Source organism: Semicossyphus pulcher, unplaced genomic scaffold, assembly GCF_022749685.1.
Source record: "Semicossyphus pulcher isolate SPU_LCO1_2020_fin unplaced genomic scaffold, fSemPul1.0.p SCAF_17, whole genome shotgun sequence".
Classification (NCBI taxonomy): Eukaryota; Metazoa; Chordata; class Actinopteri; order Labriformes; family Labridae; genus Semicossyphus; species Semicossyphus pulcher.
Window position 1 is genome coordinate 14,745,996 of NW_027211681.1, and position 141,225 is coordinate 14,887,220.

Genomic DNA, 141,225 nt, shown 5'->3' on the forward strand with positions numbered 1-141,225 from the left:
TGGTTTGGTTCAGCGATATCTTCTGCTGGTTTCAGATGATATCTTGCAAAAGTTAAACTAGCTTAAACACTTCTCAGTAAATAAGCTTTCAGTAAAAGTCCTAATTTTTAGGTAGCAAGGCCTGAAGTAACAAAGTTCTCCATATTGAAAATGTCTGCCGTCAGAGGGACTTTATATACTATTATATAATTGGATTCATAATTGAACCAGCATGGATTTTTAAATATACTAAGACCATGATTCAAAGCCCTTAGGCCCCGTGAAGCTAAGAAGAAAGTCATTAAAATGTAACTTATTTACATGTGTGATTATTGTGAGCTATTTGAGGAAATGTTAAACTTAACACAACCGACGGCACACTTACTAAAACAACTTTCTCAGCACTGTTCTATAGTTCCCATGTAACGAGGAACCGATCGCACGGACTCAAGTTCTTTCCAGGAAACCTTAAATTAAAATGCTCTTCATGCTACCAGGAATACATCTCTAATGGAGAAATAGTGCCTCCTAAAAATAATCAAATTCAAAAATACTCACAGTAGAATCAGCCTAAACCCTGTAATACAATCTTTTTTTTGAGATTTTCAAACCCCACATTTCCAAATAGGACACGACCTCGGCGTCCTCAGTGAAAGCTCCCGCCCCGCTGGGTCGTTTAATCCTGAACAAAGAGTCATGTCTTCTCTGCTCATCACATCCTTTGAATGTTAAATCAGGATACATAAAGTACTGTAGTTACTATAGCTGTAAACAAATTGATAGAACATACTTACAGTCTGTATTCATATTTAAACTATATTTCTTCCCCCCTCTCATTCTGGTGCTTTAATCTGAGCCTGTAGGCCTTTAATAGGGCGTGTAAGGTTGTGACCTCTCTGTTGCCAAATACTTATGTTTGCTCGTTCATGTATCTGTAATCTGTCGTTGATGTGTTGGTTTCTTCTGATTGTTGTGTAGACTGACTCTCTGTATTTACTAGTGTTGTGCTCACTGTTCTGTTAAACCTTATTAAAAAGAGTGATATGTTGTGTGCATTATTGTGACTGTTATGTCATTTAAAATTAGAATGTGTGACAATGATTAAAGATGGTCTGTTTCTACTTCCCTGCAGGAAAAACTTTTCTGAGAGCAGATGCCTGTTGAACGGTGATGGAGACAGTACTCAGTTCCTTCACTCGACTAACTGTACCAGTGCAACAAGAAATAAATACTTTATTACAAGTTAACTGTTGAATGCAGGACTTTTAGGTGTGTAACTAAGTTCATTTACACTGTGGCTTTTCTACTTTTGCTTTAGTAAAAGATCTGAATGCGTCTCCATCACTGTTTCCTTGTTTAGTCCAGTGGTTCCCAACCTCAGGTTCGGGTCCCTGCAAAGGGTCACTAGATAAATCTGACGTGTCATGAGATGATTTATGGGAGAGGAAAGAAGCAAAATCTGTTACACAAATGTATTTTATGACTCATGTTTAGGACTTTGGTCTATATTTTTTAGTTTATGTGGATTAATGGATTTTATTTTGGGCCTAACACATGAAACCATATAAGAAGTTTGGAGTAAGATTTCTCTTTGGTTAAACTGCTTATAAAGATAATTGTGGCGAGAATTGGTTTATAAAAAATGACGTTTCTTCATAATTATGCAATTATGAAAAATTAATCTGCAACACTCCACAACTTGAAGCAATACCATTATTTAGTAGTAGTACTAGCAACTAAAGCTCTTCAATACATGTAGTAGAGTTGTTTGTAGGCTACATCATGTCCTTCATTCTTAATTTCAAATTGATCATCTTATGTTACTCAGATTTTGAGATCCACTGGACTAAACTACCAAACAATGTTGGAAGGAGTATTCAGATCTTGTACATAAGCAAAAGTGACAGTACCATAATGCTCAAATACTCAAGAGCTGGATTCAAAATGTGAATTAAAGCTCCTGCGAGGAGTTTTTTACTGGTACTGAAAAAGACTGAAATGAATACTTATGCCTCTACATGACCTACAAAAGCAAACGAGACCATCAGAGACAAGATGGATTATTTCTATAAAGTCATTTTCAATGCCTGTGTCCATCAGTGGGTCGGTGTCAGACAAGGTGATTCACAGCACGCTGCTGAAAGAGACTTTGTTGCACAGCAAAGTTTCATAGTCAGTGATGTGTTTGACTGTTTAAAGAAGCAGGAAGAGATTGATTGTGAGATTGCACAGCTTACTTACTAGACAGGATCTGCAAAAAATAAGATGTACCGCTTTGTGCACAGGGGTCACCAAGATCGACATAGAATGAAAGTTTCACACGGAAAGTATTTACAGTATATTGTACCTTATGTGCCAATAGTATAAAATACTAATTATGCAAGATGACACACAGAATATTCTATGATATATCCATCCATTACCTATCGGCTGGAGCTGTTTCCCGCTATCATTGGGTGAGAGGTGGGGTACACCCTGGAGTGCTCACCAGTCATGCAGGCTATAACGTATCATTTGATCACTGTGTTTATCGCTTAAAAGTTGCAGCTGGTACAGGTTGAGCTCATTTTGCTCACTGTATTTACAGATAAAGCTTGTGAACTCACATGTAGCCTTTCAATTTACAACATAAATATTTGTTGATTACATTTTGTTTTAATTATCTGACTCTACATATTAAGTTTAAAAAAAAGAGTGCAATAATTGTCTTGTAGTAGGAGTACACATGAGCATAAAATTGACATATTCAAGTAAAGTACTGTCCACCACTGATAATATAAAGTAACTTTATCTTTGCTGCTGCACAACCTTAATTGACATCACTGATTAGCCAATTACAGCACGCCTTACAAACTTTGGGCTAAGCAACACGTGTGTCGGCCTCTGATTGGCTGAGAGCGGCAGCAGCTGAACAAAGCGTAGCCCGCCGCTGCTGCTGCTGCTGCTGCTTGTTCAAGAAGCAGGTTTGAGTCTCCGGATCTGCCGCTGCTCACAGGTTAGTGGAAACATGCCCACCTACTAGCTCAAGTATTCAAGCGTCAATTAGCGTCGAACATCTTCTACGTTGTTGATTTATTTAGAGGTTCGTTAAACGCGTGATGCATTAGCGAACCCTCAGAAAAAGGAGCTTTTCTCCCCTTATTGTTTCCTTTAAATAGAGCAGAGTCTAGCTGCGTTTTGTGCTTTTTCTCGACATCATCTTCATTTCCCTTTATCTCCTAATGTTCAAATCGACTGTGTGTCAAGTGTATATATATCAGAACATCGTGTTCATCTCTGGTATCCGTCTTTTTTGCGGGGAAATAAATGTGTGCGTGTATGAATATGATCCTCTCAGATAAAAGATATGGACACGTAGCAACAGGGCTGATTATACTTTGTTTTGAAACATTACGTCTTATTTAATCTCCGCCTCACCTACTTTCCCCGTGACTGTCTGCGCACATTGTTTGCAACTAAAATGAGATTATAACGAGTGGAAAAGAGGAACAATGCGACCATTATCAAGCGCATGTCGTGGCATCCGCGCCATATCAACTTGTTTCAGGATATGCGACTGACCTGCTAACCTCAAACTAGGAGGTTACCAGGAGACTATTCACGAGTTGTTTTTTCAGGATTCAGCCCCCTCCATTCCCAGACAGTTTCATTAATTTACATACAGTGTGATATTATTGTAGCAAACGCTTGACACTTGTTAGAGTTGTATATTACATCATAGTGAACATGAAGTTTGGATTCACTTCACTATGCAAGGTTACATTAACATAATAAGATATTGTAGTGTAGATTTTTCAAACTAATTTGTACTACAGCCTGACCAGAAATGTACATGTTTGGTTTCCAAACTACATTAACTCACATTTGTAGTTTTAAAAAATGGCAATCTGCTCATTTTTGTGGGGTTAGGTGCAAGACAAAATAAGATAAATTGTGGATTATGTATTTATTTTTCTCCTCAACTGTTCTCTGATATTTAATGAAGATCATGCTGAAATATAAAAGCCCTTCAAACACTTTAAGATCACGTTTCCTATCATATTATGCCCCTATTTAAAAATATGCTAAATTGCATTTGTTAACAAAGATATAAAGAACACTTGCATGTGCCTTTAAACCTCACTGCATGCTTTGGAGACAGACGTTATTCAGATCAGACGTTGGACTGTCTGTTATTTCCTGTCAAAACAGAAGCTAGCAGACTGAAAGTGACGGTCAGATTTGGTCAGTCATTGTTTTCTGTCTTGGAAAGACGTGTGGGAGCCTCAGTCTGATCTGAAAGAGAGCAGATCAGGACTGAACGCTTAAACTAGTTTGCACATGTGGGAGCAGTTTTGTTATTGTAGCCGACAACATGAATGAAAACTTGAGTGACAGAGGCGTGTGTGTGTTTTGTGCTGAATAACGATCTTTTACAGGAGGGCGTTTAAGTTCAGCGCCGTGCCTGGTAGTGGAGTCTGCGTCTTTAGGGTAAACCTTCCTCTGACAGGAATCTGTGGAATGCAGCCTGAGTGGGTGTTTGTCGTTTTCCTCCCTGTTACCCGGCGTTTCCAAAACACTAGGTAATGTGCCTTTAGGTCATGCAGTGCAGTCTCATGAGCAGTTACACTAAAGACAGGGGATGGTAGGGAAGTCACCGTGCAGACTCAACCATGCTTTTGTTTTGCTCTTGAGTACAGGAGAAGCTTTCATTATGGCGAACAGAAGGGACACTTTGTGGTGTTGTGATGCAGGAGTCGTCAATCTGCATTGGTCATTTGAGAATACCTCTATCATTCCATCTGCCTGTTTTGGGTTTGATAGCAAGCAAAGGATTGGGCTAGCTGATGTTTACCAAACAGTGAAGAGCGACCTTTAAAGGAGGAATTTCAGCACAGGGCAGGTTTTAGAAAAGTCCCACCAACTTTTCCTGATGTAACAGGCTGCATTGAATTAAACAGAAGCTTGTGAAAGAAGCAATTTTGATCAGCTAACTGAACAAACAAGCCTCCAAACTTGTCTTGTATATATTGGCGATGGAGTTGGGATCATATATATATATAGCTGTACTCTGCATTAGTAGAAAGTAAAGCACGTTTTTGTTAAAAGGATAATGAAGACATGCAGTAGTAAAAACAATAACCTTTTGGAGTTTGAGTCCTTTGCGGAGGCCATCTTGTGCTGGTGCTTTAAGAGGAAGTGCGCCCCAACTACAGCCCTTTTATGTGATGGGTGAGTAGGTTGGTTCTCTGATTTGATTGGACAAAGGTTGAGTGGTGATATTGACAGCCAATTAAGGTAAATACTGAATGGTCTTGAAATTATTTTCTTCCTTTGAATGTGTAATATGACTATATGGTGAAGAATGAAATGAGGCTTGTTGGTATGAAAAACAATGTTTATTTGTGCTTAACCATGTCAACTTGATTTTCTACAGTCCTGACCTGATAGGCCAGTTTGAACTGGCAAGGCGGGCTCACACGCTATATATGTGAGTGCAATGAGAGAGTGTGTTCTGGTTTAAGAAGAGCAGCACCAGAACTGTTTGAGCTATGTAATGAATGTAAAGTTTTTTTGGTTCATGTTTTTCTTTTCTTTTTGTAGAGACTGAAAGTAAAAGTCTGCTTAATTTTTCAAAGCATAACTCCCAGCTATAGTGATTTTTTTGTTTTGTCTTTCTGAAGTCTCCCTCTGCTTCCCTGCACCTCACTTTGTAACACGATTGCACGGTTGATCGATAAGTATTTTTTACACCAGGCCTGGGCCGCCCTTAAGTTGATTTTAACCAACTTACAATCAGAGTGGAGGAGCTGCAACCCACTGTGTGTTTCCTGGTAGAGCTGCTATATGTCCGCAATTATCAGCTCAAGTGAATTTTCAATCCTTCATTTCAAACCACACTTAGAGATAAGAGAGAGAGAGAGAGAGACAACTTTTATTATTACCCAAGTGGTGCCTTTAAGTTAAATAACCCCCAGATTAAACTGTCTGTGACTCTTGACACTAGTTTCAAAATGACAGTATGTTCGCTTTGACCTGCAGTGTAGAGGTTGTGCGTCCTGATGCTGTGTCAGTAGCTGTAGACGGGTGCATGACCTTTGTTCCACTTCACAAATCCCATCCTCCACCCTCCCTTCCTATGTGCATTTCTCCGCTGAGTGACCATGTGACTGGGAGTGTGCGGTTTCATCAAGGGGTCAGGACCTGCAGACTGGAGCGTGGTAGTCTTGTGCAAGGTCAGTCTTTGTGTCCTAAAACCCCGGGTGAGTGTGACCGGAGGAGGATGGGCAGAAGTCAGGCAGATGGTTGCAGCTCCATAAGATGTCACCAGAAGACACATGAGCTTTAACCGCAAGTTCAAGAGTCGTGACAAAACAGCCGTTACCATATATTTCATTGACTTGTTGCTGCATGTCATTTGACACATCGACACTGAGAGGGTTTCGGTTGTCTCTTCCTGTTCACGCCTTCCCTAAGAGCCCTCGGGTGTAACGCAACTGCCACACTAATCAAAAAGCATGGCCTATGAGTTGCTTCAGAGAATGCTGATGTTGTGTTCCTGTAAACATATTAGTGGTTTTACACATTAATATATTGACTTCTCCTTCTATTAAGTCTTGTTCCCTCAGGGCAGGCTGTGCTATTTGTAAAACTGTTGAATAATCAATTAGATATTGACGACTGTTCTGATGCAGCAACAAGTTTCAATAAGTCAATAAAATATGAATTTCAGATTCGACATTTTTAGAGCAGATCAGTGCTGAACCACTGTTTGTCTCTACATGACCTCATATCAGCAAGTTAAGCAATACTTTATACAGTTCTTTTTGAGCAACAATTCAAAGTTTAGACCACAGCGGCTCGTCATGTTGTAATGTGTCTGGGTTGGGTTTCATCAGACGTGTCTGAACACGACTGGTTTCTGATTGAAAAAATCTTTTATAGTGAATTATATTAAGCAGACAAAATGCTCAGTTTCACATTACAACAATATTTTTTATGTCATTATTACATTTCCTTATGTCTAAATGCCAAATGATTACATTTACAGAAATCTTGTTCAGAATCTCAAACATGATTATTATCATGTAGAATCGTGTTGTAACCAGAAACACTAAACCACAAACATGATAAGTTGCTATGTTGTGCAACATTAAACCTAAACTTAATCAAAGAAACTGTAGTCTATGAGTGCTACTTTTTAATATGATTTGATTCACTTTAATGCAACTTTTTATCACAAAATCCTAAGATGCTCTGTTAATTATACAAGACGTCAAAAGTAAAGTAAAGACAATAGATTGCTTGCTAAATCCGCCTCACGTTAGCTAACTTCCCAAACTAACTGGTCCCACGTTAGCTAGCTCTGCAAACTAACAGCTCCCATTTTAACTAACTCTGCAAACTAGTCTCAAGTTAGCTAACTCCATAACCTAACTGGTCCCATGTTAGCTAACTCCCCAAACTAACTGGTCCTGCATTAGCTAACTCTGCACACTAACTGGTCCCACGTTAGCTAGCTCTGCACATTAACTGGCCCTGCATTAGCTAACTCTGTACACTAACTGGTCCCACGTTAGCTAGCTCTGCAAACTAACAGCTCCCATGTTAATTAACTCTGCAAACTAGTCTCAAGTTAGCTAACTCCCCAAACTAACTGGTCCCACACTCGCTAACTCTACAACAAAAAACTAACTGGTTTGGATATTATTTCAGATAAAATGACAAATGTCTGGCAGATTTGACTAGCTAAGGCTAGCTTAGTCATCATACTCATGTTAGCTACGTGAGCTGGTTTCAAATAAGAATCTTGTTAGTTCTCCATAAATGCATCTGATGACTACATGCATGACGATCTATGCTAAAAGCCTTGTGGCAAAAGGTTAGCATCGCTCCAGTTTGATACTTGAAACAGCACTGTGTTTGTATTAATATACAGAGTTCTTAGTTCAATAGGAATAATAAGGTCTGTTGTTCTGAAAAAATGATGCACTCCTAAGCCATGAAAGTGAGGTAGCAGGACATGCTAACGATTGCTTCATACAGACACTGTACCACATTTCCATGGTTGTTTTCTTGGTTGAGGTGGTTGACAGAGGGCACCTCTGTGAAAACTATTTAAATGTCTCTCTTGCAACAGCCCCGAGTACTGACTTATCTAAGAAATAGTTTCAGCTGTGTATCACAACAAAATTAAGCAGATTGATGCCGAATCTTGGAGAAAGCTGCCTCTGAGATTTGAAGGGACTATCTTGTCAAAATGGGATTATGGCTGTTTGTTTAAAGTCTCTCTGTGTTAATCTACAAGTGATAAGGTGATAATGAGCTTAAATGATTTGACCTGAGGCTGAGAAGTAAAGCCAACTAGCTGCTGGCTGTTGCGATACTTTTGGTTTTCAAATGTCTGTCGTTTCTTCTTGCACCATCCCACAAAGAGGAAGTGTGACTGACCAGCCACGCGTTTTCTTTTTCTTTTTTTTACTTCCTGGTTGTGGTTTGGGGTGACTCTTTCACAACTACAGCTGCAGTCTGATCTCAAGCTTTAGGCTCTGTTATGTGTCAAACGAACCAGCTGACCTCCCTCCCCTCTCCCCCACTTTTTCCACTGTCTTGTGTGTGTGCCTGGGTGTGGGGTGTGTGTGGGGTGACTGGCGAGCTAGCTCTGCCATTGGCCTGTCATCCTCACAGGCCAAGTATGGAGAGTGGAGGTGGTGGTGGTGGAGGGTGGAGGCTGCTCATGGTGGGGGGTAGTTGGAGTACCTTTCGCCTTCAACAGCTCTCAGCCAAGCAGGGCACAAGTGACATTTGCCTGCTGTTGGCCATCTGACGTAAAGACGCACACTATTAAGACACACGCAGAGAGGAGAGCTGTGATGAAACCCTTTTTCCATTATCACTTTATCTTTTAGTTACTCATTTTTAGCTGCGATGATTAGCCAATTATTTAATCAATATAAAAATAATGGGATACTATTATTATAATTACGGTAAAAGGGCTATACATGCTCAAGTTCCAACCTTTTAAATGGGAGGTTTTGCTGCTTTTCTCGGTCTGAAAAACAGAATTTTTGGGGGACAAAATGAGACATTGAAGACATCACCTTGGTCTCTGCAAAACTATGATTTCACACCTTGTGTTATATTTAAAAGTGAAATCATTACTTTGATCAATAATGAAAACAATCTGTAGTTGCGTCTTGGAGGTTGGATTGATATCAAACCAAGAAACACAAGCAAATATGGATGATTCAAAAACTTCAGGGAAGTAATTTGCACTTTGATTATGAATGGAAAAAAACAAAATTGGTTATATTAATGTTGAATTCATTAGGGGCGAGCTTTATGATGATATAAATGATGCATTAAAAGCGTATTTCATTGATTTAACACCGACACCATCATCCATTTATTGTATCCAGAAAATCCAGATGATATGCAGAAAATTACATACAAGATGTCATGATATAAAATGACATATATACCATGAGTGGATGTAAACGACACCACTGTGTTCCAGCATTATAGAACACGTGTCTGTCACACTGCACAAAGATCAAGATCCATGTGTAATTTGCTGCAGTCACAGCTGATTACACTGAGTTTGCTCTCAGGCTCGCCGGCTTTAACTGTTGTAGGGTCAACCTCTGCAGGACAAACGTATACAAGTACAATATATGCAATGTATTTATGTTTATGATTTGGTATGTTTAGAGATGGGGGGGGGGAATAAACTAGCTGGAATGTGTACATACTGTACGTTCAGTTGTGTGTGTGACTACTTTCATCAGTTTGAACTCTTGGCAACACAATAGTTGCACACATTGTGTCCAGATAGCGATGATAAGATACTGGAATACACTTTACTTGAAAATGCTGTGATCTCTGGGTCAGTCTGATTGTATTTGTCTTGTTTGACACTAGTTGAACTTGCAGACATGAGTTTCATCAGTAGATTTGTTTGGAGAAGAAAAAAAAATTCTGTTTTAAATGAGCCTGCTTCTTGCACTGCGCCCGGCGAGTGGCTGGCTCTGCCTCACACGTCTGTGTTTCTGTTTGGAGGGGCGTGTTTCTGCTATTCATAGTGGTGAGAACCTCAGAGGTCTATTAGAGGTCAGTGTGAGTCCCTCTAATAGCAACTGCTGCAGCACAGGGCCTTCAGATAACCAGACCTCTCTGTCTCTGGACACAGTCGCTACCTTTCTTCATACACACACTGTGGGGCTGTGAGTATACAGATTTTATATGCGAATCAGTCAGTGCTGGAACATTGAGCCGCCTACTTGTCTTGAAGATGACTGAGAAGTGATTGTCTTGTCTTTCATAGTGGCTAACACCTGCAGGACTTAATTTTTTAGGTTTATTGAGGAGTTTTTGATTATTTTATATCTTTCAACGAGAACAAATTGAGCTTGAACCTTGAAAATGTTGTTTACATTTTTGAATATAATGATTCAGGAGAGTATCATTGATCTTTTTATCTCTAAGTACACCCAAGATTCTTTGAACGCAAGTCTGCATTTAGAGTCTGCGTATGATCGCGTAGATTGTCTGGCATCTACAATACTTTGTCACAGTTGGCACTGGTCCAAGGTGTCATGGGCTCTGCGTTAATAATAGAAGTAGGTGAGAAGTCAATTGTTACTTATGTGGTGGCTGGTCATTTGTTCATTTACCTACTGGGTTGTTAGGAATCTGAAGGTCAAATAAGATGAGTATGATTAACAGAAAGCTAATGGTTCTTACATATTAAGTGGAACTGCCATATAGGATGTCTGTTTCTTCATCATCCCGGCCAGAAAGGCTCACTTCCTCTCAGAAAGTGTGGAGTTCAGTGTGTGTGTGCGTGCGTGCGTGCTTGTGTCCTCATATCACCGTGGAGACTTGTGTTCTGAAAATGTGTGTGGAGTCATATTTCCTTCCTGTGTCTTTGTGTCCAAGTGCACAGCTGCTGGATAGGATAGCACATCTTCCTTTTGTACACAGCCTTTGTGGAAGCTGCGCAGAACAAACGCAAATATTCATCGTTTAGCAGCATTTAGGTTTGTCTTTAAAATCAGTCTGAATCTTTCAGTTTGATGGATTTTAAACATAAAGAGAGCTGAAAGAAATCCCAGTTTGTAAAACAGAGGACACAGTCCGCTCTTGTCTCAGTCAGATGTTATGTTCTGTCAAACAACACATTAACATCAGTGTATTAATTTGGGCTCTAAAGAAACTCTTCAGATGATCATATGTTTACAGCCTATATATCTCTTATATTAGAGTTTGTAGGCTTTAAAGGGCATAAAACAAGAACACCTCAATGTGGCATGTGAAGGTAAGATTGAATATTATTAAAGTACGACATAGTGGTAAGTCTTTATAAAAAGTTTTCTGCGGTAAAGGCCCAATGAAACTGTCAGGTTTGTGGTTATGTAAAAGGGTCTGAGTTTACAGTAACGCTGGAGTGGTGGATCATCACTGAATCACAAGGCTGTGATTCAGGGTGAATCTATCTTTGAAGCTTTATTTTGGTTTTATTCTGAACAGTTCTCATATTTTGCCAGAAATCTGAAGTGATGAATTATAAACATGTTCATACCTGTGCTGTATTATATTAGACTTTGCTTGTGACGGCATGTGGCCCTGGTTTAGGACATTTGCTTTACTCAGTGGGCCAAAGATTGATTATTTTTGCTACCTGGATGATAATGGTTTAGAAAAGACACGGTCTGACTAAACATTAACATCCCGTGACTGATTCCAGCCAGGGACCTTTGTTGAATGTGTGTGCTGCATCTAACTATTATATCTGTAGTGTCACGTTCAGATGAGTATTAACTTAATTAATTGATTAATAATTTCAACTAAAACTATTAAACTATCACAGAACTATGTAAAAGGCCCATTACAGGACATTAAATGTCTCGATCAGCTGTCCAAAGCATAAAAATGTTCAATTAACTATGACGTCAAGGACGAGGAGAAACTGTAAGAGTCTGAAACAAGAGAGCGATGTGTTTCTGTTCAACTTTAAATGACTCTGTTTATTGATTATCAGCAGAGATAATCCATTCTGCGTACTGCGTACATACTCTATTCTGCGTATTTACTAATTGATTAACCACAGCGTTACTTTATATCCTCCCACGTCTCGTCCTCTGTTTCCTGTCCCGTCCTTCAAGTTTAAACTTTACATTACAGACAAAACTAATCTTCAAAAAAGAAGTTTAATATAACTTAATGTTTAAAAAACAGACAATATTGTATGAGATGGAGTATGTTCAGTGTATTCATTTTGACATGCTCTGAATAGGACGTCTGTTCTATAGATTAATGGGAGCTCTCGTGTCCCGACAAACAAGAGGCCCATTGATAAAAAGATGAAATTACTACATCCTGCCGTATCACCACATCCTCAATGAGCTCAGTAGGAACAGCACTGCAGATCATTTATGAAGCATATCTCTCAGCTGAATGTGATCACATACATCTGCAGATTTAACACTGAGAGCTTCTGTCTTGTGTTTCCTTGCAGGGTCAGTGTATTACAGTCATGCAGACTCAGGAAGTCCTGAGACAGCTGCGGATTCCCGAGCTGGACGATCTTCGGCAGTATGTTCGCAGCTTGCCAACTAACGCGCTCATGGGAGTGGGTGCCTTCGCTGCCATCACCACGTACTGGTTTGCCACCCGGCCAAAGGCCCTCAAACCCCCCTGTGACCTCGAGCTGCAGTCAGTGGAAATGCCAGTAGGTGACTTTCTTTCCTTCTCTTAACATCAACCCTCCCAAATTCATGCAATGGGGATCACAGAACACAGAAAAAAAAAAGATGTGTTTCGGAGGAATAGCTGAAGCATGATTCAACTGCTGGAAAAATAAAGTGGGCAGCAGACCTCATTCAGCAGGAATGTAAACTGAATCCTCTACAGACTTTTTAATCCTCGCTGATGTTCTTAAAACTACTGTACAGGCTTCGAAATCCTCACTCTGTGTCACATTTAAAGTGCTAAAAAGTTAACCATAGTTTAGTTTAGCCGTCTGAGGGAAGTGATGAAGTGAGATATGTTTTGAATCCGCCTAGTACCACTTTCTACTACTGCCACTTTAAGGCAACTCTTACAAGGCTGTATCAGTTGACGTTGATGCTTTAGTCATGGTTAATATGTAAGTTTCTAAAGCTGAATCGATTCATTGATAAAGACAAAAAGTTGAGTTGCCAGGTTGTGAAAAACTTCTTCATTGTTTGGCCTCCTTTCTAGCTATAGTTCTTAAGTGCTGACATGATGGATGAAAAAACCCTTTTATTAACTATTACATCATATTAACTGCTCACTAAATTCACTAAATCTAATGGCAAAAAAACAAACTCCTGAGTATTTGTCGTAGTTATGGTTTATAAACATTTCTAAATGTATTGTCACCAAATAGAAAAGACAAAGATGAGGCCAAATGGATTCTTCTCAAACTGGCAACCCAATGTTCATTCTTGTAAAAGGCTTATAACTGATGTATGAAGCTTTAGGAAACAACCATTATCAAAACCATTATTTGCAACTGTCCATAAAGTGTTCCTGATCAGAAATTGTGACCTTGTTCCCGACACACACACACACATATATATATATATCTGTGTGAAAATTAAAAACCTCTTTTTTACTTCCTGCCGTTAGATTTTTGGTCCGTTTACAACAGAGCCAACTGAGTTTTAGAAATCTACATTAGAAATTCTGATCTTTATGTTTGCTGAGACTCTAACCATACAAGGCTTGGGCGTTTGTGCGGTCATAAATGGAATCACTGAGAAACACTTCGCTAGAATTCGTGTTATTAATGTTCTCAAAAGTTCAGTCAGTTCTTGTCGTGTTTTTCTTTCTCTAAAGGGAGGGGAACGTGCGAGGAGGTCGGTATTAAACGACAACAACGAGCAGATGACGCACTTTTACAATGATGCACGCACGATATACGAGGTGTTTCAGCGAGGGCTCAGAATATCAAGTGAGTGCATCTCTTCTATCAGTTGATTATAATGCCCCCTGAAGACTTAAGATTTCAAGTTTTCCATTGAATTTAAATAAAACTGAGCCGTATTTTCTTCACAGATGATGGACCATGTCTAGGATCGAGGAAACCAAACCAGCCGTACGAGTGGCAGTCGTATAGAGAGGTGAGACGAGAACCACTGACATCCTGCTTGTCAAAAATACAGAACTGATTGGCTCAGGATTCATCTAAAAACTTTGCTTGTTTTGCTCAGGTGGCAGACAGAGCGGAGCACATCGGTTCTGCTCTCCTCCACAGAGGACACTCGTACACAGGAGACAAGTACATCGGCATCTTTTCCCAGAACAGGCCAGAGGTAAAACAAATGTGTTCAATCTTTGGGCAAGTTTGTTAACATCGTTCACTGTTCTCTTTGTAGTCCAGTCTATATTGTGTTTAAAGTGAATGTACAGTATGTTTTATAGTGGAGTCAAATGACATAGTAGAGTCCACAGTGTAAAAATATGTGTGCAATCAGTTGTCAGTAACCAAAGCAAAGTACCGCAAGAATCAAAAAAACCTAACCTAACCGTAGTATGCAGGAAACATTGAGACCGTCACACTTTGGTTTAGGTTTTAACACTACTACTACTATACTTGGAATCACCAAGTCCACGTTTAAGTACGAGCCAATCACAGCAGAGGAGGGCAGGATAAAACCAGTACTCGCAGCCAAGTATCACATTGCATTGCTGAACAGACCCTCTCCTTCCACACTGAAACCGTCAAATATGCACTTCTGTTACAAAATGTAAACAAACCAAGTTAAAGATGAGTTCCTATGTTTTCATTTTTTAAACAGAAAATTCACATTTGGATTTTTCTTTGCAGCAAGTTGTAAGAAGGTTGTTTTTAGTTTCCTGACAGAAAACAAAGACAAATTCATTTTCTTACCTGCAAGTCTCCGAGGATCTTCCCCTGACCAGCTGCAGACTTTTTTAGGTATTTGTAGTTACAAGAGGAGGTATAATAGAAACAGCTTTCAGTGCAAGCAACATGAATATAGTTACAGACAAAAGTTCATACATAAGTTAATACATAAATGTAGATAACAAAGCAATTAAACTGATTTTTTTGCTGCACAAATAATCGCAATTTCATCGTTATCGCAATAAACACATCGCAAAAGTAAGAATTTATCGCAATTAAATCAAACATTATCCTATGGATACAAGCCATGCTGTCTCATTCAGCATGCAAACCTAGTGGATGGAGCCCTGGGTATAATAGTCATGTTTTCACACCATTTTAATAAGATCAGATGAAGAACAAGCTAGCTATCAGCTAACCTCAGAATAATTGGCATCAATTTAGTGGGAAAAAAATGCAGCTTTTGGGATTTATTTTGGATTCAGTAGGGACATGTTTCAGACACGAGTATTGTGTAAAACATGCAGAACAGCAGACAGACAGAAACTAAAGGGTGCTGGTTTAGCTCAGTGGGTAGACTAGGCGTCCCATAAACAGAGGCTACAGTCCTCGACGCACTGATTGCAGGCTCGTCTCGTGGTCTGACGATCACTTGCTGCGTGTCACCCCCCACTCTCTCCTCCCCACATTTCCTGTCTCTCTTCAGCTGTCCTATAAACAAAGGAAAAAGCCAAACTAAAAAGGGGGGAAAAAAACGAAGAGTTACAGATAATATGCAGTCTTTGTTAATTTATGGCACTTCACATCGTTATCCTAATACCAAACAGAGTTTTCTGATGTGGTGCAGGTCTAATGTCACTTTCAGTTAGGACACAGCATTAAACTGCAGCTGCCATGGAACTGTGCCAGTGGTGGTTGCTACTAACAACAGAGTGTTCCACTGAAACCAACTGCTGAAGGCAGGACATCAACAGGGGAAGGAGACAGGGATGGGATGGTAGTTGTGTGAGATAGAGATAGAAAATAAAGATATATATATATATAATATTTAATTTGTCTGCTACTATAGTTTTCACAAGCTGGACATTTTATTCCAGATCACAGGAAAAGAGTAGTTTAGATTTTTCTTATTTAAAGAATAATAATCTAAACTCCTCCTCCATTTACTCGCTTTTTCCTGAGTTTAATCACCCCCCGCACTATCGCCATTTTTTAGAAGTAAAATATCAACATGTCGATTTGTCCTGCACAACATCAGGAAGTTCACACTGTACCTGATCTGACACTGAGGATGTACTTTGGGAAAGAAATGTGTATGTTAACCCGTTGAATCATATGTTTTATGTGTTATACAGTCAATAATCATGGTATAAGTTAATTTAATGACACATGCATATGATCATTTCAGATATAGTGTTTGTTCCTCTTCAGGGTCTTGTGCATTATGTACTGTTGCTCCTCTTTCTAGGAGAGATATAGTGAGTGACCTTGTATGGGGCGAAGAGCTCCAAGGCAAGGGGTAAACTGTAGATAGTCGGGCGCCTCAGTGAAAGTAAAACAATAACACTTTATTGATCTCACCATCAGAAATCGCCACCACATTGTAGATGTTGATTAGGTTATTCATGATGATGATGACTACACTGACCTTGTTGATGTTGTTGATGATGCCCTGTGCGCTGCCTGTCAGCACCAGTGTCCAATCGCACTCGAAGCTGTTTGTTGGCACTTATTGAATTTGTTCCCTCCGGTCTTGATCGTTGCTTGTGTTGTATTAAATCTCAGATGTGCGTCGCTTTGGACAAAGGCGTCTGCTAAATGAAATTGTAACATTGTAAATATAAAGTGTAATTCAATATATTCACACGGCTGTTATTTTCTGCTTCCCAGGTAGTATTACTGTTAGCTAGGAAGTGTCTGAATGCCAACATTACCTTTGATAATGTTGTTTACCAAACTCTAAATATGAAGCTTTTGATTTGGTATGTGCTCAAATTATTTGTTTCTGTGTTTTTGTCTCAGTGGACCATATCAGAGCTGGCCTGTTACACATACTCCCTGGTGGCAGTTCCCTTGTACGACACACTCGGCACAGAGGCCATCGGCTACGTTATCGACAAAGGTACACAAGAGGGGGGGCACCTTCAAACACAAACCACACACCACCTGTGGTGCCATCACAGCGCTCCACATCCCGGACTCAGATACTGACACAAACTAAGTGCCTTATTCGGTGCTGTCTGTTTCTCAGCTGCCATCGAAACCGTGATCTGCGACATACCTGAAAAAGCTCGGATGATTCTGGACTGCGTCGACGGAAAAGGTCGAACGGTGAAGACGATCGTGCTCATAGAGGCGTTTGAAAGCAACCTGGTGACCCGGGGACAGGAGTGTGGCATCGAGATTCTGAGTTTGAAGGAGTTTGAGGTGAGCATCTTATATCCTAATCTGCTGTAGATGTTTTACAGGATTTCTCAAACCCACTACACTGTCAATCTTTTTTGTACAAAATGTGTAGACTGAGCAAAGCTGATGGAAATGAAAACAGGCAGTGCCTCCTGTGGTTGCTGTTTGAGTTGCACTGTTCATGTTCTAGTTAGAGCTAAATGGAAATTAGGCCCTGAGGGGCTGTTTGTTTAAAGCGTGATTATTATCAGCACTTCCTGCAGATGCACCATATCTGATTTATGTTTTGTATGTTTTGTTCCAGGCCTTAGGTGAAGCACACCACCAGAAACCAGTGGTGAGTAGGAACACTTCATTTGATTACATGAGGAAAAAAAACCCTAACTGAATTACTGCAAGTAGCATCATCTTTCGGCTGAAATGAAACACTAAAATAAAACATCTTGCACAATTGCCTTTTAGCCGTCACATGCGTAAATGTAGATCTGTGATCTGATTACAGCCTCCTAAACCAGAGGACCTCGCACTTGTCTGCTTTACATCTGGAACCACAGGTAATTATACAACCTGTTGCGACTCTGACCTTGTGCTAGTGTTTTAACCCTGTGTGTAATCATGACAATCATTTTCCTTTCAGGAAACCCAAAAGGTGCAATGCTTACTCATGGAAATGTAATCTCCAACACTGCCGCTTTCATTAAAATAACAGAGGTAAACAAACACTAGATATGTAACATGCAAATGTAAGAAATGAATCATAACTAATCATGTGTTTGATTCTCTTCCCCTTGATTCAAGGTGGATGCTTCTTTGTCTTTCTCACTTAAACCTTTCTTAACTTTGACTGCCCAGCTGCTAAAATCCATGAGAGAGATGCTAATGTGGAAACACTCTTCTGATTCACCTTTGCAATAAACTTCAAATATCTCCCCTGCTTTAATGGTATAGGTTGTACTCAGAGTTGAAATAGGGGCCTCCATCGCCTGTAATTTCCTTTTCCTTCTCGTTTAAAACCATTTAATCTTTGTTACTGCTCACAGCTTTTATTCTCCATAAAAGAAGTTAGATCTGTTTATCAAAGAAAGGGCAGTAAACAAGATTACTCTTTCTAATAAAGTAGCAAATGCAGTGTAATCTATCATTAAGTCCTGGTAGTGAAACCAAACTTTGTTTTACTAGCATTATTTTGGAAATTACAATAAAGACTCATTAACATTTGTTTTCAGACGAAAGTGCAGGAAATAGCCTCTTACACCTCTAACTGCTCGTCCCTGACACTCATGAGATTCAGGAGCTGTTAAAGGACCTTCTGTTAGATGGACCCTGTCTGACCTCCTTTATATTTTCCTGTCCTACTTGCCTCTGTTCCTCCTCCTGTATCTGTTCGTCCCTCCTCCTCCTCCTCCTCCCCTGTGTGTGCTGATGTCCAGGGCACACTGAAGCCCAGCGCTAAAGATGTGCTCATCTCCTACCTCCCTTTGGCCCACATGTTTGAAAGGGTGGTGGAGGTACAGTACGCCATGCGTGACCTGCAAACATGCATGTGTTTTGCTTTGTGTGTCCTCCGCAGGTACACTGCATGCTGGACCTCCATGACATTCATGTATCCTATCTCCCCCTAGCTCACATGTTTGAGAGGGTTGTGCAGGTATGTGGTGGACTTCAGATGCTTTTCATTAAGTGATTATCTGTGTATGTGATGAGCCATAGGAGTTATTGGGAATGATTAGAATAATAGATTTAAGTCTTTGGTCCTGTTTAAAGTTAATATTAGTGTGTAAAGTGTTTTCAGTGTTTTTCAAGCAACTTTATTGAAGTAAGTTTTTGGAAGTTAAAAGGAAATCATTGCATTTTGTCATTAACTTTTTTAGTGTGTTTAGTGCTGGGAATGGATAGCCAGATTCATTATGCTGTGTTCTTATATTGTTTCTTTTTTGCAGATAGTCCAAAAAAGTTACGATATGAATATTGAAATATGTTGTGTATTTTTAGACAAATTGTATACTGATGCTTAAGAGTTACATTTTTGTTCAATTTAGGTTCAAAACATGATTATTATTCTCAGAATAAGGCACTAAAACAGAACTTTTTAGGTGGTGTAAGGTGTTGTATCGGCCCCACAGTTGAATTAAATGATTCTAACCCTCTGCAGCTTTAAAAAAACAAAACATGAACGCTGTGTGTTATGAAGTGAAACCAAAAATGCCATGCATGTCTCGGTAAACTTCAAGTCCGTCTTAGTTGTTTTGATGAATTTTTGATTCCTAAATGGAGCCTTTAACGTTCAAGCTAACCTCTTAGCAGCACGATAATGGCTTCTGAATGTCTGGGTTTTATAACAAACATTGGTTATGTAGTGAAATGTTAATAAAACAAACACTGCCCCCTTGTGGAATAAAATTTGACTTACACAAGTTGGAGTAAGAGGCTCACTTTCCACTTCATCAGGGTGTCATCCTCATCCATGGGGCTCGAATCGGGTACTTCCAAGGAGACATTAGACTTCTGATGGATGATTTGAAAACGCTGCAGCCGACGGTCTTCCCTGTGGTCCCACGTCTCCTCAACCGCATGTTTGATAAGGTCAGACAAAGTTTTAGTAGGCTATCGACTGTTATTTGTGTTAATATCTAAAAATGTCATAGTTAATAGAGGAGCCTTCACTATCTAATTTACCAATTTCTCTTGCTTAAAGATAGATTTCTCTGCTCTGTTGGCTTGTTCATGGTTATGCATAAAATGAGCCGATTCTTCCTAGCGAGCTTGTGTCAAAATGCTCTTTTAAATAAACTTCACAGGTGTTCAGTCAAGCCAACACGCCGCTGAAGAAGTGGCTGCTCGATTTTGCCTTCAGGAGGAAGGAGGCAGACCTTAAAAGTGGTGTGGTCAGAAAAGACAGCATGTGGGACAAACTCATCTTCAAAAAAGTACAGGTAAACATGGCTGGCTCCTGAAAAGCATCCTGTGTTTTTGTTACATAACTCTACTTGAACTTTTCAACTGCTATTACTCGGATATAATTCATACTTGGCTAAAACATTTAATGCATTTTATGCTTTTAGATTCTATGTTTGTACTCGTTCTTTGATGTTATTAAAAGGAGTTCTTGTTTGTTGCACACTGTGCAGGCGAGTTTGGGCGGCCGTGTCAGACTCATGATCACAGGAGCAGCACCAGTTTCTCCAACCATCCTGACATTTCTTCGAGCTGCACTGGGCTGTCAGGTGAGCCACTCCCACATCTCGTTCATCAACAGTTGATTGTTTTGTTTTCATGAATGTTACTAAAAACATATCTTGCACTCAACAGTTTTATGAAGGCTACGGTCAGACTGAATGTACAGCTGGGTGCTCCATGTCGATGCCCGGTGACTGGACAGCAGGTAAAAACAATATACACTTAATTATGCTCTCGTCCTTGTCAGGCCGATGTGTAAAATCTACACAAGTACTTCTTTGGAGGAAAACAATGAAACTGATTATTTTGTGTCTGCAGGTCACGTCGGACCTCCTCTGCCCTGCAATGCAATTAAACTGGTGGATGTGGCAGAAATGAACTACCTGGCAGCCAACGGAGAGGGAGAGGTGAGGAGTGCTGCTTCAGTAACAAACTGAAACATACAGTGGAGGGGAAAACGTATGCATGTGCCTTATTGTAAACAGTATTTATGGAGAAATACTTAGAAGAAACGTAAGAATAATTCCAGTATTATTTTAACCACTTGTCATTGAAAGAGTACATTTCCTATTGTGAGTGAATAACAGTATAAAACCATGCTAGCAGCTGTACTTCACACAGCTCTGTTAAGCTAAGCAGAGCTAAATGCTAATGTCAGCATGCTAAACATATGACAATGCTAATATGCTGATATCCAGTGAATGTAAACCCTACACTATCTTAGTTTAGCATGTAAGCATGCTAACATTTGCTTATTATCACTCAACACAAAGTACAGTTAAGGCTGATGGGAATGACTTGCGTTTGCGGCTGTCTGATCATAAAACAAAGTGATTACAACTGATGCTATATCAAGTCGATGCCGAGTTATTTCTTAGTTATCAAGATCTAAGTGCTTAAGCCTTGCCACTAGCATGTTTAAATTAGATAAATTAAAAGGTGCCTGGAAATAAAAATGTGATTTTCCCATATGTTATCTTCTCTCCCTCTAGGTATGTGTCAAAGGACCAAATGTATTCATGGGATACCTGAAAGACCCTGAGAAAACAGCAGAGGCAATCGACCAGGACGGGTGGCTGCACACAGGAGACATCGGGAAATGGCTTCCTGTAAGCAGAACAGGCTGAAGGGCTCTATTGATCTCTGTTGTGGTCAGGTGTATTATTTCTATTTGAATCGCATCAGTTTTAAACGTAACTATAAGCTTTGTCTCTCTCTGGTTGGTTGCAGAACGGCACTCTGAAGATCACTGACAGAAAGAAGCACATTTTCAAGCTGGCACAAGGAGAATACATCGCCCCTGAGAAAATAGAAACGGTCTATAACCTCAGCGATCCAGTGGCTCAGATATTTGTTCACGGTGACAGCTTACAGGTTAGTCAATCATCTGCAACGTAGCATCATAGCAATAAAATACCAGATTTTCTTCTCGTTTTGTACAGTTTGTGTCGTACTGATCTTACTGTTATCCACGTTGTAATTTTCAGGCTTGCCTGGTGGGGGTAGTGGTACCTGATCCAGACTTTTTACCTCTATGGATTAAGAAAAAAGGGATTGAAGGATCTTACTCTGAACTGTGCCAAAACAAGGTGAGATTTATTGACATCAGCAGCACAAACACAGCAACAATTAGCATACATGCTAACGTTTTTCTGACTGTTCTTAGGAGGTGAAGAACGCTATTTTAGAGGACCTCCTGAGGCTGGGAAAAGAAGGAGGACTCAAATCTTTTGAGCAGGTGATTATTGACATGTTTGACTTTTTAAAATCAAAATACCTTTTTAGCACTTAATCTGGCTAGAAGGGAATTTCCCTAAAGTGCTACAAGTTAATTTCCTCTCGGGTCTGAAAAAATCGCCAACATCTTGGACAATTTTGTGCTTTTTATACTTGTTGGACACTTTGTAATGTAATAAGCATCAAGGAAAAATAGGAAGATTATTCACAGGAAAAAAGGGGGTTGTAGCCCTCCTTAAGATATTTCTTTTCACTCTTATTCGTCTGCCCTTTTCTCTCTCTGCAGGTGAGAGATATCGCATTACATCCCGAGTTGTTTTCCATCCAGAACGGCCTGCTGACACCCACCCTGAAGGCCAAGAGAGCTGAGCTTCGGAGCCGCTTCAGAGATCTCATTGATGAACTTTATTCGAAAATTAAGATGTAAACTGTGAGCAAGGAACACTGTAGAGAAAGAGACAATCATGTAGAGAGCACAGCCAGAACGGAGACGCAGGGGATTTCCCTCAACTATTCTGCCAGTGGAAATCCTTGCAGTTTTACGGGGATTGATTTCAAACAGGAAAAAGATAATGACCCACAGTTTGAACAATCTATTGACCCTGATTCATGTAGAAATTGTGCCACTAATTTTGTCCTGCTAGCACTGGCTCATTGGTTCAGAATATCGCAGATCATGCCATCTTTGTAACTGGTATAAATTATTCAAGGTAATGGTTAATAATCACAAGACTCATACCAGAACTGCCTTAACGCCCAGTATGACCCACTCCTCCACAGTCCAACATGTCTGCAAGTTTTTATTCTTGGACGCTGCAGAAAATAAATCCTATAAACCTGCTTTGACAACAGCTACAAATATTGAATATTTATATACCAGACTATTTAAAGCTTTGGCCATGTATTTAAGTTGATATTTAATGTAATCATTAACCTGTAAATAGTGTATCTGCTAAAGAGTCTATTTGTATGCAGAGTATCGTGCCCATTCCCATGTTTCTAAACGATGTAGGCTAAGGGACTGATAAACCTGTTTTGGTGCACATTTTAGGTGATAGCCTATTTGGGAATCTTGTTGCTTGACAGACAGTTTTGTGCCTTTTTTTTTGGTTGTGTCTGTTTTCTTTTAAAACTGCATGAAAGATTTTGAATGTTGTAAATGCAGTTCCAACATTTTAGAGTTTCCCATTTCAGTGCCACGGTTTGCAGGATGAAGCTGCACACTCTCATTTGTATAATGCACAACACGAGTATCCAGGGTAAATATTATTGGAACGGTGGTATCACAGTTCATGTAAAGTTTCTCAAATTTAATTCCATGTCCTCGTCGGCATTTCAACCGAACTTTTCACGGATGGTCTCGTGTGAAACGGAGCAGCATCTCAGCTGTTTGACAAAACGTTCTGTTGTGAATTTAGATGTTTAAACTGAATTATGATCATTAAACACGTGTAATCATGCCGAAGCCTCATTGACATTTCAAGCCATAGTTTATTTTTCAATGTTATAAGAAAAGGTGAAGGTGCAGTTACAAGTACAGTATCTTTATTTGTCAACTGTACCAAATAAATACTTTCTTCTAAAACTCTGAAACTTTGTTTTTGTCTTTTATGGTGAGGAAACGTGTTTCGAATGATTCCTTAAAGGCCATCCTTCACAATAAGCTTTTTTTGTGTCTAGAAACTTTACTTGTACTTTTCAATAAAGTGCATATATACATGTTTAGAAACACTAAGTTTGCTTACCACTACATTATAGTGCATATATAAACTATTTATTACATGTAGTACTGCTTATACATACTAAATAGGAGGACTTAAAGCATTGCCAGTATCTTTGCTAAACCTTACCCTCTACTGGGAATCAAAATCTTCCATACATTTGAGCAGAAGCTGATCAGAGATATCGTCATTGCTCTTCTCAAAGTCTTCCAGGCCCTCTAAATAGTCCTGGTCATCCTGGCTGTCTCCCCACACATCAGCAGAGTCCTCCTCTGAACGCACTGTGCTCTGTGGTCTCTGGTCTGGCGCCTGGCTGGGTTCAATGTTGCCAGAATCGTCCATCAGGTAAGCCTGGTCTTCCTCATCCTGTCGGTGAACAGAAGACATGATCGTACACTGCTGTGTGTTATGAAGAACACCATTTCTTTGAGCTTTAGGAGAAGACAGCACAGGATTTTCTGGCAAATTTAACTAAGTCGATCTAGATGTTGTTAAACTGAATCAAACAAACCAGAGTCAGGAGGTAGCGCACGCAGATTTCCTGTGGCAGTGGGAAACCTGTAACATAAGAAAAGTTTATTTCAGACACATCCTACCACCATTGTAAATTATATATATATATATATATATATATTATACTTTATATTATAAATGCAAAAACATAGTTGGGCTGCTCTTAGGGTGACAACATACTTGAGGACCTGAAGTTCTTGCATTCAGGGTCGTGACACTTCTGGTACCACACTTCCTCTTTAAGATCCACAACAATCCTGCAGAGACGGATGTAAAATCAAATCAGAGGAGTGGCGCACACTCACTCGCACTCTACAGGACACGAAACATACGTACATGATGTTGTTGCTTCTGTGAAACCTTTCCACATTTGCACACCAGCGGTATTTTGCGATGTCGTAGACGAGCAGTTGCTCGGCGGCAAAGTAGTTCCACCGTCTGATGCCTGTTAAAGTGAACATAACAGACAATACGTTAATAATGCAACTGATTATAAGTCAAAGCCATAGGTCCCAAACTAGAGATGCAAGTGTTTTAATATATCCTGTATGGTACCAAACACTTACTTCCATCTATGCAATCCTTTTTAACCACACTTAACACAAAGTTGTCCACTTCTTGATGAGGGGACGACAGGTAGCCAGAAAGTGAGTCTGCCACTGATAGTTTGGGAAAAGTTAAATCACTCCAGGTGTTTAAATTGAAATTTTACATAGTATACCATGTGCATATGCACAGTGTAAACAGAAGCGTATGTTGTCACTTCAGTGTTACCTGGATTTGGGGCCGATACCTGCTGGTTTTGAGGCCTCAAGGTTTTTGCTTCCTTTATTTCTGGGATGTCAGACGTAAGAACTCTCTGACCTGTGAAACTAATGATACACAGAAATAAGGTCTAATGCAGTGATACTTTCAGGAAACAGAAAACTGAGTCAAATGTGTTAAATGTACCTCACATTACAGACCAGAGAGGCCAAGAACACACTCTCCTCCACAGAAACTCCCTTCCCCGGTTTGTCAGTAAACTTGTTGTCGTCGGCCACTGTGAATGCTGCGTTCTTTCCCATTTTTGACGACTTGTAGAGGCGGAAATTTCTGTTCTTGGTGTAAACACCTGTTTTTGAAAACATAACCATAACTCAATATCCATCTGAACATGATGGCAAGGTTTACAGAAGAGTGCAAAGAATGTTTGAAGAAGAAAAAAGGACAAACAAAAGTTTCTCCTACCAAGATCCACAAAGAGGCCGTCTTGACCGTCCTTGTTTTTCACTTGAAGGAATCTGAGGTCCGTCTCTTCTTTCTTGCACTTCTTGGTCTGTGGACTCTCAGCCACCTCACCTGCCTTTGCTTGCTTTCCCTCAGATACATCAGGCACTCTGCTGTCGGTACATTAAGACAAATAAGAGTGATGAAAGAAGAAACATTAAATATTTATTTCAACAGGTGTGAAAAAACAAACAAACCATGTTTTGCTGTTTTCTGCTGAATTCATCCCAACATTCAGGAAACTGCTTTTAGAGGTGCTCAGGATTGGTTGGAGAATGGCATGGATAAACCTGCCTATAAAAAACAAACAGGACATATGAACTGAATGAACATTTGAGGCATTTATTTTTTATATTTCTTTCTTTTATCTATTTGTTTGTTTTATTTTTATGTTTATTTATATTTGCAGCTGTAGTCCTTCATACAACTGAAGTTGCAGACCCAAGTAACACGGAACATACCCACATGTATGTTGTCTTTGAAGGCTGCATTTTGGAGATTGAAGATGAGATGTCGGCTGAACTTCTCTTCTGTGCTGGAGTCCAGATTGAGGATATTTTTCATGGAGCATTCAATCCCATAAATTTCCATTAGCTCGTCACAAACATACTGTAAGACAAAAAAACAGACTACAAGTTTAGTTTAAGTTAAATTAAATCTTTGTCTAAAAGCACAGCACGGCAAAATGCAGAGATGAGTCACTGCTTCATTTAAACTCTGCAGGTTTGAGGTCAGCTTAGTGACACAATCAACATTATTTTCATAGTTTCCTGAAGCAAACCCTGAACTATCATCCTAGTCTGGTCTGCATCGACAGTGAACCTTAGTCCTTCAATCTTTCCTATTCCCTCTTTACAGTGAAAAGTTAGAATAGCTTCTCTCCCAAAAGATGATGATGATGGTGGTGGTCCTCCGTTAAGAGGACCAAGAACTTTTAGATTTTTAGCTGCAATGCAGAAGCAACAGGACGGCAGGCTGTCAACCTAAAATTGTCAGAATAACCTCGAACCACTAAACTAGCAAAGATAGAAATGGAGGCTGCATGGCGTTGGACACATTAAGGTACAGAAGAGGCACCAATCTGTCGGCAGCTCAGACAAATTCTGTTCCATGTTTGACTTTCAGTGACGTTGGCTAAACCACCAGAACCGGCAGGTGAGAGACTCACTGAATATGAGCGGTGTGTACACTTTTACTTTCTGGTGCTCTGTAGAAATGTGATGTTTCACCAAACATATGACGGAAATAGACATTGAAACATGAGTCTCCATTGAGATAAAACATGAGATAAAACATGCAAAAGCTGTGAATTGAACAGCCAAATCCTTTTCATCAGAGAAAATTCTGAGTTGGATACAGCCCTTAAAATGTACACAAAAAATGGTTTGAACAGATTGAAGATAATTTTTCACTGAAAATGCCAACCATACTCCACCTGGATGAGTGAAGACACCATAGCTTTCCCATCAGCTCCCGTGTTTGAGGGCTTGTGGAACTCCAGGTCAAAGTAAAGCTTACAAACAGCACCCTCTGGTATCACCTCATAACAGTGCATCAAGGACTCTGTGTAAGTCCTGGGGAAAAAATAAAGGGACAAATTACCATCAATGCACATTATTGCACTGTTTCTGAACATACAAAAGAAGAGCTATTTACCTGTAGTAATGCCAGAGCTCAGTATAACTGGTGACCAGGTAGATCCTTTGACCCTGGGGTGTATTTTCTTTTTCAAGTGCAAAAACATGCACAGCCTGAGGAATGCAAAGCACAAAGGTTAGCATTTTTTTCCTTCATGCACAGGGTTTAAAATCAAAGGTACAGACTGAGTTTTGTGTTACCTCTTTGCAGCTCTGAGCAAAGCTGATGGCCATACTTTGACGAGGAAAGAGCTTCCAGACAGAGGAGGGCTGGCACGGCCACAGCCGAGGTTTGTAGCGCGAGGCCAGAGGGTTCACCTGGAACGACTGAGCAAGCTGCTCAACCTTCTTGAGTCGGTCCCCCCACTTCCTCATCCTCAAGCCCTTATTAACCACTTATATGTGAATCTTGTGAATCTTTATTCCTATGACAATGTGTTTAACATTTCTCAAGGAGACTTGCAGAGTGAACCTCTCTGGTCCGCCTTTCAGTCTTCAAACTGAAAAAGAATTTGTTAAATTCAGTGAGATGTTTCTGTTATTAAGTCTACAATAACAGAAATAAATGGAGTAGAAAAAGTTATAGAAACATTTGTCAGAAAAATGCACCACAATTCAACAAGACAACACACAACATTTTTGAAATGTATGTTAATTTTCTAACAAAAAAGGGACAATGTGCATAAAATAACATGAGCACTGAGGTATATCAGGTAAATGTGCCATTTTAAACGTAACTTTCATCTGCAGTTACAAGTACTTCTGTACCTAAGTATAAATGTGAATGAAGGATCTCACACGTCGAAAAGTATATTTTTATTAGAAGTTTTGCTCTGTGCCAGACAAAGTATTCATACTCTTAAGTATGACTATCACAACATAAAAGTACTTGATTTTAAAGAAAACAATTACAATAGTATGAAAATTATGTGTTAGAATTAAAAGCAGACATCAGTATGGCCCCTGTAAGACTTATTGTTGTTTATTATTAAATTATTTCTGCTGTCATGATGCATTCACTTGTTACCAATTTTTCTGTGATAGTTTTGAGATCCTTTACCGAAGTCAAAGTAGACTAAAAATACTCCATTACAAGCATTTAGTAAAAGTATTTCAGTTTGATCAAGAACATTTACTTAGACTATGAAAAATGAAAAGCACTCAGTGCTGAAAAATAATAATATATTACATTATCAGATACTTATAATAATAGTATATCAATGCTGATGTAGTTGGAGCTTATTTTAAATAATTTATTACAGGACTGCAACTGCTTTCACTTACTTGAATTCGCCATTAATAAAAGATACTTTACTATATTTTTACGGCATTAAAGACTAACTTACGGAAGAATACCTGTATGAATAGAGCTGACACTCCAGTGTCAAAGTTAATTCAGGCAATAACAGTAACGTTGACTTGCTAGCGTAACTTTTACATCAGCTAACTTCAGTATCGTCAATATTAACTTCGCCATTACTCACCAGCATAGTTAGGCTCAAAAGTAAAACAGTCCAGCAGATTAAATTATCGTTGTGTTAAAGTTAATAGTTCCACTGTTACTTATCAGTGAGAAAACCAGTCGTAAGAGAAATATCACTGCGTCTTGTTTTCTTTTTTGGCGCGTCTGAAACCGGAAGTGGAACCTTTTCCAGTCACAAGACTTCCGACTACATTCGTAAGTATTCGTCGATAGATGGCAGCAGACAAAAACACACTGGCAATGGGTTAGGGTTAGTGAAGGGGACGCTCAAAGAACATACAGCGTAATATTACTGTTTCAATATGAACGATTTTTTAAAATAAAAGCCTTTGACTACAGTTGACGAGTTAAGGAAACAACAAGTAAATAATTCAATTTTACTACAGTTTTTAAGCCAACTGATACCCATAGGCTACTTGGTCAGAAATATCCACTTAAAATGTGAATATTTATTTTTGTCACCATTAACTGAATTTCTATGAAAGCCTCAACGTGCTTAAATCTAGAGAAGATGTGAAACTGAACACTGAAAAACATGCAGTTACCGTCAGTGCAAATCTGCAAATTTGAGCTCCAGTGGGCTTTTGTACCTGGAAGGAAGGAAGTGGGTGGAGGTCAAGAGGTGGAGCAAAACTTTGCAGAACAGGAAGAAGCTGTACATAAGCTCTGACCATCTCTGTGAACACTGAAGAAAACAACACTTCACAACAATAAAGTCATCAGGCAAGTATTTGTGCAGGAAGATGTTTGAGGTTCTGTAATACTTTGACATTTGGCAAGTATATGAGCAATCGTTTCATACTGAAAGCTTTACGTGACTGGTTTATTTATAGTTACAATCAGCAATGAAGTAAATACTTTATAAGAGCGTATTAACTTCTTTCCTACAATCGAAGCAACATTTTAATAGCTGACTTTATATGTCCCATAAAAGATTCTGCTATTTTTAAACCTTGTGTAACCGATTTTTTGTATTGTGTCTTGATATATCTTCAAAATGTAAATGAATCAATACTGACAACCCTTTATTAACATTTTAACTGCAGAGTTTAAAGCTGAACCACTTGAACTTAAGATACTAATGCTTGGGCCATTTATGTTTAGTTTGTCTGGTTTCTGAAGACATTTGCAACAAAGCAGCAAATGCTTTCCAGAATGACTCAGTAGCTCGGTAGCTGGTACAGAACAAACCAGTGCTCCCAACAACATGATTACTTCCTTCCCCAGGAAAGGCAAAGGAGTTGCTTGCCGAGATAAGTTTTTCCACTTCCCGTAGTGTTCAGCAGGGAAGGATCACACCCTGCAGCTTGATATATATCCTGAATCTTTAGAGTTACTCCCAGAGATTCATTTTCCTTGCTTAAGGTATGTGCCTTTCAGTGTTTTCACATTTGCTTTCAGTTAAGTGCTTCATCTTTTCTGGTTATCCAGCATGGGAGGGTGAGGTCCTGATTATCATAGTCAGGGGGCTTGTCTAAACAAAGTGTTTGAGCAACAAACCAGATCATCCCATTTCTGTAATGTTGCCTCATGGAATTTTTTATTCAAGTTTGATCCTGCATTGCTTCATTAAATATTTCTGTTCCAGCCGTTTGTGTGCAGACAGAAGAGAAGAAGAGTCTTAAGATGTGGGATACAAGAAAATTGCTTCTTGCTACAATCGTTTTCACGGTTCTCGACTACAAAGTAAGTTTTATTCTTCTTCCTAATCACCATTTAAGACTTGTTGTGATGTTATGTTAGAACAATAAACGTTTCATCTTAAATTTCTTTTTCTAGCACTTATCAAAGGTGACTGTAGAGAGCAAAAAGCTGGACATGGCCCCCGATGCTGTAGATGACCTGTACCATGAATGCCGTGAAAAGGCCAATGAGAAGTTTATCCAGTCAGGCCTGTTAAAAGAAGAGCTCAACCTCAATCAGGGATTCAAGAAAGCATGGAGTGATAATACCTGTGCAAAGCTGATCGCCGGAGGAATGAAAGAGCACACAACCGCACTTTCAACATACGCAAATGGGGAGGAAAATTTCATAAAGACCTTTGACAATGCCGTGAAGACAATGGGCGTAAATGTTAGCACCTATGAAAACTCCTTCCATTACAAGTCGCTTCACTTCCTGCTCATGGATTCCATTCGTCTTGCACAGAAGCAGAACACAGAGCAGTGCAGGACTGTGTATCTTCTTCGAGAGGGCAAACACACAGCTCAAGTCGGGGCAACAGTGAGATTTGGAGGCTTCACCAAAGTTTCTACAAGCTATAGTGAGATGAAGAACTTTAATGATTTTCACGAAATGGTCGTTTTTAATATCACCTCTTGCTTCTTGGTCAATCTGGGTGACAACATTTGCAATGGAGATACAGATACAGCACTCTTATCTCCAGCTGAAATGTTCACTGTGAGGAATGTAACTGAAATAGAAGACAGCATGAATGAATCTCAATACACTGCAATCGTTTTGGAGACACCAGTGTCGCGCAGTTTTCACAACTGTTACATTTTTTCACGGTAAGACTCAGAGTTTTTCATACTTTGACATTGACTGCATGCAAATGACCCCAAATTTTCCCTCATAGTTCCAAGCCTTCATGATAAAAGGTGTATTTTAAATCCCCTGAAAACCTGGTCTCAGATAATACGTATGGTTGGAGCTTAAATCTCATGAACTAAATAAGCAACAATAAACACAATGCAGAGTTGATATTGATAACATAGCTAATGTGAGCGAGCGTTGATGTCATTTTCAGAGGTGTAGGGCAGGCACAATGATGTTGTTTCAGGGAAAGCACAAACATACAAACAAAGAATTCATCTAGCAAAAAAGAAAGTATGATTAAATTGGTTATCTCTCTTTCTATAAAAATCATAATACACGAAAAAGCCATATTAAAAACTGTATCTTAAATCACAAACCATTCATTTGCATAATAAGCTGATAACATGCTCAGTGATCTTTTAATCTGTAAACAATGACAGCTAAATTATTATTTAAATCTTAAAGATATAACATAGAAGATTTCGTTCTCTTTGGCGTCACTAATGGCGATAAACGGTAATTGCGGGAGCACACGTCCTACATAAGAAGACGTCCACGGTCGGCTCCGGTTGTAACTCTTGATTTTCCTCGCTGACGGTCGCTTTCCTTTTTAGACTGTTTGCGTTCATCTGAGCGTCGAATTTGTTTCTTTTTCTTTGGATTTTCACTTATTTTTGAAGTTGTATCTGTAGTCATCGATCTTTTCTTTGTTTGTTCAGCCATTGTAGATTACTATTTACTCGCAACATTTGCAGAGACCGGGAAAGCAGCCGCTTAGCTCCGCCTACCCTCTCTGGCAGACCAACCACTGCTGGGTGATGGAAAACACGTCACTAACTGGGCGCCGCTTGTAATTTTTTCCGTGAATGTCGCCACAGACACCCAATCTGTAATACTGCAAATGCAAAGGCTTTCATCAGTGGGCCATAGTCTCAATCACTTTTGTGTTACCTCATTCAGCAATAGATAGTGACTTAACAGACATTTATTTGAATGAAAAAGATTATATCTTTAAAATGCAGCACGTTTGTGGGTGATTTTAGTAGGGGGTTAAATTATTCTTCATAAGCTGCAGACAGGACATGTGCAAGGATTTGAAGCTAATGTGACTTATAGTGGCCAAAATTCGTAATAACAACATCCGGGTCCATTGTGTCGCGCTAACTGGCCAAAATATATGTTTTGTTTAATTTTTTATTGAATAGATCAACATTTACATTCCTTAACATCCCAAAATATCCGTTTTGATTGCAGGTGTTTATATTGGTGACATCATCTTTTTACAGCTAAGCCCCGCACACTTAAAAAAAAAAAAAAGTGAAAAGAGCACAGAGAAAAACATAGAAACAGAGAAATCTCTTATGTAAAATAACCCAAATTGTCCTTGGTACTTCAGAAAAAATCGTCTTCATGAAGGCAAACTTTAGATTTAAGGTTTTAAAGACGCATTGATTTAACAACATCCAATATGACATTCATCTCTCTCTCTTTGTGTCCATCTTTACAGGTCCCCAGCTGGTGTTTCCACTCAGTGGCTTGTGTTGGTGCTTGTGGTTTCCCCTTTTTTAGCCTAAGACATGAGCATTGCCGGCTGCTCTGAGTGTTGATACAGCACAACACACTGCTTTTCTTGTGCTCTTAAACAATGAACACTGTAAATCAAGTTGCATGCTTTGGTAGCCGGCTGGACAAATATAGTCATTTCACTGTGTTTAAATGCTTCCACCATGTTTTTTTTTTTTTTAAATATAGACTGAAAGCTTATTTTCTTTATGCATAACAGCAAAATGTACACTTATATCAACTTTTATTTGATGCAGCAATTTTTATTCCACGTAATTTTGGAAGCATTTGATGCTCCAATCAGAGTTTACAGCAGAGAAATGACAATGAAGACATAAACTGCTTTTTAGTACATCATTAGACGGACATTACACTGAAACTGTACATGCAATTTGGTAAAAGATGTTTGTTCTTAGACTGTAGCAACATGGCAGATACTTTGGATGATGCATACAACCTGTAACGGACTCAGTTGAAGGTAACACAATGATTTTTTAATTTCAGGTTATTAAACACTAATGAAAACATACTTTTGATGTGGTCCATTTCTGATGAAAGATCCCCCCATCTTACACGTTTGAGTTGCATGAAGATAAAGCCATGATACTGAAGTCAACAACATTTTACCATTTAAGGAAGAATAAGTAGGAGCGTCCTGAATACGTATGGACACTCTAAATCTGTCTGTATCAGCAGGGACATTTCAGTCTGTCTGTACTTCCTGTTTGGCTGTGTTTGCTACGTTTCTGGGTGTTAACCTTTGAACAGAGTGTGTTAATCTCTAAGCAAGTAACAACACAAGTGGTGTGAGGATGGCACAGTATAAAAATGTTACCGTCAGCATGTGTAGAGGAAGCTACTTGTTTCACTGAGGGGTGGGGGTGTCAACTCTGGATTTAAAAACCGCTACTGACATCATCCTTCTCTTTCTGCCTTCAACTTAATGTCATAAAATAAGTTGTATTCATTTCAAATAAGCCCCGACCGTGCAAATCATGTCAGACAGACACACTTACTACACTGTTGTATTCATTTATGGATGGCTTGTCTGGTAACATATTTGAGCTTCTGGGAGAAGATGTAAATGTTTGTTGATGTCAGACTTGTCAGACTGTGTAAGTATGTGGCTATTTCCTCGAGACAGTACGTTCTAATGCAGATCAAATAAGTGTTGGGCAAGCTACTTGTAAAATTAATTGAGCTAAGCTATCAGATACTCGACATTAAATTAAGCTTCACTACACTAAAGCTACCCCCCAAGACAACTATAGCATGCTAAGCTAGCTTTAAAGCTAATTTCTTTCACAGTGAACCAATTTTGTTAGTTATTTTGGTGTGATTACAAAGATTCTAATAAAATTAGTAGCTATAGCTACCTAAATTTAAAGCACATAATTTTGCCCATTTTGCTGTGTGTTATGAAGAACACCATTTCTTTGAGCTTTAAGAGAAGACAGCACAGGATTTTCTGGCAAATTTAACTAAGTCGATCTAGATGTTGTTAAAGTGAAGCAGACAAACCAGAGTCAGGAGGTAGCGCACGCAGATCTCCTGTGGCAGTGGGAAACCTGTAACATCAGAAAAGTTTATTTCAGACACATCCAACCCCTATTGTAAATTATATATATATACATATATATATATATATATATATATATACAGTGTGTAAATGATATATATATATATTATACTGTATATTATAAATGCAAAAACATAGTTGGGCTGCTCTTAGGGTGACAACATACTTGAGGACCTGAAGTTCTTGCATTCAGGGTCGTGACACTTCTGGTACCACACTTCCTCTTGATGATCCACAACAATCCTGCAGAGACGGATGTAAAATCAAATCAGAGGAGTGGAGCACACTCACTCGCACTCTACAGGACACGAAACATACGTACATGATGTTGTTGCTTCTGTGAAACCTTTCCACATTTGCACACCAGCGGTATTTTGCGATGTCGTAGACGAGCAGTTGCTCGGCGGCAAAGTAGTTCCACCGTCTGATGCCTGTTAAAGTGAACATAACAGACAATACGTTAATAATGCAACTGATTATAAGTCAAAGCCATAGGTCCCAAACTAGAGATGCAAGTGTTTTAATATATCCTGTATGGTACCAAACACTTACTTCCATCTATGCCATCCTTTTTAACCACACTTAACACAAAGTTGTCCACTTCTTGATGAGGGGACGACAGGTAGCCAGAAAGTGAGTCTGCCACTGATAGTTTGGGAAAAGTTAAATCACTCCAGGTGTTTAAATTGAAATTTTACATAGTATACTATGTGTATATGCACAGTGTAAACAGAAGCGTATGTTGTCACTTCAGTGTTACCTGGATTTGGGGCCGATACCTGCTGGTTTTGAGGCCTCAAGGTTTTTGCTTCCTTTATTTCTGGGATGTCAGACGTAAGAACTCTCTGACCTGTGAAACTAATGATACACAGAAATAAGGTCTAATGCAGTGATACTTTCAGGAAACAGAAAACTGAGTCAAATGTGTTAAATGTACCTCACATTACAGACCAGAGAGGCCAAGAACACACTCTCCTCCACAGAAACTCCCTTCCCCGGTTTGTCAGTAAACTTGTTGTCGTGGGCCACTGTGAATGCTGCGTTCTTTCCCATTTTTGACGACTTGTAGAGGCGGAAAATTTCTGTTTTTGGTGTAAACACCTGTTTTTGAAAACATAACCATAACTCAATATCCATCTGAACATGATGGCAAGGTTTACAGAAGAGTGCAAAGAATGTTTGAAGAAGAAAGAAGGACAAACAAAAGTTTCTCCTACCAAGATCCACAAAGAGGCCGTCTTGACCGTCCTTGTTTTTCACTTGAAGGAATCTGAGGTCCGTCTCTTCTTTCTTGCGCCTCTTGGTCTGTGGACTCTCAGCCACCTCACCTGCCTTTGCTTGCTTTCCCTCAGATACATCAGGCGCTCTGCTGTGAGTACATCAAGATAAATAAGAGTGATGAAAGAAGAAACATTAAATATTTATTATTATTATTTATTAATATTTATTCCACAGGTGTGAAAAAACAAACAAACCATGTTTTGCTGTTTTCTGCTGAATTAGTCCCAACATTCAGGAAACTGCTTTTAGAGGTGCTCAGGATTGGTTGGAGAATGGCATGGATAAACCTGCCTATAAAAAACAAACAGGACATATGAACTGAATGAACATTTGAGGCATTTATTTTTTATATTTCTTTCTTTTATCTATTTGTTTGTTTTATTTTTATGTTTATTTATATATGCAGCTGTAGTCCTTCATACAACTGAAGTTGCACACCCAAGTAACACGGAACATACCCACATGTATGTTGTCTTTGAAGGCTGCATTTTGGAGATTGAAGATGAGATGTCGGCTGAACTTCTCTTCTGTGCTGGAGTCCAGATTGAGGATATTTTTCATGGAGCATTCAATCCCATAAATTTCCATTAGCTCGTCACAAACATACTGTAAGACAAAAAACAGACTACAAGTTTAGTTTAAGTTAAATTAAATCTTTGTCTAAAAGCACAGCACGGCAAAATGCAGAGATGAGTCACTGCTTCATTTAAACTCGGCAGGTTTGAGGTCAGCTTAGTGACACAATCAACATTATTTTCATAGTTTCCTGAAGCAAACCCTGAACTATCATCCTAGTCTGGTCTGCATCGACAGTGAACCTTAGTCCTTCAATCTTTCCTATTCCCTCTTTACAGTGAAAAGTTAGAATAGCTTCTCTCCCAAAAGATGATGATGATGGTGGTCCTCCGTTAAGAGGACCAAGAACTTTTAGATTTTTAGCTGCAATGCAGAAGCAACAGGACGGCAGGCTGTCAACCTAAAATTGTCAGAATGACCTCGAACCACAAAACTAGCAAAGATAGAAATGGAGGCTGCATGGCGTTGGACACATTAAGGTACAGAAGAGGCACCAATCTGTCGGCAGCTCAGACAAATTCTGTTCCATGTTTGACTTTCAGTGACGTTGGCTAAACCACCAGAACCTGCAGGTGAGAGACTCACTGAATATGAGCGGTGTGGAAACATTTACTTTCTGGTGCTCTGTAGAAATGTGATGTTTCACCAAACATATGACGGAAATAGACATTGAAACATGAGTCTCCATTGAGATAAAACATGAGATAAAACATGCAAAAGCTGTGAATTGAACAGCCAAATCCTTTTCATCAGAGAAAATTCTGAGTTGGATACAGCCCTTAAAATGTACACAAAAAATGGTTTGAACAGATTGAAGATAATTTTTCACTGAAAATGCCAACCATACTCCACCTGGATGAGTGAAGACACCATAGCTTTCCCATCAGCTCCCGTGTTTGAGGGCTTGTGGAACTCCAGGTCAAAGTAAAGCTTACAAACAGCACCCTCTGGTATCACCTCATAACAGTGCATCAAGGACTCTGTGTAAGTCCTGGGGAAAAAATAAAGGGACAAATTACCATCAATGCACATTATTGCACTGTTTCTGAACATACAAAAGAAGAGATATTTACCTGTAGTAATGCCAGAGCTCAGTATAACTGGTGACCAGGTAGATCCTTTGACCCTGGGGTGTATTTTCTTTTTCAAGTGCAAAAACATGCACAGCCTGGGGAATGCAAAGCACAAAGGTTAGCATTTTTTTCCTTCATGCACAGGGTTTAAAATCAAAGGTACAGACTGAGTTTTGTGTTACCTCTTTGCAGCTCTGAGCAAAGCTGATGGCCATACTTTGACGAGGAAAGAGCTTCCAGACAGAGGAGGGCTGGCACGGCCACAGCCGAGGTTTGTAGCGCGAGGCCAGAGGGTTCACCTGGAACGACTGAGCAAGCTGCTCAACCTTCTTGAGTCGGTCCCCCCACTTCCTCATCCTCAAGCCCTTATTAACCACTTATATGTGAATCTTGTGAATCTTTATTCCTATGACAATGTGTTTAACATTTCTCAAGGAGACTTGCAGAGTGAACCTCTCTGGTCCGCCTTTCAGTCTTCAAACTGAAAAAGAATTTGTTAAATTCAGTGAGATGTTTCTGTTATTAAGTCTACAATAACAGAAATAAATGGAGTAGAAAAAGTTATAGAAACATTTGTCAGAAAAAGGCACCACAATTCAACAAGACAACACACAACATTTTTGAAATGTATGTTAATTTTCTAACAAAAAAGGGACAATGTGCATAAAATAACATGAGCACTGAGGTATATCAGGTAAATGTGCCATTTTAAACGTAACTTTCATCTGCAGTTACAAGTACTTCTGTACCTAAGTATAAATGTGAATGAAGGATCTCACACGTCGAAAAGTATATTTTTATTAGAAGTTTTGCTCTGTGCCAGACAAAGTATTCATACTCTTAAGTATGACTATCACAACATAAAAGTACTTGATTTTAAAGAAAACAATTACAATAGTATGAAAATTATGTGTTAGAATTAAAAGCAGACATCAGTATGGCCCCTGTAAGACTTATTGTTGTTTATTATTAAATTATTTCTGCTGTCATGATGCATTCACTTGTTACCAATTTTTCTGTGATAGTTTTGAGATCCTTTACCGAAGTCAAAGTAGACTAAAAATACTCCATTACAAGCATTTAGTAAAAGTATTTCAGTTTGATCAAGAACATTTACTTAGACTATGAAAAATGAAAAGCACTCAGTGCTGAAAAATAATAATATATTACATTATCAGATACTTATAATAATAGTATATCAATGCTGATGTAGTTGGAGCTTATTTTAAATAATTTATTACAGGACTGCAACTGCTTTCACTTACTTGAATTCGCCATTAATAAAAGATACTTTACTATATTTTTACGGCATTAAAGACTAACTTACGGAAGAATACCTGTATGAATAGAGCTGACACTCCAGTGTCAAAGTTAATTCAGGCAATAACAGTAACGTTGACTTGCTAGCGTAACTTTTACATCAGCTAACTTCAGTATCGTCAATATTAACTTCGCCATTACTCACCAGCATAGTTAGGCTCAAAAGTAAAACAGTCCAGCAGATTAAATTATCGTTGTGTTAAAGTTAATAGTTCCACTGTTACTTATCAGTGAGAAAACCAGTCGTAAGAGAAATATCACTGCGTCTTGTTTTCTTTTTTGGCGCGTCTGAAACCGGAAGTGGAACCTTTTCCAGTCACAAGACTTCCGACTACATTCGTAAGTATTCGTCGATAGATGGCAGCAGACAAAAACACACTGGCAATGGGTTAGGGTTAGTGAAGGGGACGCTCAAAGAACATACAGCGTAATATTACTGTTTCAATATGAACGATTTTTTAAAATAAAAGCCTTTGACTACAGTTGACGAGTTAAGGAAACAATAAGTAAATAATTCAATTTTACTACAGTTTTTAAGCCAACTGATACCCATAGGCTACTTGGTCAGAAATATCCACTTAAAATGTGAATATTTATTTTTGTCACCATTAACTGAATTTCTATGAAAGCCTCAACGTGCTTAAATCTAGAGAAGATGTGAAACTGAACACTGAAAAACATGCAGTTACCGTCAGTGCAAATCTGCAAATTTGAGCTCCAGTGGGCTTTTGTACCTGGAAGGAAGGAAGTGGGTGGAGGTCAAGAGGTGGAGCAAAACTTTGCAGAACAGGAAGAAGCTGTACATAAGCTCTGACCATCTCTGTGAACACTGAAGGAAACAACACTTCACAACAATAAAGTCATCAGGCAAGTATTTGTGCAGGAAGATGTTTGAGGTTCTGTAATACTTTGACATTTGGCAAGTATATGAGCAATCGTTTCATACTGAAAGCTTTACGTGACTGGTTTATTTATAGTTACAATCAGCGATGAAGTAAATACTTTATAAGAGCGTATTAACTTCTTTCCTACAATCGAAGCAACATTTTAATAGCTGACTTTATATGTCCCATAAAAGATTCTGCTATTTTTAAACCTTGTGTAACCGATTTTTTGTATTGTGTCTTGATATATCTTCAAAATGTAAATGAATCAATATTGACAACCCTTTATTAACATTTTAACTGCAGAGTTTAAAGCTGAACCACTTGAACTTAAGATACTAATGCTTGGGCCATTTATGTTTAGTTTGTCTGGTTTCTGAAGACATTTGCAACAAAGCAGCAAATGCTTTCCAGAATGACTCAGTAGCTCGGTAGCTGGTACAGAACAAACCAGTGCTCCCAACAACATGATTACTTCCTTCCCCAGGAAAGGCAAAGGAGTTGCTTGCCGAGATAAGTTTTTCCACTTCCCGTAGTGTTCAGCAGGGAAGGATCACACCCTGCAGCTTGATATATATCCTGAATCTTTAGAGTTACTCCCAGAGATTCATTTTCCTTGCTTAAGGTATGTGCCTTTCAGTGTTTTCACATTTGCTTTCAGTTAAGTGCTTCATCTTTTCTGGTTATCCAGCATGGGAGGGTGAGGTCCTGATTATCATAGTCAGGGGGCTTGTCTAAACAAAGTGTTTGAGCAACAAACCAGATCATCCCATTTCTGTAATGTTGCCTCATGGAATTTTTTATTCAAGTTTGATCCTGCATTGTTTCATTAAATATTTCTGTTCCAGCCGTTTGTGTGCAGACAGAAGAGAAGAAGAGTCTTAAGATGTGGGATACAAGAAAATTGCTTCTTGCTACAATCGTTTTCACGGTTCTCGACTACAAAGTAAGTTTTATTCTTCTTCCTAATCACCATTTAAGACTTGTTGTGATGTTATGTTAGAACAATAAACGTTTCATCTTAAATTTCTTTTTCTAGCACTTATCAAAGGTGACTGTAGAGAGCAAAAAGCTGGACATGGCCCCCGATGCTGTAGATGACCTGTACCATGAATGCCGTGAAAAGGCCAATGAGAAGTTTATCCAGTCAGGCCTGTTAAAAGAAGAGCTCAACCTCGATCAGGGATTCAAGAAAGCATGGAGTGCTAATACCTGTGCAAAGCTGATCGCCGGAGGAATGAAAGAGCACGCAACCGCACTTTCAACATACGCAAATGGGGAGAAAAATTTCATAAAGACCTTTGACAATGCCGTGAAGACAATGGGCGTAAATGTTAGCACCTATGAAAACTCCTTCCATTACAAGTCGCTTCACTTCCTGCTCATGGATTCCATTCGTCTTGCACAGAAGCAGAACGCAGAGCAGTGCAGGACTGTGTATCTTCTTCGAGAGGGCAAATACACAGCTCAAGTCGGGGCAACAGTGAGATTTGGAGGCTTCACCAAAGTTTCTACAAGCTATAGTGAGATGAAGAACTTTCATGATTTTGACGAAACAGTCATTTTTAATATCACCTCTTGCTTCTTGGTCAATCTGGGTGACAACATTTGCAATGGAGATACAGATACAGCACTCTTATCTCCAGCTGAAATGTTCACTGTGAGGAATGTAACTGTAATAGAAGACAGCATGAATGAATCTCAATACACTGCAATCGTTTTGGAGACACCAGTGTCGCGCAGTTTTCACAACTGTTACATTTTTTCACGGTAAGACTCAGAGTTTTTCATACTTTGACATTGACTGCATGCAAATGACCCCAAATTTTCCCTCATAGTTCCAAGCCTTCATGATAAAAGGTGTATTTTAAATCCCCTGAAAACCTGGTCTCAGATAATACGTATGGTTGGAGCTTAAATCTCATGAACTAAATAAGCAACAATAAACACAATGCAGAGTTGATATTGATAACATAGCTAATGTGAGCGAGCGTTGATGTCATTTTCAGAGGTGTAGGGCAGGCACAATGATGTTGTTTCAGGGAAAGCACAAACATACAAACAAAGAATTCATCTAGCAAAAAAGAAAGTATGATTAAATTGGTTATCTCTCTTTCTATAAAAATCATAATACACGAAAAAGCCATATTAAAAACTGTATCTTAAATCACAAACCATTCATTTGCATAATAAGCTGATAACATGCTCAGTGATCTTTTAATCTGTAAACAATGACAGCTAAATTATTATTTAAATCTTAAAGATATAACATAGAAGATTTCGTTCTCTTTGGCGTCACTAATGGCGATAAACGGTAATTGCGGGAGCACACGTCCTACATAAGAAGACGTCCACGGTCGGCTCCGGTTGTAACTCTTGATTTTCCTCGCTGACGGTCGCTTTCCTTTTTAGACTGTTTGCCTTCATCTGAGCGTCGAATTTGTTTCTTTTTCTTTGGATTTTCACTTATTTTTGAAGTTGTATCTGTAGTCATCGATCTTTTCTTTGTTTGTTCAGCCATTGTAGATTACTATTTACTCGCAACATTTGCAGAGACCGGGAAAGCAGCCGCTTAGCTCCGCCTACCCTCTCTGGCAGACCAACCACTGCTGGGTGATGGAAAACACGTCACTAACTGGGCGCCGCTTGTAATTTTTTCCGTGAATGTCGCCACAGACACCCAATCTGTAATACTGCAAATGCAAAGGCTTTCATCAGTGGGCCATAGTCTCAATCACTTTTGTGTTACCTCATTCAGCAATAGATAGTGACTTAACAGACATTTATTTGAATGAAAAAGATTATATCTTTAAAATGCAGCACGTTTGTGGGTGATTTTAGTAGGGGGTTAAATTATTCTTCATAAGCTGCAGACAGGACATGTGCAAGGATTTGAAGCTAATATGACTTATAGTGGCCAAAATTCGTAATAACAACATCCGGGTCCATTGTGTCGCGCTAACTGGCCAAAATATATGTTTTGTTTAATTTTTTATTGAATAGATCAACATTTACATTCCTTAACATCCCAAAATATCCGTTTTGATTGCAGGTGTTTATATTGGTGACATCATCTTTTTACAGCTAAGCCCCTCACACTTAAAAAAAAAAAAAAGTGAAAAGAGCACAGAGAAAAACAGAGAAACAGAGAAATCTCTTATGTAAAATAACCCAAATTGTCCTTGGTACTTCAGAAAAAATCGTCTTCATGAAGGCAAACTTTAGATTTAAGGTCTTAAAGACGCATTGATTTAACAACATCCAATATGACATTCATCTCTCTCTCTTTGTGTCCATCTCTACAGGTCCCCAGCAGGTGTTTCCACTCAGTGGCTTGTGTTGGTGCTTGTGGTTTCCCCTTTTTTAGCCTAAGACACGAGCATTGCCGGCTGCTCTGAGTGTTGATACAGCACAACACACTGCTTTTCTTGTGCTCTTAAACAATGAACACTGTAAATCAAGTTGCATGCTTTGGTAGCCGGCTGCACAAATATAGTCATTTCACTGTGTTTAAATGCTTCTACCATGTTTTTTTTTTTTTTAAATATAGACTGAAAGCTTATTTTCTTTATGCATAACAGCAAAATGTACACTTATATCAACTTTTATTTGATGCAGCAATTTTTATTCCAGGTAATTTTGGAAGCATTTGATGCTCCAATCAGAGTTTACAGCAGAGAAATGACAATGAAGAAATAAACTGCTTGAACTGGGAATAATTGTAAATTGCATGCTTTTTAGTACATCATTAGACGGACATTACACTGAAACTGTACATGCAATTTGGTAAAAGATGTTTGTTCTTAGACTGTAGCAACATGGCAGATACTTTGGATGATGCATACAACCTGTAACGGACTCAGTTGAAGGTAACACAATGATTTTTTAATTTCAGGTTATTAAACACTAATGAAAACATACTTTTGATGTGGTCCATTTCTGATGAAAGATCCCCCCATCTTACACGTTTGAGTTGCATGAAGATAAAGCCATGATACTGAAGTCAACAACATTTTACCATTTAAGGAAGAATAAGTAGGAGCGTCCTGAATACGTATGGACACTCTAAATCTGTCTGTATCAGCAGGGACATTTCAGTCTGTCTGTACTTCCTGTTTGGCTGTGTTTGCTACGTTTCTGGGTGTTAACCTTTGAACAGAGTGTGTTAATCTCTAAGCAAGTAACAACACAAGTGGTGTGAGGATGTGTAGAGGAAGCTACTTGTTTCACTGAGGGGTGGGGGTGTCAACTCTGGATTTAAAAACCGCTACTGACATCATCCTTCTCTTTCTGCCTTCAACTTAATGTCATAAAATAATTGTATTCATTTCAAATAAGCCCCGACCGTGCAAATCATGTCAGACAGACACACTTACTACACTGTTGTATTCATTTATGGATGGCTTGTCTGGTAACATATTTGAGCTTCTGGGAGAAGATGTAAATGTTTGTTGATGTCAGACTTTGATGTGTAAGTATGTGGCTATTTCCTCGAGACAGTACGTTCTAATGCAGATCAAATAAGTGTTGGGCAAGCTACTTGTAAAATTAATTGAGCTAAGCTATCAGATACTCGACATTAAATTAAGCTTCACTACACTAAAGCTACCCCCCAAGACAACTATAGCATGCTAAGCTAGCTTTAAAGCTAATTTCTTTCACAGTGAACCAATTTTGTTAGTTATTTTGGTGTGATTACAAAGATTCTAATAAAATTAGTAGCTATAGCTACCTAAATTTAAAGCACATAATTTTGCCCATTTTGCTGTGTGTTATGAAGAACACCATTTCTTTGAGCTTTAAGAGAAGACAGCACAGGATTTTCTGGCAAATTTAACTAAGTCGATCTAGATGTTGTTAAAGTGAAGCAGACAAACCAGAGTCAGGAGGTAGCGCACGCAGACCTCCTGTGGCAGTGGGAAACCTGTAACATCAGAAAAGTTTATTTCAGACACATCCTACCACCATTGTAAATTATATATATATACATATATATATATATATATATACAGTGTGTAAATGATATATATATATATTATACTGTATATTATAAATGCAAAAACATAGTTGGGCTGCTCTTAGGGTGACAACATACTTGAGGACCTGAAGTTCTTGCATTCAGGGTCGTGACACTTCTGGTACCACACTTCCTCTTGATGATCCACAACAATCCTGCAGAGACGGATGTAAAATCAAATCAGAGGAGTGGAGCACACTCACTCGCACTCTACAGGACACGAAACATACGTACATGATGTTGTTGCTTCTGTGAAACCTTTCCACATTTGCACACCAGCGGTATTTTGCGATGTCGTAGACGAGCAGTTGCTCGGCGGCAAAGTAGTTCCACCGTCTGATGCCTGTTAAAGTGAACATAACAGACAATACGTTAATAATGCAACTGATTATAAGTCAAAGCCATAGGTCCCAAACTAGAGATGCAAGTGTTTTAATATATCCTGTATGGTACCAAACACTTACTTCCATCTATGCAATCCTTTTTAACCACACTTAACACAAAGTTGTCCACTTCTTGATGAGGGGACGACAGGTAGCCAGAAAGTGAGTCTGCCACTGATAGTTTGGGAAAAGTTAAATCACTCCAGCTGTTTAAATTGAAATTTTACAAACTATACTATGTGTATATGCACAGTGTAAACAGAAGCGTATGTTGTCACTTCAGTGTTACCTGGATTTGGGGCCGATACCTGCTGGTTTTGAGGCCTCAAGGTTTTTGCTTCCTTTATTTCTGGGATGTCAGACGTAAGAACTCTCTGACCTGTGAAACTAATGATACACAGAAATAAGGTCTAATGCAGTGATACTTTCAGGAAACAGAAAACTGAGTCAAATGTGTTAAATGTACCTCACATTACAGACCAGAGAGGCCAAGAACACACTCTCCTCCACAGAAACTCCCTTCCCCGGTTTGTCAGTAAACTTGTTGTCGTGGGCCACTGTGAATGCTGCGTTCTTTCCCATTTTTGACGACTTGTAGAGGCGGAAAATTTCTGTTTTTGGTGTAAACACCTGTTTTTGAAAACATAACCATAACTCAATATCCATCTGAACATGATGGCAAGGTTTACAGAAGAGTGCAAAGAATGTTTGAAGAAGAAAGAAGGACAAACAAAAGTTTCTCCTACCAAGATCCACAAAGAGGCCGTCTTGACCGTCCTTGTTTTTCACTTGAAGGAATCTGAGGTCCGTCTCTTCTTTCTTGCGCCTCTTGGTCTGTGGACTCTCAGCCACCTCACCTGCCTTTGCTTGCTTTCCCTCAGATACATCAGGCGCTCTGCTGTGAGTACATCAAGATAAATAAGAGTGATGAAAGAAGAAACATTAAATATTTATTATTATTATTTATTAATATTTATTCCACAGGTGTGAAAAAACAAACAAACCATGTTTTGCTGTTTTCTGCTGAATTAGTCCCAACATTCAGGAAACTGCTTTTAGGGGTGCTCAGGATTGGTTGGAGAATGGCATGGATAAACCTGCCTATAAAAAACAAACAGGACATATGAACTGAATGAACATTTGAGGCATTTATTTTTTATATTTCTTTCTTTTATCTATTTGTTTGTTTTATTTTTATGTTTATTTATATATGCAGCTGTAGTCCTTCATACAACTGAAGTTGCACACCCAAGTAACACGGAACATACCCACATGTATGTTGTCTTTGAAGGCTGCATTTTGGAGATTGAAGATGAGATGTCGGCTGAACTTCTCTTCTGTGCTGGAGTCCAGATTGAGGATATTTTTCATGGAGCATTCAATCCCATAAATTTCCATTAGCTCGTCACAAACATACTGTAAGACAAAAAAACAGACTACAAGTTTAGTTTAAGTTAAATTAAATCTTTGTCTAAAAGCACAGCACGGCAAAATGCAGAGATGAGTCACTGCTTCATTTAAACTCGGCAGGTTTGAGGTCAGCTTAGTGACACAATCAACATTATTTTCATAGTTTCCTGAAGCAAACCCTGAACTATCATCCTAGTCTGGTCTGCATCGACAGTGAACCTTAGTCCTTCAATCTTTCCTATTCCCTCTTTACAGTGAAAAGTTAGAATAGCTTCTCTCCCAAAAGATGATGATGATGATGGTGGTCCTCCGTTAAGAGGACCAAGAACTTTTAGATTTTTAGCTGCAATGCAGAAGCAACAGGACGGCAGGCTGTCAACCTAAAATTGTCAGAATAACCTCGAACCACTAAACTAGCAAAGATAGAAATGGAGGCTGCATGGCGTTGGACACATTAAGGTACAGAAGAGGCACCAATCTGTCGGCAGCTCAGACAAATTCTGTTCCATGTTTGACTTTCAGTGACGTTGGCTAAACCACCAGAACCTGCAGGTGAGAGACTCACTGAATATGAGCGGTGTGTACACTTTTACTTTCTGGTGCTCTGTAGAAATGTGATGTTTTCACCAAACATATGACGGAAATAGACATTGAAACATGAGTCTCCATTGAGATAAAACATGAGATAAAACATGCAAAAGCTGTGAATTGAACAGCCAAATCCTTTTCATCAGAGAAAATTCTGAGTTGGATACAGCCCTTAAAATGTACTCAAAAAATGGTTTGAACAGATTGAAGATAATTTTTCACTGAAAATGCCAACCATACTCCACCTGGATGAGTGAAGACACCATAGCTTTCCCATCAGCTCCCGTGTTTGAGGGCTTGTGGAACTCCAGGTCAAAGTAAAGCTTACAAACAGCACCCTCTGGTATCACCTCATAACAGTGCATCAAGGACTCTGTGTAAGTCCTGGGGAAAAAATAAAGGGACAAATTACCATCAATGCACATTATTGCACTGTTTCTGAACATACAAAAGAAGAGATATTTACCTGTAGTAACGCCAGAGCTCAGTGTAACTGGTGACCAAGTGCAAAAACATGCACAGCCTGGGGAATGCAAAGCACAAAGGTTAGCATTTTTTTTCCTCCATGCACAGGATTTAAAATCAAAGGTACAGACTGAGTTTTGTGTTACCTCTTTGCAGCTCTGAGCAAAGCTGATGGCCATACTTTGACGAGGAAAGAGCTTCCAGACAGAGGAGGGCTGGCACGGCCACAGCCGAGGTTTGTAGCGCGAGGCCAGAGGGTTCACCTGGAACGACTGAGCAAGCTGTTCAACCTTCTTGAGTCGGTCCCCCCACTTCCTCATCCTCAAGCCCTTATTAACCACTTATATGTGATTCTTGTGAATCTTTATTCCTATGGCAATGTGTTTAACATTTCTCAAGAAGACTTGCAGAGTGAACCTCTCTGGTCCGCCTTTCAGTCTTCAAACTGAAAAAGAATTTGTTAAATTCAGTGAGATGTTTCTGTTATTAAGTCTACAATAACAGAAATAAATGGAGTAGAAAAAGTTATAGAAACATTTGTCAGAAAAATGCACCACAATTCAACAAGACAACACACAACATTTTTGAAATGTATGTTAATTTTCTAACAAAAAAGGGACAATGTGCATAAAATAACATGAGCACTGAGGTATATCAGGTAAATGTGCCATTTTAAACGTAACTTTCATCTGCAGTTACAAGTACTTCTGTACCTAAGTATAAATTTGAATGAAGGATCTCACATGTCGAAAAGTATATTTTTATTAAAAATTTTGCTCTGTGCTGGACAAAGTATTCATACTCTTAAGTATGACTATCACAACATAAAAGTACTTGATTTTAAAGAAAACAATTACAATAGTATGAGAATTATGTGTTAGAATTAAAAGCAGACATCAGTATGGCCCCTGTAAGACTTATTGTTGTTTATTATTAAATTATTTCTGCTGTCATGATGCATTCACTTGTTACCAATTTTTCAGTAGTTTTGAGATCCTTTACCGAAGTCAAAGTACACTAAAAATACTCCATTACAAGCATTAAGTCAAAGTATTTCAGTTTGATCAAGAACATTTACTTAGACTATGAAAAATGAAAAGCACTCAGTGCTGAAAAATAATAATATATTATATCATCAGATACTTATAATAAAAGTATATCAATGCTGTTGTAGTTGTAGCTTATTTTAAATAATTAATTACAGGACTGTAACTGCTTTTACTTACTTAAATTCGCCATTAATAAAAGATACTATACTATACTATATTTTTACGGCATTAAAGTCTAACTTACGGAAGAATACCTGTATGAATAGAGCTGACACTCCAGTGTCAAAGTTAATTCAGGCAATAACGGTAACGTTGACTTGCTAGCGTAACTTTTACATCAGCTAACTTCAGTATCGTCAATATTAACTTCGCCATTACTCACCAGCATAGTTAGGCTCAAAAGTAAAACAGTCCAGCAGATTAAATTGTCGTTGTGTTAAAGTTAATAGTTCCACTGTTACTTATCAGTGAGAAAACCAGTCGTAAGAGAAATATCACTGCGTCTTGTTTTCTTTTTTGGCGCGTCTGAAACCGGAAGTGGAACCTTTTCCAGTCACAAGACTTCCGACTACAGTCGTAAGTATTCGTCGATAGATGGCAGCAGACAAAAACACACTGGCAATGGGTTAGGGTTAGTGAAGGGGACGCTCAAAGAACATACAGCGTAATATTACTGTTTCAATATGAACGATTTTTTAAAATAAAAGCCTTTGACTACAGTTGACGAGTTAAGGAAACAATAAGTAAATAATTCAATTTTACTACAGTTTTTAAGCCAACTGATACCCATAGGCTACTTGGTCAGAAATAACCACTTAAAATGTGAATATTTGTAGTGTGAAAGCTTTACGTGACTGGTTTATTTATAGTTACAATCAGCAATGAAGTAAATACTTTATAAGAGCGTATTAACTTCTTTCCTACGATCGAAGCAACATTTTAATAGCTGACTTTATATGTCCCATAAAAGATTCTGCTATTTTTAAACCTTGTGTAACTGATTTTTTGTATTGTGTCTTGATATATCTTCAAAATGTAAATGAATCAATACTGACAACCCTTTATAAACATTTTAACTGCAGAGTTTAAAGCTGAACCACTTGAACTTAAGATACTAATGCTTGGGCCATTTATGTTTAGTTTGTCTGGTTTCTAAAGACATTTGCAACAAAGCAGCATATGCTTTCCAGAATGACTCAGTAGCTCGGTAGCTGGTACAGAACAAACCAGTGCTCCCAACAACATGATTATCTCCTTCCCCAGGAAAGGCAAAGAGGATGCTTTCCGAGATAAGTTTTTCCATTTCCCGTAGTGTTCAGCAGGGAAGGATCACACCCTGCAGCTTGATATATATCTTGAATCTTTAGAGTTACTCCCAGAGATTCATTTTCCTTGCTTAAGGTATGTGCCTTTCAGTGTTTTCACATTTGCTTTCAGTTAAGTGCTTCATCTTTTCTGGTTATCCAGCATGGGAGGGTGAAGTCCTGATTATCATAGTTAGGGGGCTTGTCTAAACAAAGTGTTTGAGCAACAAACCAGATCATCCTATTTCTGTAATGTTGTCTCATGGAATTTTTTATTCAAGTTTGATCCTGCATTGCTTCATTAAATATTTCTGTTCCAGCCGTTTGTGTGCAGACAGAAGAGAAGAAGAGTCTTAAGATGTGGGATACAAGAAAATTGCTTCTTGTTACAATTGTTTTCACGGTTCTCGACTACAAAGTAAGTTTTATTCTTCTTCCTAATCACCATTTAAGACTTGTTGTGATGTTATGTTAGAACGATAAACGTTTCATCTTAAATTTCTTTTTCTAGCACTTATCAAAGGTGACTGCAGAGAGCACAAAGCTGGACATGGCCCCCGATGCTGTAGATGACCTGTACCATGAATGCCGTGAAAAGGCCAATGAGAAGTTTATCCAGTCAGGCCTGTTAACAGAAGAGCTCAACCTCGATCAGGGATTCAAGAAAGCATGGAGTGATAATACCTGTGCAAAGCTGATCGCCGGAGGAATGAAAGAGCACGCAACCGCACTTTCAACATACGCAAATGGGGAAAATTTCATAAAGACCTTTGACAATGCCGTGAAGACAATGGGCGTAAATGTTAGCACCTATGAAAACTCCTTCCATTACAAGTCGCTTCACTTCCTGCTCATGGATTCCATTCGTCTTGCACAGAAGCAGAACACAGAGCAGTGCAGGACTGTGTATCTTCTTCGAGAGGGCAAACACACAGCTCAAGTCGGGGCAACAGTGAGATTTGGAGGCTTCACCAAAGTTTCTACAAGCTATAGTGAGATGAAGAACTTTAATGATTTTCACGAAATGGTCGTTTTTAATATCACCTCTTGCTTCTTGGTCAATCTGGGTGACAACATTTGCAATGGAGATACAGATACAGCACTCTTATCTCCAGCTGAAATGTTCACTGTGAGGAATGTAACTGAAATAGAAGACAGCATGAATGAATCTAACTACACTGCAATCGTTTTGGAGACACCAGTGTCGCGCAGTTTTCACAACTGTTACATTTTTTCACGGTAAGACTCAGAGTTTTTCATAGTTTGACATTGACTGCATGCAAATGACCCCAAATTTTCCCTCATAGTTCTAAGCCTGCATGATATGTGTATTTATTTATTTATTTATAGGTGTATTTTAAATCCTCTGAAAACCTGGTCTCAGATAATACGTATGGTTGGAGCTTAAATCTCATGAACTAAATAAGCAACAATAAACACAATGCAGAGTTGATATTGATAACATAGCTAATGTGAGCGAGCGTTGATGTCATTTTCAGAGGTGTAGGGCAGGCACAATGATGTTGTTTCAGGGAAAGCACAAACATACAAACAAAGAATTCATCTAGCAAAAAAGAAAGTATGATTAAATTGGTTATCTCTCTTTCTATAAAAATCATAATACACGAAAAAGCCATATTAAAAACTGTATCTTAAATCACAAACCATTCATTTGCATAATAAGCTGATAACATGCTCAGTGATCTTTTAATCTGTAAACAATGACAGCTAAATTATTCTTTCAATCTTAAAGATATAACATAGAAGATTTCGTTGTCTTTGGCGTCACTAATGGCGATAAACGGTAATTGCGGGAGCACACGTCCTACATAAGAAGACGTCCACGGTCGGCTCCGGTTGTAACTCTTGATTTTCCTCGCTGACGGCCGCTTTCCTTTTTAGACTGTTTGCCTTCATCTGAGTGTCGAATTTGTTTCTTTTTCTTTGGATTTTCACTTATTTTTGAAGTCGTATCTGTAGTCATCGATCTTTTCTTTGTTTGTTCAGCCATAGTAGATTACTGTTTACTCGCAACACTTGCAGAGACCGGAAAAGCAGCCGCTTAGCTCCGCCTACCCTCTCTGGCAGACCAACCACTGCTGGGTGATGGAAAACACGTCACTAACTGGGCACTGCTTGTGATTTTTTCCGTGAATGTCGCCACAGACACCCAATCTGAAATACTGCAAATGCAAAGGCTTTCATCAGTGGGCCATAGTCTCAATCACTATTGTGTTACCTCATTCAGCAATAGATAGTGACTTAACAGACATTTATTTGAATGAAAAAGATTATATCTTTAAAATGCAGCACGTTTGTGGGTGATTTTAGTCGGGGGTTAAATTATTCTTCATAAGCTGCAGACAGGACATGTGCAAGGCTTTGAAGCTAATATGACTTATAGTGGCCAAAATTCGTAATAACAACATCCGGGTCCATTGTGTCGCGCTAACTGGCCAAAATATATGTTTTGTTTAATTTTTTATTGAATAGATCAACATTTACATTCCTCAACATCCAAAAATATCCATTTTGATTGCAGGTGTTTATATTGGTGACATCATCTTTTTACAGCTAAGCCCCGCACACTTAAAAAAAAAAAAAGTGAAAAGAGCACAGAGAAAAACAGAGAAACAGAGAAATCTCTTATGTAAAATAACCCAAATTGTCCTTGGTACTTCAGAAAAAATCGTCTTCATGAAGGCAAACTTTAGATTTAAGGTCTTAAAGACGCATTGATTTAACAACATCCAATATGACATTCATCTCTCTCTCTTTGTGTCCATCTTTACAGGTCCCCAGCTGGTGTTTCCACTCAGTGGCTTGTGTTGGTGCTTGTGGTTTCCCCTTTTTTAGCCTAAGACATGAGCATTGCCGGCTGCTCTGAGTGTTGATACAGCACAACACACTGCTTTTCTTGTGCTCTTAAACAATGAACACTGTAAATCAAGTTGCATGCTTTGGTAGCCGGCTGCACAAATATAGTCATTTCACCGTGTTTAAATGCTTCTACCATGTTTTTTTTTTTTTTAAATATAGACTGAAAGCTTATTTTCTTTATGCATAACAGCAAAATGTACACTTATATCAACTTTCATTTGATGCAGCAATTTTTATTCCAGGTAATTTTGGAAGCATTTGATGCTCCAATCAGAGTTTACAGCAGAGAAATGACAATGAAGAAATAAACTGCTTGAACTGGGAATAATTGTAAATTGCATGCTTTTTAGTACATCATTAGACGGACATTACACTGAAACTGTACATGCAATTTGGTAAAAGATGTTTGTTCTTAGACTGTAGCAACATTGCAGATACTTTGGATGATGCATACAACCTGTAACAGACTCAGTTGAAGGTAACACAATGATTTTTTAATTTCAGGTTATTAAACACTTATGAAAACATACTTGTGATGTGGTCCATTTCTGATGAAAGATCCCCCCATCTTACACGTTTGAGTTGCATGAAGATAAAGCCATGATACTGAAGTCAACAACATTTTACCATTTAAGGAAGAATAAGTAGGAGCGTCCTGAATACGTATGGACACTCTAAATCTGTCTGTATCAGCAGGGACATTTCAGTCTGTCTGTACTTCCTGTTTGGCTGTGTTTGCTACGTTTCTGGGTGTTAACCTTTGAACAGAGTGTGTTAATCTCTAAGCAAGTAACAACACAAGTGGTGTGAGGATGGCACAGTATAAAAATGTTACCGTCAGCATGTGTAGAGGAAGCTACTTGTTTCACTGAGGGGTGGGGGTGTCAACTCTGGATTTAAAAACCGCTACTGACATCATCCTTCTCTTTCTGCCTTCAACTTAATGTCATAAAATAAGTTGTATTCATTTCAAATAAGCCCCGACTGTGCAAATCATGTCAGACAGACACATTACTTACTACACTGTTGTATTCATTTATATGGATGGCTTGTCTGTTAACATATTTGAGCTTCTGGGAGAAGATGTGAATGTCTGTTGATGTCAGACTTTGATGTGTAAGTATGTGGCTATTTCCTCGAGACAGTACGTTCTAATGCAGATCAAATAAGTGTTGGGCAAGCTACTTGTAAAATTAATTGAGCTAAGCTATCAGATACTCGACATTAAATTAAGCTTCACTACACTAAAGCTACCCCCCAAGACAACTATAGCATGCTAAGCTAGCTTTAAAGCTAATTTCTTTCACAGTGAACCAATTTTGTTAGTTATTTTGGTGTGATTACAAAGACCATAATAAAATTAGTAGCTATAGCTACCTAAATTTAAAGCACATAATTTTGCCCATAGAAAGAGACCTCACTTTATTGCCTTAAGATAATGTAAGTTAAACAACTGGCTCAATTTACCCCACAGCATTCAGCTCACTTTGCCCCATAGCCACAAATGAGGTCAATCTTTAACTAAATTATTTACATGGTTTTAAACGTTTAAACGCAATTTTTTTCCACTGGGTAACTTTGCTTTAACATACAATTTATGTAACCAGTATGCTGAAGTATTTCTAGCGTAAATTATGCAAGGAACTTCTCCCATGTGTTTCTCTCCATCACAGTCAGATAGAAGCGATGGGTGCTTCATCAAAGTATGGTCACATGACAAAAAATATTTACAGCTGCTTAGAAACGGGAGGGAAGAGGTGCACAAAAAATGAGGGAACAGTAGTAAAGTTGAAGCCTAGATTAGGGGATAGTGGGGTAAGTTGACCCACTGGCTCAATCAGGAATCACCTGCATGTGTGTCTCTCAGTCAAATAAACTGAAGCTCATGTGTTTGATTGCCCTGCAGCAGAGTTGTTGCAGGCATCAGCTGAAGGAGTAGTCGGTGATGTAACCGTAATATTGAAGTACCACTATCTGATGCACATAATTGTCCGGGTATGTTGTGAAGTCATTTACTGATTTTTAGCTGTTTTATTTCAGAAGGAAAAAGTAGCTTATGTAGATGCTCCCGCACTATTTGATCAATAAATTGGTGAAGCTACAGTAAAGCTGCAGAGCAACACATACCACCACTATCATTACACATCACTCAAATAAAATGATTGATTCAACACAGCAACGTCGACTTTTATTGAATTTTACAATATAAAACAATTAAACACAAATTCACTTCAAAAGACATCTATAACTTGTGTCTGTGTGTGGACTCTGCACCAAATATTAGAACATTAGAACGCACGTTTGTACACTTTGTACAGGAGAATCAGCACACAGTAAACAGTCCCAAAACAGACAGTTTTTCATGGCACATGCTTTCTCTAACTAACAAATGACAGCAGCGAACACTCTGTCAGGTTCCTTTAATATCACAGTTTCTATGACAGATTAAAGAGCATTAACGCTGGTAAAGCAGCCTTTAGTCTGCAGTTCTTGTTGAGTAACGCTCTGATGGCATTAAGTATATGTCTGCTGTGAGCACAGTATTTCATCACATGTACGTACTCCCCTGTTACATAACAGAAAAAAGAGTTTAACATAAAACGCAATGATAAAAGCAGCTTAGGTATGTAGTTCATGATGCTCACAAAGTATCTGAATAATTACACGGACTAGAGACGTATGGCAGCTGTTTCACTATGAACTCATAAATAGGCAGTACAGAACGTTCTTACAGATGCAACACACCCTGAAGCTGTTTTATTGTAGCCTATTATGTGACAAATTCATTAAAGGCAAGTTGAGCACTATTGTGAAATTGAAATCCATCTAGTTCACAATACTTTAGGAGGATTTTGCAAAATTGAATAAGCCTGTATTTTGTCCATTTAAAGCTCCTTTGAAGAACTTTCAGTTTGTGTTGATTGTGGCGCCCCCTGTGGACAAAGCCGTACCTCTCACTTCTTTACTGATTTGGTCCTGTTAACGCTTAACAAACAAATCGTATCCTGCTTTCTTAAGCACTCATATGTATCACTTACTTTAAAGTTTTGCACTGGAAAATGTAAAGTGGCAGCGTGCAGTTGTTGTCTGACACCTACCACCAGCTGTTTCAGGCATTAAAAATAAGTATATAGAAATAATAAATCTTGTCACTGATGGTCTGGTTTGCTTTTGTAGGTCTCACAGAGTCATCATAATTAATTTCAGTCTGTTTCATAACCAGAGAAAAACTCGTCACAGGCGCTTCAAAGAAACAAGCCAACATCTGTTAGATTCATTTAAGGACACAAAGTCCCCGAAGAAGACGTGGCATTGCACATTAACAGCAGCATTTTTATGACTACAAGTAAACAAAGCTCGAAAATTAACTTTCTCAAATCAATGAGAGGCATAAAAAGATATTTTGTTAGATATAATAAAGCAGGACGATCCAGCAGTTTCCCTTTATTTATTAAATTAAGTCTGACTCTGTACAACTATGGCAGCTTGGATTAATAAGTGTCACTGTGGGCGACAACTTGAGCCTCATTCTTCAGCCTGTTTTTGTTCACATTGTGGCAAATTTCCACCAATTTTGTTTTTCAATGTGCCAATGAATGTACAAAAGTTAAAAACGTGATGATTCTTAGGCACGTTTTGATGTTAAAGTAGCATCTTTTTTTAGATGATTTTTAAGCTTTTTTTGTGTCAACAGTGTAGGTCACATTTAATCTGTCTGATTGGGTTAAAGCACCTTTTTCGCCTCCATGAGGAGAAGTTGGTTAACAGATCAAATCACCGGGCCAATCTAACACTGGTATGCGTTTCTCTCTTATCTTATGATTCTCCGTCTCCCTCTCACAGTCTGGAACTATGAAACCCACCACACCCATCAGAGGCAATTAATATTTTTCAGCTCACTAACTGTCTTTGCTATTGTGCTCACAGTTGAGTCTCGACCTGTTTCCACGGGAACATATGCTCTTGTCCTTGCTGAGGATGCTGGTGTCGACCCGCGAGAGGGTGCACATGCTGCTCTGGTTCCCCGGTCGAAGCCTTGTGTTTCGAAGCTCCAGCTCATCGTAACTCGACACCCGCACAAAGGGACACCAGCGGAAAACATGCTTGAAACCGGCCCGGAACCTGCACCCAAACCAAACACTGAACACTGATCGTGTACGTAACATAAGATACATGTGCGCTTTGGGGCTGTTTGGAAGGCTCGTACTCACCTGCTGTTGAGGCAGCAGTAGATGATGGGGTTGTACATGGTGGAGCTCATTGCCAGCCACAGCACTGACAGGTAAACCTGCTGGATGTACTTCCACCTGCTCAGACGCTTGTTGAGACCCGTCACGATGAAGTAGACGTGATAAGGCAGCCAGCAGAGGGCAAAGGTCACCACTACGATGATCATCATCTTCACCACCTGAATGAGTGGTGAAGCAGAGAAATACTAAAGTATTAAAATGTCTGACCTTGGATCTTTTTTTCCCGGGTAACTAACTAACTGACTCCATAGACAACTTTCCTCTGAGCTGGCCAGTTTTGCACAACAGCAAATGTCCTTTTATTGGCTGTTTTTGTTAAGTTAATGTTATATTTAAAAAGTAACAATTAAAGCTAAAAGTAGTCTAGGATTACATCCATCCATTATCTATACCGCTTATCCTGTTCTGAGACTCAGGGCTGGAGCCTATCCCAGCTGTCATTGGGCGAGAGGTGGGGTACACCCTTGACATGTCGCCAATCAGTCACAGGGCTGACACTTAGGCTACGTTCACACTGCAAGCCATAGCGCTCACGTCTGATTTATTGCTCAGATCTTTGGCTGTTATTACATTATTTTTAAAATGTGGCCAATTGTGGTCACGGTCCTGAACTGACCCGCATGCGCATAAGAACAATAACAAAGACTACACGCAACACAGTCATACGTAAACAAACGTGTGTCATGAAAGTCAGCGTTTACGGTTATATGTATATACTGATGAACCATGGAAGCCAGCAAATTCGACAGCAGATGATAACGTGGACAAGGATGAGGAGAAAGAGTACCTCCCCAAACACACTTATGAGGTCTAACACCTCACTATCCCTCCACAAACTAACTCCATTGCAGCCGTCTTCAGTGTTTATATATACAGTTTGACTCCCGCCAGCGCAGAATTGTGACAATAGTCGATCGAGAGTGAGTCAAAACATCAGACCTGTATCTGATTTAAAAATCTGATATGAAAAGATCAGATTCCATTTGATTTGTGCTGTAAATAGACCTGATTCGCATGTGAGCAAAAAAAATCGGGCCACATTTGCCTGCAATGTGAACGTAGCCATAGAGAAAGACAACCATTCACACTCACACTCACACCGCCGGGCATTTTTGGAGTCACCAGTTTGGGACTTGTGTGTAGCCGACATCTTTATATCTTTACATCTTTATCTTTTATTCTTCTCTACTTACATACTCTGGAGGCAATTTTTTAGAAGTTTTGGTGTTTGTGTGTGTGGTGTAAAAAACACCCCACAGGTAGAGACATAACCTTCTGTGATATCCATCATAAACTTGAAAATGTTCTCCCTGCACTGCGTCAGGCCTCCTCAGCTGGAGAAACGTCGAAATCAAGTGAGTAAAAGCATTCTTTGGTTGTTTGAAGTCATGGCAGCTCGTTATATCCACATAGTCTTGCAGTAGTGAGTATGTTGTCTGTCTATGTTGTCTGTTTCTTTCATTCTGATCACAATGGCGTTCCCATTAAACGGCTGCTGCGTAAAGAGATGAAAAGGTCAGTGATGACGTACCGGACGCAGCGGGTTCCAGGTGGAGCAGATGAGAGAGAAGCCATCAGCACAATGAGGAGCTGTGGGGGATTAAAACGAGCAGGCTGCTACTGAAGCATCAGCAGAAGCTCATCTGGAGGACGGAGATGAGCGCGACTTCCTCTTATCTTCGGCCCATATGGCATTTTGTCAGCGTGGGCCTTTGAACCGGGCCTGATATTGTCTTGTAGCTTTGTTTCCTGACATTTATAGAATCTCTTTTATCTCTCGCAGCTCAATTTTGCCAGCAATCTGAGCTTCTGAGGATTCTTTTCATTAAAGCCCTCCAAATGTAAATGGCAAAGCTGCACCTGTCACCTGAGCGTCCGTCTCTATTCCTGTGCACTGAACATCTTTGTGTGAATGTGTGTTGGTGGTACCAATATATATCAAACTTATGGGGGAAATCTATTTTCAAGTTACTGTTAAAGAGCAACTTGCAGGTTAAATTTTTTACTTTATTAATACTGTTCATTGAAAATGGCTGTGGAAAAGGTTATCCTTGATTTCTTATTATTTACAAGACATGTAAAAAGTGGCTGTTTTCAGTAGGTGTTAGTGAGTCTGAGCGGTCGTATCGTATTGAGTACATATTATTTCAGTAGTCAGGGTGCTTTCACACCTGAGCTGTTTGGTCGTTTGAACCGAACCCTGGTGCGTTTAGCCGGATAGTCCGGTCGGTATGGGGTGGTGTGAAAGCAGTCTCGAACTTTTGTGCGGACCAAACAAACGAACACTGGTGTGCCTGAAAACGGGGGTCTCGGTTCGCTTCCAAGTGGTCCAGAATTTGGTTCACTGTAGGTGAGAAAGCGATCCAAAACCAAATATAGGAAGTGAACCAAAAAGAGTATTCTGTCCAATAGTCGAGTGACTTTTTGGATGGCATGGCATTTGTTTACAGTGTTTGTCGGCTTCACGAAGTGCAATGTGAAAGATAACCGAACCAAAGGAATGTTGCAACCCTGAATCGCACCGAGTCTACCGAACTATAGGTATGGAAGGGACCTAACTTTGCATTTCACCAGTTCTTATGATGGTGAATTTTTGCGTTTGTGACGGTTGCACAAGTTCTAGCTTGAAGGGTCACTGAGCCCACTGTTCTCCTGACAGGAAGAGAAACGGAGCTAGCTTTCGCGCCTGGGTGCGTTTTGTGCAGGTGGAGAGACTTCAGGACGACAAGCACCTATCAAACAAAGTATCAGGAAACTGTCACCGCTCTCTCTCCCTCTCTGTCTCTCTCTCTCTTACACACACCGCTGTGGCACCGTTAAACAGATGTACCTTTATAGAAAGCAATACAAAATACAACTGAGCCTTTGGTTCGTGATAAACTTTACAATGTTGTGATGTAAGCACACAGTTAGATATCGTTAGCTAACGCCTCATCGCAACACCTGCCCCGTTCTCTATGGTTCTCATCGCACAACTCACTGACTCTCCTGTGGTTATTCCTCCTCATCCTGGCCTGTTCCTGGTCTCTTTGACGCCTGTGGTCCGTCCTATGCATATGAATGAACAATTTCTTCATCTTCAATGACAAGACTGCCATTTTGATCCATATTTATTATCTCTCTATAAGGGACTCCCTTAAGTTACGTCATATCCAGTGGTTTGTTTTGATGCGGAAATATTAAAAACACTACAAAAAAGAGATTACATTGTTCACACTCATTTTACAGCATAAATTAAAGTTAGATTCATGTGTGGGGTTTGTGCATTGAATCGCTGTTTGGGAAATTATTTGCAGTTTATGTAAATTTAATCCCAAATATCTTTTTATCACTGAATATTTATCCTAGCCCTTGCACTCTCTTTGAATAATCCGCCATGTTAACGTGTTTGTGATTTTTATCGATGAATTGTATTCTTTAGTTTTAATCCACAGCTGTCGTGATGCTCGTCGTGACAGCTGTGATGACCTTAATCCCAGTTTAACTGGACCCTCACACAGTAGCTGCTGTGAAACACACTGAGCAGTCCGGCTGATGACTCGGTGTAAGTGGAACAAGTCCCCTATGGACGCATTTTCTTTTCTTCGGCTTTACAGAGCGATGCTACGAGTTCGAAAATGCACATATTACTACAGCATAAAGTGAAGCTGCACTAACTGAGCCTCTTTTTGTCCTCCCCGAGTTTCAGATGGCGTTTGAAGTCCCTCTGAGTTAATGTGCTCTGCCGCTCTGCAGGACACCTTTAAGTGGTCCAAGCCGTAAAGGGTCCACAGTGATTTGTCGCACTGCAGACGTGATTGCCTTGTGTTTCACGTCCTCCCCAACCAGCAGGATCATGTGGATGGTTATTGCTACTGTGGACTGATGTGTTCCTGCTCCAAGGAGATGAACATGCGTTTATAAGAAAATATATTAAAGTTTCTCTTTGGTTTTTGTTATGGAAGATTAGAAGAAGATACAACACCAACACAGCTCCGGGTAGAACCTTTTTGGGTTTTTTAAGGTTAGAGGAGGATTTTGTTTATTTTCTGATCAACATTTTTATGTTACTGTAAACTGCAAACTAAATATGAGCGTCCTGGGCTCATTTTTCCTTGTAAGGCTTTGTGCTATTTTGGGAACTGAAGTCAGTCTTTTCCGGATAATTGTTTGTGTTCCTCTTCAAATGAAAGTTCTCAGTGTGCAGATGCTCTCCAAGCTGGAACCTCAATTCTCAAGTCTACATAAAAATAGTGACAATAAAACAATGGAAAATGTTCACATTTAAGGGTTAAATCGTATTTAAATACATACAAACCCTTCTTTAAAGCACTCCTGAATGTTTAACATATATATAGTTATATAAAGTTTTAGTGCATTAAATAAACGTGCTGTTTACCTTCCTTTTAGCCCTGAGCTGTCCGTGATAGTTATCAGATGAGTCTCCCGGGATCTCCCCTCCCCACAGAGTCACCCCCACGAAGGTGTAAGTGATGCCCATCACCACTAGGGGCAGCACGTACACCAAGACTGTCACTATGATGTGATACCTGCAAAGGCGGACAAACACATCACTGGACTGAGGCCATTTAACGTCAAGCAGTATGAAGAGAAGATGAACTATGACACATCTGGAGTTAATGAAACACTCTGATGATGCACAGGGAAATGTGCATACAAGAAAAAAAGGTTACAGCTTGACATGGATGAGAAAAGTGAAAGGTATGTTTCTGGATTGTTTCTCACATGAAGGAGTCGTCGGCCATGCGGGGCCAGGCCACGTAGCAGAGGGTCCTGCGGGGCAGAGTCCGGATGGTGGAGAAGTAGCAGAGAGGGAAGGCCAGAACCACGGCCAGACTCCAGATACACACGATGACTCCCGTGGTGGCCTTCGCTGACAGGCGAGGCTTCAGGGGGTGGATGATGGCCATGTACCTGCAGGTCAGAGGTCACAGCCTGAGCTATGAGTTTATGTCAGTGAATTTAAATCAGTTTCAGTTGGTTGGACTTAATTCAGTCCTGATATATTAAGGGTTTTAAAAGGCTTTTTAATGACCACAGCTGGATTTTGCAGAATAGGTCAGTGTGACTCACTCACTGTTGTTCAGATGATATCTGAGTAAAGTGAAAGTTGTTCAGTGAAATGAGTCAGGTGTTCAAGTAAATGTCACACCTCCTTTTGAATAGCACTGAATAGACCTTGCAATAACATTAGTCACTGTTGATTGGCCTTTAAGATGTGCATATATTTATTAGTAACAAGCATTTATTATATTATATTTTATTATATATTTATTAGTAACAAGCGTTTATTACTAAAGTGACACTAATCAGCGAGAGCATTGATTTAAAAGGACACATGCTTTGAGTTTATCATTTTTACAAATATCAGATGTATTGTAAAAAAAAAGAAAAAGAAAAAAGAAACACAAATAGATAAGAGATTTTCAATGAGGAATAATTGATATGGGGCATCACATGTGTGCAACTTATCATCAGTGTAAGTGGAGAGATCACAGATTATTTGATGTTAATGCAGAGCGATGCAGCAATTTAAAGACTGCTTACATTTAATGTAAATGTAAACTATTCAGATTTAATGTATCAAAGGCATATTGAAATGTAAATGTAGCAATTTCTCATGGTCTCAATAATTTTGGAGCAGAAAATGTAACACATGGATACAAAAAAAAGACAAACATTATTCATTTATTATCTTGTCGTAGCTATATAACACGTCCACATGATACTCTCTTCCACGCACCTGTCTATGGCTATGGCCGTCATGCAGTAGATGCTGGCGAACACCGCAGTGACGGGGAAGAAGTTGTGGAACCTGCAGTAGACTTCTCCAAAGTACCACTCTCCGTGCGCCGCGTAGATGAAGTTGATGAGCGTGTTGAACGCAGCCATGGACACATCGGAGACAGCCAAGTTGAGCAGGAAGTAGTTGGTGACGGTTCTCATCCGCTTGTGCGCCAGAATGATCCAAATCACGATCAAGTTTCCGAAAACTGCCACCGCGAGCACAGTGCTGTACAACACCGACCACAGCGCGATGCGCCACGCGGGCTGCACGAACTGGTTGGTCTGACTGCTGGTTGTGTTGGTTTCATCCCGATCAGAGGCCATTCCTCAAGTGTCCTCACGCCGAGCTGCTCGACACAAATCACTCTGGCACCTCTGATGCAGATCATACGCGCAAGAGTGTTAACATGTGACAAGTGAGGCAAAGAGAGAGAGAGAGAGAGTGGTCCTGATGCTGCGTAAATATCAGAAGGCTTTCTCTTTTTTTGGCACAATCCCTGAATCTGTTCTTCAGTAAAAGTATCAAACTGTAAAAAATATCGCAAAGATAATGTTACTTAAGAAAAATAGGAATGTAGTCACTAAGTATGAAAGGACAGAAAGATCCAATCTGATCAACAGGTGTGTATCGTGGTCAAGTCCAGCCCACGAAACATTCAGCAACTGTTGCTCTCGTAATCATGTCTTAAAAAATCTGGTAAATGTCAAAGCACTGTTAGTTCAGAGAGATGAAACGGTTACACTCTGCATTTAAGATGCCTAAAGCCTTGAGTTAATCCTTAAAGCTGTGCCATCAAAACAGTGCTCATGGACTAAGTGTTTGTCTTTATCATAGAAGCTCAGAACTGATCGAGTGTAAAGGCCAATGAGTCTTTGATATGACTCACTGAATGATGCTCAGAAACAATAAGGTCAACAACACTTCAAATTTAACTTCACGTTTCATCTCCAAAGTTGGCTACATGTTTCAGAATAAAGATATTAACGATGTGTTATTTTCTCCACATGTAACAATCCTACACCAAGGATACTCAAATGTAGAGGAAAAATCCAGAGCACAAAATCCAGTAGCAGGAAAACTTCTTTACTGAAAACGTTCTTTGGTCATACACAGAAAATCAGTCAGCGAGGGCAGAACAATCCAATACGGGCAATCCACAAAAAACAAAAAATCCAAACAGGGTTAAAAAACCGGGCAAGCAAACACAATGGTATCAAGGCTGGAAAACATGAACACACGAGGGTGACAGTGACAATCTGGCAGCGGGTGAGTGGAAACACAGGGGTATATATACAGACTGGACTAATTAACAATGGGATACAGGTGTAGAGAAAAACCCTTGGGGGGAAACTGAACAAAGGCAGGAAGTAATACTAGAAATTATACACAAGAACCAGGATCCAAATAAAACAGGAAGTGAACCCAGATCAAATTAAAACAAACACACAGGTTACACAGAACATTACACCACAGGCTTAACAAAGTCAGAACAGACTGTGTGTAAAAGTGATCCAAGACCTTTAAAAACACAGAATGCTGCAACCACTGATGAATGACACGTTTTACTAGACACTGCAATGCTAAAATGAATACAAATTAAATATCATGTAAGACTCAGCATTAGTAGCTTCTCAGTGTTAAAAGATCCAAAGCAAAGAGCTCTGTGAAAAGAAACTAATATCAGTCCCTGAGGGCCAGGTCCCTAATCAATGGCTGCAGTCCTTCATGATCCCATTGAGTATTGATTTACATTATGTTTGACTGCAAAAAACTAAAATAGAAACAGACCCCAATGAAGACAAAATATTACATCGTCAAAAACAATCAGTCTCACAATCATCGTTGCAAAATATAAAACACTCACTCAAACATCAAAAACAATATAATAAGTTAATATTATATAATAAATTCAATTTAAAAACAACACTTGTGACATTGAAGTTACGTTTGACTGTCTGAACACCTCACCCTCAACACCTCTTGAGGGCGTCTGCTACAATCACCTCCAATCAGTTATCATTAATATGAGCTTCATGTCAACTTTCAAGCTGAACATATGAGAAACTTTACTGAAGTAGGTGATGTATCAGACTTGGCACTGACAAATATAGAAGTGCCTGAAAACCACACAGATGTTCATGCCTCACATCATCCAAAAACTGAAAATCAAATAAAAAGGGCCCCGGTGCATGCAATGTTTTTCTTTCTTACAATATAAAACAGCATAAAAAGCTGTATGCTATGTGGCACTTTTTAAAAACACCCTCATGTGTGCTCTGCTCCGTGCTCAGCATCACTCGCTGCATACAGATGCCAGTGTTATAATCCAAACTGAGGTCAGTGAAGGCGTCTGCCTCACAGAGAACATGACTGCCAATTAGCTTGAAGTCTCCCTGCTGCGCTTGTTTTTAGGAGCTGCATTGTACAATGTGTTGTTTCCTGTCACTCATACTGTCAGGTCTGTCTTCCCTGACAACAAAACAACTTATTAGCACACTGAAGAGGACCAGTAGACTCCGAGTTAATGGCTCAGTCTCTCGTTAGGACACAAGAAGCGGGAGCAAAAGACCACCGGAAGGTCAAAAAGCCTGTTTCTTCTCAGCAAGACCTCATTACCCAGAGGCCACCTCTTTTGGGCCACTCCCTTCCTCAAATGTCACGGTTCAAACCTCCTCCTAACACACCCTGTCCCCCATACTAAAAAGGTCACACGCTATTAAGAAACAGCTCATAATATCATTAGCTGCTTCAAAAAATGAATAATTGAGGCATAATATAATCACAGGGGAGGCAGCAGCAGGGGGGGAGAAGTGTGTCTTGTTGTCTGGTGTCTGATAACAAGGAGTTTGACACAGTTCAGTCAATACAGGCCTGTGGAGCAAGTCAACTTGTAAAGATGTTTTACATCATTTTATGCCCTTTAATAAATCAATATGCTTGTATTAATGTGGATTATATTCAGTCTGTCGAGACCTCTACAGCAGCCTGTTTGGCCACATTCACCTCCACCAACACAAGACAGCTGTGAGGTCTGCTGATTACACGGCAGACTGTTTAGGTCTGTTCCTAAACCGACACAGTAGATGTGATTGATTACATTCTGTCCTTTTAAAGTCAAGCGGAAAGACATTTCGAGAGGGTCTAGCTTCCGTTTCGTGACGTATATCCGAGTGAAACAGGAGGGAGATATCATTGGAGGGATTTGATTTGATCGTTGAGAAGTGGGCGTAGACAGACGTCAATAGCGCAGTAGCTAGCTAACTGACCGAACGTTCTTGGTGCTATTTTCTTTTACAGGAAGAAAAAATTATCGGATTTTGATGTAAGAATACGAAGAAATTGATTTTCTGTATTTTTTTGGCCTATATTGTCAAATAGATGCACAATATTACCGGGGATGTGATCTAAAAGGATTAAAATGACATTTTTCATTTCACCTCGACTTTAAGTCATGAGAACGGCCTGCACTGGAGTTATTCAGTGGAAATTAACTCGAAAGATGAAAGCACTCCCTTGAGATGTCGTACAAAAATGCAGCCACTGATGGCCGGCTGGTATGTTTGGTTTCTGACTTTTCCAGAGCTCATAAAAAGAGAGAAGCTTGAAGATCCTTCACTTCAGTAAAAGTACCAGCACACCAGCTTTCTTAGAGCGACCGTGAGGACCTTTCATTTTGTATCGATTGTGGCGCCCCCTGTTGACAAAGAGGTACATCTTATCGCTTTGTCCTGTCCTGTACATGCATGTGTTGTATTCTCAAATGCAAGACTCTCATCCTGCTTCCTTATAACAGTCAAATCTATCACTCACTGTGTACGGAAAATTTGTTGTGGAAAATGTGAACTAAGTCTCCTTCGCCTGATTATATTGTCTCGCTGTTCACCGACCCGTCTGATGAGGGGACAAGCATTAAAGATATAGAAATAACTCACTGATAGTCTTGATTGCTTTAGAGGCATCAGTGTTATTTCAGTCACTTTCATAATCAGTTAAAAACTCCTCACAGTATCTTTAAAGTTACTTAATGTGTTATCACAAATGAAGCTTGCATTAGTTCATGCAGGACACAGAGGTCATCTGACATAGTGAATCATTGTTTCTAATCGGTGACAAACCAATCACAGCCCATTCTCACAACAAGGCAGTCCATTTAAACACAACTTCCTTCTGACTTATCCCTGCTTTACCAACGCTGCACACAACACTGCTGGCAAAGCTTTGCCTCCACCTCTCCAGTCTGAAGTCGTGGGCCCACTCTTGCATACCCTGTAAAGCCACAGCTTGCTGCTCGGCCCTCCCAGGGAGCAACTTTAGAGCAGAGCCATCAGCGCCAAGTATAAGTGCATTTCCACTTTGCAGTACGAGAGTGTTCCTGACTGAAAGGTAAGTAAATGTACTTGTTCTACAGTAAAATGTGACTAATAATATGAGGCCTTGACTGCAGCTCAGAAACATCTGAATCATGACAAGGGGCCTCAGCTACACACTGAGTGTTAACCTCTTTAAACACACAAGAATTTTTTGGGATCAGGAGCATACATTGTTTTTGTACATTGTATGTGCGTATGCGAGTAGTATTGATCACATTTAAGTGGGTTTTGGCAAAAGAGTTGGAACACATCAGGTGCAATGCAATCTTAAACATAAGTAATGTCTGTAAACAGATATCTGCATGTACAGGTAACAGTGCAGCCATAGATGCTGTCTCTTAAGTCATACTCCATTCTGGCGTCGTGGTGCTGTATTGCAGATTTCAATGAAGACCATAAACGTATCAGGAGAATGTTAACCAAGATAATTTATCGCCTGACAGGGTCATTTTCTCTCAGACCTCCATACTATCAGACATCCGTTCAGTCGCCTCCTGCTGTTCATTAGAAAGAATGCAAGATTAAGTAGAGTGAACATCAAACAGTAAGTTATACATTGAAATGGTAGAAGTAGTGATGCGTTCAGTAACAAAAATCCCCCCCTGTCGCCCCCCACAGCGTCAAAGGACACGAATGCAATCTGAGAAACACTGAACCGACTTTCACCTGTTGTGTCTTATTTTTAGACAAATATAAACCGATGTTGTTTGTACACAAAGTAGCTTTAAATTCTTACATTTATTATTGGTGTGATCTGTGTGTGCTCCGCTCTATCAACCTGACCCTGGAGGTTAATGTTGCTTCCATTTTTAAGTATCTGAGCTGTATTTGAATCCATCAGATTAATTGATTTTCAGGATACAGTTTCTAGTTTACAGTCAAACAGTTCAACAGGAACTCAGCTCAAATATCAGAACACGTCATAGTGCACTAAACTGGTTAACCGTTCTGTTTCATCCCTTATATTATAATGGCACAGTGATACGAAAAGAATGCGTTGCGTTATAAATAAACTGGTGAGCCCTCATTTCCTCCTCTGTCAGAACTGTAATCCATCCTCTGGGGAAATCTGCACACGTCTTGTTGGGTTTGAGAGGTTTTTTTGCCACCTTCTGGCAGCAAACATGAACAACGTGTGTAAGCATGCTTGTGTCTATAACCTTTAAACAAGCAGCTCAAATGGGAACTGCTTAATGCCCCTTCAAATTAAAGTATGATCTTGTTACTTAAATATACCTTCTGATATAAGGGTTAAAAGGTTAAAGGTCAAAAGAGAAGACAGACATCTCCTCTGGCAGCAGGAACAGTTACAGCTGATTTATTTATTTATTTAAGACATGAGGTGAAATCCACTGGATTTAATTGAACCAGCAGAGAGAATGAAAGGGTGAGAGACGGAGTGAACAAGCGAAAGGAAGCAGCTTATAATCAAGAGACTGATCCGACAGGATTACATGTCTAAAAAGAGATTAGGCTTCCCTACAGAGAGAGAGAGAGGTGGACAGGAGCGGAGGGGTCACACGGAGGGAAAAGATATAAAAGATGTGAGGTAATCAACATTTTGATGTTTACTAGATTAGTGGTTCCCAACCTGAGGTTCGGTAGCTTTCCAACGGTTCACAAGATGCATCTGAAGGGTCACAACATAATTAATGGGACAGGAAAGAGAAAAAGGACTTCATGCTTGAGCACAAATTCAGTGTTTTGGACTACTCTTTCATTTTTTACTTTTATGTGAAGTATGGGATGTATTTGTCTCTTTAAATCTAAAACATTAATCACAATGACACAGTGTGAAACGTTTAGAGGGGAAAAATGTAAAGATACGCTCCTGATGCCTGTGACAAGGGGTCACATGACGAGACACTGCTGTATGAGAGTGAAAATGGTTGATGACAGTCTTACTAGATCATTAAAGAAGTCATTTTAATGCAATGAGACAAGGTGAACGTGTATTGGTGTCACTAGATTATGTCAAGCAAGAATCTAAAGTTAAAGACTGAGCGTGGTCAAAGAAAGTAGAACGTATCTATATGTAATGTTTCGTCTGGTGTCCCTTTAAAAAGATCATGACCTCAGCTGGTGCAATAAAAGTAATAAAATATACAAGCAAAATATAAAAGTATACAACATATTTGAATGTAATCTTTCATGAACAAGCAAAGTCAAAGTAATTGTAAACTATTGTGTGTTTACTGCTGAGAGTTCCTCCCTAAAGCGTCCTCTTTAACGCTGCACAGTGAACACGAGTCTGTTTGCAGAACATGTAATTTATGTCGCGTATAAACCTGGCATGAACTTAACTGCACAATAAAAATCTGAGCTGATATCTTTTCATATCATTCTAGTCAACATGAATGAAACATTTAAAGACAAAAAGTGGGACACAGCCAGTCCGAAGGTGTTTAAACAATAAATACTATATATATATATATATATATAGTACTCAATAATAGTTTAATAGTACAAGTTCCAACTAACGAGCTAAAAGGGACATACGTCTGTTGTTGAGCTCTCTGTTGCTTGTTTATTGCAGTGATTTTTTATTTACTGTACATTTTATTCTTTATATTATACGTTTAATATGTGTTGCTGTGAGGCTGCAAACCCGTCTCTTCATTTTGAATTAATGTAATGAGTATTTGATGTCTTGGAAAATCATGAAATAAACCAGACTTAACAAAAGTAGACACAAATCCAACTTTTTAAACTGTTCTTGACAGGCTTTTTACGATGGGCCACCGTAATCAAACACCCCTCAGCTGCAATGAATCGTCTTTTCTGTCAGTAGAGGCAACATTTAAGCAACTTTACACAGTGATAGTGTCGTTGTAGTTTTTGTGCATACCTCACACCCCGGCCCACAGGGCACTCAGAGCGGCTCCTGCTGGTTTGGTAGAAAATAACACGGAGCAACTTCCTGTGACATCACAACATGTCTAACTGCTTGAAATTTGATCTTAAGAACATAAAGAGGAGGGCTGCAGTAGAGCAAGCAAACACAAGGAAGCAGGAGGGCCAGCTGTAGATGCAAACATCCTGTATCTGCATGTTCATTAACTTGTGTGTGTGCATGTGAATAGTTAACAGTTGCAAAGTAGCTTTTCTACCTGCAGGTTGAGAAACATTGCATTAGTTGTGTCCTGACACGACTCCTCTCTCTAAGTTCAAAGGTTGCTGAGGCTCGGTGAGTGCTGAGCAGAGCTGACTGAAAGGTAAGACATGCAGCCATGAGCTTTTTGTTTCGTATGCATTTCATGCACATTTTGTCGCTTAACATGTTAATGTTTGTGTGTTGTTGATCATGTAACTTGATCTCAGCAGAACAGCTGCTGTTCAAAACATAAACAGACTGTGGGTGTTGACACTCAACTGGTTGTGAAAAATACTCTTTTAGCTCCTTGTATTCACGTCTTATTTGTTCCTCTGTTTTTATTTCTCTATGGCAAAAATTTTAACTCTATTAAGGCCTCCTGTGTCTGAGAGAGTCTGTTTCTTCTCCCACATTGTGGCTGTTTGGCATGACATCTGGACCAGAATAGAAGAAGGCGTTCCTCTTTGAATGAATATTGTACTTGGTGTTCTGTAATGCATACGCTGAGGATGGTTGTGCAAACATCATGCAACAGGAGCGTATTTTGTTGTCACTTACAGATAAACATATTTGCAGTTCCCATCACTGTCCACGCTCGCATTGTTTACATTTAGGTTTTTTTTGTTCACATTTTTTTGAATACTACTTCAATGTACAAACATTTGTTTACATTTAGTTTACGTTTGTATATGAGACAAAGTTCGGGATAAACTTTGGGTAAGTCCCACAGGAAAGTCTGTAATTTGGCGTTGAAAAGTCTGCATCAGAGCTCTCACACAATGGGTGATTTGACAGTGGGACAGCACTAAGCAGTCACACACTTACCGGGAACACGCCTCAAAGTGTGTGAGTCTGTGAGTGTGGAGATCGAGATAGGGCCATAGACTTCCATCCCTGTCAGTGAGGATAGACACATATGTATGACTTTCACTGGCAAACAAACTTTAAAGGTCATCTTAAATTGCAGCACCTACAGAAGATTAACAAAGTCAACATCCTGTACATTATTTACTGAGCTCAATGAATAGACGACAACAGACCTTCAATTTGGTGTGAGAGGGAAGTTATCTCCTCAATCATTCACAAAACATACAGACTGAAACCGTGTCAACGTGCCTTTCTGGTTCCTTTGTTCTCTCTGGTTGATGTATAACACGTTTTAAACAGGTTTTGGCAAACTTCATGAATGTGTATGTTTACCCTTTAACCTGGCTTGCTGAGGTTCAGACACAGGGATAAGGGCTAGAAAATAAGAAAGATAAGAGAACACTCATCCGACAAGGTCTTCTTTCCTGCCATCAGATGGAGCCCGTCTCTTTCCCGCCACTGTCACGTGTTGCCATTTGTGGTGGCACCCATGGAAATGAGATGTCAGGGGTGTACATGGTGAGAGAAATGCAGAAACAGAGGGCAGATCAGGCTGGATCTGTTTCTGTAACCACCGTCATGTCAAACCCACGAGCTGTGGAGGTCTGTAGAAGATATGTAGAAACAGATCTTAACCGCTGTTTCACAGATGCCTTGTTGAGGTAAGAACAATTGTTTCAAATCTAGTTTGGCCGATCAATAAATCTGCCTTGTAAAAGCAAATCAAATAAAACTGAAAACAGCAAGAAAAGAGTATTCTTCTATGACAAAACTCTTCTGTACATCTCCTGGTTGCAGCACCCCCATAACAGAGTCCGCACCCTACGAGCTGAGGCGAGCACAAGAGCTGAACGCTCAGCTGGGGCCCAAAGGAAGCAAACAGGCTGTGGATATGCTCTGTGACCTCCACAATACCACCGCCAACATGGGCACGTGCCTCATCATGAACTGCATAGACTGGGTCACCCTGCACATTTACAAATACATACAGGTCAGTGCTTTATTGAGTCATCGGGACCTTGACTGTAATGATGTCAAAAACAATGTTGAGCCTAAAGTAACCTGTGGGTCTCATAATCTTCAACTTTAAGGGTACTAATTATGTGAACAATTTGTATTAATCTCTTTGTATTTACATTGTGTGAATAACATAAAAGGTGAGACCTGACTTTCTCGTTGCCCATAACAGCCTGTGAACAAGTTTCATGTAAAGGCCTCAGGATGGATTTGCCAGGAAAATCAAAAAGATGCAAAGTTAAGGTCCGCTCCTTATTAGCTTGCGTCTCTTCAGCACCCTTTCAGCATCGACAGTGTACAACACAAGCTAACATTAGCTTTGAAATGGAGTGCGCTCCAACATAAGTCCACATAATCACACACAAAAGTGTATCCAGTGAAGCTTGTTTTGTTAAAAGAGAGAGCCCAGTTTAAAGAAATATGTTAGTCAACTATGGTAACAATGTAACTTTACTAAGCTCATCTATGAACACAATGTCTTTCAATCACGTTTAGTTTCTTGTAGCCCTTTACACCATTTTTGCTAATGCCCAGGATGCTAACTCGCATGACAGCAGACAATATAAAGCGCAAACAGGAAGCTAGCTGCAGTTAGCTTCACAGCTACTGTTGTCTGTATCATTTAGGATTTTCTGAAAATTCAAAGTGTGCTAAGTTTCAATATTTTTAATTGTACAGATAATGCTGCACTTTATTTACACGTGATATAAAGAATATTCTAGTAAACTGAGAGATGTCAGGAGTCTTTATGTTCAGGAAAACATGGGAAGAAAACTTTTTACTGTATCTTTGAAGCTAAATGCTAAAATCAGCATGCTAACATATATTCTATGGAAATGCAGATGATGCAACTTTAATTTACACTTTTTACCAACTGATATTTGCATGTTAGCATGCTAACATTTGCTAATGCTTGGAAATATATAAAAGACCCCAAAGATTAGGATTCATTGTCTCAGGACAACACACATTTAGAATTATCCATCATCTTGTTCTTGAAATATTTGCGACATTAAATATACAAATGTATTTGATTTAAAGCTCAAAAGTCTGTACGAAAGCATGCACTCCTGTTCATAGTCTACTAATTTTGTCTTCAGAGCAAGATGACCTCCTCCCCTGTGAGAGCAATCCTGGTGGAAAATCTCTCGTCTGAGGCTTATTCCCTGGACTCAGTGGGCCAACATGGCTTCTGTAAGTATGTGTTTCTTTGCCTGGAAGGTAAAACTATTTTTCAACACCTGACAGAGATGGGAACACATTCTCTTTTTCCCTGCAGCAATCGAAGTTGGCCCCCAACCCACCGGTGTGGTCAGAGCAGATATCTTTAACATGGTGAAAGAGGCAGTGGACCTCACAATAGAGTGGCTTCAGGGATTCAATTCTGGTAAGAAAAAAAACAGATATTTGTATTATATATTCATCCAAATGACTAAAAAACAACAACAACAATAACAAAAAAGAGCAAAAGAAAAACATAAAGTTAATGACTTGTGTTGACAAAGCATTTGCTGTTCTGGCTCCTGGATTATGGAGCAGATCAGCACACATTTGAGTGTTTTAAATCACAAACTTGTTATACTTAGACTTTTTCCTGTCATTATAGCGGGGGTTTTTTTACACTTTCCAATCCTGGTTATAAAATATTATACATAATAATGGTTTTAGTGATGTCTGCCTCTGTGATTTCTGTCTCTACCACAATACATTAAGGAGGCAGCACTAATGTCGGAAGCAGGTATCTCAAAACCTGCCCAAATCAAACTTAAACTATCTGCATTTGCACTATACCTCTTAGGAATAAAAAATGTTCTCTATGGTTTAGCTGAACCTTTTCAAAGGCATTAATACCTCTGTAACTGTGAGTCTCTTTGTGAACACCAGCTTTACTGCATATTACTCACACTGTCCTTTGCCAACAGGTCGTACTTATGAGGGAGGAGAAGTGGAAGCATACACTTTTGTGAAGAGTGTAGATTACCCAAGAGACCCTACAACAAAAGAGATTACTGCTGCCGTACACCCCCAGCTGCAGGTACAGAACAAGGACATCTTCATCTAAGGAAGATACATGCACACATATGCCTTCACTTAAAGCAACTATAACAGTTATTTCTAAAATAACAATGTTTTAAATGTGATACAGATGTAGAAGTGCAGCTCCTAGTGATGAACATAGAGACTTATTACGCAAATCTGCAGTTTATTGAGATAGTTTCAGTCGTTGTTTAGTTGTCTGGCCCACAGCAACAAAGCTTTTAAAACCAAGTCTACAATACCTTCAGACACAGTTGGTAAATCATGGTGAACAAAGCAGCTAAAGCTAAAAAAACACAACTCCAAATAAATGCAAATCTTGCTGTGTAACTATTGGATGTTTAAATAACTATTTGCCAACAAGTTTGCAGAATGAACTTAAAACGTTGATGATAAGTGAATGTTGTGCTAACAAAGTTGCCAGTGCCAAAAAAATGATTTAACAAAGAAAAGCTAAAAAAAACTATTAGCATAAAGGAAAACAAATGTGAAACTATTTGTTGATGCTACATAATAGTTCCATATGCACAGTTTAAATTACGGATGCACTGATACCGATACCAGTAATGGGCGGATACTGAGCTCAAGTACTCGGACTCGTAAAACCACGTCAATACAACTGCACCTGATACCACTTTAAGGCTTGACGTTAGCCTCCCATTAGTTGAGCAGGTAGGCGGATTAGGCGCATGTCAGCAGTTTGGAGATATTTCAAAACAAACGATAAAAAGGAGGGCAGACTGCAAACTATGCACTGCTAAAGTGTCGAGAGGAGGGGTCAGGAGACGAGCAGATATGACACAGATCTGTGTGTTTCTCATGCTCTGTACCTGGCTCAATAAAATTGCGTATCTGTCCGTATTTCTGCGCACAGTTACCATAAAGTATATGTCTCCACATGTGAATGACACGAGCAGGAGCCTGCGATCAGTTCATCATAGTTTATAATAACGCAGCGCGGGGAGGTTGTTTAATATCGTTGATCTGTGTGTTAATCACGTGGATCTTTCTATCTGTCTGTCACTGTTAACAGACTCCAGTTTGATGTGTAGTTCGTATATTTCACAGATAAACACAGAGCTGTGCATCAGTGAACACTGTGCTTGTGCTCTCCCCCTCTCAGCAAGTCTGCATCACAGTTTTTTATTATATGATGTTTTTTTAAAGTCTAATGAAGGTAAATGATGCTACTTGTATATTAATATAAATGTATTCGGGACAGCCCTAGACCTCATATCAGTACTTGATATCGGCAAGTACCCAAATGTAAGTACTTGTTATTGGTCTGAAAATAAGTTGTATCGGTGCTTCCCTAGTTTAAATTTATAACCATTATTCTTTTTTTTTTTTTTTTAAACTAAGGACAAAGAGAATATGCTATATCTGCTCCCAGAAGCTCCCCTGATGCATGATGATTCACCTGTTAGTATTCTCTACCTTTTACAGGATAATGACTTCAAGCTTCTCCGACCAGGCGACCCCATGTTCCTGACATTTTCTGGGGAGACAGTGAAGCATGAGGGAGAAGAACTCTACCCTTTCTTTGTAAACGAATGTGCCTACTATGAGAAGAAGATCGCTTTTCATTTAGCCAAGAAGATCACTTTGACCGTCCCGTCCATAAGTGTGAAGAAGGACTGAGAGTACGGAGGCAAAAGAAGGCCAAGATGTACAGGATCTCGATTTTAGATTATAATCACAGAGGAAATGATGATGCACCTCATGTATAATTACTATTTTTAATCATCTCAAATGAGCAAATGCAGAAAGTTAAGCAATAATGATTAAATAATCTACAGATGCCAAAAGCAATATTATGATTTACTTCTTGTATTGTTTACAAAACCAATCCAAGCGCTCTGCAAGAGTACGTCCTCTGTGAGGCTTCAGAGGTGGCTCGTGTTACAAACGAGTTGTTTTTGTACTTGACTGATTAATATTGCACATATTGAATCCTCAACCTCCTGTATATTAAGTAGACTAGAATATGAATTTTTTTTCACTGTGAAGATAATGCAAAACACTGCGTGATTAAATGTTAACATGGACCACTTACTGTAAGATGGTGGCTTTTTAAAGATTTTACAAAACCTGAATTTCAGTGGATCTCAGTCGCTCAAAATGTGATTGTCAGCCAAAAAGAAGTGTTAATATTTAAAGCAAATATATAATTGGGTATATTGTGAGTTTAAAATCTACAATGGATCCTTGATGTTTTTGTTAGGATGGAGATAATTTAACCTGATTGATTACACCTGTTAGTATGGACATAATGAATAACAAATGATGACCTGGACCCAAAAAGTGTTAAAATTAAAAATACTGTTGACAAAATGTGTCAACAATGTATTTTTAATTCAATAAAATCTAACTGTTAAACAGCTTTAGTGTGGGGTTTAAATCTGGTTTTATAGCAAAGCAGCTCTACTGTCATGCTAATTGTAAACTAGCTAGCATATAGCTGTGAGGCAGCTCTTTAGCACAGCGGCAATCTCGGATCCCATCGGCTATAGTTTGAGACGATAAAGCCTCTGGGGAAACTGGTGAACGTGCCGGGTGGTAAGCGATAAACGACTTCCGGTCGAGACTTCCTTTTCCACGTGCTGCATTGTTACAGAACGCGAAACTGTTTTCTTGTGATTTACTTGTTATTAATGGGTCTTACCTTTGCCGAAATTTCAACATCATGATGCAGATTTGTAAAAAGTGAAAATTCAAGCTTTGTCAGGTCTGTCCTCAAGACGAGAAGAAAACGTTTAAAATACTCGATTGTTGGATGGAGGTCGGATCGATGAGATGCATTCGAGGAAGTCGGGAAATCTGGACGCTGGACGACTTTCGTGACACAGCGAATTCATCTCAAGTTAAATTTTAGATCTAGAACGGATCTTAGCTGAATTTACATGCAGATGTCTGTTTATAGAGATTAATAAGAAGCTCAATCATCGTCAGATCACACTGATTGGAGCCGGGATGGCATTACGGTGGATTACATTCTGCCTGCTTTTGCTCTCCTCACAGACTGTTTTTCTTGCATACAGTCTGCTGATACGTAATTAGTCAATATTACTCGGACTACTACAAGTGAAACCAGAACACTTGCCTTCCCGGAAATCCACGTCCCTGCCTACAGATTCCACTGTAGACTATTCTACTATGTAGAATCTGTAAATAGAGATTAGCGGTAAATCTGTAGCATCAGCATGCTAACATATACTAGCAATGACTGATAATTGCTGGCAACAGTCTCTTGACAGTGTTGACATTTTACCACATTCATTGACTTATTTGAGCTTAATATCATGCTAATAGATTAGCACAAGCCTATGCACAAAGTGCAGCTGGGGCTTCTGGTAACGCCTACCTTAGCTAATGTGGCTAAAACTAGCAGAAGATCAATGTTAATTTTATATAATTTCACTGAAAGGATTGACAACATTTTATTTTTATTTTATACATTTTCATTTTATTTTTTATTTTGGTAGCTCTGTTGCGAAATCATACAAAAACACCACCAGTCAACATGTGTTGAATTTATTAATAGATAAACAGGTACAGTGTGTTTAAGAACACATAAAAACACTTACAAAAGCCAGAGTGTATACACAACAGACACATAACAAAACATTGTGACACAAACATCACAATTCATTTTTTGGTGCTATGAAGTACGAAATTCATTAAAACCCTTTTTGTGACGTAGTTTCATTGTGGTTTTTGTTTGCCAAATAAGATCTTTGCAATGTGAATTATTACTTAACACACCAGTGTCTTTGACTCTGGAATATATTGATGATAAACATTTAAAAGGTTTTGATCAATGCAAATCCTATATTTGGCTGTCAAACCAGTTGGGTCAGTAACTGATGAAACCAAGTAACTAGGATTAGAAAAACACCTGCAGCACTGCAGCAGCACAGTGAAACTTGACTATCACAAATGTTAAATGGCAGTTGTACAACAGTTGTATGCTGGGGTTGAAACATTATAATTAAAATGTTATAGAGATCACAGTTTTTCTCAAGTGGCATCAAATTGAAACAGTTTTTTACATTCAAATAAACTGTATAAATAAACACCAGACCTATGAACATAGGGCACATTGAAGATGAGTGGTTAGTTTTAAGAGTTACATTTATATACCACAGACTGAAATCAACAACTACCACAGATGGCAGAAACGTATTAAAAAGGCATGCACAGCAAAGGCTGGATTTGTAAGATAATCCAAAGAAACCCTCACAAAAAAAACAAAAAGGCGGCTTTTGAAAGTCATGCACTCTAAGTGAAACTTCCGTGTCGTAGAAGAGGGAAGATCTGACATTTGTGCAAGTTTATAATCTGTAATTGATTTAAGGGCAATGTGGTGATGAGCAGCTTTGAAAGCTATGGCAACTTAAACAAAGGCAAATAAAGTACTGCACAGCAACACAAGAAGAATTAAATCAACCATAATATCTGAATCATGCTTTTTAAGATACATATGAGGTGAAATAATAGAACTCAAAGATATGAAACCCCTATTTATGAGCACTTATGATGATTAGCTGCAAAATGGTTTGGTTCATTTCTGCTATACCTGATACTAAGTGATAGGTTAATGTATTTTAAGATTGTTACAGATGAAGTGAAAAGTTACAACCAGTACAGTTCTTTGATTTACACCCTGTTTTGTTTTGGTTTTTTTAATCAGAAACTTTTCAGACCAGTAGACGGTTTTAAGGTAAGAAGTTGTATTAGTCTTTCTTTAGGCTACTCTGTAAGCAGTCATGCGGGTGTAGCTTTTGCGGTGACTCCTGGCCGCCCACAGGAACAAAGCAGCTGCCATCATCTGCAGAGGGAAGGAGATGAGGGCGAGGTAGAGAGACCAGCCCAGCGAGCCCTCCACCCCCGACGGTGGTTCTGTGTACTGTTGGAGCAAATCCACCCCGGCCAGAAAACAGCAGACGCTTCCCAGAGTGCACAGACCTGACGAGTGGAGAAGACATTAATGATGCACACTATATGTAAGGATAAGAGAGCAGAATAAGAGATACAATGTGAATTTGTCAGCTTATATACAGTGTGTTTCAATTAAAATGGAATTTAATGCCAACATTGCGGCCATTAAGAGAACATAGTGGCAAATCTATAAATAATTTTTAGTCCCAGAAAACACTTTGAGAGATGGGAGTGAATCATAATAAGGAAGGTAGATCTTCAAGGACCATGTATTTAAAGTCCCGGCTGTATAACTATGTACAATTTTAGAGTTAAAAAAGAACCAATCTAGACCGTGTAGGTGTCCCAGTGTCATGAAAAAGCCGTGCTGGTGGACCAACTTCATACACAAGATCTTTATGGTAGAGCTGGCTCTACCAGCACAGCTATGTTAGACCAGCAGAGACCTGAGCAGCATAGACCTGCATCATTTACATGCTGGCATCATTCACACTGTGCCATAAGGGAGGATGCATGAAAATCTATTTTGATTTTGGCCAAATCAAAGTGAAATTAATTTGATTTATTGTATATGATCTGTAATAAACCACTTTTCTAATATGTGCTCTATTTGCAGCAATGACAGTAGTGTGAAACTGACTTGTGAAGCTCATAAGAGTCCGGAAGAATCAAAATAATCCAGAGTAGTCTGTAGTTGTTATGCCTTTATCATTCTGTCAAAGTACAGATTTCCAGCTGTTTAAAATTGTGTTTATATTACCAGAACAGGGAGAAACTGAGAGGAAGAGGACTGGAGGGGGCTCCGATTTTGTACTTTACCAACTGAAAGCATGTAGTTTCCCATGACAAAAAATCACATTGCAGTGCATTCAAGGCCCTGCGTTTTCTTCTGTGAAATAAGCATGTGACCTGTTTCGCCCTTCGAAGAATTGGAATCGAGAATTGTTAAGAACCAGAATCGATAAGCAGAATCAGGCCTCAGTTTTGAAAGTACTGTCCACAATTCATAGAAAATACCAGTGGGAAAATAACTAGTGAAAAGGCAGCACCTTTTAAAGCCCATTCAAACCTGACACTTGGTTAACGACTATGGAGCAGGTTAGGTGTTCAGCATACTGCCAACCCTCCTGCAACTTCATCTGTGTCTCCTGTTTACATAATTGTCAAGGTGGTGGTAAGTTTCTAACCCAAATCCTAATGTCCCTTCAGAAGTGTGTGGACAACAATCATAGATGCCTTGACATATTTTCAGTTTCTTTCTGTGCTTGAAAGAGGGGATATACGATCATCTTTCTCACCTGCAAGTAGATGGAGCACTCCAACCCCCAAGGTGGGTGTGAAGCTGCGGCAAAGGCAGGCACACACCCCAACAAGGCCACTCAGGAACACTAAAGCCAGAGATACCAAGGGCAGGAGAAACTGGCACCTCCACAAGTCTATAAAAAACAAAGAACATTGACTAAAAGACTACAAACCAAAACATGATCTTATGTTCAAAGATGGCAGGTGACCATTAGGACAGTGAAAGGAGGGAAAGGGCAATATGGTGACAACTTGAGCATCAATCTGAAATGTAGAGTAATTTCTGGAGAGTAAATTTAAACTTCTACACAAATTTGACTGATCCAAAAAAATCAATAAGCTTAAAGGGGGGCTATGCAGTAAGTTAGTGACTAAAATTCTTCTCCAACTGGTTGCCTGGTTAATGGCATCATACAGAAAAATTTAAAGCTACAGGGATAAAAAGGGGCAACTCACATGTTCTCAACAGATCTTCTTCACTGTTTCCTGGGTATTTGTACTTTGGAAAAAACTGCTGAGGAAGAGTGAAGCTCACACACTGCGTCTCCATCTTTGGATCTAAAGTCAGAATCAGAAAGCATAAATTCAAGTCACTGACATTATATACTAACACCCAATGATATGAAATGCCTTGATACCAAGGTACCATATCATACCACCATATTCAGAGGTGATATATTTCAGACAGAAAGTCATACCAGGCTCTTTGAACCAGTGTGTCTGGCCAGGCACCAGGATGCACCTCCACCACAGCCCCAGGGTGCCGTTCAGGCGGAACATGGTGTCGCTGTAGGTCTTCTCATCAAACTCTCCGTTGACAAACTCATCTCTGAGCTCAGAGGCGTTGCTCCCCTCACGTTTAACAGGTGGAGTGTTGTACTGGTACCAGTGCTGAGTTCCCACTGCCACAGAGAGGTAGACTGTGGCCAGCAGGCTCAGCACTGAGCCGATGACCAGAGCTGTGGCGTAGCGGTTGTCCACCATGGTTTAGAGGAAGACAGCTCGTTTGGAGCCTTTGTTTACACAGAGAAACTGCTATCTGATTAAAAAGACGTTAGGCTACCACAATGTGAGGAAGCCTAGGTTGTGTGGTTAAAAATATTTCCTTTTGGAGTTTGGGCACCAGAGCATGTTAACTAGTGTCAGGTAGTATAAAAGTGTCAGAGTAACATAAACATTGCACTCTATTCAGTCATGTTGCTCCTCTGCTGCATGTTGAGCAATGTCCCAAACCCAGAGGCGTTCACAACCTGCGGACAAAATCAAAGACACACACGTGTTAACGCTGTATTGTTGTATTATATCTGGTTTACTTGGTTGCTTAACTAAGAAATTACGAAATAATCTGTACTTGGCGAGATAGAAATGTTACAGCCCACAGTTCCTTACATCTAACAACAACAAAGACAGCTTCCTCAACTGAGCGACCAGGTAAACGTATCACAAGCTAGCTGACATAATCACAGTTAGCTGTAGCTGGCTGCTTTAGCACCGCAACACGTAACCGACAACGTTTCGTAAAATATTTCCTTCAGTATTCTGTTTTTTTTTTACCTCATCTTTCTCAAACAAATGACCGATATTGGTGTTATTTCTCCTAGACGATTTTCCCCTGCAGGCCTCCGCCCTCTTCTTCTACGTTGCTAAGTTTTCTTCTTCTATTGTTTTTACGGCAGTTAGAGACCAGCGTGTTAGGTTCGTTAACGCCATCTAATGCTCCGGGGGAGGACTACAAACAAAATTACTTTTCCAGTGGATCGTGTGTTTGTAATATAGTTAAAGGAAATTTGAAAAAGAAAGAAAATGATCGCATGTCACTTAAGAAGGCCTTTGTTGTCTTTATAGTAAAGTCTTGAATTCCAGCCTTTCTACTTGACTAGTTTTTTTTTTAATGTGTGTTCCTTTTTTAAAATATTTTTTTTTACCCTTTGCCTTTATGAAATAGTGTTTATCAAATCGTGCAATAAAGAACTAATGAAATGTTTTTCTGTGATTAATATATTTCCCAGGTAACTGCAATTCCTCACTAAGACACAGTTAAGGCATACATTTTCTCCAACTTTCCCACAACAGACAAAAAACAGCTTTATCAAGACAATATGTTTACCTAACACCTTGTCATACAAAAAAGGGAGATCATATTAGTGTTTTCAAATCAAGTTTTTATTTCCTGCTTTAAAAGGCATGTGCTTAAATTAATCAGACAGGTTCAGATTGTTCACAAAATACTTTCAAAATGAATAAAAGCTCCAAATCAGGAGTCCTTCGATGGATCTGTAGTTGAATGAAAACACATATAAACTGTCCCTGATATGTTTTTCACATATAAAAATATAACATTCTCTTTAATACAGGCTCAGTGATGTTTAGGCAATGCTTGGAGTGGCAATAATCCCAGAAAAAACATTTGAACGAAAAAGGGGTAGAGACGCATTGAATAAGAACACTTTGAATCTTTGATACCATGTCTCTGACTCACATTCTTAATGGTATCACAGCGTGTTTTAAAACAAACCTACATCAAGCTGACACAAGTGCTGATTTGAGTTCAGTGAATATCGCAAATTGATTTCTCTTGTGCAGCACCGAGTTCCCTCAGTTTCACATACGCATCGCCTTCGTGATGAGCCTGCACTGTTGCATTTAGGATGGGTGTGGAAGTAAACTCCACATTACACGTCCCTGAGCTGCAGGGAGCCTCCTCCAGCTCCAGGACCGTCACGTTGTTGGGTTGAGCTGTGCTGAGGATATTGGCGGGGACGAAAAGTGTCACCTGAGGACCTCGGCTCGGCCAGTAACGTCCCAGGTTGAAGCCATTAATCCAAACTTGACCCTGAAATAAATAAATAAATAAAAAGACTGAAGTCCACTTTATTGTCATTGTAACTAAGGGATTCAGCTTTATGAAATAAAAATATCTTCACGTGTATTTGAGAGGCACTTTATATGGTATAAAATACCAGGTAGACCTTTAAAAACACTTCATACATGTCATTACTTTACAGATCTTCAGAAGGGCAAAGTGTAACCTGCCTTCCTCCATTGGGGCAGCTTGATGTAGGTGTCCTGCGGGAGGTCTGGGATGCCATCAGGAATGATGAAACTTCCCTTGTAGAAGGCTGGAAGGGAGAGAGCAGCGAGCGGTGGAGGATCCGTTGGTTTTGTTTCACCAAGAAGGCCCTGACTGACCGCTTCATCAATACTGAGGCTGTACATTATCCAGTCGAGGAGTGTGTCCGCCCCCAGAGTCAGGTTGGACACCAGACCCTGAGCAACAGAGGAAAAACACACAGGAAGAGCACAGGGGGAGCCCCAGGCAAGTAAGACACAGGTTTAAATTAATTATCATTTTACACCAGTTGAGATTAATAATGACACCCCAGCTTGTTGAAAGTAAAGTAAAACAAAATACAACAATAATTTAGTTGTGGTGAAATCTAACCACTGTACAACCTGCCACCTGAAAAACAGGTAGAGTCTTCTGTGTCACTCAAACGCATAAAGGCTACAGTGTGTCAAAGCACACACAATAACTTCAAAATGTAGCTGGAAAAAACCTTAAAGTCGTTGATGCCTTTCCCGTAGTTAATTCGGCCCATGTTCTCCACCAGTATGTCCACCTGACTGCCAGCTTTCCCCGTCACATTGACTGTTAAGGCTTTGTTCCTTTCAAGGATCCCCACCGACACCTTCAAAAGAAATCAGCACAGTCACTCATGTTGGCATACTTCAAAATCATATCACTAAAAACAGAGTTTGCTAGCCAGGACTTTTGTTTTCTGGTGTAATACTTTAAATGCTTTAAAATGATGCAGACACATATTTCAGATGCTGCCAAAGTATTGAGGTATGGGGACCAGCCTGTGAAAATTTATCTGTGAAATTAGATCAAAAAGGCAGGTGCATCAACCTGTATGATTTACCTGATAAGAAACAATAACCCTGCATTCACAAGGTGTCGGAATAATGCAAAAAATGAGCGTGCTCAAATTGGAACAACATCTTAAAAAGATGGAAGATTTTGGTAGACAAAAATAAATGTTGGCATTTCTTGCATATCAATTGTTGGCTAATGCTAATTCTGAGCATTAAAACACAACATGTTGTCTCTGCAGCGTCCACGTTGTTTTCATATTACGACTTAAAGCTTGTGAACACACGGAAGTTTGGATGAATGACTTTTGAACGTAGGAAATAGCACCATGGGTGGAGCACCTAAATGCAGCATGAGACTCACCCCGTCCACTGACACATACGCTCGGTCATGGATCCCGTTCAGTGGAGACGACAGTGGTGTTGGTGTGCTGCAGTCAACAGGGAGAACAGTCCTGTAGAGCATGTAACCAAAGGCCTACAGGACAAACAAATAATAGACTCAAATCAACGACTTAAAACAGCAGAAATTGATTGCAAAATATTGCTGTTGTTTTTTACTACATAGAATAAAAAATATTCAGTGATACCTGGTTCAGTTCAATGAAAGTCTGAGGATACATGCTTTTGACCGGGCCGGAGAAAGACAGCTTCTCTAAGGCATCTGATACCGTCTGGAGCTGTGGCAGCAGAGAGATGCTTCTTTATATTTCAAATTAGGTCTTTTAATGATGAAATGTATAAATTAAAGGTTTTAGTGACCTGAAATGCAGATACAGGGTTTAGAGAAAATAACAAATACCTGTGTCATCACAACAGTCCCGTATGAATACTTTGGAGTTGTAGGTGGTATCGGCCCCGCTGGTATCTTGTTGTACTGTTGTGAAAAGATACATCAATTTTTCCATTTCACATAAAGTGTGCTCTTACAAAAAACAAAAACATAAAACTAATTTTAAGTGTCGTTATTCTACACAGCATACAACTTGAGTGATTTTTAAAGCAAAAACAGAGGCCTGCGTTAGCCTTCTTACCATTCTGATCACCTCTCGAATAGTATAGTACTTCTCTGTGAGGTCTCCTGCTTCGGAGAGCGGGGCGTCGTAGTCGTAGCTCGTGGGCTGCGGGGCGTAGGGTGAGTTTGCACCTGAGGTGTCAAGAGGCAGACATGAGGGAATAGATCTATCTGGCTTTGCTATGAGTCACTTTAAATGATGACACGTGCACTCACCATTCCAGTATCCAAAGTTTGTTCCTCCTATGAACATGTATCTGAAAGATGGACATAAACAAAACAGAAATAGATTAAGATCCCTCCTGAAATTGCCCACTGTCTATATGTCGCATCAGTGTGTCCAAACCGTCACAGAAATCTGTAAACTCACAGGTTGACGTTTGCTCCCATGGCCAGCATCTCATTGAGGGACTTGGCGACTCTGGCAGACGACACGACGGAGTGATGTGACCCCCAGTGGTCCAGCCAGCCTGTGTAAAATTCTGAGTTCACCTGTAACCACAGGAGGGAACCGTATGAGCGTCAGAGAGGGGAAGCAATGTGCTTTAACAATCACAGAGTAAATAGTATCAATGGAAATACTTGCCAAAGGTCCGTGAGGTTCAGCGTGTCTCTGTGCCTCAAAGGCTGCAGTTACATTTCCACCTGAGAGATTGAAGACGCACAGCTCACATGTTAGTGGCTGGCTTCCTCATGACCTCTGACTAATCAACAATGTGACATTTAGTCAGTGTGGAAAGAACGAGAAGCTGAGCACTCATGTAATGTAGCTCCTCTCAGAAGCTTTTACAATTCAACCCTTACTCAAGATATCAACACAAAACTTAACCTTTAACTAGCTTCTAATATTTGCTGTACATTTACTGAACACCTGACACCCACCTGGCCCAAAGTCAACAGTGGCGTAGAGGTCTTGTATGGAGCCACACTTGAGGTAGTTGAGCCCAGCTCCATCAGTGGTGAAGAGCACAACCTCGTCACCCAGGTAGGACCGGAACAGCTTGGACAGGTGACGCATGTAGTTGTAGTCGCAAGCAAAATAACTGCCGTATTCATTCTCCACCTACAACGCAAAGGCATATTTCAGGGATACGTCTCATAAAACAACAAATACAAACCTGCATGAATGAGCCGAGAACTCCACACTCACCTGCACAGTGATGATAGGACCACCGTTCTGGTAGAGATACGGCTTCATCATCGGCAGCAGCTTCCCCATCCACTTATCTACCGCTGCGATGTAATCTGACAAGTACAAATTGTAGTGCTGTACTGCAGCAGGCCACTGTGATCGTATTTAAACATTCATTCTGTTTGCCTTTGACTCTCACCTGGATCTGAAGACCTCAACACAATGTCTTTCTTGGTGAGAAGCCAGGCGGGGAGCCCACCCTGGTTAACAGAATGAAGCCAATGATGGCAGCAGGTTTGTCATGTAAGGTCAATGGCACAACAATAATCAAATAACCACATGAAGTTTGAGTTCAACTGAATATAAAGTGATGCTGCCCCCCAAATCCACACTTTTAGTATCAAAAAGCAACTATGCACTTAAAATTGTGGCTGTAAAGAGCAATGAATGTGGTCTGTTGTTATACCGAAGAACAAACATTAAACATCCATTGATACATCACAAAAATACACACATTATTTAGTTTGTTCTTTTTTAAAAATAGAGGCCATTACCTCATTTATCCCTCGAGATTTAAATAAAGTTTGGATGAATGAATTAAAAAAAGCACCTTCTTCTGCGTGTGCGCACACTCACCATGTTGCAAACACTCATACTTGAAGTATTTAAGTAAAGTTACATACACAACTTTGTCAGCTCAATTCAAAACATGGTTTCCTAATTTACTGAACAGATAACCTGAATTATTAGTGTAGCGTTAGTGGACACAAAAATAAGATAAGATTTTTCACATCAGTAAAACAAGTAACACTATGCCATAACAATACTCCTTTACAATTGCAATATCTTAATTCATAAATGTACTTAAGATGATGTAAAAAGTATAAAAAAGTAAACGTTTAATGTTTTAGTTGTGCGGGGTGAAGATAATGATTTCAGTTTATGTAATGAAGCTTCGCGTTAGTTCATGCAGGACACGAAGGTCATACTCCCCGGCTGTAATCAGCTGTCAGCCTGCTGATTGAATAGTTGTTTCTAATCAGTGACACACCAATCACAGCCGCTTCTTACAACAAGGCGGTCCCTTTAAATGCAACTTCCTTCTCACTCATCCTTGCTACACCAATGCTGCACATGCAACACTGCTGCTCCTGCTGCTGGCAATGCTTTGCCTCCAACCCTTCTAGTCTGAAGCCTGTCTCGATCCTTGCTTGTGTTGCATTGTCGGTCAGATGTACATCGCTTTGGTAAAAAGGGTCTGCTAAATTAATTTGTAACATTGTAAGCCTTTTGCCCACTCTGTATACCCATGGGGTTTTGCATTGCGCTCCCCGGAAAGCCGTAGCATGCTGCTCTGCTAACCCAAGAGCAACCAAACAGCGGAGCCATCAGCGCAAACATAACTGCATTTCCATTTGGCAATAAATGGTTAAATCTATGATGAGTGTTCCTGACTGAACTGTTTGGTAAATCAAATGTTGTGTACAATATAGATCATTAAAATAAATACCAACTATAGTAATGCTTAAGCACTTTGTAACCTTGTTAAGAAAAGTGCTATATCAATAAAGTTTTTCATTATTATTATTATTATTATTATTATTACAGCTGTCAGAAAAATGAAGTGGTGGAAATCATTCTTTCTGAAATATGTTTAGTTAGCAGTATATAATAGCATGAGATAAAAATACTCAAGCAGAGTAAAGGTACCTTAAAAAAATTACAGTAGGCCTACCTGAGGAAATGTACTTCATGTACTTAAGAGAAAGTGGTATGTTTGGTACCATGAGCACTTGATATATTGGATTATCCCCAAGCTGACATGGTCTGACCTGGCAGCAGTGATTCAAATCCATTCTCACTTTAAGTGTCTTCAATGTTTTGAAAAGGGAAGTCCATTTCTAATAAATGTAATTTATGTAATGTAAGAGTTTAATATGTCCTCTGAAACTCTATATGTGTTGACAGACAGGCGCACTCACCATGTCCCACTCTCCACATACGTAGGGTCCAGGCCGAAGGATGACCACAAAACCGATGTCTTGGGCCAGCTGAAGGAAATACTCCACATCCCTGTCTCCACTGAAACTGTAGCGGCCCGGAGACTCCTCATGGTAGTTCCAGGGGATGTACCTTCAACGTACATGAAGTGTCAGTTTATATAGGTCGTTTGTGATGCTAGCTGATATATACACGAGACATGCAGCAACCACCCTGTATCAAGAATGCTCTACAGAGGGTCCTTAAAACAGTACCAACAATTGCGTCAGTGTGTCAAACAAGTGTACTAATGTTCAGATGTTGAACATTTAAAGCCTGTAGGTCAGTCAGGTCTGGTGGGCAGTGTAATGAAGTTATTTAAAGAGCAATTTAATTACAGTTACTGTAATTGTGTCCACTATGATTTCACTTTCAGCAGATTGAGAGGTTTCATTCATTTTTACATGGTCTAACAGCCGGTCAGGAGATGTGTTTTAGTGATTTAGTCTTTATACTAAAAAATGTGAAATACAGCCTCACATCCCAGTGGATTTTTTATCCTGCAGGATGACACATATTAAAGCAGTGCTGTAGTAAAGTTGCAGCTGCAACATCCATTATATTGTTTGTTTGCTATTCTTTCAATTAAATTAAGTCTTTCGGTTTGTAAAGCGTCAGAAAAATGTCTTCTGAAAGCCCAACTTGATATCTTCAAATGTCTTGTGTAATTTGGCCAGCAGTCAAAAACCCAACGATATGCAGCCTATCACAAAAGACAATGCCTGAAAGTTATATTTGATAAGCTTGGGCCAGAGAAATATGGTATTTTAACAGGACTTATCCATTATGAAAATTGTTGCAGATTATTTCTGCAGACTGGTCGCTCTGGCTCTACATAGAGTAAGATCTCAGAAACTGGTTGAGCAAGGAGCCTCTCTCCTTTTTACAACGCAGTACATGTGACTGCTGACAAATGATCCTGGCGAGTGTTCTCAGCACAATCACTTGCAAACATTTGTTAACCCAGGCAGGTATCTCTCAGGCATCAGTCAGTGTTAAAGCCTCCTTCTTGATCGTTTTTTTCTCTTTGAATCCTGCTGAAACACAGCGTGGACCCAACAACAGCCTGTGACTGAGACAACAAATCAAAGTAAAGCATACAGAGAGTGAGACAAGAGGTAAACCTACGTCTGGATGGCATTCAGGCCTGCCATGTACATCTTGAGCAGTCGATCCTTCCAGTAAACTCTGGGGATCCTGCTGTAATGGATGCTTCCTGATATGTAGCGAAACGTTTCACCATCTTTCCGAAAGCAGTCATTCTTGTAATCCACGGTGAATGAACGATGTTCCCCGAGCTGCAGGTCAACACATCACATTTTACTCAGCATTTACAGATCATCATCAGTAGATAACCGAGTCACTTTATGTTGTGTTTAATTGTGTGGTTAAAGTGTCAAGCTTTTATGGCGCAGGTCTGGCACCTTAGCTGACTTTGGACCAGCTGCTGACATTTACTGTCTGTGAAAGGTTTAAAGTATAGTTTACATAGTAGCCTATAGTACACAATATACTTAAGGGCTTGACTTCTACATGATTTAACCAAGTTATGTTGAATCATTTGACCAACATCAGTGATGTTAATGTAGCTTTAGCACACCCAAAAAGTATTAATAAATCAGATTTACATTTATGCAGTGTTAGTCTATGTATTTAAATATCTGGTCAATCTTATGGCAAGATTTAATCCTGTGTTGTGAGTGTAGGTGGCTGGGCTTTCATAAAACCGGATCTATTATCATTTAAAGGCACGATGCTACATGAACAGCTCCTTCAATATCGAGATTAAAAGTCGTAAAAGTTACCGGTACTTACTGAAAATGCAAACAGCAGCAGCAGTATAACTGCAAGTCTGAGCAGAGACATGATGCGTCCTCACTTGACGCCTGACGTCCGGTTTTCAAGGTAGAATTGGATCAATGTGGCTCTTCATTAAGTGTTTGCTCACACAGAGTTAGCTACGAACGGTATTTACTTCCCTGAGTACAATGTTTGAATGAGTGTGCCATCCTGAGGTGCGGAAGTAAAATCATGTGATGCATTGTATTGGTGTAAAAATGCACTGTAATCAGTAGGTGGCAGCAATGTGCCTTTTTTAAAACTTATGGTACTTTCAGTAAGGCACATAGGTTATGATCGAAGAGGGAGCAGAATGAGTTGCAAAACAAACTTAAAAAACACAATATCTACGCTAAAAAACGAATGACACTGAATATCCACACTGCGGAAAGTTTATTACACTCTGGATCTTTTATTACTGCAAACAAAGACATTTGTCAACATAAATTATTAAGAATTTCAAAAACAACCTTAAAATGCACTGAACACTGCCTGGCTAAATCATACATGGATCAACAAACAGAACAGTGCTTTGTGACCTTTGGGTGTAAATGTTAAAACAGCGATTTCAGTCTATTATTTCTCGGGATGCAAGATATTATCGGTAATTAATCGATACCTGCAGATTATGGCTTGAAAATGACATATCGGCATCGGCAGATATTTTCCGCCGATTGCACAACACTTTAATTATGCCTAAATGCTCGATGATTATTGATAAGAGCTTGACGTAATGCTACAACATCAACTCACCGCAAGTGTGCATGCGCGTGCACTGCCTGCGCCACGCCCTCTCCATCAAGTGTGAAGAAGGGTTCAAGATGCGGTATGGCAGTTTGTCTAAGTTGTATGATATTACACTTTTATTTGAAAGAAAATGTTACATAGAAATAAATATGGCATTTTGTACATAACCTTTTTTAAGTACTAAGTTTAAGTACTTTTCTTGTATTGCCCAGTGAATGTGAACACGGTGAACCTTTTTAGGCACACACACTCCCGGTACCTCACTTGGACTGCAAACACCACATCTCAGGTGAAGAAGGCACAGCATCGTCTCTGCATCCTGAGGGCATTGAGAAAAACCAATCTGTCTCAGCAGCTCCTTGTGTCCTTCTACCGCTGCTCCATTGAAAGCATTATCATCTATGGCATTCTGGTGTGGTATGCTCGCTGGACTGCGGCTGAGAAAAAGGCTTTGCAAGGAGTCATTGACTCAGCACAGACGGTCACTAACTCACAGCTATGTTCGCTTGAGGACATTTACAAAACCCAACGTGTACACAGAGCAATAAACATAATATAAGACTCATCACTGGGAACCACCTCTTCACTCTGTTGCCCTCTGGAAGGAGATATTGGTCTATCACCTCCAGATTTTTTTCCAGGTGTGTTATGGAAAAAACTGTTTTACCCTCACCCCCTTTTTTTTCCCGAACACACTTCTCTGTTCTTCTACTAAACCTGGATTAATGGCTAACTATTACCTTGACTAAACTTTCTTTCAAACACACTTCCCTGTTTGTGACCTTTGTCTTACATTTTCAGTTCAATTCCAATATTTTCTGCCACAATTTCCTTGTTGGCACCAAAATCAGGACCAGTCACTGCTGCAGCAGCGCACGTAGTCGTAAGTAGGGATGCACGATATTCAACTCATTCAGCTGATTACCAATACCGATACCGATATTTTTTTCCCGCACACCAAATTGCAGAGATCATCAACTCTCTTCTGTATTGGAATTAGCGTACAGTATAATGGTGATACTCTTATCACATTTGTTACAACGGTCGGGGTGACGGGTCTTGAGATGGTTAATCAAGTTTGTAGTGTTGAAAGACTTTGCCTTGGCTCCTCCTCACACCACCGAAGCTGAGCAGTCATTGCAAATAGCAGTTTTGCTATCTATTTCGGTCTCTCGTGCTGCAGGTATACACACGTTACGTCATCATGCTGCGCCGTGCAGGTCTTCTTCGCGCCGGGGACATTGCGCCAAGGTCATTTAATCAAGTATGCAGCAGCCCATTATTTTATCGGTTAATTATATCGGTGGATATCGGCGTGTTGGCCTCCATAGTTCATTTTTAAGCCGATATCGGCCGATACCGATAACATGCCGATAATATCGTGCATCCCTAGTTGTAAGTATCGATTTCTGAAGGCTGGAAATCTTGGATTGAGAGGATTCAATTCCACTCACACACTGGAGCTTAATCAAGGTACCTTGGATTGTGTTTAAAACAACAAATGTTATTTCCACATTTGTTTTAAAATAACTGAGATACGCACTATGAGCAGTTACTGATAAAGTTGTTGTCTGTAGAATTAACTTCAGCAGACCTGCTCAAAATTAAAGCTCTCTGTTACAACCAAACAGGAAATGTTTATGTTGCTCTCTGAACTGTAATACTGTGGATATAGTGATGCATTATGTCATTCTGTTATTTAATTACTTGGACAAACTTTACTACAATACAATACAAGACTTTATTAACACAGAAGAGATACAGTTATAGACAGTCAGGCCTAATCACTGTTTTCCTGACTTTAAGGATAAAATATTTATCTCCTTAGTGTCATTTTACATTCCGATTAGCCCGATACACTTCTTGTGTAGCTATGAAATGAACCTTTGTTGCGCACAGGTTTAAACAGGTGTACCTGTTATTCTGTTATTTAATCATGTAAATACATTGCTCAATGTTCCTCGAGAAATGCCACAAACCGATTTCAGCTTCAGTGGAAACTTGAATTGTGTCCAATAAAACATTTGAAACGAATGTTCTAGCAGACGTGCTCTAACTTGAAACTCTTTGTTACTTCAACCAAACAAAAGGTGAACATAAAAAGATGAAAGATGAAAGTGACACAGCAAAATGTTGAACATGTTGAAATCATAAATGTTTGCAGTCGTTCTGAAAGGCCACACTAGACTCTTCTACTTTGACATTTCCCCTTACGAATTGCTTTGGACAGGAACTTTATTAGGTTGGTTTATAATAATAATAATAATAATAATAATAAAACTTTTACTTATAGAGCACTTTTCAAAATTGAAGTTACAAAGTGGTTTACAAAGGCAGCAAAGCAAACTAACAGGTCATGAAGTAAAACAGACAGGTCATAAAATCAAAGGCAAATATTAGAATAACAATTAATTTAACAAATATATAAAATTCATTTAAAAGAAGTCTAACAACACAAAATTCTAGATGAATTCTAAAAAAGAAAAGAAAAGAAAAGAAATAAAATTCAAGTAAAATCCGGAAAGGCTCACCGATAAAAGTATGTCTTAAGAAGGGACTTAAAAGAGATCGCTGACTCAGCTGACCTGACCTCCTCGGGCAGGTCGTTCCAGAGCTTCTCACAGCAAAAGCTCTGTCCCCCTTAGTCGTCAGTCTGGCATTTCACCTGTTTTGTCTCAGAACCAGCAACAGTCATTCTGTCCAGCCGTTAACTGTCCTCAGTATTGTGTCCCCGTCCTGCCTCGAAGCCAGAGCCAGTTTCAGAGCCAGCCTCAACGTCAGCAGCAAAGTGGTGATGCAGTACTTGGTGATGTGATGACAATGCTCAAAGAACTTCTGAACAGAGTGCAGGTCAGAGATGAGGGGCCTTCTTTTCATCGTGGTGGCAAGCAACGCCGAAGCCAGGTTCTTCCCATCCATGATGGAAGCTGTCGGGTTTGTGATGATGCAAACCACACAGCAGAGTCTCACTGTCGATCTGACCATCTCTGCTTTGCATGTCTCAAACCTGGCCACACAAAGCGCTCATGTCCCGATAAGACCTCAGGTCGTGTTGGTGTGCAGGGAAACTAGCTGGCTTGAAGGGAGGCCGTGCCGGTCCAGAAGAAAACTCCCACACACCCGATGCTGCAGAAGTGTACAAAAACATTAAAGACTTGGGTCAATCTGAGACTGTTATCATCAAGTAATGACAGCCTGTTTTACAGTGAAAGTGAGTAATACTGTGTCTCTTGGTGCTATGCTGGACAGTGGTTCTATGGCCTGTTCAATTAGCGAAGATGCTAGATTGAGGCTCAAGCATGCTGGTATCATCAATGTGGACAGCCATGTACCAACTGACGTTGTCTTCGTTGGATGTGGTGGTGCCCGTGTGAAACCTACCTTTGTAGTGGATCTTGACATGGAAATCTATGGATGCAAAGTGTCAGTTCCAACTTTTGTTGTGGAGAACCAGCAGGATGATTTGATTGTTGGCTTGAATGTCATCCGACATTTGATATGTCACGGGTCAGCTAGTTTCCCTGCACACCAACACGACCTGAGGTCTTATCGGGACATGAGCGCTTTGTGTGGCCAGGAAAGATGCCAGCTAATGGGAAACTGTTTCTACGTCCAGCTCTGGCAACCAAGAACTTGAACAGTTCCTCTCGCTTCTGGCTGGCCTGGATTGTTGGTCAGGTGATGATGTACCAGACAAAGTGGGCACAGTCAGATGCAACAAAGCTGTCACTCTCCCTGCTGGCAGTGAACATCTCTTATGGGGCAAGCTCCCTAAGGGTTCAAAGATATCTCCTGACACTACAGTTATGACTGAGCCAACCTCCTTACACGCTGCGCCCAGAGGCATCATGGTTGCTAGAGTGGTGACTCCTCTCTGGGATGATAGGTGGGTTCCTCTCAAAGTCCTAAACGTCTCTGACCGCCCTGTTACCCTTCGAAAGAACACCAAGCTTGCTGATGTTTTCACTTGTCTTGCTCTGGAGGATATGGAGGTCCAGGAGCTCAGGAATTCCCACCAAGCTGCTCAGTCCGTTCCAGTGGAGACATCTACCCCACATGTTGACACCAGTACTGTTCAGGAGAAGCTGGAGCGTGTAGGCCTGGGAGACTTAGACTTGACAAGCTGTGATGTGTCAGCAAACTGGCAAAGACGACTGGCTGATCTTGTGGTTAAGTATGAAGATGTCTTTTCTCGCCATCGTCTGGACTGTGGAGAAGCAAAAGGGTTTGTGCACAGGATTCGGCTCACAGATGAGAGGCCATTCCGCTTGCCCTATCCACGTGTGCCCCCTGCAGAATACCAGAAACTTCGTCAGGTTCTGAATGAGATGGAAGAGAAAGACATAATCAGGAAGTCGACCAGTGAGTTCGCCTCGCCTCTCGTTCTTGTGTGGAAAAAGAACGGTGACTTGCGAGTGTGCAAAGACTTCCGACGGCTCAACCGACGAACACTGAAAGACGCTCATCCCCTGCCACACCAGGCAGACTGCCTCGCTGCCTTGGGTGGGAATGCATTTTTCAGTACAATGGACCTGACGTCTGGCTTTTACAACATGCCCTGCATGAAGAGGACCGTAAGTACTCTGCTTTCACAACTGCCATGGGGCTGTATGAGTATAACCGTCTTCCTCAGGGTCTGTGTAATAGTCCAGCCAACTTCATGAGGATGATGACATCCATCTTTGGCGACCAGAACTTCTTGTCACTGCTCTGTTACCTCGATGACTTGCTTGTGTTCGCGCCTTCTGAAGAGTTGGCTCTGGAACCGTTGGAGCTGGTTTTTGGTCGCCTCCATCATCACAATCTGAAGTTGGCCTCAAAGAAGTATTGGTTGCTCAGGAGGTCTGTGAAATTCCTGGGTCACATCATTGATGAGTCTGGTGTGTCTGACCTGATGGAGCCTGATGGTGTCACCCCTTCTCAGTCCCGAATCAGATCTTTTCTGGGGCTGGTGAACTACTACCAACACTTTGTCACAGGTTACTCAACCATTGCAAGACCACTCTTTGACCTCCTCGCTGGACAGAAGCAGAAACGTAAAGGCAGGCCTTGCACCAAATGCATAATTCAATCCCGGAAGTTGACTCCTGCTGACTGGACACCTGATCATGTGGAGGCTTTTCAGGCTCTCAAGGCAGCTATGGTGAACTCAGTCGTGCTGGCCCATCCAGACTTTACTCGCCCCTTTGTTCTCTCCACAGACGCCTCCTTGGATGGACTGGGAGCTGTCTTTCCCAGGTTCAGGACGGTGACAGTGTGGCACGGCCTGTTGCTTTTGCTAGCAAATCCCTGTCACCAGCTCAGAGGAAGTATCCTGCACACCGCCTTGAGTTTCTGGCATTGAAGTGGTCAGTGTGTGATAAATTTAGCCACTGGTTGAAGGGCCATGTCTTCACTGTGTGGACAGATAATAACCCATTGACACACATTCTGACAAAGCCTCGACTGGATGCATGTGAGCAATGGTGGGTAGCAAAGTTGGCCTCATATACTTTCAACATCAAGTACATCCCTGGCCCCAAGAACATTGTTGCAGACTCGCTGAGTCGTCGTCCATTCATCAAGTCAGCAGTTGGTAGGAGATTGCTTCAGTGCCGTTACGACAAGCTCCTCAATGAGGCTATTCCTGTTTCGTCCGACTCCGTCCAAGTTGCCTTCAGACATTCCAACACCAGGCCAGTTGATGGTGATGATGAGAGTAAGCCTTACATGTCTGAGTGTGCTGAAAACCAGTCTTTCTCTAGGGATGTAGTCGCTGCTATCTCTGAGACGCATGACCAATGGGAGTCCAGTGCTCGGACTAGAGCTGTTGATGCTCTCCAACACCTTCCACAACTGGTTCTGCCTGATGTAGAGCTCTTACCTGTGTTCACTGAGAGAGAGAGTTGCAGGAAAGTCAGTTGAATGATCCTGTCCAAATGATCCAAATGTGTATGTAACCGAGTTAGGTCTAGAGGATGAGCTCTGCCTGACTGATTATTATGGAGATGACCAACAACGCCACCTTGGGACTCTCACCCAAAGAATATTCGGTGGGTGACACCTGACCCCCCCCTTAACATGAGGGTTCCCCTGTTGTAAGAACCATAAACCAAAGAAAAATACACAGGCACGTTTGACAAATTAATACAAAGGCTTGGTTTACAAATATAAATTCAATCTTTATTTTCTTTCAGCAAAAATATTAGTTTAAAACACAATTATATTTAATTTAGCCAATAAATAACATCAGGCCATGCAACCAGTCTATTCAGGGGGAAGCAATGCTGCCAGAAGGGGGCGCAGCTGTACTAGCACCGGAACCCCTGCAATTCCAGTGCCCCTTTGTTTATCTCATCTAAATAAGGAAAAAACAAGAAACACTACAATGGGCAAACTAAAAGAAGAAAGAACCAAGGCACACAACTAATGAGATACGACAGGAGAAGAAAGCCCTGATACAACAGGTCCGGCGCCGATACCCCTACTGCCCCTTCCCACAACGTGAAGACTACTGAGCAGGTTAGATCTACGCAGCACACGAGCAAACGCGTCAACAGAATAATACTGAGCAAAATATAACTGAAGACAAAGCAATGCTTTAACTCATGGAAACAAAAATGTTCAATTAAAGGCAACAAAAACCTTAACTAAAGGCAACAACAGCTTTAACTAAAGGCAACAAAAGCTTTAACTAAGGCAACAACAGCTTTAACTAAAGGCAACAACAGCTTTAACTAAAGGCAACAAAAGCTTTAACTAAGGCAACAAAAGCTTTAACTAAAGGCAACAAAAGGCAAGACAACAGTGGCCGTCTGCAACCAAAAGAAAATTGAACATGTTAATACTTTGACTGACCAACTCGACACCAAAATGATAATTAATACAAACAAAAATAAACAATAAGGGGTTACCTCGGCTGTCCGCAGCTCTACAGCGGCATCGCTCCCTAAGCTCGCCACCCCGACATGTCAAAACACCCCCGCTCACCGACACAGCAGCGACAGCAACCAGTCAACCGCCGGCCTGGAATAAAGTTAAAATCACAATCTACACAAATACAGACAGCATGAAACTCAGCGCGGCCCATACCTGCCCTGGAAACGGAAGTACTGCAGAGGGTGAGGGGAGCAAAGACAGGGTATTTTATCCCCAGAAACTGAGTGAAAAGCCACAGGTGATTGGTTCCCCCCTTAACCTGACACACTCCGGAGCACACCCTACCAATCAGCCGGTTACATGTATAACTACTGATTGTTTTCTATAAGCCAATATCATTGCATTACCTGCCTTGGCTAAGGTTAGCCACTCAGCTGTAAGCTGGCAACAAGCTACCGTTAGCTTGTCTGCTATTGCAGACGATTTGCCAGTTAGGCAACGCAGCAAAACACCGTCAAATAGATAGGCTTGTTCGAGATGAGCGAGACCTGCGCAGAATCGATCGCTGCCTTGCAAAGCATATTGCATGACAGTTAGATTGTTGTCCGACTTGCTCTGAAAACCCAACTGCGTGAGGCTTTGAAGTCCCCGCGGAAGCAAGGCGGCCGCAGTTTTCAGATCCCAGGCGCCGCAGTTGCTCTCTACCGACTGCACAACACCGTGCAAGATGGTAAACGACTTTGCTCTGGTTTGAATGAAGCGCCTATTGGCTGAAAAAAGCCTTGACACCGCCCACAAGGAAGTGATGAGACTTCTGTCTTATTCATCATTATTCATTATCTTTAATGAAGTGTCAGACAGACACCAAACGGGTTTATCAAAGTACTATCATTCACATTGTAATGCTTTACTCATTCCTCATGAACGTTGTCTTAATAAACATAAATACAATGACGTTTATATCGAAATAACTATCAAAAGCCCTGAATAAAGTATAATGAGAACTTAATATTAAATCCAATTAAAATAATAATGATAGTAATAATAATAATAATAATAACAATAACAACAACAACAACAAATGAAGACTTTATTCACTTCAATTTTCAGTGAGGTGTTGGTATTGTAGATGCTTGACGAGGCCAGCAGCAAACTTGTCAACAAAGAAGTGTCCGACTTTATTGTTGTGCCCGAAACCGCATACTAACGTACTGCCTACTACATACTGCCTACTACATACTCAAACTGTACTGACAGTAGAACGTTTTGGAGAGATGTTCAGCATTTTGTTCAAGAGAAAACAGGAAGGATGATCAGTTTCCAGGAAAAAAACATTTTTATTTATTTTGATGACCGGACGGAAGACAAAGATCCGTGCTTTTTCTGTCAGTTGATTATAAGTTTGGGGAAATTTCACATCCATAAAAACAAATGGGCCAAATCTAAACCTTACATTGTACTCTTCCGACAAGAACTACACCGCTATGCTGCCACAATTGAGGACATTAGAATTAAGAAAGTGGCCAAAACTTATTCTATTATGGAGAAACTCTGTGGAAGTGATCTGTAAAGTTTTTTCGTTGTCCCTGTTTTTTTTTGTCTTTTACTCCTGTTTTTTTTTGTATCTTGAAGTATCCCTGCAACCCCTGTATGTTTGCAAGTATGTATGGGATTTTGTCTGTATGTACAGTATTGTATGACGCACAATAAAAAAATAAAAAATAAATACTACATACTCAAACAGTATGGACTGCATACTGCCTACTAACCTGACTATTAGGATGCCTTTGGCATCGTACTCAGAGCCGTCTTCTCTGTATCACGTGACTTAATCGTTTACGTATGTCCGGTCTGATCTCCGGCCATCTCTGCCATAGTAGAAGCTGAATAGCTGCAATGATTTTTGGGGTGGTTGAGTACAACCAGTGAGCTCCCGTCTCATAATCTCAAATATCCGAGCCGATCTAGTATACATCAGGGCATTTCTCGCATACACAAAATTGCATACCGTGAGATGGGAACGCATGACATACTCAATTTTACGTCACAGTTAGTATGATTAGTATGATAGTATGCGGTGAGACAGTCATGCCCTTTTCTCTCTCTCTCACACACACACACACACACACACACACACACACACACACTTACCCATGTGATTATTAGCGTTAGTTAGATTACATGTTTAGTGTTTTACTTCTGCTTTTATTGTCTTTTTATATAAATCATTGTGTGAAATAAAATGCTGTCTGTTTAATGTTGCACAAGAATGAATACTGCCAACCTCTTCTGCGTTTTAACACACCACAGCAAAGAACGCTGGCCAATACAGACTGGTGGAGCTGGTAGACCGTAAATACTGTACATTGCTCAATTTTTTTTATCAGGAAGAAGTGCTGTGGTAGAGATACGTTGGAGCAGCTTGTGGGAGCAGTGCCATAAGTGCCATAAGTTGGCATAGGTGTTATGTGTTGACTGGTTAGTCTCCGTTTTCCCATGCAGTGTGCTTGACTGGAGGCAGTTCACACAAACACACCCAAAGCCAGAGGAGCCAGCCAAAAGGTTGATAAAAGATTGTTTCCCATGAAATGAGAATGAATTTGCAGAGGTGGTTTAATCTTTTATTTCAAACAATTTTACTTTAATCAGTTCTGAGTAAATTCAGGTGAGTTATGGATTAGCCGAGTGTTTGTTAATAAGTCTGATGTCACTGCTTTAATGACGAGGCTATTTTTAATTGATGAAATGGTGCAGCTGGGGCTGCACGGTGGTACAGTGGTTCGCTCTGTCGCCTCACAGCAAGCAGGTCCTTATTTCAAACCCCGGTTTGGACAAGGTGGGCCTTGCCAAATGATAGCTGTGATAGACAAAAGGTCGGCTGTAAATGTTTGTCCTATTTCACCATTTCATTTAATGGTGGAATTGTCATTGTATTCCTGATCCACCCGGCTGACTATTGCTCCACACCAGACACTCCCACCAAACTGTACATATAAAAAGAACCAGTGGTGACTTCTTTATTCAAAAGAGCAGCTGATCAAAGGAACTTCTGGATCTCATGAACAGGTAAGGACATGCTTTACTAAATGATTTTAGTTAGCACCCATTGGACTGTAATAGGTTAATGAGAAAAGACTAATTCAACATTAGTTATTACAATACACAAATTTCTATGCACTTTTTTTTTTTTTTTTTGCAATTTCGCACTCAGGTTCATTGTGTGCCAGTTAATATAATCAGTGCTGATGATGGTTATTATTCTTTTTCCATCAGGAGTGAAAATGGTAGATTATGAGGTGACCGTATTCACTGGCAAACACCACTTTTCCAACACTTCCAACAAGATCTACATCAAGCTGGTGGGGATAGACGGAGTGAGCCATCAGAGTTGTCTTCACGACTCCCGAGGGCCTTTAGCCTTCACCGCTGGAGCTGTAAGTCTGAAATATTCTTTAACTGTATCACTTGCTTCTTCAACTTTGCCTTTGTGAGATTATGCGCACATTAAATGTGCTTGTGGTTGTCTAATCTTATATTTTCAGTATCTGTATGCTCGGAGGGGTTTTATCAGACTTGCTCTTCAAATCAATTTCTTTTATATTTTCCTCGAGTTAGGACAGAGCTGGGTAAGACTGCTTTTTGTTATTCTGCGCCCGGCTCCTGGAACAAGATACTGCACTTTCTTGAATTAAATGCACTTTTGACTTTTGGACATATGAGAAACTTGATTCTAAACCTCCCAACCTCTATTTGTAATTGTTTTACAAGTGCACCTCATTCATTTATTTTTCCCATTTAATCAATGAACTTAACTATTTTAAGCTTTGTCCCAACATTTTATTTTACCTTTTAACTGTTCTTAGTTTCAGGTCAGAATATATCCCCTGTTCTGTGATTTTAATGGCCTTTTTTTTTAAACACCGTGTTCTTCTTCTAATGCTTTGTAGTTAGCCTTTTTAATTGTTTCTTCAATATAATTGTAAATGAGGGTTGCCCCTCAATGATCTCTTAAATATAAATAAAGGTTGATTGAACGATACTAATTCTAGATGTTGCAGTATGAAGAGACATGTTACAGATCATTTTTTGTTATGAAATACAACTTATCTTACCTCGTCATTACTCCAGGTGTCCACTTTTACCGTGTCCAACACTGTCTCCATTGGAAAGCTGGTCCTGATAGAGCTGGTCAAAGAGCCTATCTCAGGTTTCCCTCAAGACAGCTGGTTCCCTTTCAAGGTGGAAGTGAAATCCCCTGAGGGAGACACCTACACTTTTCCCGTCTACCGCTGGATCACTGATGGCGAGGTGCACCGCTTCAGAGAGGGAACAGGTTTGTGGAAATTTCCTTTCTTACATTCTGTAAGTAGTTCACTGACCACATGAAATAAAGATACTTAATATATATCAACAATTTATAACTTTGCTGTTTTTCTCTTTAAGCCCTTACACTCAAAGAAGACACCCATCCTCTTGGCCAATACGATCGCCAGCAGGAGCTGAAGCTGCGAGAGGAAGACTACCGGTGAGCTCAGAGCTTAAACACTAACATGCAAAACTAACATGCATCCAAACCTCCACTTTTACTTGAATAGTTTAATTAATACTCTCGCCTAAAACTGCGGATACACAAACGTACATCTACACTGTCCAAAGTTTCTCATTCAGTCTTACTGTGTTTCCCAGCTGGGCTGTGTATGCAGAGAGAATTCCCCACTGCATAAAGACAGCTGGCCCTGATTCTCTGCCCGATGAGGTCCGCTTCTCCTTCACCAAGAAATCAGAGTTTAGCTTCACTGCAGTAGAGGGGTGAAGTCCTCAAATTCTGTTCAATACACATCTTTTTGTGTATATGTATCTGCCTCCCTACAATTATTTAGGAATTTACAATAAAGCCATGTTATACTTTCTTTTTCTAGTATGACTGAGCTGAAACTGGATGGACTGGTTGATTGCAAGCTGAATTGGAGTAATATTGAGCAGGTCCTTGGGGTGTTCAGCAGTAAACAGAGTCACTTAACAGGTACTGTACTATCATTGTTTTTTAATGCAAAACTTGATACTGTACCCTTAATAGTACTTTTACTTATGGATGACAAATGCGAGGCTCGTTTAAAAGCAGCGTTGCTGTTTTGTTGCATATAGTATAATAAAGATAACTTTATTAACAGCTGGAGCACTTGCTCGGCCAGGTCATTGGTGCCACCTTGTGGACAAAGCTTCACTTTACTTGCACTTTCTCTTTGACCATGACTAGCACTTTCTAATTACGGCCTGGGGCCTCCTTTATAAACGCAGCATACGCATAAAACAAGACGTACACCACATTCAATGGAAACTTTGGGATTTATGAAAAATAAAGTTGACGGGGGTCCCTTCACGGCTGCTCTGAGCCATGCGTACATTTTGGAGACAGGTGAAGTTGGCGAGGCAGATGATGAGATGATGTGGTGATTCAAACCAGGTTGTATATTGATGCCTTTCACACATTTAATGTTACTAAATATCAAACATTGAGCGAGCCATGTCACCATAGACAACATACCAGCAGTGTTATTTGTACTTGAGACTAGTGAGAGTAGTAAGGCGTATTCCATAAGCACCTTTCAATTTAAAAATATATAAGCAAATATTAAATAAAAGTCTGCTTATTATTTGATCAGCACTGTCTCACCTTCATAGCCCCCCCGGAGCGCAGAGTAGAGATCGTCTCCTGAATCCTCAAAAGCAGAAATCCAAAAAGTGTCAGAGTTGAGGAACAAAGCGTCAATAGCTTTCGTTAATATCTTCTAATGCTCTATATATATCAGCAAGGTATGTCAGTATCAGTATGTACTCGCGTGTTCTCGTATGTCCTAGCATGCACTCTCCTGGTTACAGAGCATCTTTGAATGCACACATCACTTTAAACTATGATACATTAATGAATTTTAGTCTAGCTGAAACGATCTACTACAACAACACGTGAGGTGTGGTAATGATGGCAGAGAATTCTAATCCAGCCCGGCCGGAGAGAGCAAGATTCTCACCCGCAGCATAACAGACAGTTATAACAGCATAACATGTTTATGTTTAAATAGCACAGCACAGCTCGCACGGAGCACTGAATGTCCGTTTTATTGTAACTGAATTATTTGTTCATTTGCAAGGTGTAGGAAGCCTATGATCTTTTAAAAGACGTTTGTTTTCATAAATATACCTGTCACAGTACAGCTCGCTCGGGCGCTGAATGTCCGTTCTTTCGTAACCTAATTAGCAGAGATGTGGACTTGAGACTTGGCGACTTGGACTCGAGTCGACTCAGTCACTGTTTTGATGATTTGCGACTTGACAAAAAATAAATGACTTGAGACTTGACTTGGACTTGAGGCATGATGACTCGACTTGAGGGTGTTCATAAGTTTGAATGTTAGCTGTAAAACATAAAATGTTGTAATTCAAAGTTTCTGTCTAACTATCAAGTATGTATGCAGCGCAAACAGGGAGTCATGATTGGATGACTCCTAAAGCTCCCCCGGTACGTGATTGTCATGATTGGATGACTGGCTGTCAGTCCAATTCCTCGCTATGGCAACACGCAACATCAAAGACCCCTGCTTCTTGATGTTTTTCCCCAAAGAGAAGCCTCATCAGTCGCACTCATTACTACTCAATACTGTCTCAGACCATCATCATGGCTGTGTCTGTGCCGAAATAATACAGATACAATTCATTGTCATACTTTTTGAACAGGTTATATAAATTGGCCAATAATATCATTATTAGATGGGCTACTAATGCCTTGTCTGTTCTCTTTATAAAGACCAGATACTACAGTTAAGAGTGCTGTATCTTAGGTGGAAAAAAGTGACTTGACTTGGGGCTTGACTTGCCTTAACTAAGGACTCAACTTGACTTGACATAACCTGTGACTTGACTCGACTTGCCCAAGAAAAAATGACATGAGACCTACTTGGGACTTGAGCAAAGATGATTTGGTCACAACACTGCTAATTAGTTTATCTTTTCAAGGTGTAGGAAGCCTATGTTCTTTAAAAAGGCATGTTTATGTTGAAATGACTATATCTTTGCACGTAAGTTTGTCTCATTGTATTGGAATGTCCTCTTGTGGACATATTGTGCAAATAGATATTTAAATAGTTTGAACCTATGTATTTTTTTAAAGGAATAATCGAACGTCATTTCTGGCTAATTTTGACAGTACGATAGTGATCACCCCGTCTCTTATTAATTGTTTTATATTGCCATAGCAGCCAAAATATCTAGAACAGCGTAAATGTAAAAAAGAAAACAATAACGCGTAAATTGAGCATTTCATGGCTATTGACTTAGTGTCATTCTGTTTATAAACATACATTTGGCTGTCAGAAGACAAACAGTTTGCTCAATTGATAGCTTTACAGGAGTATTTTCCCCCGTCACTCATAGTGGATGTGTAATTTGTTAAAACAGAAAAACCCCTCAAAACCCTGCAACTTGCATTGCAACTTAAAAAAACAAAAAGCTGCCGCGAAATCAGACTTTTTTGGTGTCAACAATCACAGAAAATGCCTGCGAAATCCTGGAGGGACTAACTGTTACGTTTACTGTACTTGTAGAGCAAACACAAAAAATGATTTCACTGTTTTTTCCCCAGACTTGACCCGCGAACATTGGAAAGATGACGCTTTCTTTGGCTACCAGTTTCTAAACGGAGTCAACCCCATGATGATCAGACGTTGTTCAGTCCTCCCCAAGAACTTTCCAGTCGATGAAGGTTTGCTCTTCCTCCCTGCTGCTTGTAGCCTGGATGATGAAATTGAGGTGATTGTCTTGACCTTGATAAACTTTGTATAACAATCAAGTTTTGCCACATGGCATGTTAAATCACTTGTATTATCCACACTGTATGCTTGTGAGAAAAAGTCTTACTCATTATTATTATAATGTCAAACAGAAAGGCAACATGTACCTCTGCGACTACAAGCTTTTGGATGACGTGAAAGCAAACGTCATTAACAAGAAGAAGCAGTACTTGATGGCTCCCCTCATCCTGCTACACAAAACACCTGATGACAAGCTGGTGCCAATTGCTATTCAGGTGAGAGTAACTCGAATACAGCTAACTGTTAAGCTGAAAGTTATAATATTGTTCAAGGCCACTTTCATCAAGCGGATATATGTGGATTATCCTTGGAAAGTAAGCAGCAGTTTTGCTTAGAGTTCTTTAACCAAGACTGATATTTAATTTCTTCCTGCCTGATCCAGAACTATAATAAATGACACATATGTATTAACATAAACATGAATTTTCGCTTAACGAACCCAAAACTGAAAAGACAAATCTTAAAAGCAGAACCAGCCTAAACTAAACGGTACTGTTGTTGAACTGAAGAATTCACCAACTTCCTTCTCCTGCAGCTGAAGCAGACTCCAGCAGACGACAACCCCATCTTTTACCCTTCTGATTCCGAGAACGACTGGTTGCTGGCCAAGATGTTTGTGAGAAGTGCAGATTTCAACTACCATCAGCTCAGTGTTCACCTGCTGCGCACTCATCTGCTGGCAGAAGTTTTTGCTGTGTCACTGCTGCGCAATGTGCCCATGGTGCATCCACTGTACAAGGTAACTGTAAAGGAGAACACTGAAATTACTGTGTTTTTACACTTACTGAGTCTAACAGCTCTTTCCCCCAGCTCCTCATCCCCCACACTCGCTACACCCTGCAGATCAACTTCATGGCTCGACAGCTGCTCATTTCTGAGACTGGTTCTTTCACACAGGTACGAAAAAACCAACACGTTCAGTTGAGCATTATCCAGTCAATGTTTGTTTTCAATACTGTGTACAGTATTGGTCTCTAGCAAATTTCCTTATGTTGACCGTTTAGTTTGCAGCTTGTGGCGGGGATGGTATGTTCACAATCCTGCAGAAATCACTGGCCTTAGTGACCTACAGCTCCCTCTGCATACCAGAGGACATTGCTGAGCGTGGGCTTAAGGCTGTGCCCAACTTCTACTACAGGGATGATGGACTCAAGCTTTGGGATATCATCCACAGGTATTATTCAGTTTTGCAAAAAGTAAGATAAGATGAACATTAAGTACAGAGCTACTACCAAGAGCGATTATCCTGGCTTCACATAAAGACTGGAAGATTTCTTCAAACTTCTAAAGTTTGCCTACAAACCTCTCCAGATTATTTAACGATATTCCATTTTTACATTGATGTTTAATGCTTAGTTACAAATGTTAAAGCTCTCTTGTCTTAAGCTTGTGATACAGCCGGCCCCTCCATTTTATCAAGCAGATTCTCATAGATTGGTTTGGGTGTTGTTTGCAATTGGTTCCACAATGAACGTATGGAACTTTCCAAATATAATATAAATCATCACTTATGGGCCTCTATACATATGTGCTGGTGAGTGTGTGTGCAGGCCCTTTCCTCTGCATCTATTCTGATGTACTGCTTTCCACGTGACGTTTTCAGGAGGGGTGCTGTTGTGGTTCCCTAAGCCAATCACAGCGTATAGGTGAGTGTGGGAGTGGTTCAAATTAGCAACTGGACCCCATTCAGTTAGGCGAACATGGCGAAAGAACGATGCAGAGTTGGCCTTCTTTCTGTTGGACAGGTAGGCGTCTCAAACCGGGTAGGACAAGCTAACCGGCGGTTAGCATGCTAGCGCAACGGTAATTGTGATGCTGTCGGTGTTAGGATTTGGTAGGAGCAATTTGGTTATTAATAAATCAAAATTATCTATCAGAATGACTGACTACGGGGCACCACCCTGGGATCAAGGAATAATAACCGAAAAGAAGAAAAATCAGTCTCAATCGTAATAACACTTATAAAATATCAATATTCCACGAAGGTGCACCACGTGTGTGTTCAAAATGGTGAGAACTGATTAAAGGCAGCTTTCTGATCTCAGCGTGGTAGTTGAGTTAAACAACACAGCAGCAAAACACAAGCATAAACGGGACACTGCGGTCTGCAATCAATAAAACAAAAAGCAGCAGTTTCATTCATTAACATAAATAAACACTTTCTAAGCTATCTCTGCCCAGACAAAAGCCTCTTACTTGAGATCATTCTTGGTAGTGATCCGAGTGTGTTTTGTCCAGTGTTCGGCGCGATCCTTGGCGTGATCCAAGTCGCGAAAAAAGGTTGATCTAGGGTTGGCTTCAGGCTGATTTTCAAGTGTTGGATGAAAAGGAAACAAGCGCAGAGGTGACGAGACGCAGTGCAGCGATGCGTTCAAGTTACTGAGAAAACCTTTTAAAAACTGTCTCTGTTTAATCAGCGTGGAGCTGATTGCGTGCTGGTACAGTTAAAGTTAACTTGAACAAGAAAAATTACCTCCCACAGGACTCAAGTCGCTGTGGAAAGGCCCAAAACGGAAAAAGTACCTCCTAATGCAACCGGTCACACATCGGAAATGGCAAAGATATGTGGATTTCATTGGCTTTTATTACCCTATATGAAATCCTGGCTGTGTCACATGGACCCCCTGGGGTGCCCTCGGCTTTCCTCCAATGGAAGGGGGGAATTTCGCTCTCCCCTTTACTTCACACTTAGGTGTGAAGGAAGGAGTATAATGGGATAGTGAGTCTTTGTGGTGTTTTAGTACCCTTATCAGGCTCCTCATTTCCCAAGTTGGCCTCTCCATTGTTTGAGCCACATGGTGAGGTCTCAAGAGCAGGGTGGGCGTGTTCTGGCACGAGAGAGTGAGTGAGCTTCTGGTGACGAGGAAGAGGGTGTTGACAAAATGCAAGGAAAAATCCAACTTATTATAACTTTTAAGCAATTTAAACTTACCCTTCATGTTGGTAAGAAAAAGGAGTACCCCAGGGATCCATTCTAGGGACACTTCTATTTATATTGTATATGAATGATATTGCCAAAAAAGTACAAAGTTCATATTTATGCTGATAACACAATAACATATTTAAAGACTCCTTTTAACTCAATCCAGCAAGCCCTGGCTAAGCTTGAAAGAATGCTGAATCAAGAAAAAAAATGAGATTCCCAAGAAAGAACATTGGGCCTCATTCGCAAACAGTGCGTACTCACAAATCTGTGCTTAATCCGTAGATATAAAAGTTTGACGCACAAATTTGGGATTCATCAATATGTTCCTTATTGAGTTTGTTCATCCGGTTTTCTCAGAAAATGTAAACACACAACCTTATAACTTATTGCACGGCATATTAGAACTATTCGTCTAAAAAAAGCCTTCAATAGACAACAGTTAAAACTGTGAATTTACTAATGCACTGACCAAACTAAATAGTTAATTCTAATTGTTGCAATTGGGCATTGCTATTTCAATTTGAATAAAATGTTTTTTGTTTTTTTTATTGACTTGCACTTGTTAATTACTTGTTAACTACACACAACATACAATGATGAAATTAATTACCTTTAAGAGACAGTTCTTCTTTAATATCATCACTTTTACCCTCAGTGCGTGGACAAATTCCAGATATGAATGATTAGATTATTGCAGTCTCTCATCCTGCGCTGTCAGATCAGGTGGTGCTTGTCCTCCACCGGTTTCCTTCCTTTTTTTCTGCTCAGATTCTTTTTTTAGCATCCACCTTGATGTAGAACCACTTTTTTTTTTTTTTTACCTGAACCACAGTCGGAACCTCAGGACACAAAGCATCTACATCCTTAGTTATTGAAGCCCAAGCTTAATTTTTTTTATCAGGGAAAAACGTTTTTTTTTATTGCTTCCACCTCCGACACATTTGCCTGAATTTCTGCTGGGTTTTTTTCTTTTGCAACTTTTTCCTCTTAACACGTCTTCACCTCACCGCTCTCTTCCTGGTAGAGAGCATGTCCCTGTATAGAGAAATGTGGACATCGTAGTATTCAGATTGCAGGCAGGCTCTTGTCAATTTAGAATGATTTTGATTCACTAACATACGCAAGGTGGTGAGAACAAAATTGGTTGGTGCGCACGTGTCATGAATCAGACTGTGATTTTGCGTATGCACTTATTTTGTGCGCAGAGTAAGAACATTTCTACATATATATTAGTGAATGAGGCCCATCGACCCCATTGATGAAACCTATCCACATTGACAAAGTAGACATTGAATGTGTCAAAAAGTTCAAAACCTTGGTTTTCAAATTTAACTGGCCAATTTAAGCCTAAACCTTGTTTTATGTATAGGAATGAGTCCTGCCTTACTGTGAGTAATAGAAAGAAAAGATTGAAGGGCTGTGAAGTTTACTGTTGCTCTATACCAGTGGTTCTCAACTGGTAGGTGGGGAGCGTGGGAGCGTGGGAGCGTGGGAGCGGGAAAGTGGGTCGCGGAGCTGTTTTCACTTGGTCAGGGATATGGTTTGAAAAAAAAAAGTTGTAGCAAAAACATTTACATTCTTGAAACTAGATAAGCCCTACATTAGTTGCATTTTTGTTGCACTTTCTTAGTTGATTTCTGTTAAAAAAAAAAGGCTGCTAATTGAACGAACTGTAAGAGGGAATGCTCCCTGCTGGTAATTTTTGTTAGCTATTATACTATTGTGTTCTGTGGTGTTTCGTTCCGTCTTAGGTCCAAACTGCTCGATTTTTCATTCAATACATTTGAGTGGTGTAAAAATTTCAGAAATTTGGTTCGCGATTATTCATTAAGTAGTTGGTGGGTCCCGCGGCTAGACCAGTTGAGAACCACTGCTCCCTTATTGGCTCTTTCTCTTAAGGGATGGCCTTCAAAATATCTTTGAAATTGTCTTCTTACTGCAATGATATATAAAAAAATATTACATCTACAAATGTGTTTCACATTCTTCACCTTTCTCAAAGCTTTGTGCAGGGAATTCTCGGCTTCTACTACAAGAATGATGAAGACGTGCAGCAAGACCCTGAACTGCAGAAGTGGATTACAGACATTTTTGAACAGGGATTCCTTTCCAACCCATGCACAGGTATGCTTTACAGAAAAACTCAGTCCAAATGAAGGTTAAAATTTACATTTATGTACCAATATATTTTTATAACAAAAACACCAGTTTGAATGTACCCTTAATTCATGCAGTTAATTGTCTGTAATTCTCAGGAATTCCCCAGAGCTTTACCACAGTGGCTGCGTTGGTCAAGTTTGTCACCATGGTGATTTTTACCTGCTCAGTGCAGCACGCGGCCGTGAATGCTGGACAGGTAAATCCTTTTGACACCATTTTAGTGCAAATTTTGGGGAATAGGTTGACGATGATTTTTGGTATTCTCTAAAATGGAGAGACATGGATGATTCTGTCAGAATAGACTGACATTGAGCCTTTAAGATAAGTAAGAGTCACACAGTAGTCCCCAAGTTTACGCAAGCAGCACCCAGTGACAGCTGACACTCTGATTGGTTTGATTCATGTTTTGCCGAAAACACGCCTATGAATAATCCAGGGACTTAAACCAACCTCTTTGCGCCTTGTGCCTCGGTTTGCGCCCAGATTGTGCGCCATCTAACTAGCAAAAGTGCGTCAGTGACGAATTTTTTAACTTTTTATAAGGACAAGATTGAGACCATTAGCAAAAAGTGTCCCTCTCATTGAAAACAATGACAAAAAAGCTGCTCCCAGCTGCTAAAACACGCTCTGTCTGATTAGGCCCTCAGACCTCACCAACTTTAGACCTCTTTCCAAATTCCCCTTCCTTTCTAAAATTCTGGAGAAAGTTGTTTCTATTCAAACATTTTTAGACACAAATTGGATTTTAGAGGTGTTTAAAGGTTTGTCATGATCTTTTCTTAACTGCCAATTCTGGGGATTCAGCCATTCAGCCTCTTTTAGATCTCACAGATGCTTTCGACACAGTGGACTGCCATGTTTTAATTTCTCGCCTTGAGCCCTGTGTTGGTTTTAAAGGTACGGCTCTGGAGTGGTTCAAATCTTACCTGGCTGACAGAAGTTTTTTTGTCTGCTTTGGTGATTTTACTTCCTCCTCAGTCCCTTTCCCATGTGGAGTCCCCCAAGGCTCCATTCTTGGTCCAATTTTGTTCTCATTGTACATGCTTCCCCTGGGGTTTATCCCTTGAAAATATGGAATCTCTTTACCCTTTTATACTGATGACACACAACTCTACCTGCCCTTGAGCTGCCTGTTGCGTTTTACGATTGCTTTTAAAACCTCATATTCCATCAAGGACAATCAGATCTACTGACTAGTTGCTTCTGGCTGTCTCAATGTCAAGGTTTAAGCTCAGGGGTGACCGAGCCTTCTCAGTTGCAGCTCCTAAGTTCTGGAACGCTCTTTCTCCACATGTCCGGCTGTCCCCCACCCTGCCTGTTTTTAATTCAAAACTCACTTTTATTCCTTGGCTTTTGGCTCTGCATGAGAGTTACCATTTTTTTATTCCTTTTCCTTTACTATTGGTCTAAATGGTTTTTACTATTTTATAAATGTATAAATGCTTTATAAATAAATTTGGATTGGATGTGAACACTTGATTATTAGCACAAAACGCGAAGTACAGTTGAGGCTGATGGTAATGTCGTCTGTTTTGTAGCCATTTAATAATCAAACAAAAATTTGGTCATCCATCAATCATTCATACATTGCAGTATGACTACGGTGGCTGGATGCCCAACACTCCCATCTCCATGCAACTTCCTCCACCGACCACCAAGGGGACAACAAGCGAGGACACGATAATGCACACACTTCCTGATGTCAATGTGACAGCTCAGGGGATGGCTACCTTGTGGCTTCTCAGCCGACCGTCCACTGACTTTGTAAGTGCCCATGACATGATGAAAATTTACACAAATCACATTTTGGTTCTGAGAGCTTAACTGACTATTTAAAACATGGCAACAGGAAAATTAATTCAGCCAAGTCTATGTATGATTAAAGGTGGTGATACACGTATCAACTTTTACATCAACATTAACAGACAACGTCAATGTGCGATGTTGACAGTACACTTTTGTATTGAAAAAGGTCAACCTCCTCTGATCTGGAATTGTCAGATCTGCAGCGACATCTTGGGCTCAACATACAGAATTACATCAGAAATGCTTGAATCACAGCCCAGATTTTGGGTCATGTGATCTCTCTGGCCTGAAAATTTATTTTAACCTTGTTGCCCATTGGCCTGTTTCCCTGCGCCTCATCATGTTGCTTGTTGATGTTTACGTTGTCTGTTGATGCAAAAGTTGATACGTGTATCACCACCTTTACATTTTAAAGTTTAGAAAATAAAACTTTTGAAATTGTTGTCATCAGGTCCCTCTTGGCCAGTACCCAGAGGACCATTTCATTGAGGAGATTCCCCGCAAGCTGATACTGGACTTTCAAGGAAAGCTTGAAGTGCAAAGTCTGATCATCAATATCAGAAACAGGAGTCTTGAAATCCCATACACATACTTGGATCCAATTCTGGTAGAGAACAGTGTGGCCATTTGAATATATGTGACCCCCTCAGCTTGCTTGCCAAATCCTCACTTAATTTCCAAGGTGAGAAAAGGAGGATTTAAGGGAACTACTGCATGTAATAATTGTCAGCTGAGCTTAGTTTTTATACAGTTTTATTGATTTAACTTTGGTGATTCTAATCAGTCTTAAATCTTCTTAGTTTGGTAATGATTACACTGGGCTTTCAATTAAAACATTACTAAGGGGAAAATATGATTTTGTGGTATGATTGCAACAACTTAGAAGTAAAGTGTGCCTTATGACTTACTGTTATAATGATATAACTTTAGAGACCTATGTTTTACTATATTTGCTATGTGCTGTGTGATTTATATATGTTAGAAAACAAGGCATAGCTGAAAGGAAGACAAACCTGAGAGCTGACTGTGTCTTTTTGATCTTGTGATAGGAAGTAATCTCACAGAACAATGTACAGTTAATTCTTCATGGTCTTGTACTTGATTTTCTTTGTATAAAACGTCTATATTTTTGTTACCTTAAAGAGAAACTGCATCTTGATCTCTGAAGTTTTCATCCTATGGCTGCATATAATAAAAAACTGATTCATAACATCTATTGCATTTCTTTCCAAAAAGAGTTTTCTTCACAACTACAATTTTTCTTATGATATGAACAGATATATCTTTCATTAATAAGATGTGGCAATGTGGGGCGTGGTTGTAGCTCAGTTGGTAGAGCAGGCGCCCCATGTACAGAGGCTACAGTCCTCGTCACACTGATCGCAGGTTAGACTCCCGGTCTGCTGATCAATTGGTGCATGTCACCCCCGACTCTCTAGTCTCCCTTCCTGTCTCCCTTCAGCTGTCCTATCAATTAACCCCTCACCACTCCTGTTATTTTTGCCTAAAACGCCTAGAAAAAGCATTAAAGAAGTAAATAAAGGTCTGTTTTTGAACGATTTAGAGTATATGCATGGTGTAGGGCTTATTTAAAAGGTAAGACTCTGAATTTCTACCTCAAGCAGTCAGTAACACTGTCAGTGCTCCTAGCATTGAGTTATTTAATTTGGAACTCCACAGAAAGTTGATATTTTTATTTTCGTTGCAAAAAAAAGCCTGCAGAGGATCACACTGACAGGTATGACCTGGAAAACACAATGGGGCCCTAGCAAAAGTTCTAAACTTGTCTCAGTCCAAAGTAGATGAGAATAACACAAAAATGAATTTTCACACCTGTTTTTTCTGAAGGTATTTCCATGCGTTTTGAAAAATTGACCATTTGGAGACCCCAAAGGACCCATGGTAACCAAGGCCACATACTGAGGATAAAACAGCTATAACTTTTGATAGCTTCAAGCTACAGACATGGTTCAGGGCTCTAATGAAAGGTGACACTTAGAGGTACCCTATCCCATATATCCCTGGATTCACTGTCAGCACTTCTGACACAGAACTATTGAAGCATAAACTACTTTTTAGTGCATTTTTATCCTTTTTGTCACAGTCTGCTCCACTCTGCCAGTCTGCCACGCCTCCTCATCAGACCAACTCCCTACACCTGTCTCTGCTCCACTCTGCCAGTCTGCCACGCCTCCTCATCAGGCCAACTCTCCACACCTGTGAGAGCCCTGGCTGCATTTAAGCCTGCTCCTGTCTCTGCTTCAGTGCCAGATTGTTCTTGTATTATGCCTGACTTTCCAGCGTTTTTCCCCGGACTGATCACCTGTTGCCGACCTCGTCTGTCCCCGACCTGCCTGCCTCGTCTCTGCCCTGGATATTACCTCAGCCTTCTGTCTTCGACCACGAGTTTCGCCTATTCCCTCCTGGTTACACACCTACTCGGCTCTGTGGCTACACAGCTCACCACTGGACCTGTCTGCCAGCTAGGTAATCCACCTGTTGTTGGCTTTGCCTTCAGTCAGCGACACCAGGCTCACTCCTTCTCAGATCTCGCAGAAGATCACTGTGAGCCAAGACTTTTCACCCTGCCATTGTATAAACTGTTAAAGACTGTAGTAAATAATAAAGGTCATTACCGACTGATATCCCGTCTGCCTGTGCTGCTTTTGGGTCCTCACCATACCCGTTACACTTTTGAAACTAAACTTGTGTATATAAAGAGTCAAAACAAGTGCTATGGATGAAAAAAAAATAGTTTATATAAAAAGTAACACACAGAAAACTATTTACATATCTACATGCACACATATGTACACATCTATTTATACACCAGATGCACCAAACATTCTCAACCATCCCAATCTGCTCTAACCCAGGTGAGTTGGATGATGAATCCCATTTGATTTCAAATTGGAGGCGCATGGTTGATTTTTTTTTTTAATTAGCATAGGTAATGGCCCTATGATAATAGCAAAAATAAGAAGGCTTTGATGAATCCTGGAAATCAATGGGTACGAACAAAATAAGAAAAAAGTTGAGGGCTATTATCAACGGCCCCTGTCAGTGTGCTGCATTTGGGTCTAAATACCCTTTGTAACAGCTCTGCCATTTCCAGGTGGCACCTTGAAGTCCAGTAAAGAGTGTGGTATACAAGGTTCCCGACACTGATGGCTTTTTCAGCAGTTCAGTGCCATGGATTCTCAGCTCCCTAATCTCCCAGAGCATCCGCTATTAAGTGGCCTAGAGCTTCTGCTGTCCAGCGCCAAAGAACATTAACCAATCCTGTCTTGTCAGGAGTCTGCGCCTGTAACATAGTTACACTAACTCTTAGTTTGTTTTTTCTTATTTGGTTCATGTCTTATCACTAACTCTCCTGTCATTTCAGATCCTGCCTTTCTTCCCTGCCATGCAATCATCTCATTTCCCTCACCTGGTTTTCCCCGCCCATTTTCTCACCTGCAGTCCATTTGGTCATTAGTTCCTCAGTATATATTCTAGTCATTTTCACTTGATCCCTGCCAGATTGTCTTGTGTGTATTTTTGCCAAGCTTTCCAGTATTTTCTATTCTGCCTTCTAGTGCTGACCCTGTTTTTGCCTTATTGGACTTCGGATACCTGCCTGCCCCTTGTCGGATTTGTTTGCCTGATTGACTGATCTCCCGGTTTTGACTCTGCCTGTTTTTTGGACTGAATAAACGGATCTTCCCTTTCAACCTGCCTGCCTGATTGTCGTGCTTTTGGGTTCTCCTTTTCCAGCACCAGTGAGCGTGACAGCGCCCCAACCGAATCCTCATTGGCCATCTCTGTTAAAGTTTAGCCTGAATCCCCTTTGACCCTGCTAGGTCCCCTGCAAATTGTCCCTGTAGAGTTGCAGCACACTTTCCCCGCTCCTGCTGAGCTGCCGCCAACTCCTTTTCCTGCAGAGCTGCAGCAAAGGTCAAAGGTTCCTGCTAAGCTGCCACAATCATGCATTCCTCTGGAGTTGCACAAAAATGTCCCCATTCCTGCAGAGCCCCTGAAATGCACTGCAGCTCTTCAGACGGTACGATGGCGGAGCTTGGACTGGGGGTGTCTGGCACCAGCCATCGGCAAAAGGCGTACAATTATAAGTAACCATACTGTAATTCCATGTATCTGTGGTCAAATAATATTCAAATGACGGCAGATTTATAGTAATGAATATGTATATTGTTGTTGAGTTGTACTGCCGATGTGGGTACTAGCTTGTTAGCCTGCTTATACCAATCGGGCCCTGAGGTTAGTGAATTCACCGTAAAAATGGCCATCTAACCACAAAATACAAACACAGGGCCTAGCTTTAAAGCCCCTGAAAACCCAAATCCACAAAATCCTTCTCACTATGCAATTTAAAGTCTTATGTACATACTTTTAAGCATGTTAAAAGTTTTAGAAATTACTTTTAATCCAAACTGGAGTTTTTGCCATTCTTACTTTGTTAACTTCCCTGGCGCTGGGGTTAAATTGGGTCAGTGAAGATATTTATGTCGTCATAAATTTTCTCCAACCAATCGTGAAATAATCAACAGCAGTTGCCCCGCCCTCACAGGTGCAATAACACTTCTGGGCTTGCTCTCTCTGAGTCTGCGCTAACTGAACACCTTGAACATCTCTGCACATACCTGTTGCAGTTACGTACCTAACGCTCGTCTTTTTTCCCAATCATGCCTGTGTGTGCTGTCCCCGGGTGCACATCCACCATCTGAGATGACAACGTGTCATTCTTTATTTTCTAAATGCGGCGGACTTGGAGAAGCAGCAGTGTTTCCGCCACATACATTTAATGAATTGTTGCAGCCGCTTCTTCAGAAGTTGTAACTGAACGACTCTTTGGAGATTTCCGCTGCAAATCAACGATCGTCCATCCTCTCCTCATTGAGGAAGACCACTGAAACAGTGAACTTGTGAAGTCTTGGCAACCACATAAACAACAGCGGAACCAGTTTACTTCTAACGGCAAAAGCGAAGCAAAGTGATCAGATTAAAGTAGTTTGTGAATTAAAACTTAATGAGGTGAAGAAGAAAGTACAATTAAAGTGTGGAAGAAAGAAATAACCATCTACAAAGAGGGTAAGTCTACATGTGATGTGCTTCTCACAGAAATCATTGATATATGAGATTAATTGAAATCAATTAATTACAAAGCCTGTAATTAATTAGATTCTTTTTTTTAGTCACCTGACAGCAATAGTTTTGATATGATGTGCACATGCGCTACAACACCCTCTACCCTGCTGCTGAAAAAAATCCTAGAGGAAACACTGCTTTCCCATGCGCCATTGTTGTGTTGACAGTTGCCATGAGAACTCGGACAGGCGGACCCCGGCAGGTGTCAATCAACAAGGGAGCTGCCACACCTACACAGTCCTGAGAAATTGTCTGCACAGCCAAACGAGCTGTTTTTCAAGAAGATTTTCTAGTGGTTCTGAATGTTTATTTTCACTCAGATTTTTGTGGATGCTTTATGACACACTCACAACTGATATCATATGTGCATTTTTGCTATTTCAAGCTGAGTTTCCAGGGGCTTTAAATGCAGACCTGTGACGATTAACTGTGAGTTATAACGCTGTACAATTGTGTTTGTTTATGCCAGGGACTTACAAACTTATATTTTTATTATTGTCATTAGCTTGCCATCACTTTTATGTTGTCATATTACTTTCCTTGTGTTAATTGTGGCCTCATGAGTTGTGGAGGCAAAATTACATGATGCTGTGCTGTTGTGGTGTGAGAACAATTTTTCATCAGTTGGTGGCAGCATTGTGTGCAATATTTACGCAGCTTAAGTTCTGATAATGTGAAGGGAACTTGGCTTCACCAGATTTTTGGATGAAGAACAGGTGAACCTGCAAAACAAACTTCACAAACACAATGCTATCAAGGTACAGAAGCCAAAAAGAAATGTCTTTCAACTCCCTCTTCTTGTCTGTGGCTCTCAGCAATTTCAAGTTCAATCATGTAGTTAAAACATCTCAATAAAGTTAGGATCTTTTATTTCTTGGGCACTTTCCAGTTCTGTGTTCTGCTGAGAACCATAAAGGTTTTTATTTCAGTTGGTCTTACTTAGCATGCAGTTTATGTTTGTATCTTTCCACAGAGCACAGTGTTAGCTCTGAAATATGAGCATATTAACAGGGTCACAGATTTGACATTTCAAATTAAATAATATGCTGGTATAAGATTGTTGCAACAGAACTTAACTAGTCTGCACACACTCTGTATCTGTCCAACAGTCAACCAATCCGACCTCAATCTGACCTCCTTTTCCAGCATTACCAATCACTTGTATTTATTCAAAGCATTAATATATTTATCCATGTAGACTGTGTAGACACTTCATGTTATTAAATAACGTTGTTGCTGTTGGCTCTGGAGGACATTCCTGCAGTCAGCATGCCAATTGCACGCTCCCTCAAAACTTGCGACATCTGTGGCATTGTGCTGTGTGATAACACACATTTTAGAGTGGCCTTTTATTGTGGCCAGCCTAAGGCACACCTGTGCAATAATCATGCTATCTAATCAGCATCTTGATATGCCACACCTGTGAGGTGGATGGATTATCTCGGCAAAGGAGAAGTGCTCACTAACAGAGATTTAGACAAATTTGTGAACAATATTTGAGAGAAACAGGCCTTTTGTTTACATAGAAAAAGTCTTCGATCTTTGAGTTCAGCTCATGAAAAATGGGAGCAAAAACAAAAGTGTTGCGTTTATATTTTCGTTCAGTGTAAAAATGTTGTAATGTAATTGAGTAAGAACAACTCTCTCCATAATATTAGACAAAAAAGGTAGCTTGCAAATAGGCCTGAAGTTAGAGAGAACAAAAGGGTCCAGGTTTTCCTTTTTGATAATGGGCTGCACTGCAGCATGTTTAAAAGCAGCTGGAACACACACTGAAGGGAGCGAGGTGTTAATCAACGCCAGAATACTTGACCCAACAGTATTAAAAACTTACTTTAGAAGCCGAGAAGGAATGCTATCTAGGGGGCAATTTGTAGGCCGCAAGTGATGCATTACCTCAGCTAATAGGGAGAGTTGTACAGGCTCAAACTGATCGAGGACCACTGGGCACATAGGTGGAACAGAAGGGTCTAGGGCAGAGGAAATGGGTGGAGACCTAAATGCAGAAATCTTGTTGATAAAAAATGTAAGAAAGTTTACACAGAGTGTAGGCGTTGGCACCATTTTACATTTATAAATGTGGAATTAACTTTAGTTGAACAAACTCTCCCGCTATCTCAGCATTTCACTGTTTGTAGTTGCCTTCAATCTGTTGCTTTACTCTAAATGATTGTTCACAGTTCAGGTGGTGTAGGCGACTATCCAGAACCTACTTAGTCGCCGAGAGGCTAAATCGGGAAAATAAAACACCTTGCCCGACGCGCTGGCTGATAATCCGTAAATGAATACTGCTCCAAAGTTCTGCGTCTGTTGATTTATTGCTCTTTGAAAACAAAGCACTTACAGGGGGAAAGGTAGTGATTTCAATATACGGCAAATCGAAGCGGTTAGCAAAAAGTGGGACTTCCCCGTTCACCCTCTCTCAGTTCAAAAATCCAATACCCGCCAAGTGAACAGCTGATTTCACCACTACCTGGTGCTGATGTACCACCACCACCACGTGACTCGAATCCCCTTATGTGACTATACAATAAACTAATAAACTATCTGCCACAAAGAGCTGGCCTCTACAGGTGGACCATGATGTAAGAAAATGTATGTCTTCAGCCTCCTGTCAGTGGGGATATCTGGTTTATTTTTGGAAAGAAATATAAATACTCATATTCACAGGTCTAATGATGAAGAATCCTGAATGTGCTTCGTCTTCTCTGCCTCCCTTCTCTATGTCAATATAGCTGATTATTTTCCCTCTGGAACAACAGTGTTTATCAAATCGTGCAAATGCCGCAAACCGTCTTCAGCTTCAGTGGAAACTTGAATTGTGTCCAATAAAACAATGAAAATGAATGTTCTATTGATGTTTGTTTTCCCATTAAAAACGGGTGTGGTATGACAAGTGACAGATAAATATGCTTTCCTCAGAAATTCTTAAGCAGACCGGCTCTAACTTGAAGCTCTCTTTTATTTTAACCAAACAGAAGGTGGACAAAGATTAACTAATTTTCTCATGCCCATGAAGGTGACACAGCAAGATGTTGTCTGAGCATGTTGAAATCATAAATGTTTGCAGTCGTTATGAAAGGCCACACTAGACCCTTCTACTTTGACATTTCCCCTTACGAATGGCTTTGGACAGGAACTGCATTCGGTTGGTTTAAATCCTATTTATCAGATCAATCTTAGTTCATACATGTTAATAATAAAACAGTGCGCTGGCCACTACAGACTGGTAGAGCTGGTAGACCGTAATGTAGCGTATACCGGTTGATTCATTATTTAATAATTGATTAGACTAGTCATAGAATGCCTGCACTCTATATTGACGAGAAGTTAACTTTAACGGGGCACCACCCTATTTTGATAAAACAGGGAAAACTTATCATTAGTTACCTAATTATTTTGATTCAATCTCAGAATCTGAAGGTTGCTACACTCTAGAATTGAGTTTGTTTCGCGGTGTACAGAGGCTTAGTACTTCACACACACAAAACACACACGCGGCCGGTTCGGTCTCTCTAGATGACGATGTGCAGGTCACTCCGTGTTGTGACTGGTACTGGATGGAGGCTTGGTGCGTCTTCTGGGCTCTGAGTTTGAGGCTTGTCAGAACGCAAGGATTGGAGCAAAAAGAGAGCTGTTGTCTTCAGTTCGTGGAACACAGGGCTAGAACAGCTTGAAGTTTATTTGGAGCAATGTCTACTCGCGAGGTCTTCAGCGCTGCAAGGCGCACGCAGGCTCTGGGCCTTCTCGCGGGGCAAAACTTAAAAGATAAGCAAAGGTAGTCCTGAGAGGAGGATGTGGCACTCGTCAGCTGCCGGGTCGAAGAGGATTCAGGAACGTGAAGGGTGAAAAGACAGAAAAGGTGGTTAAGACAGTAAGAGATCTGGGGGTGTGGTCTCTTATTTAAACTCTTATTCACTTCTCCCAGAAAATTGTTGCAATTACAAATGCTTTGGTATTCACATGTTTATTTCTTTAATTTGCATTGGAACAACACAAAAAAGCAGAGAAAAAAAGTCAAATCTGATATATTCTACACAGAACTCCAAAAATGGACTGGACAAAATTATTGGCACCCTCAACTTAATATTTGTTTTATTTAATAACACCCTTTGGAAAAAATAACTGAAATCAATCGCTTCCTATAACCATCGATGAGTTTCTTACACCTCTCTACTGGAATTTTGGATCACTCTTCTTTTGCCAACTGCTCCAGGTCTCTCAGATTTGAAGGGTGCCTTCTCCCAACTGCTGTTTTGAGATCTCTCCACAGGTGTTCTATGGGATTTGGATCTGGACTCATTGCTGGTCACTTCAGAACTCTCCAGCGCTTTGTCTTAAACCATTTCTGGGTGCTTTTTGAAGTATGCTTTGGGTCATTGTCCTGCTGGAAGACCCATGACCTCTGACGGAGACCCAGCTTTCTGACACTGGGCCCTACATTGCGCCCCAAAATTCTTTGGTAGTCTTCAGATTTCATGATGCCATGCACACAGTCAAGGCATCCGGTGCCAGAAGCAGCAAAGCAACCCCAAAACATCTGTGAACCTCCACCATGTTTGACCGTAGGGACCGTGTTCTTTTCTTTGAAGGTCTCATTTCCTTTCTGTAAACAGTACAATGATGCGCTTTACCAAAAAGCTCTACTTTGGTCTCATCTGTCCACAGAACATTCTCCCACAAGGATTTTGGCTTCCTCAGGTAAGTTTTGGCAAACTCCAGTCTGGCTTTTTTTATGTCTCTGTGTCAGCAGTGGGGTCCTCCTGGGCCTCCTGCCATAGCGTCCCATTTCATTCAGTTGGCGACGGATAGTGCGAGCTGACACTGTTTGGAAGTTGACTGAGGTTCTCTATCCACCATTCGAACAATCCTTCGTTGCAATCTTTTATCAATTTTTCTCTTCCGTCCACGTCCAGGGAGGTTAGCTACAGTACCATGGGCTGTAAACTTCTTGTTGACATTCCGCACAGTGGACACAGGAACATCAAGATCTCTGGAGATGGACTTGTAGCCTTGAGATTTACCATGCTTTTCCACAATTTTGGTTCTCAAATCCTCGGATAATTCTTTGCTCTTTCTTTTCTCCATGCTCAGTGTGGTACACACAGACACACAACACAAAGGTTTAGTCAACTTTTCTCCATTTTAACTGGCTGCAAGTGTGATTTCTATATTGCCAGCACCTGTTACTTGCCACAGGTGAGTTTAAATGCAAATGAAAGGAGCATCACATGCTTGAAATACAATTATTTCTTACAATTTTGAAAAGGTGCCAATCATTTTGTCCAGTCCATTTTTGGAGTTCTGTGTTCTCTGCTTTTTTATGTTGTTCCAATGCAAATTAAAGAAATAAACATGTGAATACCAAAGCATTTGTAATTGCAACAATTTTCTGGGAGAAGTGGTGCATTATCTGACAGAAGTGCAGGGGTGCCAATATTTTTGGCCATGACTGTATGTGTGTGCATATACGTGTGTGTGTTTACAGACTATTAAACCAAATAAAAGGGCCGCATTGATGAATCAACATTTTCTCTGTCCTGGGTTAGCTTTATTTCACCCCTCCCTTCTCCTCTCTGTGTGAGGGAGAGGGGGGAAAGCAGACCCACAAACTCTTTCAATCCCCAGGGATCTGAGGTGTGACTCGTCCCTGTTGTCCACAGTCCGTGGATCAAAGCATTTGGTTACTTATCCTCAACATACTATTCTAAATGCAAACATTTAAACAACGACAATCATTGAAGTTTATTGGAGGTTGCCCCAAGGTTTAACTTCTGAGTCTGTGGAATGTTGAAACAAATGGGGGAGAGGGTTGTAAACCCCCCCTTGATACCATTTGTGTTCAATTTGCCCCAGAGCAGAGCTAGCGGCCTAGCTCTCTTCCTGCTGGGGTCAAATGACCAGTTCAGGCCTGGATCAGGCCAATCCTGATGCCACGCTACAGTAAATATTGTACATTGCTCTATTTTTATCACGAAACAGCTCTGTGGTCGTGAGGTGTGGTTCGGGCTCATCTGCCTGGGGAGAGATATGTGGGAGCAGCTTGTGGGAGCAGTGCCGAAGTTGGTGGTGGTGTTATGTGTTGACAGTTTACTCTCCATTTTCCCATGAAGTAGTGTGCTTTCCTGGATGCAGATGACACAAACACACCCAAAGCCAGAGGAGCCAGCCAAAAGGTTGATATAAAGGTTGATTTCCCATGAAATGAGAATGAACAATGACAGCTGTGATAGAGAAAAGGTCGGTTGTAAATGTGTGTTGTCTTATTGTTGCTGCTGGTTGACATAGCTGTGCAGGCGTGTGCGTTATGCTGGACAGTGTATTAATATCTGTGGGCATGATTGTCAGTGCCAAAGGTAGGCATGTTTGAGGTTTCTAATAAATTTACCTCTCAGCTCTGCGTCTGTATCTGCGTGTATTAGAGAGAGCGCGCATCAGAATGAGCGAGCATGATGGAGAGCTTGGTGTCAGTCTCTGGCTGTTTTGTTCAGAATTCCAGCAGGAGCGGGATTAAGAAAACAGTCTAGCACAGAGCTCTACTGTGCAGTACTGTAGACATTTCACACATTTGGTTCAGTGTTTTTGTGAAGGAAGTGCCATCTCATGGTGACTCCCTGAAACTGAACGGAACTTGAAAGGGTGGTAGGACTGCGGTGTTATCATTGCCTAAGCACAAGTCTGAACTGTTTTCTTAAGATAAGTTAATATTCTTACATTTCGAATATTTCATCACCTGAGCTGACTATTGCTCCACACCAGACACTCCCACCAAACTGTACGTATAAAAAGAACCAGTGGTGACTTCTTTATTCAAAAGAGCAGCTGATCAAAGGAACTTCTGGATCTCATGAACAGGTAAGGACATGCTTTACTAAATGATTTTAGTTAGCACCCATTGGACTGTAATAGGTTAATGAGAAAAGACTAATTCAACATTAGTTATTACAATACACAAATTTCTATGCACTTTTTTTTTTTTTTGCAATTTCGCACTCAGGTTCATTGTGTGCCAGTTAATATAATCAGTGCTGATGATGGTTATTATTCTTTTTCCATCAGGAGTGAAAATGGTAGATTATGAGGTGACCGTATTCACTGGCAAACACCACTTTTCCAACACTTCCAACAAGATCTACATCAAGCTGGTGGGGATAGACGGAGTGAGCCATCAGAGTTGTCTTCACGACTCCCGAGGGCCTTTAGCCTTCACCGCTGGAGCTGTAAGTCTGAAATATTCTTTAACTGTATCACTTGCTTCTTCAACTTTGCCTTTGTGAGATTATGCGCACATTAAATGTGCTTGTGGTTGTCTAACCTTATATTTTCAGTATCTGTATGCTCGGAGGGGTTTTATCAGACTTGCTCTTCAAATCAATTTCTTTTATATTTTCCTCGAGTTAGGACAGAGCTGGGTAAGACTGCTTTTTGTTATTCTGCGCCCGGCTCCTGGAACAAGATACTGCACTTTCTTGAATTAAATGCACTTTTGACTTTTGGACATATGAGAAACTTGATTCTAAACCTCCCAACCTCTATTTGTAATTGTTTTACAAGTGCACCTCATTCATTTATTTTTCCCATTTAATCAATGAACTTAACTATTTTAAGCTTTGTCCCAACATTTTATTTTACCTTTTAACTGTTCTTAGTTTCAGGTCAGAATATATCCCCTGTTCTGTGATTTTAATGGCCTTTTTTTTTAAACACCGTGTTCTTCTTCTAATGCTTTGTAGTTAGCCTTTTTAATTGTTTCTTCAATATAATTGTAAATGAGGGTTGCCCCTCAATGATCTCTTAAATATAAATAAAGGTTGATTGAACGATACTAATTCTAGATGTTGCAGTATGAAGAGACATGTTACAGATCATTTTTTGTTATGAAATACAACTTATCTTACCTCGTCATTACTCCAGGTGTCCACTTTTACCGTGTCCAACACTGTCTCCATTGGAAAGCTGGTCCTGATAGAGCTGGTCAAAGAGCCTATCTCAGGTTTCCCTCAAGACAGCTGGTTCCCTTTCAAGGTGGAAGTGAAATCCCCTGAGGGAGACACCTACACTTTTCCCGTCTACCGCTGGATCACTGATGGCGAGGTGCACCGCTTCAGAGAGGGAACAGGTTTGTGGAAATTTCCTTTCTTACATTCTGTAAGTAGTTCACTGACCACATGAAATAAAGATACTTAATATATATCAACAATTTATAACTTTGCTGTTTTTCTCTTTAAGCCCTTACACTCAAAGAAGACACCCATCCTCTTGGCCAATACGATCGCCAGCAGGAGCTGAAGCTGCGAGAGGAAGACTACCGGTGAGCTCAGAGCTTAAACACTAACATGCAAAACTAACATGCATCCAAACCTCCACTTTTACTTGAATAGTTTAATTAATACTCTCGCCTAAAACTGCGGATACACAAACGTACATCTACACTGTCCAAAGTTTCTCATTCAGTCTTACTGTGTTTCCCAGCTGGGCTGTGTATGCAGAGAGAATTCCCCACTGCATAAAGACAGCTGGCCCTGATTCTCTGCCCGATGAGGTCCGCTTCTCCTTCACCAAGAAATCAGAGTTTAGCTTCACTGCAGTAGAGGGGTGAAGTCCTCAAATTCTGTTCAATACACATCTTTTTGTGTATATGTATCTGCCTCCCTACAATTATTTAGGAATTTACAATAAAGCCATGTTATACTTTCTTTTTCTAGTATGACTGAGCTGAAACTGGATGGACTGGTTGATTGCAAGCTGAATTGGAGTAATATTGAGCAGGTCCTTGGGGTGTTCAGCAGTAAACAGAGTCACTTAACAGGTACTGTACCATCATTGTTTTTTAATGCAAAACTTGATACTGTACCCTTAATAGTACTTTTACTTATGGATGACAAATGCGAGGCTCGTTTAAAAGCAGCGTTGCTGTTTTGTTGCATATAGTATAATAAAGATAACTTTATTAACAGCTGGAGCACTTGCTCGGCCAGGTCATTGGTGCCACCTTGTGGACAAAGCTTCACTTTACTTGCACTTTCTCTTTGACCATGACTAGCACTTTCTAATTACGGCCTGGGGCCTCCTTTATAAACGCAGCATACGCATAAAACAAGACGTACACCACATTCAATGGAAACTTTGGGATTTATGAAAAATAAAGTTGACGGGGGTCCCTTCACGGCTGCTCTGAGCCATGCGTACATTTTGGAGACAGGTGAAGTTGGCGAGGCAGATGATGAGATGATGTGGTGATTCAAACCAGGTTGTATATTGATGCCTTTCACACATTTAATGTTACTAAATATCAAACATTGAGCGAGCCATGTCACCATAGACAACATACCAGCAGTGTTATTTGTACTTGAGACTAGTGAGAGTAGTAAGGCGTATTCCATAAGCACCTTTCAATTTAAAAATATATAAGCAAATATTAAATAAAAGTCTGCTTATTATTTGATCAGCACTGTCTCACCTTCATAGCCCCCCCGGAGCGCAGAGTAGAGATCGTCTCCTGAATCCTCAAAAGCAGAAATCCAAAAAGTGTCAGAGTTGAGGAACAAAGCGTCAATAGCTTTCGTTAATATCTTCTAATGCTCTATATATATCAGCAAGGTATGTCAGTATCAGTATGTACTCGCGTGTTCTCGTATGTCCTAGCATGCACTCTCCTGGTTACAGAGCATCTTTGAATGCACACGTCACTTTAAACTATGATACATTAATGAATTTTAGTCTAGCTGAAAGATCTACTACAACAACACGTGAGGTGTGGTAATGATGGCAGAGAATTCTAATCCAGCCCGGCCGGAGAGAGTGAGATTCTCACCCGCAGCATAACAGACAGTTATAACAGCATAATTGTTTATGTTTAAATAGCACAGCACAGCTCGCACGGAGCACTGAATGTCCGTTTTATTGTAACTGAATTATTTGTTCATTTGCAAGGTGTAGGAAGCCTATGATCTTTTAAAAGACGTTTGTTTTCATAAATATACCTGTCACAGTACAGCTCGCTCGGGTGCTGAATGTCCGTTCTTTCGTAACCTAATTAGCAGAGATGTGGACTTGAGACTTGGCGACTTGGACTCGAGTCGACTCAGTCACTGTTTTGATGATTTGCGACTTGACAAAAAATAAATGAATTGAGACTTGACTTGGACTTGAGGCATGATGACTCGACTTGAGGGTGTTCATAAGTTTGAATGTTAGCTGTAAAAAATAAAATGTTGTAATTCAAAGTTTCTGTCTAACTATCAAGTATGTATGCAGCGCAAACACGGAGTCATGATTGGATGACTCCTAAAGCTCCCCCGGTACGTGATTGTCATGATTGGATGACTGGCTGTCAGTCCAATTCCTCGCTATGGCAACACGCAACATCAAAGACCCCTGCTTCTTGATGTTTTTCCCCAAAGAGAAGCCTCATCAGTCGCACTCATTACTACTCAATACTGTCTCAGACCATCATCATGGCTGTGTCTGTGCCGAAATAATACAGATACAATTCATTGTCATACTTTTTGAACAGGTTATATAAATTGGCCAATAATATCATTATTAGATGGGCTACTAATGCCTTGTCTGTTCTCTTTATAAAGACCAGATACTACAGTTAAGAGTGCTGTATCTTAGGTGGAAAAAAGTGACTTGACTTGGGGCTTGACTTGCCTTAACTAAGGACTCAACTTGACTTGACATAACCTGTGACTTGACTCGACTTGCCCAAGAAAAAATGACATGAGACCTACTTGGGACTTGAGCAAAGATGATTTGGTCACAACACTGCTAATTAGTTTATCTTTTCAAGGTGTAGGAAGCCTATGTTCTTTAAAAAGGCATGTTTATGTTGAAATGACTATATCTTTGCACGTAAGTTTGTCTCATTGTATTGGAATGTCCTCTTGTGGACATATTGTGCAAATAGATATTTAAATAGTTTGAACCTATGTATTTTTTTAAAGGAATAATCGAACGTCATTTCTGGCTAATTTTGACAGTACGATAGTGATCACCCCGTCTCTTATTAATTGTTTTATATTGCCATAGCAGCCAAAATATCTAGAACAGCGTAAATGTAAAAAAGAAAACAATAACGCGTAAATTGAGCATTTCATGGCTATTGACTTAGTGTCATTCTGTTTATAAACATACATTTGGCTGCCAGAAGACAAACAGTTTGCTCAATTGATAGCTTTACAGGAGTATTTTCCCCCGTCACTCATAGTGGATGTGTAATTTGTTAAAACAGAAAAACCCCTCAAAACCCTGCAACTTGCATTGCAACTTAAAAAAACAAAAAGCTGCCGCGAAATCAGACTTTTTTGGTGTCAACAATCACAGAAAATGCCTGCGAAATCCTGGAGGGACTAACTGTTACGTTTACTGTACTTGTAGAGCAAACACAAAAAATGATTTCACTGTTTTTTCCCCAGACTTGACCCGCGAACATTGGAAAGATGACGCTTTCTTTGGCTACCAGTTTCTAAACGGAGTCAACCCCATGATGATCAGACGTTGTTCAGTCCTCCCCAAGAACTTTCCAGTCGATGAAGGTTTGCTCTTCCTCCCTGCTGCTTGTAGCCTGGATGATGAAATTGAGGTGATTGTCTTGACCTTGATAAACTTTGTATAACAATCAAGTTTTGCCACATGGCATGTTAAATCACTTGTATTATCCACACTGTATGCTTGTGAGAAAAAGTCTTACTCATTATTATTATAATGTCAAACAGAAAGGCAACATGTACCTCTGCGACTACAAGCTTTTGGATGACGTGAAAGCAAACGTCATTAACGAGAAGAAGCAGTACTTGATGGCTCCCCTCATCCTGCTACACAAAACACCTGATGACAAGCTGGTGCCAATTGCTATTCAGGTGAGAGTAACTCGAATACAGCTAACTGTTAAGCTGAAAGTTATAATATTGTTCAAGGCCACTTTCATCAAGCGGATATATGTGGATTATCCTTGGTTCTTTAACCAAGACTGATATTTAATTTCTTCCTGCCTGATCCAGAACTATAATAAATGACACATATGTATTAACATAAACATGAATTTTCGCTTAACGAACCCAAAACTGAAAAGACAAATCTTAAAAGCAGAACCAGCCTAAACTAAACGGTACTGTTGTTGAACTGAAGAATTCACCAACTTCCTTCTCCTGCAGCTGAAGCAGACTCCAGCAGACGACAACCCCGTCTTTTACCCTTCTGATTCCGAGAACGACTGGTTGCTGGCCAAGATGTTTGTGAGAAGTGCAGATTTCAACTACCATCAGCTCAGTGTTCACCTGCTGCGCACTCATCTGCTGGCAGAAGTTTTTGCTGTGTCACTGCTGCGCAATGTGCCCATGGTGCATCCACTGTACAAGGTAACTGCAAAGGAGAACACTGAAATTACTGTTTTTACACTTACTGAGTCTAACAGCTCTTTCCCCCAGCTCCTCATCCCCCACACTCGCTACACCCTGCAGATCAACTTCATGGCTCGACAGCTGCTCATTTCTGAGACTGGTTCTTTCACACAGGTACGAAAAAACCAACACGTTCAGTTGAGCATTATCCAGTCAATGTTTGTTTTCAATACTGTGTACAGTATTGGTCTCTAGCAAATTTCCTTATGTTGACCGTTTAGTTTGCAGCTTGTGGCGGAGAGGATATGGTGACAATTCTGCAGAAATCACTGGCCTCAGTGACCTACAGCTCCCTCTGCATACCAGAGGACATTGCTGAGCGTGGGCTTAAGGCTGTGCCCAACTTCTACTACAGGGATGATGGACTCAAGCTTTGGGATATCATCCACAGGTATTATTCAGTTTTGCAAAAAGTAAGATAAGATGAACATTAAGTACAGAGCTACTACCAAGAGCGATTATCCTGGCTTCACATAAAGACTGGAAGATTTCTTCAAACTTCTAAAGTTTGCCTACAAACCTCTCCAGATTATTTAACGATATTCCATTTTTACATTGATGTTTAATGCTTAGTTACAAATGTTAATGCAAAAAATGTGTATCCCTCTCTTGTCTTAAGCTTGTGATACAGCCGGCCCCTCCATTTTATCAGGCAGATTCTCATAGATTGGTTTGGGTGTTGTTTGCAATTGGTTCCACAATGAACGTATGGAACTTTCCAAATATAATATAAATCATCACTTATGGGCCTCTATACATATCTGCTGGTGAGTGTGTGTGCAGGCCCTTTCCTCTGCATCTATTCTGATGTATTGCTTTCCACGTGACGTTTTCAGGAGGGGTGCTGTTGTGGTTCCCTAAGCCAATCACAGCGTATAGGTGAGTGTGGGAGTGGTTCAAATTAGCAACTGGACCCCATTCAGTTAGGCGAACATGGCGAAAGAGCGATGCAGAGTTGGCCTTCTTTCTGTTGGACAGGTAGGCGTCTCAAACCGGGTAGGACAAGCTAACCGGCGGTTAGCATGCTAGCGCAACGGTAATTGTGATGCTGTCGGTGTTAGGATTTGGTAGGAGCAATTTGGTTATTAATAAATCAAAATTATCTATCAGAATGACTGACTACGGGGCACCACCCTGGGATCAAGGAATAATAACCGAAAAGAAGAAAAATCAGTCTCAATCGTAATAACACTTATAAAATATCAATATTCCACGAAGGTGCACCACGTGTGTGTTCAAAATGGTGAGAACTGATTAAAGGCAGCTTTCTGATCTCAGCGTGGTAGTTGAGTTAAACAACACAGCAGCAAAACACAAGCATAAACGGGACACTGCGGTCTGCAATCAATAAAACAAAAAGCAGCAGTTTCATTCATTAACATAAATAAACACTTTCTAAGCTATCTCTGCCCAGACAAAAGCCTCTTACTTGAGATCATTCTTGGTAGTGATCCGAGTGTGTTTTGTCCAGTGTTCGGCGCGATCCTTGGCGTGATCCAAGTCGCGAAAAAAGGTTGATCTAGGGTTGGCTTCAGGCTGATTTTCAAGTGTTGGATGAAAAGGAAACAAGCGCAGATGACAAACTCCTGGTGGCAGAGGAGACATTGTCTGTGTTGGCCCTTCAGCAGGTGACGAGACGCAGTGCAGCGATGCGTTCAAGTTACTGAGAAAACCTTTTAAAAACTGTCTCTGTTTAATCAGCGTGGAGCTGATTGCGTGCTGGTGCAGTTAAAGTTAACTTGAACAAGAAAAATTACCTCCCACAGGACTCAAGTCGTTGTGGAAAGGCCCAAAACGGAAAAAGTACCTCCTAATGCAACCGGTCACACATCGGAAATGGCAAAGATATTTGGATTTCATTGGCTTTTATTACCCTATATGAAATCCTGGCTGTGTCACATGGATCCCCTGGGGTGCCCTCGGCTTTCCTCCAATGGAGGGGGGGAATTTCGCTCTCCCCTTTACTTCACACTTAGGTGTGAAGGAAGGAGTATAATGGGATAGTGAGTCTTTGTGGTGTTTTAGTACCCTCATCAGGCTCCTCATTTCCCAAGTTGGCCTCTCCATTGTTTGAGCCACATGGTGAGGTCTCAAGAGCAGGGTGGGCGTGTTCTGGCACGAGAGAGTGAGTGAGCTTCTGGTGACGAGGAAGAGGGTGTTGACAAAATGCAAGGAAAAATCCAACTTATTATAACTTTTAAGCAATTTAAACTTACCCTTCATGTTGGTAAGAAAAAGGAGTACCCCAGGGATCCATTCTAGGGCCACTTCTATTTATATTGTATATGAATGATATTGCCAAAAAAGTACAAAGTTCATATTTATGCTGATAACACAATAACATATTTAAAGACTCCTTTTAACTCAATCCAGCAAGCCCTGGCTAAGCTTGAAAGAATGCTGAATCAAGAAAATAAATGAGATTCCCAAGAAAGAACATTGGGCCTCATTCACAAACAGTGCGTACTCACAAATCTGTGCTTAAACCGTAGATATAAAAGTTTGACGCACAAATTTGGGATTCATCAATATGTTCCTTATTGAGTTTGTTCATCCGGTTTTCTCAGAAAATGTAAACACACAACCTTATAACTTATTGCACGGCATATTAGAACTATTCGTCTAAAAAAAGCCTTCAATAGACAACAGTTAAAACTGTGAATTTACTAATGCACTGACCAAATTAAATAGTTAATTCTAATTGTTGCAATTGGGCATTGCTATTTCAATTTGAATAAAATGTTTTTTGTTTTTTTTATTGACTTGCACTTGTTAATTACTTGTTAACTACACACAACATACAATGATGAAATTAATTACCTTTAAGAGACAGTTCTTCTTTAATATCATCACTTTTACCCTCAGTGCGTGGACAAATTCCAGATATGAATGATTAGATTATTGCAGTCTCTCATCCTGCGCTGTCAGATCAGGTGGTGCTTGTCCTCCACCGGTTTCCTTCCTTTTTTTCTGCTCAGATTCTTTTTTTAGCATCCACCTTGATGTAGAACCACTTTTTTTTTTTTTTTTACCTGAACCACAGTCGGAACCTCAGGACACAAAGCATCTACATCCTTAGTTATTGAAGCCCAAGCTTAATTTTTTTTATCAGGGAAAAGCGTTTTTTTTATTGCTTCCACCTCCGACACATTTGCCTGAATTTCTGCTGGTTTTTTTTCTTTTGCAACTTTTTCCTCTTAACACGTCTTCACCTCACCGCTCTCTTCCTGGTAGAGAGCATGTCCCTATATAGAGAAATGTGGACATCGTAGTATTCAGATTGCAGGCAGGCTCTTGTCAATTTAGAATGATTTTGATTCACTAACATACGCAAGGTGGTGAGAACAAAATTGGTTGGTGCGCACGTGTCATGAATCAGACTGTGATTTTGCGTATGCACTTATTTTGTGCGCAGAGTAAGAACATTTCTACATATATATTAGTGAATGAGGCCCATCGACCCCATTGATGAAACCTATCCACATTGACAAAGTAGACATTGAATGTGTCAAAAAGTTCAAAACCTTGGTTATTCGGCTAGATCTTAATCTGTATTTCAGGCCACACATTTCAAATTTAACTGGCCAATTTAAGCCTAAACCTTGTTTTATGTATGGGAATGAGTCCTGCCTTACTGTGAGTAATAGAAAGAAAAGATTGAAGGGCTGTGAAGTTTACTGTTGCTCTATACCAGTGGTTCTCAACTGGTAGGTGGGGAGCATGGGAGCGTGGGAGCGTGGGAGCGGGAAAGTGGGTCGCGGAGCTGTTTTCACTTGGTCAGGGATATGGTTTGAAAAAAAAAAGTTGTAGCAAAAACATTTACATTCTTGAAACTAGATAAGCCCTACATTAGTTGCATTTTTGTTGCACTTTCTTAGTTGATTTCTGTTAAAAAAAAAGGCTGCTAATTGAACGAACTGTAAGAGGGAATGCTCCCTGCTGGTAATTTTTGTTAGCTATTATACTATTGTGTTCTGTGGTGTTTCGTTCCGTCTCAGGTCCAAACTGCTCGATTTTTCATTCAATACATTTGAGTGGTGTAAAAATTTCAGAAATTTGGTTCGCGATTATTAATTAAGTAGTTGGTGGGTCCCGCGGCTAGACCAGTTGAGAACCACTGCTCCCTTATTGGCTCTTTCTCTTAAGGGATGGCCTTCAAAATATCTTTGAAATTGTCTTCTTACTGCAATGATATATAAAAAAATATTACATCTACAAATGTGTTTCACATTCTTCACATTTCTCAAAGCTTTGTGCAGGGAATTCTCGGCTTCTACTACAAGAATGATGAAGACGTGCAGCAAGACCCTGAACTGCAGAAGTGGATTACAGATATTTTTGAACAGGGATTCCTTTCCAACCCATGCACAGGTATGCTTTACAGAAAAACTCAGTCCAAATGAAGATTAAAATTTATGCCAATATATTGTTATAACAAAACACCAGTTTTAATGTACCCTTAATTCATGCAGTTAATTGTCTGTAATTCTCAGGAATTCCCCAGAGCTTTACCACAGTGGCTGCGTTGGTCAAGTTTGTCACCATGGTGATTTTTACCTGCTCAGTGCAGCACGCGGCCGTGAATGCTGGACAGGTAAATCCTTTTGACACCATTTTAGTGCAAATTTTGGGGAATAGGTTGACGATGATTTTTGGTATTCTCTAAAATGGAGAGACATGGATGATTCTGTCAGAATAGACTGACATTGAGCCTTTAAGATAAGTAAGAGTCACACAGTAGTCCCCAAGTTTACGCAAGCAGCACCCAGTGACAGCTGACACTCTGATTGGTTTGATTCATGTTTTGCCGAAAACACGCCTATGAATAATCCAGGGACTTAAACCAACCTCTTTGCGCCTTGTGCCTTGGTTTGCGCCCAGATTGTGCGCCATCTAACTAGCAAAAGTGCGTCAGTGACGAATTTTTGAACTTTTTATAAGGACAAGATTGAGACCATTAGAATAAACGTATAATTTCCTTTGCGCGCCCTTTCTTTCACCACCAATTGCTCTGCTGTCTCAGTTTGAGCCTGTATCACTTACTTCCCTTAACAAAATAGTTGATCATATGAAACTTTCAGCCTGCCTGACAGATATTGTTGTTGTATACCTCCTCGCCTTTTTAAAGATATTTTGGAGGCCATCGGACCAAACATCCAGACAATTATAAACAGCAGTCTTGTCTCTGGTAGTCCCTACACATTTAAACATGCTGTAGTGCAGCCACTCAAAAAACCCAATTTGGACACATCAGAGTCCAAACAGACAGAGCGCGTTTTGCAGGATATATATCGCACCACTCTGTCCTTTTAAAGTTTAAACAGTTAAAAAAACAGCAGCTCAAGGCGCCTTTTTTTCTGCTGTTGTTAAGGCAACCACTTAGCTGTCATTAACCTAACCGTTATATTGTAAACTGACAGACGGCCCGCCTGTACATTCATCCGATTAGACAATGAGAAAAAACGGCAATGATGTCGGGCGCTTTTCTGCTTTGAGTTGAATTTTTTTTTAACTCGAGGCGCGCTCAGAGCGATTCCTCAAAAACGCGAGGCGTACAGAGTGGAAAAACTCGAGGCGCTCAGAGCGCAAAAGCAGCGCGCAAAAAGTGTCCCTCTCATTGAAAACAATGACAAAAAAGCTGCTCCCAGCTGCTAAAACACGCTCTGTCTGATTAGGCCCTCAGACCTCACCAACTTTAGACCTCTTTCCAAATTCCCCTTCCTTTCTAAAATTCTGGAGAAAGTTGTTTCTATTCAAACATTTTTAGACACAAATTGGATTTTAGAGGTGTTTAAAGGTTTGTCATGATCTTTTCTTAACTGCCAATTCTGGGGATTCAGCCATTCAGCCTCTTTTAGATCTCACAGATGCTTTCGACACAGTGGCCTGCCATGTTTTAATTTCTCGCCTTGAGCCCTGTGTTGGTTTTAAAGGTACGGCTCTGGAGTGGTTCAAATCTTACCTGGCTGACAGAAGTTTTTTTGTCTGCTTTGGTGATTTTACTTCCTCCTCAGTCCCTTTCCCATGTGGAGTCCCCCAAGGCTCCATTCTTGGTCCAATTTTGTTCTCATTGTACATGCTTCCCCTGGGGTTTATCCCTTGAAAATATGGAATCTCTTCACCCTTTTATACTGATGACACACAACTCTACCTGCCCTTGAGCTGCCTGTTGCGTTTTACGATTGCTTTTAAAACCTCATATTCCATCAAGGACAATCAGATCTACTGACTAGTTGCTTCTGGCTGTCCCAATGTCAAGGTTTAAGCTCAGGGGTGACCGAGCCTTCTCAGTTGCAGCTCCTAAGTTCTGGAACGCTCTTTCTCCACATGTCCGGCTGTCCCCCACCCTGCCTGTTTTTAATTCAAAACTCACTTTTATTCCTTGGCTTTTGGCTCTGCATGAGAGTTACCATTTTTTTATTCCTTTTCCTTTACTATTGGTCTAAATGGTTTTTACTATTTTATAAATGTATAAATGCTTTATAAATAAATTTGGATTGGATGTGAACACTTGATTATTAGCACAAAACGCGAAGTACAGTTGAGGCTGATGGTAATGTCGTCTGTTTTGTAGCCATTTAATAATCAAAACAAAAATTTGGTCATCCATCAATCATTCATACATTGCAGTATGACTACGGTGGCTGGATGCCCAACACTCCCATCTCCATGCAACTTCCTCCACCGACCACCAAGGGGACAACAAGCGAGGACACGATAATGCACACACTTCCTGATGTCAATGTGACAGCTCAGGGGATGGCTACCTTGTGGCTTCTCAGCCGACCGTCCACTGACTTTGTAAGTGCCCATGACATGATGAAAATTTACACAAATCACATTTTGGTTCTGAGAGCTTAACTGACTATTTAAAACATGGCAACAGGAAAATTAATTCAGCCAAGTCTATGTATGATTAAAGGTGGTGATACACGTATCAACTTTTAAATCAACATTAACAGACAACGTCAATGTGCGATGTTGACAGTACACTTTTGTATTGAAAAAGGTCAACCTCCTCTGATCTGGAATTGTCAGATCTGCAGCGACATCTTGTGCTCAACATACAGAATTACGTCAGAAATGCTTGAATCACAGCCCAGATTTTGGGTCATGTGATCTCTCTGGCCTGAAAATTTATTTTAACCTTGTTGCCCATTGGCCTGTTTCCCTGCGCCTCATCATGTTGCTTGTTGATGTTTACGTTGTCTGTTGATGCAAAAGTTGATACGTGTATCACCACCTTTACATTTTAAAGTTTAGAAAATAAAACTTTTGAAATTGTTGTCATCAGGTCCCTCTTGGCCAGTACCCAGAGGACCATTTCATTGAGGAGATTCCCCGCAAGCTGATACTGGACTTTCAAGGAAAGCTTGAAGTGCAAAGTCTGATCATCAATATCAGAAACAGGAGTCTTGAAATCCCATACACATACTTGGATCCAATTCTGGTAGAGAACAGTGTGGCCATTTGAATATATGTGACCCCCTCAGCTTGCTTGCCAAATTCTCACTTAATTTCCAAGGTGAGAAAAGAAGGATTTAAGGGAACTACTGCATGTAATAATTTTCAGCTGAGCTTTGTTTTTATACAGTTTTATTGATTTAACTTTGGTGATTCTAATCAGTCTTAAATCTTCTTAGTTTGGTAATGATTACACTGGGCTTTCAATTAAAACATTACTAAGGGGAAAATATGATTTTGTGGTATGATTGCAACAACTTAGAAGTAAAGTGTGCCTTATGACTTACTGTTATAATGATATAACTTTAGAGACCTATGTTTTACTATATTTGCTATGTGCTGTGTGATTTATATATGTTAGAAAACAAGGCAATAGCTGAAAGGAAGACAAACCTGAGAGCTGACTGTGTCTTTTTGATCTTGTGAAAGGAAGTAATCTCACAGAACAATGTACAGTTAATTCTTCATGGTCTTGTACTTGATTTTCTTTGTATAAAACGTCTATATTTTTGTTACCTTAAAGAGAAACTGCATCTTGATCTCTGAAGTTTTCATCCTATGGCTGCATATAATAAAAAACTGATTCATAACATCTATTGCATTTCTTTCCAAAAAGAGTTTTCTTCACAACTACAATTTTTCTTATGATATGAACAGATATATCTTTCAATAATAAGATGTGGCAATGTGGGGCGTGGTTGTAGCTCAGTTGGTAGACCAGGCGCCCCATGTACAGAGGTTACAGTCCTCGTCACACTGATCGCAGGTTAGACTCCCGGTCTGCTGATCAATTGGTGCATGTCACCCCCGACTCTCTAGTCCCCACATTTCCTGTCTCCCTTCAGCTGTCCTATCAGTTAAGGCAGAAGCCAAAAAAACCCTTTTAAAAAATATGTGACATCCAAACAATGGGCCTCATGCCGCAGCAACAATCTTACATTTTTTCTTAATTTTCTGTTAAGAAAATTGACACCAGATGCACCAAACATTCTCAACCATCCCAATCTGCTCTAACCCAGGTGAGATGAATGATGAATCCCATTAGATTTCAAATTGGAGGCGCACGGTTGATTTTTTTGTAATTAGCATTGGTAACGGCCCTTGTTGTTGAGCCGTGTGGAAATCAGGCACAAGGAGAAGAAGAAATGCCACCTAAAAAAAAAGGTAGTAAGAAGAACTACGGCAGGAGCGAAATCGAAGTACTTTTAAATCAACAATCAAGGAAACATGATCTTCCAGAGCGTAACTAGTGGCATCACAGGTACATCAAAAATTCAGCAATGGCAAAAGATCTTTGATGCTGTGAATGCCGTGTCAGCCGAGGGACGCACGGTTACTGAAGTAAAAAAAAAAAGTGGTTTGATATGAAGCAAAAAAAAAAAAAAGAGTATTGCTCAAGCCAAGCACTCCATGACAACAACTGGAGGAGGACAGGAGGAGGTGGTGATCCTGCCAACAGACCAAAGAATCCAAGAAATTGACCAGTTGCATCTCTTTAGCTCAAAATGTAATAAATCAACCATTATATTCCCCTAATACATATAATAATCTAAATGTGATTATATGATGCATGTTTCTCAATTTTAAAACTTCTAGTGCATTGGACAAAAAAAAATGTGGACTGTGAGGTTTTTTTTCTTATCTTGGTAATCTTGGAATGCTCTTCACCAATCGTAGAATTGTCTCTTACCTAAGATAAGAGCAAAAATACAAAAACATTGAGGAATCCTGGAAATCAATGGGTACGAACAAAATAAAAAAAAGTTGAGGGCTATTATCAACGGCCCCTGTCAGTGTGCTGCATTTGGGTCTAAATACCCTTTGTAACAGCTCTGCCATTTCCAGGTGGCACCCTGAAGTCCAGTAAAGAGTGTGGTATACAAGGTTCCCGACACTGAAGGCTTTTTCAGCAGTTCAGTGCCATGGATTCTCAGCTCCCTAATCTCCCAGAGCATCCACTATTAAGTGGCCTAGAGCTTCTGCTGTCCAGCGCCAAAGAACATTAACCAATCCTGTCTTGTCAGGAGTCTGCGGCCCAACCGAATCCTCATTGGCCATCTCTGTTAAAGTTCAGCCCGAACCTGACTTTGACCCTGCTAGGCCCCCTGCAAATTGTCCCTGTAGAGCTGCAGCACACTTTCCCCGCTCCTGCTGAGCTGCCGTCAACTCCCTTTCCTGCAGAGCTGCAGCAAAGGTCAAAGGTTCCTGCTAAGCTGCCACAATCATGCAGTCCTCTGGAGTTGCACAAAAATGTCCCCATTCCTGCAGAGCCCCTGAAATGCAATGCAGCTCTTCAGACGGTACGATGGCGGAGCTTGGACTGGGGGTGTCTGGCACCAGCCATCAGCAAAAGGCGTACAATTATAAGTAACCATACTGTAATTCCATGTATCTGTGGTCAAATAATATTCAAATGACGGCAGATTTATAGTAATGAATATATGTATATTGTTGTTGAGTTGTACTGCCGATGTGGGTACTAGCTTGTTAGCCTGCTTATACCAATGGGGCCCTGAGGTTAGCGAATTCACCGTAAAAATGGCCATCTAACCACAAAATACAAACACAGGGCCCAGCTTTAAATGCAGACCTGTGACGATTAACTGTGAGTTATAACGCTGTACAATTTTGTTTGTTTATGCCAGGGACTTACAAACTTATATTTTTATTATTATCATTAGCTTGCCATCACTTTTATGTGTCATATTATTTCCTTGTGTTAATTGTGGCCTCACTCATTGTAAAAGAGTTGTGGAGGCAAAATTACATGATGCTGTGCTGTTGTGGTGTGAGAACAATTTTTCATCAGTTGGTGGCAGCATTGTGTACAATATTTATACAGCTTGAGTTCTGATAATGTGAAGGGAACTTGGCTTCACCAGATTTTTGGATGAAGAACAGGTGAACCTGCAAAACAAACTTCACAAACACAATGCTATCAAGGCACAGAAGCCAAAAAGAAATGTCTTTCAACTCCCTCTTCTTGTCTGTGGCTCTCAGCAATTTCAAGTTCAATCATGTAGTTAAAACATCTCAATAAAGTTAGGATCTTTTATTTCTTGGGCACTTTCCAGTTCTGTGTTCTGCTGAGAACCATAAAGGTTTTTATTTCAGTTGGTGTTACTTAGCATGCAGTTTATGTTTGTATCTTTCCACAGAGCACAGTGTTAGCTCTGAAATATGACCATATTAACAGGGTCACAGATCGTTTCAAATTAAATGATATGCTGGTATAAGATTGTTGCAACAGAACTTTACTAGTCTGCACACACTCTGTATCACTCTGTAACAGTCAACCAATCCAATCTCAATCTGACCTCCTTTTCCAGCATTACCAATCACTTGTTTTTATTCAAAGCATTAATATATTTATCCATGTAGACTGTGTAGACACTTCATGTTAATAAATAACGTTGTTGCTGTTGGTTTTCTTAGTGCCTTCAGACATGAACCAGAGTGACTAAGTGGCACTTTTTAAGCTCTGAACTACACGTGCAGGATAACTCATGAAAGAAAACGAGATACAAGGAGTCACAAATAAATAAAGATGAGGTTTAGCATGAAAGCATAAGGCTGCCTGA

At 40.1% G+C, this 141,225-nt stretch overlaps 12 protein-coding genes and 1 pseudogene across 13 annotated transcripts; 7 read left to right on the forward strand and 6 right to left on the reverse strand.

Annotated features, from left to right (window-relative positions):
• The first annotated feature begins 2,935 nt into the window (after nt 1-2,935).
• acsl1a (acyl-CoA synthetase long chain family member 1a) lies at nt 2,936-23,758 on the forward strand. Its single transcript, XM_069665237.1, is given in 22 exon segments — nt 2,936-2,974; nt 12,476-12,688; nt 13,822-13,936; nt 14,041-14,105; nt 14,196-14,297; nt 16,874-16,973; nt 17,103-17,278; nt 17,562-17,594; nt 17,760-17,811; nt 17,895-17,968; nt 18,688-18,805; nt 18,808-18,905; nt 19,706-19,840; nt 20,056-20,190; nt 20,386-20,481; nt 20,567-20,639; nt 20,753-20,841; nt 21,427-21,543; nt 21,665-21,808; nt 21,922-22,023; nt 22,101-22,172; nt 22,458-23,758. Coding segments are annotated over 21 exon segments (2,232 nt in total). The 5' UTR covers nt 2,936-2,974; nt 12,476-12,493; the 3' UTR covers nt 22,599-23,758.
• LOC138594223 (DNA-directed primase/polymerase protein-like) lies at nt 23,662-25,930 on the reverse strand. Its single transcript, XM_069665238.1, has 9 exons — nt 25,872-25,930; nt 25,636-25,787; nt 25,357-25,519; nt 25,180-25,277; nt 24,972-25,064; nt 24,742-24,850; nt 24,586-24,662; nt 24,404-24,450; nt 23,662-24,258 (listed from the first exon to the last, which is right to left on the reverse strand). The coding sequence occupies exons 1-9, from the start codon at nt 25,898-25,900 to the stop codon at nt 24,025-24,027; spliced, it is 1,002 nt and encodes a 333-aa protein (XP_069521339.1). The 5' UTR covers nt 25,901-25,930; the 3' UTR covers nt 23,662-24,024.
• Nucleotides 25,931-29,865: 3,935 nt separating this feature from the next.
• Nucleotides 29,866-33,009, forward strand: LOC138595130 (erythroblast NAD(P)(+)--arginine ADP-ribosyltransferase-like). The gene is made up of 4 exons (XM_069666468.1): nt 29,866-30,159; nt 30,383-30,480; nt 30,574-31,304; nt 32,840-33,009. The coding sequence occupies exons 2-4, from the start codon at nt 30,421-30,423 to the stop codon at nt 32,904-32,906; spliced, it is 858 nt and encodes a 285-aa protein (XP_069522569.1). The 5' UTR covers nt 29,866-30,159; nt 30,383-30,420; the 3' UTR covers nt 32,907-33,009.
• Nucleotides 33,010-34,386: 1,377 nt separating this feature from the next.
• LOC138594429 (DNA-directed primase/polymerase protein-like) lies at nt 34,387-37,760 on the reverse strand. Its single transcript, XM_069665504.1, is given in 13 exon segments — nt 34,387-34,463; nt 34,641-34,717; nt 34,797-34,905; nt 35,027-35,119; nt 35,235-35,332; nt 35,412-35,551; nt 35,553-35,575; nt 35,692-35,838; nt 35,996-36,046; nt 36,214-36,361; nt 37,184-37,322; nt 37,405-37,499; nt 37,587-37,760. Coding segments are annotated over 13 exon segments (1,371 nt in total).
• Nucleotides 37,761-39,821: 2,061 nt separating this feature from the next.
• On the forward strand, nt 39,822-43,524 carry LOC138594829 (erythroblast NAD(P)(+)--arginine ADP-ribosyltransferase-like). Of its 2 annotated transcripts, XM_069666071.1 has the most exons (4): nt 39,822-40,233; nt 40,457-40,554; nt 40,648-41,378; nt 42,914-43,524. In XM_069666071.1, the coding sequence occupies exons 2-4, from the start codon at nt 40,495-40,497 to the stop codon at nt 42,978-42,980; spliced, it is 858 nt and encodes a 285-aa protein (XP_069522172.1). In that variant the 5' UTR covers nt 39,822-40,233; nt 40,457-40,494; the 3' UTR covers nt 42,981-43,524. The 2 variants fall into 2 exon arrangements, with proteins under 2 accessions (XP_069522172.1, XP_069522171.1); XM_069666070.1 differs by having other exon boundaries at nt 39,822-40,554.
• Nucleotides 43,525-44,455: 931 nt separating this feature from the next.
• LOC138594430 (DNA-directed primase/polymerase protein-like) lies at nt 44,456-47,791 on the reverse strand (annotated as a pseudogene).
• Nucleotides 47,792-49,910: 2,119 nt separating this feature from the next.
• On the forward strand, nt 49,911-53,233 carry LOC138594985 (ecto-ADP-ribosyltransferase 4-like). The gene is made up of 4 exons (XM_069666291.1): nt 49,911-49,921; nt 50,145-50,242; nt 50,336-51,063; nt 52,619-53,233. The coding sequence occupies exons 2-4, from the start codon at nt 50,183-50,185 to the stop codon at nt 52,683-52,685; spliced, it is 855 nt and encodes a 284-aa protein (XP_069522392.1). The 5' UTR covers nt 49,911-49,921; nt 50,145-50,182; the 3' UTR covers nt 52,686-53,233.
• Nucleotides 53,234-56,558: 3,325 nt separating this feature from the next.
• Nucleotides 56,559-63,065, reverse strand: tacr3l (tachykinin receptor 3-like). The gene is made up of 5 exons (XM_069665874.1): nt 62,698-63,065; nt 61,680-61,868; nt 61,333-61,483; nt 56,916-57,112; nt 56,559-56,826 (listed from the first exon to the last, which is right to left on the reverse strand). The coding sequence occupies exons 1-5, from the start codon at nt 63,063-63,065 to the stop codon at nt 56,604-56,606; spliced, it is 1,128 nt and encodes a 375-aa protein (XP_069521975.1). The 3' UTR covers nt 56,559-56,603.
• A 7,189-nt stretch (nt 63,066-70,254) lies between these two features.
• Nucleotides 70,255-76,438, forward strand: LOC138594969 (N-acyl-aromatic-L-amino acid amidohydrolase (carboxylate-forming) B-like). Its single transcript, XM_069666263.1, has 7 exons — nt 70,255-70,327; nt 71,509-71,735; nt 71,872-72,064; nt 73,191-73,284; nt 73,370-73,477; nt 74,013-74,125; nt 75,574-76,438. The coding sequence occupies exons 2-7, from the start codon at nt 71,509-71,511 to the stop codon at nt 75,766-75,768; spliced, it is 930 nt and encodes a 309-aa protein (XP_069522364.1). The 5' UTR covers nt 70,255-70,327; the 3' UTR covers nt 75,769-76,438.
• A 1,661-nt stretch (nt 76,439-78,099) lies between these two features.
• cldnd1b (claudin domain containing 1b) lies at nt 78,100-82,030 on the reverse strand. The gene is made up of 5 exons (XM_069665839.1): nt 81,925-82,030; nt 81,069-81,620; nt 80,827-80,928; nt 80,367-80,504; nt 78,100-79,095 (listed from the first exon to the last, which is right to left on the reverse strand). Exons 2-5 carry the CDS (start codon nt 81,352-81,354, stop codon nt 78,875-78,877), a joined length of 747 nt encoding a protein of 248 aa, XP_069521940.1. The 5' UTR covers nt 81,355-81,620; nt 81,925-82,030; the 3' UTR covers nt 78,100-78,874.
• A 513-nt stretch (nt 82,031-82,543) lies between these two features.
• glb1 (galactosidase, beta 1) lies at nt 82,544-90,406 on the reverse strand. The gene is made up of 16 exons (XM_069665856.1): nt 90,246-90,406; nt 89,559-89,728; nt 88,373-88,523; nt 86,590-86,650; nt 86,409-86,503; nt 86,141-86,321; nt 85,845-85,903; nt 85,629-85,750; nt 85,475-85,515; nt 85,278-85,390; nt 85,046-85,120; nt 84,834-84,923; nt 84,608-84,721; nt 83,928-84,059; nt 83,404-83,637; nt 82,544-83,203 (listed from the first exon to the last, which is right to left on the reverse strand). Exons 1-16 carry the CDS (start codon nt 90,294-90,296, stop codon nt 82,919-82,921), a joined length of 1,974 nt encoding a protein of 657 aa, XP_069521957.1. The 5' UTR covers nt 90,297-90,406; the 3' UTR covers nt 82,544-82,918.
• A 10,499-nt stretch (nt 90,407-100,905) lies between these two features.
• Nucleotides 100,906-113,339, forward strand: LOC138594297 (polyunsaturated fatty acid lipoxygenase ALOX15B-like). The gene is made up of 15 exons (XM_069665359.1): nt 100,906-100,940; nt 101,148-101,308; nt 102,003-102,207; nt 102,318-102,399; nt 102,561-102,683; nt 102,794-102,897; nt 105,511-105,677; nt 105,811-105,954; nt 106,275-106,478; nt 106,550-106,636; nt 106,744-106,913; nt 110,668-110,789; nt 110,921-111,021; nt 112,419-112,589; nt 113,083-113,339. The coding sequence occupies exons 2-15, from the start codon at nt 101,156-101,158 to the stop codon at nt 113,260-113,262; spliced, it is 2,013 nt and encodes a 670-aa protein (XP_069521460.1). The 5' UTR covers nt 100,906-100,940; nt 101,148-101,155; the 3' UTR covers nt 113,263-113,339.
• An 11,187-nt stretch (nt 113,340-124,526) lies between these two features.
• On the forward strand, nt 124,527-138,234 carry LOC138594557 (polyunsaturated fatty acid lipoxygenase ALOX15B-like). The gene is made up of 15 exons (XM_069665692.1): nt 124,527-124,631; nt 124,836-124,996; nt 125,691-125,895; nt 126,006-126,087; nt 126,249-126,371; nt 126,482-126,585; nt 129,197-129,363; nt 129,497-129,640; nt 129,935-130,138; nt 130,208-130,294; nt 130,402-130,571; nt 134,430-134,551; nt 134,674-134,774; nt 136,811-136,981; nt 137,475-138,234. Exons 2-15 carry the CDS (start codon nt 124,844-124,846, stop codon nt 137,652-137,654), a joined length of 2,013 nt encoding a protein of 670 aa, XP_069521793.1. The 5' UTR covers nt 124,527-124,631; nt 124,836-124,843; the 3' UTR covers nt 137,655-138,234.
• The last annotated feature ends 2,991 nt before the right edge of the window (nt 138,235-141,225 follow it).

Coding starts and splice junctions, on each gene's coding strand:
- LOC138594223 (XM_069665238.1), bottom strand. CDS start 25,900: ATGAATTCAGCAGAAAACAGCAAAACATG. Junction 25,278..25,356: donor TCTCTGGTCTGTAATGTGAG/GTACATTTAACA, acceptor GTGTATCATTAG/TTTCACAGGTCAGAGAGTTC. Junction 24,451..24,585: donor CAAGAACTTCAGGTCCTCAA/GTATGTTGTCAC, acceptor CTTATGTTACAG/GTTTCCCACTGCCACAGGAA.
- LOC138595130 (XM_069666468.1), top strand. CDS start 30,421: ATGTGGGATACAAGAAAATTGCTTCTTGCTACAATCGTTTTCACGGTT. Junction 30,481..30,573: donor TCACGGTTCTCGACTACAAA/GTAAGTTTTATT, acceptor TTCTTTTTCTAG/CACTTATCAAAGGTGACTGT. Junction 31,305..32,839: donor AACTGTTACATTTTTTCACG/GTAAGACTCAGA, acceptor CCATCTTTACAG/GTCCCCAGCTGGTGTTTCCA.
- LOC138594829 (XM_069666070.1), top strand. CDS start 40,495: ATGTGGGATACAAGAAAATTGCTTCTTGCTACAATCGTTTTCACGGTT. Junction 40,555..40,647: donor TCACGGTTCTCGACTACAAA/GTAAGTTTTATT, acceptor TTCTTTTTCTAG/CACTTATCAAAGGTGACTGT. Junction 41,379..42,913: donor AACTGTTACATTTTTTCACG/GTAAGACTCAGA, acceptor CCATCTCTACAG/GTCCCCAGCAGGTGTTTCCA.
- LOC138594985 (XM_069666291.1), top strand. CDS start 50,183: ATGTGGGATACAAGAAAATTGCTTCTTGTTACAATTGTTTTCACGGTT. Junction 50,243..50,335: donor TCACGGTTCTCGACTACAAA/GTAAGTTTTATT, acceptor TTCTTTTTCTAG/CACTTATCAAAGGTGACTGC. Junction 51,064..52,618: donor AACTGTTACATTTTTTCACG/GTAAGACTCAGA, acceptor CCATCTTTACAG/GTCCCCAGCTGGTGTTTCCA.
- tacr3l (XM_069665874.1), bottom strand. CDS start 63,065: ATGGCCTCTGATCGGGATGAAACCAACACAACCAGCAGTCAGACCAAC. Junction 61,484..61,679: donor ATGGCCGACGACTCCTTCAT/GTGAGAAACAAT, acceptor CCGCCTTTGCAG/GTATCACATCATAGTGACAG. Junction 57,113..61,332: donor AGCTCAGGGCTAAAAGGAAG/GTAAACAGCACG, acceptor CCACTCATTCAG/GTGGTGAAGATGATGATCAT.
- LOC138594969 (XM_069666263.1), top strand. CDS start 71,509: ATGGAGCCCGTCTCTTTCCCGCCACTGTCACGTGTTGCCATTTGTGGT. Junction 71,736..71,871: donor TTCACAGATGCCTTGTTGAG/GTAAGAACAATT, acceptor TCCTGGTTGCAG/CACCCCCATAACAGAGTCCG. Junction 73,285..73,369: donor AGTGGGCCAACATGGCTTCT/GTAAGTATGTGT, acceptor TTTTCCCTGCAG/CAATCGAAGTTGGCCCCCAA.
- cldnd1b (XM_069665839.1), bottom strand. CDS start 81,354: ATGGTGGACAACCGCTACGCCACAGCTCTGGTCATCGGCTCAGTGCTG. Junction 80,929..81,068: donor ACACTGGTTCAAAGAGCCTG/GTATGACTTTCT, acceptor TTCTGACTTTAG/ATCCAAAGATGGAGACGCAG. Junction 79,096..80,366: donor AGTGCTCCATCTACTTGCAG/GTGAGAAAGATG, acceptor TCCACTCGTCAG/GTCTGTGCACTCTGGGAAGC.
- glb1 (XM_069665856.1), bottom strand. CDS start 90,296: ATGTCTCTGCTCAGACTTGCAGTTATACTGCTGCTGCTGTTTGCATTT. Junction 89,729..90,245: donor TGCTGCTGTTTGCATTTTCA/GTAAGTACCGGT, acceptor GTTGACCTGCAG/CTCGGGGAACATCGTTCATT. Junction 88,524..89,558: donor GGCCTGAATGCCATCCAGAC/GTAGGTTTACCT, acceptor TGTACGTTGAAG/GTACATCCCCTGGAACTACC.
- LOC138594297 (XM_069665359.1), top strand. CDS start 101,156: ATGGTAGATTATGAGGTGACCGTATTCACTGGCAAACACCACTTTTCC. Junction 102,684..102,793: donor AGCTTCACTGCAGTAGAGGG/GTGAAGTCCTCA, acceptor TTCTTTTTCTAG/TATGACTGAGCTGAAACTGG. Junction 106,637..106,743: donor AGACTGGTTCTTTCACACAG/GTACGAAAAAAC, acceptor TTGACCGTTTAG/TTTGCAGCTTGTGGCGGGGA.
- LOC138594557 (XM_069665692.1), top strand. CDS start 124,844: ATGGTAGATTATGAGGTGACCGTATTCACTGGCAAACACCACTTTTCC. Junction 124,997..125,690: donor TAGCCTTCACCGCTGGAGCT/GTAAGTCTGAAA, acceptor TCATTACTCCAG/GTGTCCACTTTTACCGTGTC. Junction 129,641..129,934: donor TGGTGCCAATTGCTATTCAG/GTGAGAGTAACT, acceptor CTTCTCCTGCAG/CTGAAGCAGACTCCAGCAGA.